Source organism: Cajanus cajan, chromosome 2, assembly GCF_000230855.2.
Source record: "Cajanus cajan strain Asha chromosome 2, NIPB_CcT2T_4, whole genome shotgun sequence".
Classification (NCBI taxonomy): domain Eukaryota; kingdom Viridiplantae; phylum Streptophyta; class Magnoliopsida; order Fabales; family Fabaceae; genus Cajanus; species Cajanus cajan.
Window position 1 is genome coordinate 61,689,398 of NC_138518.1, and position 122,245 is coordinate 61,811,642.

A 122,245-nucleotide genomic window follows, 5' to 3' on the forward strand; every position below is an offset into this window, starting at 1 on the left:
ACATTAGCAATGAAATTCTGACCCAGAAGTTGGCGTTCCTGCTGAACCACATAAGAAAATATCTTAGAGATGGGAGGTAGAGGTTCCATGAGAAGAACATGAGATTTCACATTATTATATTGATCATTCAATCCACGAAGAAACTGCATAGCTTGATCTTCGAGTTTGCGTTGAGCAATAATAGTGAGAACTGAACACGCACATTTGATAGTGCAGGTACAATTAGGATCAGGTCTGAAATTTTCTAATTCATCCCATAGGATGCAAAGCTTTGTGAAATATTCCGTCACGGACAAATCACCCTGTTTGAGAGAAGAAGCTTCAAGTTGCAAATCAGAGACGCGTAGAAGATCACCTTGCGAATAATGCGTTTTGAGATCTTTCCAGATGTCATCAGCTTGATCCATCCAGAGAATGCTTTGACGAATTGAAGGAGAAACAGAATGCACCAGCCACGACACAACCATGTTGTTGCATCGACGCCACGCCGAATAAAGGGGATCTGTCTTGAGAGGAGGTGGAGCACCACCATCAATAAACTCAACTTTGTTCTTCGCACTAAGCGCTGTAATGAATGATCTACTCCATGAGTGATAGTTTGTTGAATCGAGAACAGGGGATACAAGAGATGTAGCCGGATTTTCACCAGGATGTAGGTAAAGATAGCTATGCACACCAGGTATTTGTTCAGATTCCATGGTGATCAGAGAAAAACAAGATCAGAGGGCGCAGCAGAGCTCTTCAATGGAAGAGCTCTGATACCATAACAGAATATGTGAAAGAAGGAGAATAAAATGACTGCAAGAGAATACTCAATATCCCATCTGTGTTTTATTGATTGTAAAAACGCAACATATATACAAGAAGGGAGAAAGGAAAATAACAGAAAAGATACGCAAGCAACAGGAAAGAGAAACAGAAAGATACGTGGCCCAAAAAATAGATGATGAGCAGCCCATAAAAGCCCTTAAAAGAAAAGGAAAAAGAGAGCTAAGACTTATTACTAGACTGGTCCTGAATAGATCTTAAAAAATGTGAGATCTAAAAACTTACCTTGGTAGTTGGTACAATAATAAGTTAAGTATTTGATGGTTCAGATTTTGGTAAGGTCACTTGATTCAGATCAATTCTAGATAGGTTGATATCTTTTTCATTCTGGTTACTGATGTAGGAACAAATAAAGAAAATTGTAGATCCGAATAAATGTATGTAATTAATCCCTGTTACTATAGGTGTAATATAAGTTACAAAAGATGAAGAATGAAAGTTAATTGGAACTCATTAAAATTCAGAGCAAAACTCAGGATATGGTTTAAGAAAAAATGAAATTGAATTAGTAGTTTAATTACATTTTTATTTATAAGAGTAAAACTATAAATCGACTAGAAATATATTTTAAAGTAACTAGTTTTGACCAAAAAAAATATATAAATAAGAATATAATACTTAACAGAAAAATTAATATTTAATTATTGAAATTAAATAATACATAGTATTTTATATAAAATAAAGTTTAGATGAGTTAGTAGGAAAGATTCACATGGATCAAAGTTCAAATAGTTTATAAACAATTGACCAACCTTCATTAGTAATAATAAATAGCATGTTAATTTAATATCAAATTATTAAAGTTGAATAATAACTATAATGTGAGAAATTTAATTTTACATTAAATATAATTAGGTCCAAATTTAGTTACACCTTATTAATGACTAATTTAAAATTAAAATTTGGATTATAAAATTATGTTTGGTAAAATCTCCTTTACATCTATTTTAATACCTTTAAATTTAAAAAAAAAATCATAAACATAACTCATATCAAAACTAATAATTAGAAAATAATTTGTACTCGTAGGACATAAATTTTATTGAAAAAAAATTATTTTAACATTGACATGTATCAATCTTAAGAGAACCAGGTCAACTTTCATATATCAAGATAAATGTGACACTCTCTAACTCCAGATACTAACGTAAGCATATAAATTAATAATCATATAAAAGAAGTTCAATAATATATTTATTGAATAATACAAATCCTTTAGGTAAGAGTATCACATACACATGAAACTAAAATAATATAAAAAAATCAAATCTAGCAAAATAATTACAAAGAGAAATCTAACATCTAGTCCTAACATAAAAATCAGCCTACAAAAACATAATCCTAGCTATCATCTCAATATCATATTTTATTAGAGCAAAACCCGACACAAGGCCTAAGCCTCGTCTCCAACCTCATCATCTTCGTGATGAACCTCACTAGAATTTATACACAAAAACACTAACAAAGAGAAAGGGGAGCGAGAAATATCTCACTGTAGTTATCGGTATAAGGTATGATCAGGACATCACACATAGTAAGACATTACATACACACGTTATATATATAAATCAATAAGTATGCAATTGTACAGTGAAGTATTCCTCGGTATGTTGTATACAATATTTATAATTCACATCCATTAGGACCACAATAATGCAATGGACACAGACTCACTAGACTATATGCACATGGCGCTAGTAAAACATTTCAACACTTGTCCTAAGGCACACAATTAGGAGAACATGTCGAGTTAGACCATCACAAAACTCTATATTACAAGGATATACATTAGGGCGTGTCAGGATAGTGGTGTCACACAAGTTACATCTCATGCACACAATGAGCGAAATTGGGGCTCCCAATCATGATTATCTCCAAGGTCATGAATCCCTAAGCTTTTACACAAGGGGACTTTTCCTAGCAAAGTATTCCATATTATACACATCAAAAAACACAAGTTGTGCACATGATGCATGTCACATAAGACTCAACATATGTATCACATACTTAATTTAAATATCACAACAATCACATCTCGATTAGACAATCTTGCCCAAACTTTATTGGGATTAAGCCTTGGTTTAGACTTTACATCTCATGACCATCACATGATCCATACACAACACATCATGTGTTTCATAATGTCATCCAAAGATCACTTTCACAAATACAGGCATACAAGCAATAGTAGTAATTCAATACATCATTCTTATTTAACCAACATATGCATTTAATATCATGATTCACACCAAAATATCATATCATACTTATAAAGTAATAACTACATAAGAATAAGGTGATGCTCAGCGTGGGGTACCCAATGCTCCGCATAGTCCAAACAAAGAGAAAATGTTGCTTTTTAGAAGAAACTCACCAACTGTAACCCTTGCTTGCCTGACGATTTTACTATAGGGAGCTCCTAGAGCTTCCACACCCAACATCAAGGTCATAAAGAGAAACCCCTTGCTCTTTGTCACTCCTGGGCCTAAAGGCCATGCATGGCACTCGATGTCGCATCAAGAATGACACTTCTATAGAAAATACGAAATCCACACATGACAAACAACATGCAATTTTGACAAATGCCAATCAGTAACATCATACAAAAAATATGATTAAACAATAATATGTCCTCAATTTACATTCCCACATCCATTAATCCTTACTAATTCAATTTCTTTTATCCCTAGACACCCTTACATTCATAATTCTATGCAATTAGGTAGAATTTCTATGACTACTTATTGATTACTTTCACATAAAGTAGAAGAGAATCATATGAAACACAAACACAAGTTACAATCACAGTTTGGGGGTTTCCCTTCATACAACATACATGAAAAAACAAGATTAGGAATCCACCTCTCTACCCCACACATATCCCACATATCAAAGTGAGATTACTTACTCCTTTTTACATCAATGAATACTAGATGTTGGTTGCAGATCTCCAAGATGGTGTGAGGCCCCGTAAAACTCTCTCTCTTTTCTCAACTTTCGTTCATTCTCACTCACTCTCTTATTCTTCTTCTTCTTGTTGTCCCAAGGTGGTGCCACCGAGTAAGAGATTCAGAGCTTTTCTTCTCCTCCGTGGTTGCTCAAGCTTGTTTTTCGCTGTTCGTTCAAGCTCTTTTCTTCTTCTTCATTGTCTTCATCTTCCCGGAAGCTCGGATTCTTGCACCGAGGTAAGGGAAGCTAGGTTTTTCGCTGTTTTTGGATGAGAATGAGTTCTAGAAGCTCATTAGTTGTTGGTGTTGGCTGATTTTAGCTGAGTTTTGGTGAAAAATGGATTTTTTGGGGTTTTGGGGGTTTTTGATGAAAAGATTGGGACTTTCACTTAATTTATGGTTGCATGTGTAAAAAGGTGGTGTTTTTGAGCTGTTGGTTGAAAATGTGGCATCTTGAATGGATTGCATGTGTTGAAAATATGGATTTTTGCAGGGTTTGAAGAGATTTTCGAAAGTTTGAGGGTTACTGCTGGGTGTCACACCCGAGCGCAGTTCTTCGCGCCGGGCGCGTGACCATCAGAGACTCCATTTGGGCAAGCACGCCTAGCGCAATGGTGAATGCGCCGGGCGAGCTTGAGGATGTGAGTCTCTGGATGGCCCACGCCGGGCGTGGTGAGACAGTGTTGGGCGCGATATCAGTAGGTAACTTGTGCTTGGTGATTCTGGTGTGACGTCGGGCGTGACTTGGTCTCGCCGGGCGTAGAGACTCCTTGGGAGTCTCTGCCAGAGGTGGCGACGGGCGCAATTTATGTTGCGCCGGGCGTGAGACTTTGGGAAGGTCTCTACTTACCTTGCGCCAAGCGCGGGTTTGCACGCCGGGCTTATGAGACCTTGTGAGGTCTTTGCCTCCTATCACGCCGGGCGCAATAGGAATTGCGCTGGGCGTGATGATCCCTGGTGCTCTCTGGTTGTGCCACGCCGAGCGCGACCATGAGCACACTGGGCGCGATGAGATGATGACTTATGTGCTGAATTGAGCTGAAATTGATGAATATGTCGTGCTATTAGATGTTATTGCTGAATAGGGATGTTTAAGTTGTGCTGTGAGCTGTGTTTAGATGTTTAAGCTGAGCTGTGATGTATGCTAATTTAAGTTGTATTTGATGATATTGATGTGTTGTGCTGAACTATAAGCTGTTATAGCCGCTATGTCGGTGCTGTTATTAGCCACTATTGTGGTGCTGTTATAGCCGCTATGCCGGTGCTGTTATTAGCCACTATTGTGGTGCTGTTATAGCCACTATGTCGGTGTTGTTATTAGCCACTATTGTGGTGCTGTTATAACCGCTATGTCGGTGCTGTTATTAGCCACTATTGTGGTGCTGTTATAGCCGTTATGTCGGTGCTGTTATTAACCACTATTGTGGTGGTGTTATAGCCGCTATGTCGGTGCTGTTATTAGCCACTATTGTGGTGCTGTTATAGCCGCTATGTCGGTGCTGTTATTAGCCACTATTGTGGTGTTGTTATAGCCACTATGTTAGTGCTGTTATTATCCACTATTGTGGTACTATTATAGCCGCTATGTTGGTGCTGTTATTAGTCACTATTGTGGTGTTGTTATAGCCGCTATGTCAGTGCTGTTATTGATGAATGATGTGTTATATTAAGCTGATGTTGTTGAGCTGGCTGATATACTAATAGTTGTAGTTGTTTATCATTCATATTTCACATATGTATGTTGATTCTTTTTACTAGGTTACCCTTTGTTGTTTCCATGTGGTTTGGATTGCGATGATCATACTATGTATGGGAGCAGGGCAGGGTTAGGTTGGTGTCAGCTGAGGAGGGTCTGCAGCTGGCAGATGGAGTTTATTCTTTTGATGTATTTAGCTACTTAGTTAGCACTTGCTGGATGTATTTTTGTACACTCTGATTCTAGACGGATTTGGACCTTGTATATATATATATTCTAGATCCTATATATATATACTTGTTCGTTTCTGTGTAGTATTCTGGTGTGTTATGCTGTGTGTATTGACCAGACGGGTCGTTACAGATGGTCTCCAAACACCTTCAAATCTCCAAACTCTTTTGATGCATGTAAATGAAAGAATGAGAAGCGTAAGACAAAATTGATGTAACTTCTTTTTATATATAAAAACTCTACCTTCAATTTAACCATTTAATAAAAATATTTAATCTTAGTCACTCTTCCTTTCCTTATAATTAAATAATAACTTATAATTAAATATTTTAAAAATATTTCTATTTATTCATTAACACTCATAATTATAGAATAACCTAATTAATTATTCAAAACTCTGATTAATTTATTAAAAAAACTACGGGGTGTTAGCAGACCTTAAAACAAGAAAAAGTAAATTGATATATATATATATATATATATATATATATTATTTATTTATTTATTAATTTCCAACATTATATAACCATTAATTTAAATAATATATTTTGAATTATATTAAAAGTAATTACATATTTATAAAATCGTTAACTTTTAATTATTATTGTTCATAATATATATCTTAAAGTAACTAATTTTAAAAAATAAGTGAAATTAGAAATATAATATTTAATTTTATTATTTAATATAAAAAATTATATTTAATTACTTGAGTTATTCATAAAAAAAAGTATTAACATGAGTAATTTAATTTATCATTAAATCACTAAATACAATTAAGTACATTAAATTTATCTATATACGATCAATGATTATTGCTAAAGTTTTAATCAACAAGACAAATATTTGTTCAAGTCACTTCATACACACACTTATACATATAATTTATTAACTTATATCCTTATATAGTTATTAATTAAAATAATATATTTTAAATCATTTTAAATTATACTACATTTATATATAATCATTAATTATTATTATTATTATTATAGAAATATATTTTTCAGGAAACAAACTTGAAAAAAAATAACATGTTGCTGCTATTATCAAAAATCTATAATAATAAATAAAGGTGATATATTATCCTTAACTATTTTTAATTTTTATTTTAAATAAGGTCATGTTGTCTTTCGCAATTTTTTAAAAAAATAAATCAATTTATTTATATATAAATTTTTATTTTCACATTTTAGTCTTTTAACTCCTTTAAATAACTACAAATTACATTTCTATTATAAATAAAAACTTTTCACTACTTACACATTTATCTTTTTTTTTTCTTTGTCTTCTCTTTTCTTGTTATAATTGGTATACAATTACTTCTAAAGTCCTTTTTTTTAATGAAAAATAAATAGAGGCAAGTGCCTTGACTCTATATATAACTAGTTGTGTGATAAATCTATACCTATATATAAAAGTAACTCATTGTTTTAGTTTACATATTATATTTGATAACTTTAACTCTTTATAAAAACTACATAAATTTATGCATATATATCTTTATTTTGGTGTATACATTAATTTTGACAATTTTAACTCTTTATAAAAAAATTGTATCAAATAATAATAATTAATAAAAGAAAAAAAAATTTACAAAGAAGTTTATTTGAGATTACCTATAAGTGTACACTACCTCTATTAATATGTTTATATTTAAAAGAAGACACCTCATAGAGACAGTGATTTGTTTTCCTCTAGGAGTATCGATGTGAGTAATTTAATTTGACACTTGCTACTAAATACAATTAAATCCATTAATTTTAATTACATTTGACGAACGACTGTTATAAAATTGAATTTTTGTCCATGACCGATGTTTATTCAGATCTTTTTTTTTTTTTTGAAGGATTATTCAGATCTCTTTAAGACATACACATATATAAACATATCATGTACACCTACACGTATATGAGAATAACAACCATATAAAATAAGAGACATATAAGAATGACCTTTTTATACGAAAATGGGATCAATGAATTTTAAGTTATCATAAAATACTTAGCTTAAAATATAATAGACTAAAAAGTTTGACTTCTTAAAATATAAAAGTTATTTAAGTAATTAAATTTATAAATAATTGGTGAAAAAATAAATAAATAAGACCAAATTTAATTTAAAGTATTTTTTCTTCAAAAAAAAAAGTTAAAATATTTTTTTTAACACTTCTGATATTTATAAAAACAAGTAAATTTAAATTATCATAATTTGCATTTTTTAATTTTCTTAGGGTTATTTTAGTAACTTTGCCTTTTATTTATTTACTTTGTAAGATCTAGTTTAAATAAGTAGTTTATTTATTTTAATTAACCAAAATGTTAGACTTACTTTTGTTTTGGTATGCTTTTCGAGAATGTTTGGTAGACAAAATGTAAGACCTGCTAAAGACATGGTTGATAAAAAAACATTTTTCTTACAAAGGGTTTATAAAAAAAAATATTTAAGTAATTAAAATTGTAAATAATCATAGCATTCAGTCATACTAAATATTTTAGTTAAAATTATAAATTGTATCGAAGTAGATAATAAAAATTAAAACTTGAGTTGATATAAAGAACCGTAGATTCTGAATAAAAAAAATAAAAATTATATATCAACGGCTCTGGCATTGGATAGAACTTCTAACAGTAAATCAAGCATTTTAGTTTGGTGATTGTAAAGTGTTTAATTATTGTCTATATTAAAATAATAATTTTGAAACTATGTGAGAATATGTTCATAAAAAAAAAGTAAAAAGTTAATTTACTTATACAATAATGTGAATTTGAAATCGAATATCTGACAACAAAATTCAACGTACTCACTTTATTAGAAAATAAAATCGATGTTAAACAATCTGTGGGTGGCAGAATCAAGATTCTAAACCACAACCACATGTGCCATTGTCAAAGTAAACGCAGTTTTCGACGTTTAAGGAATGAAAAAATTGCAACGTGCTGACTCGGATCACTGTCATACGCTGTTGGCTTTGTGGATAAGAGGAACCTTAAACTTCGGTTGTCATATGATCTCTTTCTCATTCTAAATTTAAACTAGTCATGGTTATTTGTTTCTAATTTTCTATATAAAAAAATTTAGTTAGTTCATTATACAGTGAAATGGATTAAGAATATAAACAGATAGCAAGTAATTAATGTATAACAGATATTTTTATGCCTTTGATAAAGCACAATTTAGATCTTCTGGGTCTGAAAAGAAATATTTAAAATTGGTATGAACATATTATTTTCTATTATAAGCATAATATGGTTAGTGGATAAATTTATCTAATACTATTAATAATCTATTACTATTGTTACTTTCTGCTGCTTACGTACTTGTTAATTTGGATAAAACTGCCAGCATGAACATGACACAGTCTCTCTCTCTCTATCTCTAACTTCCAGTCCCTATAAATATTTAGGCATATAATGTGAATGACTCATTCTATCTATTATCACTGTCCATTTTCGAAGGCTGTCACTGAATCTCATTCTCTATCTGAAGCTATTTGGATTACTGATTTTGGTAAACTTATTTGTTTTTATTTTTCAATCTCTTGCTCTTCCTTCCCCACATTTTAGGGGGGTTCAATATCTGAGAGATTTGATGTTCTTTTTGCAGTTAATTGGTCTATTGATACTGGTTCATTTCTTTGAGAAATTCTATACACTCCTTGGAGGAGGGAAGAAAAGGAAAGTGGTGAAATTGGAAGGGAACAAAGAGCCAAAGGAATAAGCAAAGATGTTAGGAATTTTCAAGGAAAAGTTGGTGAATCCACCACAAGAGCTCAACAGTCCAGCTTCTTTGGATTCATCAATAAGGTCTAAACTTCCAAATGAAATCATTAAGGAATTCATATCCTACAATCCCTCCAAAGCTTTCTCCATGAGCTTTGGAAATGATGCTTTGCTAGCTTTTTCCCCTTCAAACAAGCCCTTCATTCATCAAGGGTATGTGCCCCTTTAAGGTTTCTTAAGTAATTGATCATTTGAAATTTCATGACAACTCATAACAATGAGAGTAATTGGATCTAAAATTTGAGATATGAGTGTGCATTAAGTTTTGTTTCTCATGCAAAAGATGTGTGACACAGGTTTTGTGTTTTGGATGACATATACTGCATGTTCCTTGGGGGCCTAAACAACCTAAGCATGCTCATCAAGCAGTATGGCCTATCAAAGGGAACCAATGAAGCTATGTTCATCATAGAAGCCTATAGGACTCTTCGTGATAGGGGTCCATACCCTGCTGATCAGGTCCTCAAAGACCTTGAAGGGAGTTTTGGATTTGTGATCTATGACAATAAGGATGGAACTGTTTTTATTGCATTGGTAAGGCCCTTTTTGAATCTCTCTATTTTAGATATGTTAAAGGAAATTTGAGGTTTTATGATGTTAATTGTGAATCTCTCTACATGGTGTGTTTGAGCAGGGTTCTAATGGAAAGATTGGACTTTTCTGGGGCATTGCAGCTGATGGTTCTGTAGTTATTTCTGAGAATTTGGAGCTTATAAAAGCCAGCTGTGGTAAATCATTTGCACCATTCCCCACTGGTATGTAAAGTTGGTCTCTCTTTCCATAGCAAAATTAAGACTTTATAACTTTATTCTGAGCCATCATTCAAATAAACAACTTTTTAATGAAAGGAAATTAGTTCAACCATAAGATAAGTGCAATATCAATTAGGGAACATAGGAATTCTAGAGGCATTACAACTATGATTTTAATGGTCATATAACAACGGTCTAAGATTATTTTACATCGTGAATTAATCACAAATTATGATATTCTTGATTTTTAAATATTTTTATAAAAACCAACAAATTTTATATAAAGAATATTAGTGATATTTTTTTTAACATTCTTTTATAGGTTGAAATTTATTAAAAATTACAAATTTTATAAATCTCAAATTTCATTGAATGAGTTTCTCTCTTAATTTAGTAGTTAGACCCATTAAAATTTATCATTTTCAACCAACAATAAAGAGTATTTGCAAGAAAGTGTTAGATAGGATGTGATTAACATATTTTAATGTATATGGTAATTTCTGATTGAATGATGACATATAAATTGCATAGACTATTTTTTCTTGAAACTATACTGCTTATGTTTTGTTTGGAATATAATGCATTGAATTAATTAAATTGCAGGGTGTATGTTTCATAGTGGACATGGTCTAATGAGCTATGAGCATCCAACAAGGAAGATGAAGCCAATGGAAAGAGTTGATAGTGAGGGGGTGATGTGTGGATCCAACTTTCTTGTCGATCCCCAATCAAGGAAGTCAATGATGCCACGTGTTGGAAGTGAAGCAAATTGGGCTGCTTGGGGCCCACAAGCCTGATTCAGTTAACCTTGTCCATCATCTTAGCAACTTTTTTATTTTTCTCTTTTTAATACTGTTTGTTAGCTGCATAATATAATGGGGTGTGACTTCTCTGTTATTAGCTCTTTCGGGATTTTTTTTCTTCTTCTTCCTTTTTAACTTGTATATATGAACTATATTTATGATTGAATGTTGAAAATGACTTTTGGTCATTTGCTACATGAATAATAGCAACTTTTTCGAATTCATGTGTAATTTTGTTTCATAATATGTTGTTCTTTTGTACTTTAGTGCTTTACTTCACATGCCGAAATGAAGCAGGCAAGGAGAAAATCACTCGCACACAAATTTTGATTGTACATTTGTAGAATGAATGGTGCCGAGATAGGAAAAAAAAAATATAAACCATCGAAATTTATTATAGTTAAAAAGAATTAAATCGTTTATTAATTATTTTATATTCTAAATATAAATTCCGATTACAATTTTATTCTCTTTTAAATTTAAAACACAATGTTATTATGTCACTAACCTAGACGATTTACTATTATCTAGCTTTGACTGGATAATATAGGTGACTAAACTAATAAAAGAATTTTTTTTATACTAAATTTAATAAAAAAAATTAAAAATATGTTGAACTTTTATTGAATAAATTACTATTGAAAAATATTAATTTTTAATAATTGGTAAGTACTCTTGATTCTTTCATATTTTTTTTTAATACATGTAGAGTGACCAATAAAGTCTATCGAGAATTCGAATTTTGGTGATACATATAGAAAAAACTTTGTAGGGAGAGACAATGCACACTCCAATGATCTTTACGATTCAAAAATTAGTCTTCAACAATTGATTTGAAGATATTTTTGACACGAAATTGCGGAAGAATTAGGTAATAGTCTTTATTGAATTCTTTTAATTTTTAAAAATTATGTAAAGCAAATTATATACTGGGTTTACACTTTTTAGGGCATCTCCAATGGAAGCAACTCATTTGAGTTGTTTTATGCATTGAAAAATGAAAAAAGTGGTCCCTAGTGTCATATCAGCATTAAGCAACTCAAACACAAATTTACTTCAATGGTAAAAAACTTTAAGAAATTCAACTTTTAGAATTTTTTTTCTAATCATTTATGAACCAAATTTAAATTTTTATTAAAAAGGATAATTACCTTACAATGAAAGAAAATAAATTATGAGAAAAAAAAACACAATAAGCAGATATTAAAAATAAAATAAAGCAATAATAAATACATAAATATTATACGAAATTAATTTTCATCATTATTATTTCTGAAACGTTTCCAAATATGTTCAATAAGATCTGTTTAAAATCTGGTAAGGAACGGTTGCTTGAGGAAGCAACTCTCTTTTCTTCAAGCAACTCATGTTGCCACGTCAGAGTTCTCCAATGACAAGAAACCGAGATTTGAGTTACTTCATAAGACAAGCAACTCCCATGAGAGTTGCTCTTTAGTAGTAGATCTTTTATTCGTATCCATATGTTGCTATTTTTATTGGCAGCGATCTTTGCTTTATGAAATATATTAGCTTTTGCTATTTTGTGCTACAATTTCATAAATATATTGCTTAAGTGTAAGCTATTCATTATATACCAAAAGCCTTTTATTTTTTCTTATTCCTATCATTTCTAATGTGAAACTAGAACTGAACTACGAAAAAGCTTGCGTGAACTCTATTATATATTGACATTTGACAGTTCATAATTGAAATTTACAAATGATACTCTAATAGGCGTGAACGTGTATTATGGTCTCTGATTATATTTGTTGCTTTTGCATGTCTCAAATTATCACTTTAATTAATATATATATATATATATATATATATATATATATATGGATATATCAAGCGAGAAAAAATTTATTATGAAAAGATAAGAGGGTTAAAATATAATTCTTAGATTAATTTCCTCTTATTTGATTAAATTCCAAATTTTCTCTCACTTGATTAATCTAAGAGTTATATTTTAATCCTTTCATCTCTCATAATAAATTCTCTCTCACTTGATATGCTCTCTCTATATATATATATAAGTATTTGTTACTTTTTCCCCCATATATCATGAAAGATTAAATGCACTAGTAGACATATCACTGTTCATTGCAAGTATTTTAGTCAAATAAAATTATTTTATCATGGGAATTAACAATCAATTTTCTATCTATGCATTACCTAATGGACAAATAAAAATGAGTTGAAAACTATACTCTATTTATCTAACCATTAAATATTTGAAAAGAGCAATACACTTGTTCGTTTCATTAGTTAATCCATAACAAATTGATAAAGTTTTTTAATAATTAATATAATTCACAGTACTTAAAATACATTAGTATAATTGACCACTTACTACAATACGAGAAACCGCCATGTAAATCATCTATAGATGATAATCAAGCAGTTGGATAAATATAGTGACAATGAACAAAAATTACGGAGCCCCTAGAACCAATAAAAGCAAGGACTTGGCCCCCCAGCACGTAATCAACCACTCATTACTCCAATTTAGTTACAGAACTTTGCAATTAGTCCAATAAGGCTTTGATGATCCTGCAGGATTCATTAGCCCTAACTGGAAGAGAATATAGGCCTAGTGGCATCAGAGAGTCACCAGTTGGGAACATGGTAGGTCTTGATTAGGCACATTGATGACACGGAACATTTAACTGCGGATAACAGGCGATCAATGTTAACCACTTCTGACCAAACTGGATGCAGTAGCCACAATTTTAATCCATGTCCACAAAAATCTGCAGCAATTAAAGAAGTCAGAATGTTATCCTGACTTTTGGGGTTTGAAGGGAAAAGGCCACGTCAAATATGATATACAAATTTGATACAAGGAACATATATCTGCCCATGAAACACAATCAATTCATACAACTTGAACTGACCTCTAAATCTGGAAGTGGTTCATAAGATTTCATCTCCCTAGAATCATAAACTGTAATTCCCGTAATTCTCTGAATTCCAGGTTTAGTAGCTATGAGATTCTGCATATTTGTAAAGATTAGTGGGATGTAAGCCAAGCCATGCACTGAATTGTAATTTGTAACGCTCCTTTCTTTATATTATCATTGACTATTTTCTTTTATTACTACTCTTTAATTGTAAAGAGTAGTAAGACACCAACCCAAACAATGCACTGAATTATAATTTGTAATGTTTCTTTTTCTTCATATTTGTAACTTCTATGCATCTTTGTTACGTACCCGGAAAATGAGGCCTAAATAGATTAAATAGTTATAAAGCAGTAGCCAGAATTGATAATGATAGAAACAGATATCGAGTAGAGATTATTTTATTAAATTATTAACAAGAAAACTTTTCTAGCTACAAAATTCCAAGAGAAATCAATATCCAAAGAACTATCAAACTTGATATAGTCGAACAAAGCACACAAACAGAATGAAAATTGTAACACTGATTTTTTCTAATTGTTGATTTTATTAATTAAAATGTTATCGCGATTAATTATTTAATTGTTGTGAAACTCTACTCTAAAGATGTAGGAATCCTAATAAAATTTTGTTGTTTAGGAGTTGTTTTGAGCCAAGGTTAGAGAAAGAGTCTATGCACTTCCTTGGGCATCTAGATCCTTCTCTAGAGCGTGGTTGAGTTGCTAAAAAGTGTAGGAACCTGTCGGATTATTACAAAAATGGTTGCAAACTCCTTGACACACACAGACACAAAATTGTAACGTGTAGGGACCTGTCGGATCATTACAAAAATGGTTGCAAACTCTTTGAGGGGTCTGCTGCCTCCCTTCCCATTATTTTCCCACTCAAGTTCCATTCCCCCCTTCTGTCATGATTCCCTCATTATTCCCATTGCTAACCGAATGTTCTCCCAACTAATCCTGTCCTATCTGCCATGTTTTCACAATCAGATCCCAAGGCTTACACTTTCTCTTGTTCCCACACTCACCTCATGAAGCTCAATTCCTCACTACTTTCCATTTTCGCTCTCCTAGCATACACCCTTGTGATGAGCGGTTTTCTATCATATAATAACAACACTTTGTCCCCATTTAAAAAAGAATGAAAATGCAATTAATATTGATCTGGAGACTGGAGTTCTAGAGGATATTCCACAATCATTATTATAAGATAGGAGTATCTCATGATCAATGATAGGAGAAAACTACACAAGTGTATCCAGGCACAAACCCTTCTCACCGACACACCTATATAGATGCACTTTTTGTCGCAGCAGAATCCAAAGATGCAATTTATTCATGGAGTAAAAAAAAAAAAAAAGAGATTTGATAGTGACTTACCCACAACAGGTGGCAGTCACAATTAATAGAGATTTGGGAGAAAATAAAAGATTTGACAATGAATGATGTTTAGTATGTAGGGTAAGAACTGACTAAATGTAGTTAAGTAATATGATATCAAAATTCAATACCACTACCAAAAGATATCTGATAAATATATAAGAGCGGAATTCTTTAAAGTAATACCAGGTGGAAATTAGTGGATTCTAAAGCCTGAACCTGTGATAAAACCTGCACATAGTTTGAAATGTCATGTGTCAGAGTTAACTGCAAGCAAAATCAAAGCACTAGGATTGTGCGCAATGGCAATATCTTACTCCAAAACAAGAAATTTGATGCAAGAGTGCCATATACCAGGGAAAATAAAGGCATAATGTTGACAATCTAGGACAAAAAAGATCCAGACAAGATGCATTACCATTGATTGAAGGCCATTAATCATCACAACTCTCTCCCCATATGAAGCATTTTGAGATAAGCTAACTTCAAATGGACCCAGCTCTCTGTCTGTCTGGTTTGTAAGATTCAGTTTTAGCTGCAAATAACAAGCAAACAACTTTAGCTTCCAAATTTTTGTTTGTTTCTGTTAGTACAATTAATTTACGGATTAAAAGTAGAACATAATTAGAAATAGCTATCCCTAATTCTTAAGATGGTGAATAGTCTCTAACAACAACTGCTAGCCTGCTACACAGGATGTAAAATGAGTCATGGCCCAGAAGAAAAAGACTATTTAAGATGCAGTTTAGTTTATAATAATTAATGAGTAGCATAAGATAAATGGATAAAAAATTACCATGAACGGTTTTTGAAGGTTAATAATAGATGGAACCTCTACAACTTGCAACTCAATCTCCTTCTTCGCTGCTGGCTGCAAAGAAATATTTCCAGACAAAATACTTCTGTTTGAGAAAACTAAATAATCGTAGTTCAGAAAACTGAAGGCAAATTTCAGCAGGTAGGGGGTTAAAAGCATTAAATTTAATACATTAACAATTTAACATGCATCCAGCAGTATTTGAAATTTAAGCATGTTATCATCAATTATTATTTTGAAGAGAGGGAAAAGGTAAACACGTCATTCTAGATTTGAGTGCATGTTATGCAGAAACAAAGAAGTCTAACCATCAATTTTGTCATTGTTCACTGATATTTAACATACAACAAACCAGATAACTAATTCATCTCTCAACTAACATTATCAAAGAAACAACACTTACAGTCCCCAATATTTGCTGGGTCTGCAGGCGGCCAGGTTCACCCAAATTTGTTCTCCATGTTATCTGGAGCTTACCAAGAACATTACTTCCTTCAACTTTTGTTGGAGCAGAACCATCTGATGACGTTTTCAATTGATAGAGATAGTTGTAAATTCCCCCACCAGATCTAATTAGTGTTGGTGGTTTAAATGTCTCCCTGAAAATTTAGCTTGCTTTATAATCAATCAATAACAATAATAATAAAATGTAATTAAACTAGATGACCCAAAAAGATAACCGAAAATAATGGCCAGAATTTGGTATTTGTTGAATTATAGAATGCTCCACTCCAAAAGGAATATTATAGCACTGACCTTGTAGGACTATCTTTCTCAGAATGGTGCCCATCACCTTTAAGTATTGTTGCACTATAACACTGAGCAGGTTCAAAATCAACTTGGTCCATGAAAAGGTTTGATTTTGTATGGTTTTCAATACAAGCTTCCAAAAAGGTAGTTTCCTGAAACAGATCAAGTAGATAACTTGACGCACAACATTAAGTAGGGGCAGACACTTCAATTTATAGAGCTGAGATTCTTTCCATAAAGCCTTAAACTGAATTTGAACACGGAATTTTTTCTACCTAAATACTGATAACATACAAATCCTGATGAATACATACATCTAAATCAGGGATAGCTTAACATGTCAAAGCTTCAAGAAAAAATAAAAAGGGAGGCATGACTAGTTAATATTTTCAAGCATAAATGTTAAAGGACTTACGAGGTGTTTGCTTGGTGTCAATTTTCATTTTGTTACTATGTATTCATCGATAATTTAAAAAGTGTCACCTTATTTTTCATTTTATTTCCTATTATAAACATTTTTTTCAGGAAAAAATCATCAAAACAAGGGAATGTAGTTTTAACCATTTCCTTCACAAATTTATGAAACCATGAAATGAAACAACAATGTTGGTTTTTTTTTTTTCTTTTTTGTAATTCTTAATAAAAATACATCAATTGAAAATGAATAAAATAAAATAAAAACCAAACACCCCCTTAGATAGTCTTTTGATTAATTATAAGAGATTGGTTAAAAAAGACAAGTGATGATCAGGACATCAATCCAATATTGAGGACTAGAGCTGTGACAAAGCCTGAACAAAAACTAACATATAAAATATGTTCAAGCAATTTCAGGAGTTAAAACTTAAAAGTACTTTAAATACTTCAGTTACACATATCTAATAATCAAATTATAAGTGGATTTTTTTATACAAAAGAGTGAAAGGATTCTTATCTGCAGATCCATTATGTATTCATAAATAATAAATTACAAGTGAAAATAATTAGATTTAAAGGTTTATAAAACTTATGCTTTTTCTGTATTATTGATTTATTGTTCTTCATGAAAGAGCACAATAGGATTGCTAGATTCCTTCCACACCTTATTTAATTATACATTCACAAAGAAAGACAATAAGTATTTGCAATAACCAAGAGTATGTAGTAATGATTTAGCAATGGGGTTTCCTAAAATGAAAAGTAGATATTTTAAACGGATATGAAACTATAGATTGTAAGCCCGTGCTGTTTTATGATTGACTAAACCAGATTCATTGCTGAAAGCATTTAATCAAGATAGTAAATAGGAGAAGCATTAAACTATAAAAGTTGATTGCTTAAACGAGGATAAGATTGAAATGATAAGAGATATACACATTCATTATTTTCTATCAAGAAAATCCCCCATTTCTTTGAATTGATTCTTACTGAAATTAAGAAGCATTGGATGACTGTGTTTGAAACACACACACAGCAAACTCAAAAATCAAAAGGAAACTTGATGTATCTATAATGTTATTAAGGATTTTATTGTTGGTTTTAATACTAAAGGGTTTTAAAAACAGAAGTTTATTATCCTTTTCCATACATGGACAAGCAAGTAATACTAATCCCAATAATTCAAATGGTGTAATCTGAAAATTTTGAACATTAACAAAAAGATACTACACATTGAAGTTGAACACAGTTAGACTATATGTTTGAAACACACAGCACACTCAAAAATAAAAAGCAAACTATTATGTTATTAAGGATTTTATTCTTGGTTTTAATACTAAAGGGTTTTAAAAAACAGAAGTTTATTATGCTTTTCCATACATGGACAAGCAAGTAATACTAATCCAATAATTCAAATGGTGTAATCTGAAAATTTTGTAACATTAACAAAAAGATACTACACATTGAAGATGAACACAGTTAAGACTTTTTTTACGGCATTAAGTTAAGCCCAACAAATTTATCTAAGGAAAAAAATATTCACTTACACTTGAATAGTATATTCAAATCATTGACATACCTTGATAACACGAACCTGCAAAAACGTTTTCAACAAGCACATAAGTTATGTAAATAATGAAAGATCAATTGGTGAGTTCAATAACCAAGGTATTATATGATTGTTTTATTTGAGAACATAATTTATTTGATTATTTCAAATTCAATAAATATCATTAACAAAGAAAGAGATTAATACCTTTGTCCTCACGGAAAGTGGATTAGCAACGATGAACTTGAAAAATTGAGGAAGATATTTACGCTCACCATCACCATCATTGTACAATGCAGTGCAGACCAGCCTAAGGGCATATGCACAATCGAATTAGTAAAAAATAAAAAATGAAAGAAAGAAGAAACATAATATGCCCAAACAAAATTGCACAAAAGCTGCAGATACTAACACAAAGATATTATTGGAGGGTCACAACTTACGTGTGAGGTCCGAGCTCTTTCACATCGTGTTCTACAATAAAATCATAACGCCCACCGGCGCGGATCGATTCAACTGGTGATTTTGATGTGTCTAAAAGAAGTATTCTCTGTCTCTCTGTTTGAATTTCAGCCTGTCAGTTACAAAGTTTTGAATAATTGAGTAAATTAAATTTTCAATGGAATAAAAAAAAATTCAGCACTCTGACTATTGCGAATACATTTGCATTTCTTGGGCTCAAATTCACTTAAAATACATGTAAAAGAATCATCTACTTATCTATTTATCCAACATAAATGACTTAAAACAGAACAAGTAGATATGCTACGCACAAATTAACACAACATTCCAAAGGAGGGTGCCATCTGTTAGTACGAAATGTACAAGTGAAAGATGGTGATTGTGAACACAAAAGGTAAAAAAAAAAAAAATGAATCTCATATGTTGGTCAAATGGATCCAATATAATTAAGAATCAAAAGTTTCGAACAAGCACTACAGAAGACATCATAAAATCTTCCCACAGTGATCTATAAAGGAATAAGAGCTTTTCCTGCAGTTATCTTTAGTGAGTTCATTCTAAATAATCTCAGCTAACCAAACAAAGTAGAAAGGTGATCTTGGGTTTGGAATTTGGGGTGAAAGAAACATAAAATGAGTATAAAAATCCTCTACTTATCTGTGTAAATCTCTCGTATTCATGCCTGTTGGCCCCAAACAATAACCAAAGAGAAATTCCATCATGAAACTCGTTGAAGGATCTCTAAAAGCATTATTCCATGGGAGGGTACCATCTTTTAGTTGGGAATGTGCAAGTGAAGGACGGTCAGCAATTCCAGACTCAAAAAGGTAAAGAAAAATCACATGGGAGTCAAGTGACTGTAAAATGAATATTGATCTAATATATGAGCAGGCACTTTCCTCAATGGAAGAAGAAATGTACCATAATCAAATACTAGAAGGACTTTTAAGAGCTTCTCTACTGAAAACAAAGAACGTATTCTAGTAGAAAATCTCTTAAAAGCCCGTCTAAGCTTACATCCAATCATGCTCTAAGTGATTTTTCAGCAGTTATCTTTAGAGAGTAGGTTTGAATAATCTCAGCTAAACAAACAGAGCACAGTAACAAACTTGGGTCAAAACTAAACAAATAGAGTGAATCTCTCAACATGTTCTACAGAGACAATCACCTCTTTCCTTGAATGCTAGTATTCCCTAGTGTATGTAATCAACATTCATTTACTAAGCACAGTACAAAGCGTTACGAGTACTAACTTACCCATATAGTAATAATAATAAATAAATAGCAGTGAAGTGGAAGAAGAAATGGAATGAGAAAAACCTTGATAATAATTTCCCTGACTTCAAGATTGGAGCTGTTGTTTATACTGATATAGCTACAGAAAGTCTCTCCCAAATAAATGGCTCTGCATTGGAATTGGGAGCATGAGTGAGCGAATAATTGAGAAATCACAAATTGAAGAGAGAGAGAGAGACCCGAAAGACTGAGGGAGAACGAGGAGGCCGGAGAGGCCCATGGCGTCGGAGAAGTGGTGGAGGAGGAAGCGGCTGCGGTAGTTGGGATCGGAGTCGGGGGAGGGGGAGGGGTGGGCGGCGGAGAGGGAGGGGGCGGCGGAGGGGTCGTCGAAGAGGTCCTCGCCGACGAAGAGGTCGGCGGGGTCGAGGCGGAGGGGAGGGTCGACGTTGAAGGAAGGGCGGCAGAGGCGCATGACGCGAAAGGCAAGGGAATGAGATCCTCCATGGCCCTGTCCCTGACTCTGACTCATCTCTTCTTCTTCTTCAACGACTCAGATCACAACACTCTCTCTTCTTCAATTCAAAAGCCAAAACCTCACCCACTTCACACTCACTCTAAATTCTAACCAATTTTATTTTTTAATTATTATCATTAATTTATAATCTATAATCTATAACTACAATAAAAATAAATAAATATTTTATTTACATTTTTATTTTTATAACTACTCTTTTATAAGTTATAATTTTTTTTTATTTTTTTTTTTACAAATTTCACTCCATACTACTTATATTTTAAATAATTATATATTATTATATAATTTTATTATTTTTAAAAATAATTCATAAGTTTTATGCTACTTTTTTTTTTCAATGAAAAAACTATTTTATTTTAGAAAATATTATTTAAATTTTAATTGTTTTTGTTTTTTAATTTAAAAAAATATAAATTTTGTGTTCATTTTTAACAGTAAATGCACCATAGAAGGAAAGGAATAATTTGTGTAATTTTCACTCTCATCAAATGATACAAATGAAAGGCTATATATAGCCAGCTTATGAAGCAGAAGACGACAAAAGAGAAAACGGAAACGTGCGGCACTGAAAACAGAAAAATGAAAAATGAAATCTAGTTTGTTACACGAGAGAGAAAAACAATATCCACTGTCGAGCATGACTGTTGCATCATACATAGTGAATTGGATGCATATATAATGTCATCATTTAAGCTCTGCGATAATAATTTTAATCTAGAATATGATAACAAATATTTTCTATACATAGATCACAATTATTTTTTTATAAGAAATAATTATGTTCAATGTTAAAGAAGTAATCAAGGTTACCAAGATCCTTGAGTGAAAAAGTATAATTAAGCTGAGAGATTAAACTATAAATAATCGTTGAATTATAGCATGTAATGATAACGTCATCTACATATACCAAGATATAGATGATATTATTGGCATAGGAGTAGATAAACAATGACAAATCAAGTTTGCTTACTTGAAAGCTAAAGTGCAATAAAGTTGATTTTAATTTCTCAAACCAAGCACGAGATGCTTTTTTGAGCTTATAGATTGTTTTGTGAAGTTTACATACTAGACTCTTATCAGTAGATTCAAATCCTTAAGGTTGGATCATATACACTTCTTCTTCAAGTGTTTCATTGAGAAAGACATTATTGACATCTAGTTGTTGAATATGCCAATGATGGGTTAAGGCAAAGGTAAGAATAAGCGAGTAATGACAAGTTTGACGAACAAATGAGAAAGTTTCATTATAATCATATCCAAATTATTGGTGAAACCCTTAGCAACAAGGTGGGCTTTGTATTTTTGGACAATGCTATTAAAAAATTTCTTAATACGAAAAACCCATTTCCATCCTATGCTAGTCGTATTTGGTGGTAGATTAACAAGGGACCATGTGTCATTGTGAAGTAAGACATGTATTTTGTCTACATTATAATAAATCAAGTAGAATTGGATAAGGCTTGTTTAGTTGTTTTGGGTTCAACATGGGTTAGCAAAAGGGTTGATTGTAAACATGATTTGATAATTCCATCTTTTGCTTTTGTCATCGTAGAATGAACATTATGATGATGAATGGTTGGATGATTATTGGATTTTATGATAGGTGGTGTAGGGATGGATAAATTGGAATGAGACATACTAGTTGTAATATCTTGTGAATTAGGTGGTTCAAAAGGAATGTTTAGTGGGGTTGTCAATGTGTGAGGTTCAATCTCCATAGCAGGTGATGTTTCATAGGTGAAAATTGAACAATGTTAATTTGAAGAGGTTGATGAAGTATAAGGTGTATAGGTATAAGTGTTGGTTACAATAAGAGGAACCTAGACAATTTCTTAGGGAGATTGATAGTTAATGCAAAAAAGATGTCCTTGTAGGGAAATCTAGTTTCATTAAAGACAACATCTTCGGAAATATAGAGACACCCCATCTACTACAAGGCACTTGTAGCCTTTGCGAGATGTGGAATACCCTAAAAAGATGCATTCTTGTGATCATAATTGAAGTTTGTTTTTGTTGTAAGGTCAAAGATATGGAAAGCAAGAGCAACCAAAAAATTTGATAAAGTTATAATCTAGAAGTTGATGAAAAAGCTTCAGATATGGAACTTATTTTGAATAGAAGATGATGGAAGCCTATTGATTAAGTAAATACTAGTGATAAAAGCATGATCGCAAAGCTGCATAGACAGATTAACTTAAGCTAACAAGGTGAGACCAAGTTCAACAATTGCCTATGTTTACATTCTACTACCCCATTTTAGTGGAGTGTGTGTGAACATATGATACGATGTTGTATTCCAACACCATTGAGATATGTTGCGAAGGAACGATACTCTCCTCCCCAATCAATTTGAATGGCTATAATAGTTAGTTGGTATTGATTCTTAACCACAGTGTGAAATTGTTTAAAAATATCAAGAGTTTGGACTTTGCTTTTAAGAAGATAAATCCATGTGAAACGTGTGTAAGCATCAACAAAGGTAACATAATATTGATACCCCACATGTAGATGAGTCTAGTGTAGGGCCCCGTAAATCATTATATATTAATTCAAAAGGTGCAGTGTAAAAAATTTTAGACAAACTAGAATATAATCTATAGGGTTTGGCAAGATAAAAAGGAGCACAAAAATCTGGATCAATTTTATTCATAGATGAGAAATTGCAAATTTGAAAAACAAGTTTCATTACATCAGTATTAGGATGACCTAATATAGAGTGTCAAGTGGGAAAAGAAACATAATTTTTAGTTGTTGTATGAACAGTAAGATGATTGACAGTTTGAAAAGACTTGAAGGGTTGTTTGCTAGAAGTGGAAAATAAGGTAGGAAATTGATATAGACCATTTGAACCAACAAAGCATTGGAGAAGAATTTCTTTGGCAGCCTATGATTTTACCTAGCGAACACTGGGATGAAACTAAAAAAATACAAAATTATTTTTTAAAAAATTGACTAAAGCTAATTAGATTCTTGATAATGGATGAAACAAAAAGAAGATTATTTAGAGCAAAATAAAATTTAGGATTTATTAGGGAGGAAAAAGTAGTAACAATTGTTGAATTAATATTAAGGCCCTAACCATTTCCAATGTTGGTTTGATCTAGTCCTTCAAAAGGGGGTTAATTGTTGAATATTTTGAGAGACATTGGCTACATGATTTGAAGCACCAAATTCTAGATACCATGTGTTATTTCTAGAAGAAAAGGATGAGACAATTATAGCCTAAGATTGTAGTTGTGAATTGCCTTTTGTGTCGGTAGAAACAAAGTACACTTGTGGGGTGGGAGGTGATCAAGACCCAAGAATTCCATTCTGGTTGAGTGGAGGACAAGAGAACTATTGTGAAGATATGGGGATGTATTGCACTAGAATAGATTGGGTGTTGTACCAAGTATTGGGATTGACAATTTGATTAACAAAGGTAGAAGTAGGTGTATCTAGTGGAGAAGATGCGACAAAATTCTCATCAAATTTGTAGTAATAGGAAAATGCAACATATCCATAACAATGGCATTGAAATCCAGCAAATCTGCCTCATCCACGACCATTGTGGTTGTTGAAATGACCATTAGGAGAGCTAGTTCGACCACCGCAATGTTGGACGAACTAAGATCTAAGTTCTTGATGGGTAAGATTTTCCTGTGGGTTTGATATGGAAGAATTGGATTCAAAGGAAGTTGTAGCGACATTAATGAAAGCAACAACTTTTTTCTTGAATTTATCAAGGCAAGATCCATGTCCAAGAAGCAAGGTTTCCACCTCATCCATGGACAATAAATCAAAGCAACTTCTGAGAGACACGATTGATTCATATTCTTTAAGTAAGCCCTCAAGAAGGATATTAAGATGTTCCTTTGAGGAAATAGAGTCACCAATGGTTGTGAGGGCATTAACAAGGGTTTGGATGTGGAGAACATAATTTGAAATGGTTTGACTCTCAAGATTGGTGTTGCGTAGTTCATTGTGGAGTTGACTAGCTTTGGCATTTGTGTGAGAATGAAAGTAAGAATGTATTTTATCCCAAAATTGAAAAGATGCCTTATAGCGTATAACACGAGTAAGCATGCCTTTAGGCATGGAAGATTGCAACCAAGACAAATAGAATTGATCTTGTTATTCTCAAACAAGATAAGTTTCAGAAACTTCTCCAACATTACAATTAGTAATTGAAAGAAACTTTTGAAGAATTTAAGTGTTAACGAGAAAGTGATGAAGTATATGGCCCTTAACCACAAGGTAGTTCTTAGTATCCAACTTTTCTAATGTGGTGTGGGAGAAGGTGAGAGGTGGAGATGGGTTGTTTCAATGAACAATATTAATTGACACAATATTGATTGGTAGAGGAGGAGATGGTGATAGAGAAGAATCAACTAACAGAGAAGAATCGACCATGAGAAAAATGTTAAGAAGAACAAGAAATAACAAAAGGATCAATAAATTTTATGATATCATAATAGAGATATAAAGAAAAGTTGAGAAAGAGAGAAAGAGAAGGAAAGAATATTTATGAAACATAGGATATATATTCAACCCACTTAATAGAGATAGTACATGTAATTTATATAGAAACAACAACTTCTAACAAAAAGTATTGAGTTGTAACAATTATTGAGCATAGAACAAAACAATAAATTTGACTAATAACACTTACTAACTTGTGACTAATAACACTTACTAACTAGGAATATAATAGAAAATAATAAAATAGAAATTTCTCTATAAATCCTGTATTAGTGGTGTACATATAAATAAAGAGTAAAATTATACTCCAATAAAATAAGTAAAAAAATTAATTTATAATTATAAGAAAAATAATTTTCATAATTCTTTTTAAAAATAAATCCTGTTCTTGTACTGTTTTACATTCTCAGAACTCTTGTAAGAAAAGAAAAAAAAAAAAAAAAAAAAAAAAAAAAAAAAAAAAGATTAACAAACGAATTCGAAATATTGAACATTTTTTTGCGTCGAAAGAAACATGCATCAAATATCAAATATACAATTCAAAAGAAGTTTGAACATTCTCGTCAGACTTGTTTTGGGGTTATTGTGCGTTTCTGTTTCTGTAATTCTAGTCAGACTAGTTTGAATAAACTTTATAAACACTTATAAAAGGAATAAAAAATAAGAAAAAAAATTTATTTCATAAAAAAATATTTTGAACTTATGTATAAACCAATAAATTTTCTTTATCACTTTTCATCTATTAACACATACTCATTATTATTTTTCATCTACTAAAAAAACTAATGTATCGGGAGCAGTGTCCATTGCTAAATGCTGATGTTTGGATCAAACGGCAAGGAATTTGACAACAAGCTTGTGAAAAAAATAAATGTTGAGAAGAGTTTATTACCACCATAATATATCTGTTGTCTACTGTCTTTATTCGATTTTTTTTTTACAGGTATTCAATTAAACTTTTAGAATAACTAAAATTCAGTTCAATCAACAAAGAAATGTACTATTAAGAAAATATTAATGTATAAAGCTAAAAATGTGTGAAGTAATTTTACAAAATGTTGAACCACGTAAAAAAGTGAATAATGTTTGGCTTGAAGAAGGCAATAAGCATTTATAAGACGAGTAACATCATGTTTAGTTCTGTACGAGGTTAGGCTTTACTAAAACTGCATAATGTTAAAGGAGACCCCTAACCCTAACCCTAATTAAAAAATATAGGCCAGTCCAGTACATTGAATCATATCTTCTTACGATGTACCCCGATAAAATAAAATAAAATGTTTCATCAATTTACAGAGAAGCTAATAAGATGCTAACCTAATCTAACAATTACATGGCTTGTATTGCTTGCCACCTGCTCCATAACGCCGAGATGTCATGGTGAAGACAGTTGCAGAGATTTCTCGGGGATTAAAGAGTGACAACTAATATAGGCTCCTAATCTCTGATTCCCCAACAGCAACTTCTCACTCATTGTTACAGCCACATCACGAAACAGCAAGCAGATTCACAATCTGTATTATCAAATGAATAGTTTATAAAAGCCATTGTTATTTGTAAGGACTAAGGAGAATGTTGCAAGACAGAAGTTAATTCCACAACAATCCTCCATCTGATTTTTCATGCATTTACATGTTAGTAGAAATTTAATTTGTAACTCGGCAACTGTGCATCTAATATCAAGCAAGCTATCTTGTAAATGATCAAAGAATGAAGAAGCGCCTCTAGAATGAACATGGTCCACTGTCGACAATGCTGACACTAAATTTTAAAATTTTAATATTTTAACAGAAAGGACGGAATACAAGTATTATCTGTGTATTTTTAAAAATGGTTTATCATGAACCATAGTCAACTAAGAAATAAGAATATTGTTCAACTTTTTACATGTCATGCACATAATACCTTCATGATGGTATGCACTCGAGTTATTTTAAAAGTAGAGAAGTCCAAATGAGATATTACATACCTGCAAGGAGTTAACTACAAGCACTCTATGGATAAATTAACCATTACTGTTTGTGGAGTGACTTGACAATAATTACTCCAAAAAATTGATATCTGAAACTGATTTTCAAAAAAAAAATAGAAAACCAGCAGGGTAATCAGAAGGAAAAAAACTCAAATCCCGGATAGTATGGTCACCAATGATAACAACATGCCAACAACCACCTTATCAAGCAAATCTACACCTCCTGTACAACTTCAGTCAGCAATTCATCTGATTCATTTCACTGTTAGCCATTAATATAGCCATGCCTCCCTTTACGTAAAGTGAAACTTCAAATAACATTGAAGACATTTATACAACCCGAGCCCATGTTCCGCCACACATTGGGCAGCCATATGCCCAGCGGCTGATCCACCATATCTCCCGCTCATTCTGATCGGGAGAAGCAGCAGCATCTGGTGAAGCAAAAGCAGAAGTCTGCCGCTGACATCTTACACACTGCACCACAGAAGCAAACAAAATTACAAAATTGAGGAAGAATCATGCACTCATATTTAAAAAAAAAAATTAAAAAAAACTGAGTGATCAGGTAGAACAATACATAAAAGCACAAGCATTGAGATCATTACCCAATACCCTATTATTTTTCTTGAGACAATCAGGATCATTATCAATCATCCTAAGTTTTTGGAGGGAGTGTTAGAGATACAGTTTCTGCGCCTATCTCTGTTCAGTTTTTAGTGTATAAATATTACTTTAGTCTCTGTAACAGACAATCTTTTTCTCACTCAGTTAGCTTAGTTATTTTTCTGTTGTATGTGTGCTGAGTCAGCACCTAGAGTAGCTTGCTTGAGACTCTTCTCAGAGTCTTGCTTTTTGCATACAAATGTTATCTCATTGAGAACCGAGAAAATACAATTTCACTTTCAGATTTCACATTCTCGCTGATTATAATACTGTTATCAACCTTTAACGTGTCATGCACATAATGACAGGAAACAAAATAAATAAATAAACAAGATTTCTTTTCCCACCTTGTACCAGACTCCTTCAAGGCCAGTCTTCCATGTTGCAGTAACAACGTCTCTTCGAGATCCCATTATTCCAAGATAACCTCCCAAGCCCACAGAAGTGTTCAACCCAAAAGCTGCATCTCTTTCAGACATTCTGCGCTTCTTTGGCCATAAACGTTGAGTTCCATAGTAGACATCACAATGCTCCAATGGGCTGAAATCAAGAGGGTCAGAATTAACAAGTTTAGGTGCATCATTTGCAAAATCCACATCCTCCGGATCCGACCAAGGTCCACCAAACATATTTCGTCTATGCCACTCTTCAGCTGGAGGGTGGAGTTCTAGTTCACGTAGAAGAAGACCAGCAGCATCGGCACCTCTGGGACGGGGCATATTCTGCAAATTACATTTTTTTGCCAGGGAGCATTTACAGAAAGGTTACACACCCAAAAAGAAATAAAAACAGAGTAAAATAACAAAAGCTTAACTTCCAATAATTAACAGTAGTATTACATAATCTAACAAGCTGTTATCACATCACTAATTCAGTAGTAGAATTTTGCTGTATAAAGGAAGGCAACCAAGTCACTTTCCAACAGTACTTAATTATTAACTTTTATATAGTCAAAGCCAATCATTCAGTAGCATAAAAAGCTTGAGTCAATTTTATAAAATAATAAGTATAATAAGCTTAACTTGTCTCCCAGGAATAAGAAATTTAAAAGAAACAGAAAACCATGAAGTTACCTGCATATGTGGACCAAGGGAAGCTTCCACAACCTCTGGCAGTACAGTATAGTTTCCATCAATATAATGTAACCGAACTTGAATGTTGCTGCTCCCCACTTGAGAAACTGGCAATGGGTGTTGCAACCCAGCTGTTCGGCGGCATAGATCTATAAGCATCATAAAAAGCACCTTGACCTGCATTATAAGCACAATGAGAAAAGTAAAATAACAACCTACTTTGTAACTTCCCTAAGAAAAATAAAGAATTGGCAAAAGTTTGAAAACACTAATGTAGAATACAAATTACAAACAAAAAATAAAGGATACTTCAAACAAGTTGCAACATTTATTAATGTATACCTCATCAAACATATATCCCTGGCCAGCATTCCCACTACCCAATCTTGAACGCCCAGATGGTACTTCTTCAGCTCCTTTTACACCAGCTCGACCTGCCTGACCATCATCTGACTTAACCACAGCAGAAACTGGTTTTCCAATATCCTCCACCTTGCCAGGAGCAGGAGCATTAGATTGAGGCTTTTGTATATTTGTATCAGCAGTTCTATTTGCAACCCCCATATAACGAGGATGTTGAGTTCGTCTAAAGAAAAAGCAAAAGAGCAAAAGTTGGCATAGTCTGTGAAGGAAATGACAGTCCCCAATAAGTCTAACTGCTGGTGTTCCAGGAAATGTTCCGGTATTAATGCTAATAGGCATAAATGTGGAGGGGCCACTGATGGGATTAGGAGTTGGATTGGCTCCTCCATCACTTGTGTTGCTAATCTTGGCTATAGCTCCTTGCACCCAGGTTTGCAACTGGGTGCTGCCCATAGAGCTGCTGGTCCCATTTTGACCTCCTGAAAATAATTTTTATTTCAGTTTGATATGTAAATTGTAAAACAAACATTTAAAATCAAACTAGTGGTAAAAAAATGATTAAACCATTTTAGGGCATCATAGTAGAATTGGGATTCAAATAGTGAATCAAAAGGCTCATTTATCAAATCGCAAATCAAATCATACATTGAATCATAAGATTCGTGATCAACAACAGAACATAGCACATGCAAATAACAAAGATATTAAACCACATATTCATGATCACTAACTAAAAAACAAAGGTCTAGGCATCTAGCAGAGCATGAAATGCCCCAGTTTTGTTAAAATTTGGTATAATAGAATAATATTAAAAATTATAATAAATATTCTGCTATTTAAATTATTATATATTAGAGTTTATAATAAATATTCTGCTCTTAAATTTATTATATATTAATTAAATATTTGTATTTGAAAAACTATAACAGATTTTATTTATCATGTTTTATAAAAGATTTATGATAAAAAGATATTAAACAGTACTTAAAATATAAACAATAAACACATCAATTAAATAGTTTCCATTTGATGCTAGACAAAACTAAAATATCAAGTTAATATTAACCACATGTCCATAGTTGTATACAATCAAGTTCATTTACTCTTGATCTCTTGTGAAGCGAAGTTATCATATTTACACATATAGTTAACCGTGTATCCAAGTAGTAAGATTCATATGTATATGTTAGTTATTACTCATTTAAAGAATACTTTCCATTTTGTTATATTCTATATTTGTTTCTGTAGTCAATTAGAGTTAAGAATCCAGTCCAAGTATAAATGAATTAGTGTTTTTGACTTCTTGATAGAAACTGGATCAAGATTACACAAAGAAAAGAAAACAGTTTAATCTGCAGAATTTTGATAATCTGCATCTTCCAATGCCCAAAGCCCCAATTCTCTCACAAATAGACTAGATAAAATCCCTCTCAACCCGTGTAACTATTTATGGCTTTTACTTCCTGCACCCTTCCAGATAAGTTCCAAAACTACCTGTAAAACTTATTACCTTCCCCTTCCCGAATGTAAAAATATGTTTCAGAACACTCGATCTGGAAAGTTAAAAATGTGTTCCAAAACATCCAATCTGAAATGTTACATGTACTCTGGAACACCCAATATGGAACGAGAAAATGTGTTCTAGAACACCCAATCCAGAAAGTTAAAAAAGTGTTCCAGATTGGGCTTTCTGGAGTTGGAGAAGTGCTTTCTTGTCATGTGGGTGGACACGGCTAATGCCATGTCGCAAGCACAATTGGTGGAAAAAGAAGAGGTATAGGGCATTTCTTTTCCGGAACACATTTTTTAGTTTTCAGATTAGGTTTTCCAGAACACATTTTCTCATTCTAGATCAAGTGTTCTTGAACACATTTTTAACATTTTGGAATGGGTGCTCCAGAACACATTTAACATTCCAAATTGGGTGTTCTGAAACACACTTTAACATTCAGGAGGGGAAGGGAATAGAACTTAGGGACATTTTTGGAAATTTAATATTTTGGAAGGTGCAGAAAGTAAAAGCCCCTATTTACAGACAGCTACTGGTCTGCTAACATAAACACACCCTTAATGGGCCTTAATCAATTGCAAGCCCATTGCCCTTCTTTCCAACATAACTCCTTGTATTTCTTTGACTAACAAATTACTAAAATAACTACTAACTGACCTACCTCTGTTTTATCCCCTCAGATTGCATTAATACACTGCAAATAGTTTATACTCTCCCCCTTTCCTCCCTAAATATCAAAATCCCCATAAATTCAACACTTCTAAAGTAGATTCATAATAACACCAGATTTAACCAACTTAAAAATTACAAGTATGGATCTATCAAAAAACATCAGTTAATTAAATAGTAGTAAGGATAGGTTACTCCAAATGCTCTGGACTGAGCACTCTTGCCTAGCCAAGATTCCAAAGGGTCAAGTAAACAGTAACCCAAAGGTTTATCAAAAAAGTGTTTTTTTCCCTCCCTTCTTAAAAGTTTATTCAACAAGCATCCTAGTGCCACAGGATAACCATATGTAGGCATGTTATTTGATAAAGCAAGCTATATATAAGAACCATCTATCATAAAAATAAAAAATAAAAATAAAAAAAGTTGAATTAACATGATGAATTTTTAAATAGAACCTTAAAAATTATTAGTCCCTATAGATTCAAAAACCTTTTCAGAGGACTGACTTAAGGACCCACCATTAAGAAAAGTTTTTTAACCTTCAGGAGCCATTCATAGTTTTTAAATTATAGGGAATAATTTAAAATTTCAAATAGACTAATGGATCTTCAGATTAATAAAACACAAAAAATGACATTTGATCAGTGCATACTTACCCTGACTTGTTGCAGGTGTTGCTGAACTTTGGGTAGGACTAGCAACCATATTACGGTTGCTTCCAGTGCCTGCAGTCACAGCATGACTTGCCAATGTGCGACAGAAACTTGCATAACGTCGCAATCGAGTAATAAAATGTGAAGCCAAATCAAGAACTGCATCCACATAAGCCTGCAAAGATCAAAACAATTAAGAAACAGGAAATCGTAGAAATAAATATTATCAAATGTATAAAAATATCAAAGAATAACTCATGAAACAAGCAAGCCAAAGAAAAACCTCCAAGGGATTTAATAATATTATGACATATACAGGATGACAAGCATCTTTATTAACAAAAGGCATAATTATATGCAAGCATCTCCATGCTCGTACATGAAAACATAATTGCACAAGTAACTAACAGCATGTTATAGTAGCACGTGGCTGCAACAGAAGTGGATTGAGTCAACCTTTTTGCGGGGTGGTGATAGCAGCTTGATTTGTGGGCAGATACCAGACATATTTTACTATTGCAGACATCACGGGTGCTATGGTTAACAGATGATTAAATTGACAGAAAACAATAGTTAGGGGCAATTATGGCTGTTATGAGTAGAAAACAAATGCTTGAATATAATTATGGCTGTTATGAGTAGAAAACCCTAAACCCTAAATCAAAAATTAAAGAATTTGTTATAAATAAGTTGCAGTTTACACACAATCACCATCAATCTAGAACCAATAAGAACATAGTAAAAGGTCAAACAATGAAAGATGATGGTGAAATTAATAGAAAAAGAGCATAGCAAATTAGAGTAATGAAAAATTAGCAGAACGTGAAGTAGGTGGGAAGTCTAAAGGAAGAAGAAAGAACTGAATAGAGATAAAAGATAGTCCTATAATGCGTGAAGGAATAGAGGTCAAAACACAGGTAACTGCAATCAAGGTTAGTGCCTTGAATTTCCCATTCAATTCTACAGTAGATTTCAGTTCCTATCACCATCCTTTTTTTTTTCTGTGAAACACATCCTCAGTTCTGCCCCTATTTGCTGCTGACAATTAATTCCAACCCTTTTTCAGTGCTACGATGGCATCATCTCAGTCACAATTAACCCAAGAGAGCACCACCTCAATCTCAGTCCCAGCTTCATTCACTTCTCATTAGAGGTGGCAAAAAAGAGGTCTTGTGGATTTTAAAAGACTACATAAAAATATAATAACTTATAAGATTTTTTTAATCAAGATTTTGTAGTTTATATTTTAATGGATTTATATCATAGAAAATTATAAGATTTAAAAAGACTGAATTTATAAGATTTGAAAGGATTTCATAGATTTTTAGCAAATATTCAAAGTTACAAGTGAATAAAAAAATAACAAAAAATGATAAAGGTTTGGATTTTGATAAAAAAGAATTAAGGTTAAAACAATTTTTTAATAATTAGTATTTTAATTTCTTGTTGCCAAAATTATATGAAATCTCACTTTCATTGGAGGATGAACGATCACCACATAAGGAGCATGTTAAATTTGCAACAAACATAAATGTTGTGGGCAATACTAATTTTGTGGATAGCCCAAATAAAGATATAGGAGTGAGAGAAAGAGGATATTTCAAAAATAAAATATTTAATTTTTAAAACATTAATTTTCTTTATGGATCAAATATTCATCCATAAAAAATATGTTAATGGACAGATTGGATAAAAAAAATTATTGGATCAGATGGATTGAATTATTTTAAATGAAATTTTAATGGATCCAATGAATTCATGGATTGTTTTTATCCAATCCATTATAATCCAACTAAAAAATTATTCGATCTATCCGTTTGCCACCTTTGCTTCTCATGATTATTGACTTGATAATTATGTCTCATATTGATGGTGATTGTATGTCTAGACTATGACTTTATAATTGAATGGATCTCTTCATTGTTGAGAGGGTTGCCCAAAAGCAGTATATAAGGCATACCAAGTAAAACTTACAAGTAAACCAGATATAGAGATGGTAATTAGGGTTGTTGTTTCCATTATTAATAAGATAAATGCTAGCAACACACTATTTTAAACATACACTAATTGGTTAAAATTTATTGGAAAACACAATTTGGTGGGTCCCACATCCTATTGAATGACTCTCTTGATTTTGTAATTTTCCATAAATTTTAACCAATGACTCTCTCTTGCTAGCACTCCTCTTATTAATAATGATATGACTTTAATTTTGAGTATTTTTTATTTTTGAGCATTTTTGTGTAGTGCAAACTACATATTATTTTCATTATCTTGGTATAGCAGCAATCCCACTATATGGTTTTTAGGGTCGGTCACTCAGCACTGATATCCAAGATAGACAACTATGCTATGGTAAAGACCAAACATAGCAAAGATGAGATGTATGCAGAAAAACAAGCAGAGAACCACAAACAAATTACATTTCATATATTCTGATCAAGCAAAATTAGGTAAGCAAATTCCAAACTGTAACCAAAGCAGACCTGAATACTAGGAATTAGTGCAGGTTCAACAGCCATTGATTCAGGGTCAATGCTGGATAATGTTTCAGCAGATGCTTGCCAAAGCTCAGGAACTAAAGCTGAAGAATTTATCAATGCAGACTCAATTCCTTTCCCAAGCATATCCAACAACAGCCTAGCTTGCATATCCAGGACCATCGCCCTTACCTCTTGGGCATTTGATCCTTCTAGCAACCTACATTTTATCCTGTCTAGACTCTGCAATCATTTAGAACCAAATTCATTTAGCCAAAAAATTAGCAACACAGACACTATCACATACCAGGCTTAAAATACAACAATGAACAGAAATAAGTCAAAAGACAAACAGAAGTCAATATTGTTTAAATTATAAAAATATAACTAATAATAAATAATAATAATTCTCATCTGAAAGACATGGCTAAAGGAAGGCACAAAATTGGTTGAACAGTGATCATTAGCAATTTTAAGGAAGTTTAAAATCATATTCAGACTGAAATCCACAAGGACAATCAAAAATTCAAATTTATAGCAGTGAACTGACCTCAGATCAAATGTTAACTACGAAAATTTCAACACCAAATTGAGCATTTTCTCATCCACAAGTTATTGAGTATGATCAATACATATATAGGTTATGCCTAATGAAAAAAGTAGAAGCTTCAACATGAAATACAAAGTTGTCAATAGCAAGCTTTCGCTGCTGGTTCCAAAAAGTTTGTTAAATCCACAAAACATAGCACCCACAGTTAATATGGAACAATTTACTCTCACCACAGTTATTTGAAAAGGAATGAGACCCCTCTGGAGGTAAGAATGAAGAAGTTAAAGAGCAAATTGAACTAAATTATGGAAGCCAATGACAAAATGCTGAAAAGATGATAGTTCAACAGTAACATACAGGACCATACTGTTGCCTGTGCTGAACAGAAGGGAGAGAATGGAAATCCGCATCCAAGACTGCAATTACACTATTAAGTGAAACTGAAACCAGGGAAAAAAGAGTGTCATTTGTTAATATACAGCACTAATACCACAGAATATTATGCAAATGCTTTCTAGCAGAGTACAAACATGAAACAGGAAATCACATTCTATTTTCTATGGCACAAACTTGAACATAAAATAAAAATAGCCAAAGGACTTGACAACAAGAACTGCCTTACCAATACCATCTTCGGCAGCACTCTGTGTACAGCCCACAGCATCCCACCAATCAACCCCAACTAAAAGGCTCCACCAAAACCTATTTTACTAACAGTTGTTAACACCATGCAAGCCATGTAAATCATTGACAAAAGAAACTTCTACTACCAGACAGTTAACAAATAAATGGAAACAACTACAAATTTATGGGAATACTGAGAAACAGTTAATATATCACATACTAGGAGAGACCAAAGAAATCACCTTTCAGCAATTGCCCGTTCCCAAGTCGATGAATTGGCCTTTACTTGACTAATGGGAATAGATGGAGGAAGAACCCGAATTATTCTCAATATTGTACAATTTTTGCTAGAATCATGCCAAACAGAAGCTGAACAGCAGCTTGTTGAAGAAAAAGCGGGAGCAGCAATTGCAGATCCAACATTAATTTGATAGTTGTCTACAGGAGTAAAATTTGGACCAGAGAAGACATGGACACCACCTCGAAGAAAAGCAATGGCAATTTCACCACCATGAGCAGAGTAAACAACTCGGGCAAGTGTCCTGACATCACTTGGGAGATCAAATGGATCAAAATTGACCCTTTTTGATTTATCAGAAACAGACTCAGATGCCTTTTGCATATCAGCAGCCATTCCAATTGCAGGTGATTGATGGTTCTTAAAATCATTTGTTGGAGGTATACTCAGGTCCACTTTGGACTGCCAAACAGTTTGCATAGGCGGTTGTCCACCCATACTTGAAGTAGGGTTTCTGAATATAGGATGGAGAACAACATGCTGTAAAGATGATTCCCACCGTTGCACTCTCCACCCTGTAATTGATGGGCCCTCATCTGGATCATAAGGGGACATATACTGTCCTGTAAAGGTAAAATCAGCTATATATCAATTTCTTAGTTCAATTATCTGAGCACAAGCACATGAAACATCTGGTATAAAATCCTGACAAACTTGCATCACATCCAGTATTGTCACAACATAGAGGAGTAAGAAGGCAAGACACTTACAGGGTGCTTCTATTTTAATGGATCTTACCTAACGATGTTAAGCTTGCGCAAGGATGAATATTGTGTTAGGATCCAATTGCAAGGTATGGGGCTTGGAAGTATGGGATTCTAATATGGAGTTTTATTGGTTCTCCCAAGGTTCTTATCAATTGGTATCAAAGTTGATTGTCAGTATCTTAGAAAGGGCTACCCCTACAGAGAGACTGACTAAAAAGGTTAAGGTTGAGTGAAGCATCATCAAGTGCAACTGCTGGGACAGGGACTTAGGTAATAGGTATTATGAAGTAAGCCCCACATCAAGTAGTATAGGATGCTCAGTGGAGTACGTAAGTGGCTTGGTTCTCCCCCCTTGACAACTAGCTTAAGGAAGGATTCCCCAAGTGCTTGGGTTGGGTGCTTGTCAGTTGTCACAGTGCAACATTGGAAGCACTGCTATAAGGGAAGAACTTGATAATTCTTTATCCAGTCCATTATCAGTCATCTGATAAACATTTTTTTTTCCTTGTTAATTGGGGGGCACTAATTCTGTTTCACACCAAATTAATTACATTTTAAGTGACATCATATGGCTTTAACCACAATTTAAGGATATTTAAATGGGTTTCACTTACAAATCCCAGGTTTTTATTCTAAGCAGATTTGGTCAAATTAACCGTAACCTTTAAAATAAAGGTTAAAGAGTAAAGATTTGCATTTGTGTTGTGGCAGTAGGGGGAGGAGGGGTGGAACAAAGAAAGCAGTTAGACAGACCAAATAAAAATAAATCAAGAAAAACAACGATATAAACAAAGGAAAGCCTTATGTTGGATCGAGCGCTTACCACTAGGCCAAAAGCTATAGCTGATACAACATGAATTTATCAAAGCAAAAATAGTATGAATTTACACAAAATTTGGAATGGAAAATTTTTTGGCTTGCTCTTTACCTTTAGATTATTTTGTTATTATATTCTTTTTGATGATTGCCAAAGGGGGAGAGAAAGGATAAGGATCACAAAAGGAAAAAGATAAACATTTACTCTACTTGGTTTTTTGATGTTGCCAAAGGGGGAGAGATAAGACCGCAAAGGAAAAGAAAATGTTTATTTTTTTTTTCTAACATTACTTTGGGCTAAGTTTGACTAAAATATTTTGACAAAAATATTCTTGATGCCCAACTTGACACTTATGTTTTAAAATATAAACATTGATCTCTACAATCTTTTTCAAAACATAAGTACAACTCTTTTTATAAAATAAAAGGAACTTCAATCAATGCTTTACTAAGGGGGAGTGATCGAAATATATTATTTTATTTTTTTTCCCTTTTCAGTGAATTGTCATCATCAAAAAGGGGGAGAATGTGGAAGAAAATATGCACAAATGTTTTGATGATGCCAAAGTGATAATAAAGCATTGAAGAAGAATCAAGGTTGAGCTAAAGCAAGTTGATGCAAGAACAATATCTCAATTGGTACATAGATAAATCTTGTCAACTTAGCTAAGTATGTAAAAGAATCTTTTGAAATTGCAAGTATGCTTGGCCTTGAGAATAAGTTTTCAAAAATCTCAAATTAATCTCTTTAAATTTAAACAAGTTTTAAATCTTTTGAAAGTAAGTAAAAATGTTTTCAAAAGACTTAACAAAAGCTTTAAAGAATAGTTCAAATCATTTCTTAAAAGAGATTTGTGAAAGAAATTATTGAGATGAAGTTTTCTACATAAAAGTTTTTGAAACAATAAAAATATGTTCTGGTAATCCATTACCAGACCTTGTAATCCATTACCAGAACAGGAAATTTCAAAGTTCAAATTTTTGAATTTTTTATCTTCTGGTAATCGATTACAAGGGTCTGGTAATCGATTACTAGAACACATTTTGTATTCAGAATTCGAACTTTGAAATTTCCTGTTCTGGTAATGGATTACAAGGTCTGGTAATGGATTACCAGAACATATTTTTATTGTTTCAAAAACTTTTATGTAGAAAACTTCATCTCAATAATTTCTTTCACAAATCTCTTTTAAGAAATGATTTGAACTATTCTTTAAAGCTTTTGTTAAGTCTTTTGAAAACATTTTTACTAACTTTCAAAAGATTTAAAACTTGTTTAAATTTAAAGAGATTAATTTGAGATTTTTGAAAACTTATTCTCAAGGCCAAGCATACTTGCAATTTCAAAAGATTCTTTTACATACTTAGCTAAGTTGACAAGACTTATCTATGTACCAATTGAGATATTGTTCTTGCATCAACTTGTTTTAGCTCAACCTTGATTCTTCTTCAATGCTTTATAATCACTTTGGCATCATCAAAACATTTGTGCATAGGATTGAACACATTATCACAATATATATTCAATTTGTTTGACTACCTTTTTACCCTTTAACTATTTTGTTTAACTACTCCACTATTTTGAAGTTATCCACATACTTTCTTAATTTCATTATTCTTATTTTTATTTTTTTATGACGAGGCACAAGGTGCCTCACTTTCACCAATAAATGAATAAACACGATACAGCTTCAGAGATTTTAAACAGACTTCATCAGGACTTAGTAATAAGAACAAGCACAATCAAGTTGGATTAAAATTACAATGTTAAAGAGAGGAGAGGGGGGCGAAATAATGCAAATTGGGAAAGAGGCAAAACAGAGATTGAAAATGAAAGGATAAATTCATTATCAGAGAAGTCACACCTTAGCACTGAGCAAATTGCAAAGTTGCTTGAGTAAAACAAACGAGAAGTGCTAGTAGTACTCTCTCTAGCACACTTTCCTTTTAGTACTCGCTTTACCGTTAGTTGAAAGTTATTGGAAATCACAAATTTTGGCGAGTCTAATTTATAAATCAGGAGACTCATTAAATGAGAAATGAGACCACCAAAATTTGTGTTTTTCAATAAATTCAAGTCAATAGTAGGGAGTTTTAGAAATGAAGTGTTAGAGATAGTGTTACTAGCACTACTCCAAAAAAGGCAAAATCAGCTTCATACCTTCAACTATCACAACAGCTATCACCGAACCGGCACGAGTTGGATCAAAGGCCACTGCTGTTACTCCAGAACCCCATGTAGTGGTTGCTGCAGATTGAGCTGCAGCTTCAGGACTCACGTATGCTGAAAAATTTGAGACTGGCGAGCAATATAGAGGTACAGCATCACCAAGGTTTTGGTCAGTCTGTTTTTTCCCTTGCTTTGCTTCAGATAATAGATAATCTTGCCAACTAAATAAATATGCAGCTAAAGGTGCAAAACCAGCCCAGTTGGGCGGGCTAAGAGGTGGGACACCACAAGTGGTACTTGTCTTTGGAGCTACCTGGAAACCATTTCCAGGCCCAGGTGTGACCTCCCAAACGACAATGGTGGATGGATTAACAATTGGTACACCTGCTACATGCATGGCTCCACTGTCAGTTATGATAGCATCACCAGCCATAATGCCACTGGGCCCACAACCCAAAAGTCCTTTACTAGTGCAAAACCACTTTGGTGTTGTTCCACTCTGACTAGGAGGCCACTGAGACCAGTGAAGTTGAACTGAGCCTGATGAGAACACAGAACAGACACACAGGAAATTGGGCCATCTAGCTGGAAAAAAAAAACTGCATGCATCAGCTGCACAAGCATAGTACATTTAATACATATAGCCGATGATAATTTAAAAATGAAATAAAATGAATGAATGACAAATATGCAACCAAATAGAGGAATTTTCATATATGATCCAAAAAATAGACGTAATTTCAGAAGCCATCATAAATAAAACAAAAAAATCCACTGGGTTTTTAACTAGCACTGACTCAAATATTACACAAAATAACTGGCACCGACTCAATTATTCAGGAGTTGGGTAATGACTTGAGTGTGATTAAGACGCCAAAGGTTTAGTCGTCCACCATGCCACCCATCCCCCTACCCTACCATGAATGATTTAGCTCCAACATACATGAAAAAAAAATTAATAATACACATAAATGTCATTAAATGAAACTTGTATGAATTTAGATAATACATGGAATAGAGATGGTACTATAAATGAAACAAGAAAATTAAAATATTGCTAAACAAAGATTATATGAATTTTAGATATAATTTCATCTTGTGTTGCATTCATAAAGAAATTTTAGCCCCAATGTCACTAAAACAAGGGAATAAATGGCAAAAATTAGAGAACAATATAAAGGTGGTACTTGTGGACACACATATTACCACTAGCTATTAACAAAATTGTTGTGGAACAAAAAAAAATGAAGGAAAAACACTCAGCGATTGGGGAACTATCCCCCTACTCATGTGTTTGTACTTCAAATGTACCCAAGAGAAAAAAGGAAAACAGAAAAGAATGTAAATAGAATAATTGACCTGAAGTTTGAGATTGCTGCGAAAGAAACTTTTCCTCAAATGTCGACTTAGTATTGGCGGAAGCACTCGATTTGGATGAAAGCCACCTATACTATTAATTCAAAAAGCAATTGATTCAGATTAAAAATGAACTACCCAATAATACATGGAATAGACTTGGGTTCTAACAGCCTGTCAAGCAATGCTTGAGTACATTTTGCAGAAAAACAATCCATGTTACAATTTGAAACTATGGTCTATCTTACTGAAATATGATAAGGTACAAATCCTGAACTATTTGCTTAGAGGTTCCATCATTGAAAGTCCATGTTTGAAAATAACTAAAGGAAAGGGGGGGATAGAGAGAGAGAGAGAGAGAGAGAGAGATTCCCTATCCCTTACATAACTACAATTGTTCAATGGCAAAATTAGACAAATAAAATGTTTACAAGACTTCATCAAAAGAAATGTACAAAGTATTTGAACATATCACCAGAAGACTAGCTAACATTATACCGGAGACACCCCTGATAGCCACTTTGTAACAACTGCAATGTCTTGCCGCCACTCATGCTCACGCTGCCAACAGCTAGTATCACGGACAAGATTAGCTGGCCCCTGAATGAACAAACAATATTAGAGGAACAAATATACAACATAAGCAAATATGTGCAATAGAGAAACCAGGAAAGAGTAGAGGTGGCCAAATGTTCAATCAAATATACTAAACTAAAAGATATGCTAAAATAGGATTTAACACCTCCAAAGTGAGAAAGAGCATAAAGCAAGAGAATAAAACTGTGTCCAACATTGCTGTTAATAAGTACCCACTCTAAATTGAGGGTGGATGCACCCTCACATTCTCAGTTTATCACTTTAGAGGAACCAAAGCACCAAGAATATCTGAATATAAGACAGTCGCATACATTGCAAAGCCATAGGAATGAGATTGACAAACCACTTACTTGAGAAGGTTGAGTCCAAATAGTTACCCTCCCATGGAAATTTGCAATTAGTAATGCACGGGGACAAGAGATTGGAGACCACTCGATGAACTGGACAGAATCACGAGGAGAATCTGCAGAAGGTATAAATACAATTAATTAAACTTTCAAAAAAAAATCAGTTGGAAAAAAGAAGTGAAAAAGAACATCCAAATGGCACTCAGAGATCAGCCTATGGTAAAAGTGCTAGTTAGTTACAAGTTAGCTTGACAGATGGCAAGTAACAGCGGTCAGTAGTCTAAGAAGTTAGTTTTGTTGTAACTGCTTTCAGTGGGTATATTATCCCCATCACTGTATTATTGTTAAATAGAATGAAAGCACTTTTTTGTGACTCAAATCTAGTTATTCTCTTTCTCTCTGAATTTCTTTGAACATTAACAAGCGGAGATCTTAACTCCATCTGTGTAATCCTAAATCAAAATATTGTTACTCTTAATTGAAGCCAAATTATACTGTTGAATAGTATAAGACTTATGCTAGAAACACAAAAACTTAAAAAATTACTAGCCTAAAACCTCAATTGTTCAGGCTGCTTTGGCATTAGATATAGCAAAAATGACACATCCAAGGTCACAAAAAGAAGCAAAAACATCAAAATACCTGCTATAACATTGAAAACTGCACATTCAGTTGGCCTCTCTGGGATCACAATATGTATAGGGATCCAAAATGGTGGATTTGCAGTTGAACTATGGAGAAAAGAAAAACACTAATAAGCATTACAATTTACAAATTGGCGATAAAAACAAACACACAAGTGCCAGCAAACCAGTTAAATGAGCAATTGATACATGAATGATTCCTCTTTGGATGTGGACTTGAAACAAAATAAAATTAACTTAGGACTTGAATGAGCCAGTTTGCATTTTGCAGTATATTCAATTCAGATCATTGAAACAAATGTAGAGATTTTTTCTTCTTCTATTTTTTTAAGCTCGTTAAAAGCTATGGTTTATGAAGCCTGTTATTTTTGTCATTTTATTTCAATAATGGAGTGTTATAATTTAAGTATTTTTATTGCATTGGGAGTCTTCATGAAAGGAGTGCTAGTTGACTTGGTTTGTTCTAGTCTTTTATTGCAAAATTTGTCAGCCAACAAATAAGAAAAATGGCCAAGTGCGGAAGTGTTATTATATAAGACAATTACTGAAACAGGTTAAAGACACTGTTAAATATGTTAAAGGATATATCTGCAATATCGCTGCTCGGTACTTCATCTAGATCTCCACAATCAACTAAACTAAGAGTGCATTTGGAAAAGCTTATGTATAACATATTTGTTCTCAAATAAACATATAGAATGTGGTCAAAGATTTTCAGACAGGAATCATGTTCAAAAAGATAAAAAGACAAAAACCTTGGAATTCTGGCACATGTTTCTGCTGCACAAGCTATAGCATTCAGTTTTCCACACCAGGAAACAGCACTGCAGAAAAAACAAAATAAAAGAAAATGAGATATATTGATAGTGCCAGAATTATTGTGCTATAAAAGGCCTAAAATGCTTCCTCCGGACTCAAATACACACAAACAAATCTCAGGAAGGGTGGACCAAAATATAAGCAAATACTAACTAATTTTTATCCTATTTAATGATACCATCTCCAATCCTTTATTTAATTAAGATTTTATTTCCACTCTTAATTATTATTGATATCAAGTTATATAAGTATTGAAAAAGCTTATTTTTAATTGACATTAAAAAAAGTAAATAATAGTTAACTAATTTTCTTAATTAGTGCAAAAATTAGTTAATTCTGTTTATGAACTAAGCTCGCAGGGAGTAGCACACAATCAAAAATTGGAAGAGCAAAAGAAACATGCCAGAATCAAAATTTTACATTGAAAAACTCGTACACTGTCAGCCAAACGTTCTTTTAGAAATTGTTGCGACACAATACTCTCATCCATCGGCATAAGGATGAAAAATATCATCAGAAGGGATGACCACAAGCTGCATCAGCAACCGTGCATTTTCACCTCCCAAATTCCAATACACAACAAGTAAGCACTTCATATTACGAAATAACTCCTACAGAAGCTCTCTCATCTAAGGTCTTCGAAAGCTGAAGTACATAACTTGACTACAACTTCTAAGAAAAGTTCAATTCAACTTATTTTTCTTCTCCTATAAATGCTTACAGAGAAGCTTATCCAAGTAGGATCAAGCACTACCACACTAAGAAAACAAGCCTCCAAAAACGAAGACCAACAAATGCAGCAAAATTGAAGCAGAAAGAGTTGAATTGCGGAAACCCTGACCTAAAATTGCGACAAAGTTCGGGGACGCTCATTTTGTGCAGCAAATTGGACCTCGGCTGCTTGAGCTTGATGGAGAAAACGGTGGCGGGGTTGACCGGATCTTCCTCCATGGGTTGTGGGTCGTGCGGCGGCTTCTCGTCGGGCGCGAGGTCCTGTTCTTCGGCGGCGACGGCGGCGGCGGAATCGGGTTTGTCGGAGGCGTTGGGAGTGTCTTGGGGAGACTGAGCGAGGGGCTCGGCCTCTGTGGCAGTACCAATTTGATTCATTCCGAAATGCCCTAATTTTTATATGCGAAAGCGAAGAGAGAGAGGGTTAGTGGTGGAAAGTCGCAATTGAAGGCGACAGATAGCACTGTTGGAAATGTAGAGAGAGAGAGAGTGGGGTTAGTGTGAGTGGGAAAAGGGGGAAAACGGAGGGAGAGGGTTTGGGGATTTCAATTGTTTAATAAAGGGGGAGATTGTGATAGGTTGCTTCATCTGAGGTTAGGGTTTTGGTGCTGCTCATGTGCTGGACAAACCAAAGCCGGTGATTCTTCTTACAGACAACGGGAATTCAATTCCTAATTTGTTTTCTTTTGTTTTTTTTTTTCTCTGTTCTTGACTTGGTCGGGGCTTGTGTTGTGACTTGTGACACTCACCGATTGAATGGGATGTTTGTTTAATGATGCTGTTCGTGTTTTTCCTGCACACCAGAGAACAATCCACAATGAAAAGGATTTGTTTGGATTTAGAATAGAGGGATTTATTTATTTATTTATTTATTTATTTATTCGGATTTTGGAGTTTAGAAAGGATGTAATTGTAGGTTAAATTATAGATTATAGAGTTGACCTTTATCTTGTTTTTTCAAGATTTAATTTAGTCCTTTAGAAAAAGTTATTTTCTTATCATTTCAAAATAATTCCATTTAGTCTCTTATGTTTGAAAAAAAAATCCAAAATAGTCTCTTTGTTAATTATTCAAACGAATAGTTTAGGATGTAATATTTAAAATTTAGATGTAGCATATAACATACACATGATATGCAAACCAATAGTTTAGGATGTAATATTTAAAATTTGGATTTATGAACCTCGTGTAGCATAGAACATACACATATATGCATGTTAGTATTCATGATAGAGGTGAACATTCCTTAAATTGAAAGTTTATTGAGAATTTATCACAAAGTTAAAATGTTCCCCAAGGATCCCAACTCACCTACTGCAAATTTATCCTTTATCATACCAAGTGTATTATTTCTTGTTGCAAGCACTTGCAAATAGATACAAGGTTGTAGTCAAAACATTATTAAAACATCATAATCACAATTGTATCGTAGTTGTCAAGAATTACTAGTAGAAAAAATTAAGTTCAAAGTCCTTTGTATTTTGGATTGTAAGCAGCGATTATATTCATAGAATTTTGATATCAAAGTCAACGAGTAATTAAAGTATTTGGATATTGTGTATAAAATTATATAGTATATATAGATGAAAGAATATTATCATTGAAGATTTGATCATTGGGGTGTATTTAAGATTTTTTATCCAACATCTAATATGTACTTTATGCAAATTTGAAAAATTAAAAAATTGTTACGTAAATTTGTTATATGTGAAGATCTAGTGATTAAAGAGATAGTTTCAAAAATGATGACTAAATTTTCAAAGTATTGGCATGATTATTGTGAGATTCTTGCCATTTGTGTTATTCTTGACTCACAAAGGAAGTTTGAGTTATTCAGCTTGCTTATAGAAAAATTGAACCTTCTATTTTTGAAGAGAAAATTAGAGTTTTAAGAAAGAAAATGTATAAATTGTTTGGAGAGTATGAGAAAGTAAAATCAAACGAGTCAAATGCTTTAATTTCTAATGTGTATTTTCTTCCACCACAACCAATTTTCATAAATAGATGATGAGCAAGTACTTACCTTTGATGTAAGTTAATAATTTTTTAAAGTTCTTTATTTAATTTCATTTTTATTTAGTAATTATCATTGAATATTGAATTTATTTTTTTTTGTAATGCCTTAGGAATATGTTGATTATTTGAGTCAAAAAGCTACTACTAATGGAAGATCTGAATTGGGTCTATATTTGGTGGAAGGAAATCTTAATCTAAAGTTTCATGAAAAGTTAGATGTGTTAGCTTATTGTAGGGATTGTCATGATCTTAGTCAAACCTCTCACAGCTGGCTTGTAATGTGCTAAGTATTCTAATCACTACAGTTGCTAGTGAATCTGCTTTTAGCCTTGGGTCTCGGGTGCTAACTAAGTATCGCTCTACCATTCTTCTTGAAAATGTGGAGTTACTCATTCTAACTCAAAATTGGTTGCATGACTTTGAAGAATTAGGTAATTTTTATAATGAGAAATTTCTTATTTATTTTTACAATAGTTCATCCTAACACTTTTTTTTCCTATTTGTAGACGAAGATAAAGTGAATATGCAAAGAGAATAAATTGTTATTGACATTTTCGTGCAAGACTTTAATTAAGTTTATTTTACAAAACTTTTGTAGGATGAAACATTGAAACTTTTTATTTTGGAGTTTGGACTTTGATTATGGTTTATAATTTTTGTATGATGGAACATTGAAACTTTTTATTTTGGACTTTTATCATAGTTTGTATTTAATTTTGCATGATGAGTTATGACTTATGGCTATTAATGATGTTAATTTTATGACAATTATGTTAATTTATAGTTAATTTGAAAAATTGAATTTTGTTGGTATTCTTTTTAATTTTGTGGTGGGTTGGCTCGTATGACCCACTAACTCGTGGTGGGCCGAGCCGGGCTAGAAAATTTTTTGGAAAATCAAAAGTAAGTCAAGTTAGACTGGTCCGTTTTTTAAGTGGGTCAAGGTGGGTTAACTCACATGGATCGAACTAGCCCATTTTGATAGCTCTAATGAATGAAATGATGTAGATGTGGTTGACTTTTATAAAAATTGAGTGATTGGGATGCAAATAATTTGTCAGAAAAATTTTCAACTGTTAGAAGTTGGATATAAGAAGATTTAGCTCCTTCCCATCTAAAGGACGAATTTATAGTTTCAGGTTTGATATGCTTCGGTGTAAGGTATATTTAAATCAAAATTAGGTTGAGAACTTTGAGACTCAAGAATATCTTCCAATCTTGCATACACCTTGACACACCCAAGACATTTTGTGAGTCGCTTCTAGTCTTTGAGACTCTTTCTAACAATCTGTGTATATAGAATATATACTGATATTATAAGGACCATGTATAATCTTTACTTCGTGTTTTACACATTATCATAAAATACCTCTGCTTATAAACTTTAATTATTGTTAACGTATTGGTACCAACTTGCTAGACTAAAATTACCATAATTTGAAATGATGTGAATAAAAGGTTATGATTGTTACTTTGTACTTTGAATGACATTTATTAAGGTGTGACTTTCCTTAAAGAGAACTTCATAAACTAAACTAATGTATATTTATCAATTTGCTTATGTTTAGCATTCAAATAAGTTAATGCCTATATGTATTGCGTTATAGATTTGGAAAAAAATAATTAAGATTTGGTTCAAAAGAGTAGATCCATCTTGTGCATGAAGTTGTGTATGAAACATAAATGTTACCTTTTAATGCACTACAGAATATCATCCACCATTTACTTTTAAGAAAATCGAAAAGAACAAAAGCTAAAAGAAGTACCAATTAACTTAAGGATGTCTCTAAAACATGAAATTACAACATCTTCGTCTTGTTTAAATATCAATAGGATTATTATCCTAGTTCTTTTTTGTTCAGCTTAAGAAAGTGAGCTAAAAGTCAAACTTAAATTTTCAAAACTAACTTGTAAAATGACGATTATTCTCTATTTATATACACTATTATAACGTTATTTTTAGATGATATGAGATTTCCAACCATTCATTTAGAATTTTTGTTTAAAATAAGCAATGAGTTAGAAAATATTTGATTAAAAGGAAATTTTTATAAATTATTTTTTTTGTTGGAATCCAACTTTTGAAGAAGAGAAGGAATTAAAATCTCTTTTCACTCAATTTTAACTTATTTTAAGATTGAAAAATTTTGTAAGGTAAAAAACTTACATTAATTGAATTAAATTATCCTAATAATTTTATTTAACACCCAAAGTGTGATGTGTTTATTTTATTTTCTTTCCCTCTTTTCCCCTTTTGTAAACCAACCAAGGTGTTCATTTTCTTCATTAAAATTTCTCCACCCATACTTTCCTCCACTCCAATAAAAATCCTCCTCCTAGTTCCTTTCCCTTCTCTTGTTCCACCTTATACATTGTGACAAGGTACAAATGTGCTACAAGAAATAAAAGATATTCAAGGGATCATTTAACTATTTCATGCTCTATATGACTATCATTTGCTTATGGTCGTAGAATATATAAATGGACTTACTAGGAGAGAAGCAGGTTATGCAGTAGTTTTGAGTTGGAAACTTTTGATCAGTTGAAATGGGTTAATAGTTGGAAACTTTTGATCAGTTGAAATGGGTTAATTGACTTGAGTGGTGTGGATGGATTTAGTTTGCACTTTTAATTGGGCCATCATAAATAATTAGTTTTTAAACTAATACTGTGTCTTATTTTGAATGTAAATTAGAGTTACAGACATACCAAAAAGAAATGAATATTTTTTTTGGTAACGAAAAAAAAGAAAGAAATTAATATAATTTGAAGACCTTCATTTAATTTTTTTTTTACTTTTAATTTAAAACACTTTTTAAAAACTTTTTAACGTGTTTGTTCAAACTTTTAAAAATTTAAAATAAAAAATCGGATTCATAATTATAAAAAAAAAACAGACTTAAAATTAAAAAAAATCAAGTAGATGTCCCTAAAGTTGTTGCAAATGGAAGTTTCACATATTCATAAACAAAACCTCAGCTTATCCTTGTAAGCAGTGGCGGCTCTGATGGTGGCACGGCCGTCCAGAACCTCATTGTTGGAAGTGCATAAAAAAAAAATTATATAATTTAAAAAATATTACATAATTAAATCATCAAAAATCTATTAGATAAAAGTAAAATAATTATGGATGAATAAACAATTTTTCCACTTGTTAACAAAAAATATATCATTAATTTTAGAAAAAATAATTCAATAGTATTATATTTAAAGAGGAAAATGGGATATATTATTTATTTATTTATTTTTATTTTTATTGTGTGAATTTTTTTAAGTGTTAATATAAAATAATAAATAATTTATCTTTAATTTTCTATTTTTTTCCTTTATCTCTATTTTATTTAATTTTTTTCTAATTTTTTAAAATCATGACCTCTCTTACTTTAATGGAATTTTGAAATTAAATTATGAATTTTTACCTCTTTGTGATATATATTTTTTGTTGTATAATGATCTTTATTGATCACTTATAGTCTCATATAAATGAATCAATTTAATCATTTTTTTTAATTATGCTTAACTAATTTAATAAATATACTTTTAGGTTTGAACAACAAAATATCATTTTGTCCTCGGTTTCAGAGGGAACAAAATATATAACTACTATCAAACAAGATTAAAGCTTAAAAAAGAAAAAAAAGTGTCCTACTAAGGTGTTTATAATTTTTAAAATAAAATTTAACTCAATTTCAAACACTTTTACTTACTCTAAAAAAAAACTTTCATAAATAATTTTCAAAGTGAATTGATTACAATTTCTTAAATGTTCAAAATTTACAACAAATAAAAAAAACCCACATGAAAGTCCCTAAATTGATCCAATTTTTATTAGTTAGTTTTTTTTTAATAATAATTTAAAGTATATTATTTAATGGAGATCTAACAAGGCAAAATATTTGGGTCCTTGTACCACCAACCAACCATTTACCAACCAAAAACACTTCAACTACTCACTCTCTCTTTCCTTCCCCTTTTTTGAACAACAGAGGCAGCAACACACCTACCCAAAACCCATTCTCATCTCAATTCTTCCCCAACCAATGGACCCTAACGTTTTGGTAAGTATTTCTCTCTTCTCTTCCATTTCTCTTCCCATGCTTCAATTTCAATCTTAACAATCCACGTTTTCTCTTCTTCAGTTTTCTGCTCCATCAGCGAGCAATGGAGGATCCAGGAAGAACGCAACCTTAATCTGTGCCCCAACAATGGCGGAATCACTTGAGAAGATGAAGATTGACGTCAGCAATGCCAAAGATACTGGCGCTGACGTGGTGGAAATTCGATTGGACGCTTTGAACACCTTTGACCCCTCTCAAGATCTCAACACTCTTCTCCAGCACCGCCCTTTGCCCTTGTTGTTCACTTACAGGTTTGCCACCTCGCAATTCGTGTGCTTGAGTCTCAATTTGTTGACCATCATGATGTTATTGATGAAATTTGTTACCTTTTTTGCTAAGGCCCAAATGGGAGGGTGGTAAGTATGATGGTGATGAAAACAAACGGTTGGATGCGCTACGGTTAGCTATGGAGTTGGGAGCTGATTACATTGATGTTGAACTTCAGGTTGTGTTCTCTTTGTCTATGTAAATCTTCATTATAATGTAAACACTTAGAAATATGACCCAAAATGTTATTTTTCTTTTCTCAATTCTGACGAATTGGGGAGGGTTCTCTTGAAATGAACAAATCCTTGAGAAGGTTCTGCTCATATGATAATTCTGTTGTACTAAATTTGTTTGAATCTAGTACCTTAGTTTTGCCAATATATTATGCTGTGGAGTATGAAATATAAATAGCTACAATGTGCTTGCAATGGCGTGGTTTGTTTAGTATATTATTATTATATTCTATTTCTCAAGTGATACACTCTTAATTTACTAGTTTCACTTTCATGCATTGTGAATCACTCACTCATCTTGATGACGCGGGAGAGAATATATGTATCCCAACGGTACCTTTTGATTGTTTTCTCTATTGTTTTATTTTTATGGTTAAATTTAAATCTGTGTGATTCTCATGGAAGCACTAGGATATATCTCATCCTAGTAGCATCCAGCATTGAGTAAACTCAACTGCAGGTTGAATTGCTGTAACTTTTTTCTAATATATTGATATTGATAATCAAAGTTGTATATATAAATATCAGATAGTGAATCTGAGGGAAAATAATTTGTTTTTCTTGGCTATTTAAACATTTCTCCTCATTTGATTAAAGCCAGATACTGTCTTCATATTATTTGCTATATGATGTCTGAACTATGAAACTTAATGAAACATTTATATTTCTGCCATATCTCCAAAGGTAGCGCATCAGTTCTTTGACTCTATACGTGGGAAGTCATTCAAAACCAAGGTCATTGTTTCATCTCACAACTATCAGCTTACTCCTTCAGTTGAGGATCTTGGCAACCTTGTAGCAAGAATACAAGCAACGGGGGCAGACATTGTGAAGATTGCAACAACTGCCTTGGACATCACTGATGTAGCACGCATGTTTCAAATAATGGTGCATTCTCAAGTAAGGCGTGTATGTTTGGTAATTGAAACTTCGAACAAAATTTTAACTCCATATACACTTTGTCTTTTAATTTTTATAAACTATTGACCTTATACATTAGCAAATTTAATTAGTGTATGGTGAAGACGAAATTGATAGGAAGATCAATTGAGGAAGACAGGTCAAAATTGTTGTCAAGGTGCATATCTGAACTTTGAAGAAATAGGGGCCAATGCAATGGCAACCAATGTAAATTTAGTGAAATGTTTTTCTCAACAATTTAAAACCATGTAATGATGGTAGTAGAAAGAATTTGTGCAACACCCTGCCTTTGCATACAACTATCCAATTATTTCCAATACATTTGGACTATTTGAATATCTCATATGTTAATGCTTAAAACGTAATGTTGTTAATTTCAAGTCACATGACCCTTCAAGAAATAACCCTCTGGTTCTAGTTATGTTTTGATTGGTAACACTGAAATTTATTGTTACTATATTGAGGCTTTCTGTATGAGAATGAATAATTTTACCATAACTATTGTTTTTATTTCCAGGTTCCTTTTATTGGACTTGTTATGGGTGATAGGGGATTGATTTCTCGTATACTTTGTGCAAAATTTGGTGGATATCTCACTTTTGGTACCCTTGAGTCAGGAGTAGTTTCAGCTCCTGGTCAACCTACGCTTAAGGATCTATTGTATCTATACAATTTGAGACAACTGGGGCCTGATACTAAAGTATATGGGCTTATTGGAAAGCCTGTCGGTCACAGTAAATCACCCAAATTGTTCAATGAAGCATTCAAGTCAGTTGGTATTGATGGTGTTTATTTATTTTTATTGGTGGATGACCCTGCCAATTTTCTCAGGGCTTATTCTTCAACAGATTTTGTGGGATTCAGGTTCCAACTCCTTTTGAAGATTTTTGAATTTTTATAATCTAATTTTAGATGCTTTTTCTGTGGCTGCTATGGTCACTTTATGGTAACATGTTCTAGTTTCTTTTTTGTATGATAGAAATCTTTCCTCAATTTTCTAAAGATCTATGTATGCAAAATAAGCTATAAGTCTACTGTTTGGTCTTTTGTGGCTTGGATTATTGATATGTTGTTATACCAAGTGTTGACTGTTGAGGATATTTATAATAAGCTTACTATTCCATTTTGTACCATTTCTGACATAGAAAGGGTTGTTAAAGTATTTTAACAGCTCAAGCATTTATTTGACAAATCTAATAAGTATGTAAAATCTTTTATGCCTTGTCATAAAATCATTTAATGATTAATTTGATTTGAAGTTGGAATTTGTGACGCCTGTTCCGTGTTATTTACATAACTGTTTGAGTTGATGGATATTTCTTTAACATTTCTAATCAGCTGGCCAATGACTGTAGTCATTGTACTGCGTTTGGTATGCCATTCTGTTTTACACACTTACATATATATATATATATATGTATGTATATAATTAGTGCTATCTATTTAGTTGAGGCATATACATATAATTGTAGACTTGTAGTCCTTTCAAATCTAGGTGTCTATGCCCTAGGCGTATGCAAGTAAGAAGAGTTGAGCAGTTGTGAAGCTGTTTCTTTATATTATGTAACACGTCAACCTTTGCTTAAATGCTTAAGTTACCTTATATATGTGTTTCTTGGTTTTCTTCCCTTCTATTAATATCTTCTATAGTTCTATTGTTGAACTCAGTCTCATAATTATGCATTTAAACCCTTTTCTTTTTTCATCATTCTATTTCAGTCATTTTTTTTCTTCTGAGTAGGATAGTTAAAACTCTCAGGAAACTACTTGAGTTTGATCTTTAGTATTTGTATTTCAGTGTTACCATTCCTCACAAGGAGACAGCACTTAAATGCTGTGATGAGGTTGATCCAGTGGCTAAGGTAATGGATTCACTTTGCACTACAATGTGTGTTTGACAATCTTGGATCGATAATTATAAATGTTTTGCTTCATTTTTTCTAAATTCTTCAAATTGGTTATGAGCACAGTCAATAGGAGCTGTGAATTGTGTTATAAGAAGACCAACTGATGGGAAGTTGATTGGGTATAATACGGATTATGTTGGTGCTATTTCTGCAATTGAGGATGGGTTACGAGGTAGTTGTCATGTTTGGTGCCTATGCAATTCTGCTGTCATTGTTGTCGGTAACTGTTATTCTGAAGATGGTGTATACTTCAATCATTTCTTGGCAGGTAAACAAAATGGTAGTAGCACAGCTGTTTCGCCATTAGCTGGTAAGCTGTTTGTTGTTATTGGGGCTGGTGGAGCTGGGAAGGCACTTGCTTATGGTGCAAAAGAGAAAGGAGCAAGGGTTGTGATTGCTAACCGCACCTATGGTGAGCTTCATGGTTTATTTTCCTGCTTAAAGTTGAATCATATTGAATTGTGATAGTTTCTTCCTGGACTTTGTTGACAAAACACCGTATGTAGGAGATAGCCGACAATGTGATCAATTCTTAATATTGGTCTTAAGGATGAGAAATGTCTCATGAAGACAATTATTTACAGTGGTCTTAAGGATGAGAAATGTCTCATGAAGACAATTATTGGTCAGAAGAGAAAAGTCATTTTAGTAAAAGTTACATTTTGGGTACATTTACAGTGGTTTGAAGCATCTCAATTATTTGCTTTGGGTTTTATTTCTTCTGATATCTAGATCATGAGCTGAACAAAATAACTTGCATTCTGTTAATGGTAATGTCTAACCTGTTTCGCTGTTCATCTTTTGTTCACCCTTGTGTGTACTTCTGTACTTTTTCCTGTTAACAGTCCTCTCTTAAATAGTAATTCCCTTTTTAATATATTTTGTATTCCTCTCATATAAGTAGATTTGTTTGTTTGGTTCATTATGACTCTCATGGATGCAATTTTTTTTATATAAGTTTTGGATAATAGCATATGTGTGTCTATCTATGTTAGAGTGAGAGAATCAATTAGTTACTGGTATATAATCGAGGAAATGATTTCTTACTTACAAAGCAGTATTAAATTACTGATATATTGTATGATGTTGCTTGTCCCTCTAATAAGTATATTTCATTCACTGTATGGGCATATAGCTTTTCTAACAGAAACAATCTTAACTATTATTTCCTGTCGTCTGTTAATCATATTTAATGACATATTATATTTATTTATTCATATAAAGACCGTGCCAGAGAACTTGCTGATATAATTGGAGGAGACGCTTTAGCGCTTGCTGATTTAGGTAATTACCATCCGGAGGATGATATGATTCTTGCAAACACAACATCAATTGGAATGCAACCAAAAGTTGATGAGACACCTATTTCTAAGGTTTGCTCCTTTAATATGGATGTGCCATACCAATTAGGGCCTTCAGGCCTTGAAATATTGTTGGTGGAAGTTTTGAACTTAGTATGTTATATCTACTTCCAGTTTGGCAGTTTGCTAATGAAGTTGGATTTCTATTCAGATGAATTATGATTATTGGTGTATGAAAAGGCCTATTTCATGACTTGACCTCACTAAAATTATTTTTTATATTACCGTTTGATTATTCCTACTTAACAGAGTAGGGAATCGATTTGATTAATTATGCCAAAATGCTTCTAAAGTCTTATCTGTGACTTTGACCTTTTGGTTTGACATATCAATGCACTCGAGGATTTTTTTATTCTATGCAGTTGAATTTAACTTGAACAAAATGCCAAAGACTTGGCCGGAAAAAATATTCTCATTCTTGTACGAAGACACAAAATCTCATGATATGGAACATGAGTAAGTTGAAATCTAGAGAACCATTTCATTCATTTTTTTTTTTTTTTTTTTTTTTTGCAGTCTGCTTTGAAATATTACTCCCTGGTTTTTGATGCTATCTACACGCCCAAGATGACCAGACTCTTGAACGAAGCAGAAGAATCAGGAGCCACTATTGTAACAGGATTTGAGATGTTTTTAGGGCAAGCATATGGACAGTATGAGAATTTCACTGGATTGCCAGGTAAGCTGAATGTAAAAAAATTTAATGTACCGAGTTTCATGTAATTTTTTGATCCTGGTTCCCTGGTCTATACCTTATTAATCCAATTGATTTTGAAATCTCTCATTTCTTTGATTCTATTTTGCATTTGCAGCACCTAAGGAGCTCTTCAGAAAAATTATGGAAAACTATTAAGGAGGTTTGCAAGCCCTAACCTCTATCCAATTGATCTTGTTTTTCCACGTGTTGAAAGCTCTAAGTTTGCTTTTAGTTTATTACTCCATCCATAATTGTGTCTCTGCTGTTTACTTATGAACTGAATATGCTGACTGTTGAGTATTAACTTGTCGCAGTTGTGTTCTTTATTTTATTTTATTTTTTTAATTAATCTCTTTGAAAATGACAATTTTGTATTTCATATTTCTCATCTTTTCTCTTTGGTTTTTATCTCAAAACTTTTAACACGCATTGTTGGCTGTAGATTGCCACTTGTGTACTTTAGAATTAGACCTATTTATTTATTATTCCATTTATCCTTGAAACATTAGCAATGACGGCATGTCTTATTAGGCTAGTAACCGGGTTTTTCTTTATTTGTTCTTATTTTAAATTTCTTAAATGTAAAATGATGAAATCAATGATGCCAAATATCTAACTGTGAAAAATTAACCTTTTTCTTTTTGTTGCAGTGATCGGTTGTCCTTGCATCACAATCCAAGAATCAGAATGGTAAGCACAATTTGCATCTGTTTACATTGCCTTTGAATGGGGAGGGACTTTCGTTAGGGCAAAGTGGAATTTCTCTTGGAGCAAATTAATTTGTCAGAGAAGATTTCTTGGCAATCACAGTTCATATCAGCAAATGATTTTGTATCTCAATTAAGGTTTCTGCATTGTAATTGTATGTATCTAACCTTTCTAAGCAGAAGAAACATTGTTTTTCAATTATTTTTATGAACTATCAAGGGATATTGATTGTTGAGTATTCTTATGCTCATTTTACTTCAGCTGCTGCACTGGTTTCTTTTATGCCACCGGCGCATGTCCGAGTAAACGTTTATGTATAAGTTAACCTTTTTTATTTATTTATTTATTTTTTTTATATTTTAATTGGGGAGGAATGCTTTTACTCCCGTCTGTTTAATAACTCATGTTTTACATCAAATTTAGTGATTCAACCGTTGAATTTAAAATTCTTAATGTATAGATTAAATCTGTAAATTTTTAAAAAATTTAAAAATTATTTGATACTTTGTTTCATTAATTCAAATTAATGTATAAAATGATTTTATGATTATCCGTCAATTTGAATTAATGAAATGAAGTATCAAATGATTTTTAAATTTTCTTTTTGATCTATGCATTAAAAATTTTAAATTCATTGATTGAATTGTTGAAATTTGATATAGAACATGATTTATTGACTTATTCGTGAAGTAAAAAAATTCCTTCTAATTTTAATTACTTACAACAATTTTATAAAGTACATTTATAAACTTTTCAATATATTTTAAAAAAAACGTTGACACATTTAATTGTTTAAATAGGAGTAATTTTAGAGGAATATCTAAAATCATTAATGATGTGAATGCGATTGGTAAAAATAAAGGAATATTAATTGCATCGCCTTTTAATGGCTATTATTATATCAACTACTTAAAGGCAAATAAAAACAAAAAGGCTATTATTATATCAACTACTTAAAGGCAAATAAAAACAAAAATGTCTTTCTTCGTACTAGACCAGTCAAACAATTGAGAAATATTTTTGAATAATTTGTGGACAAATTAATGTTTATCTACACCAATAGAAAGGAAAAGAGAAAAATATAAATGTAATAGGGATAAAACGTAATAAAATGTGTCAAATTAATATTTGTGCTTGGTTGTAGAAATAGGTTTGGTTGAAGAAGGTGTTGCTTAAATAAGTTTAACCAATTTGAGAAAAAACTCAAGATCCAAGTTTGGCTTGTTATTTCTCATATGTTCACGTTTTAAGTTTGATTTGAACTTTTTGAAAATCTGACTTAACTTGTAAACTATTTATAAGATTGATCTAATAATGAAACTACTAATAAAATTTATTATAGCAAATCCTTAGTGTGTTTATTCAAGTCTTACAAAATTATTCCCAAGAATATGGGTATTGGAATTAACATTCTCATGTTTAACACAAGTTATAGTAAAACATGCCTAGACATTATTTATTCTTAGAAATCTATATTACATAATTTTACCCCTCTTTTTATTCCAATGTGAAAGGTTGGAAATGTTTTCCCGGGAATGAAGATTATTCTCCAAGTAACTTCTCACTTTCATTAAATTTTTTATTATTAGAAATTACAAGTATTTATCAAATATGTTTGATGAGAATAGTATTCTTAATAATTTCACTCCAACAAATATCATTAAATGTGAAACCAACGCCGCCTAAGAAATGTCATGTAGCTTTTTTCGTTCTCAAAATTTTGCTTAGCTAATAAAAACAACTTTAAACTCTTATAAAATCTTAGTATAAACACACACACATAATTAATATATATATATATATATATATATATATATGTGTAGATTTTAGATGATTTTTTTTTACAAATAATACTTATTGATAAAATAAGTTTATTCACTTTTATAATAATTGTCTTTAAAGTATTTTAAGTTGTACTTTATGATTGGTAGACAAAATAAAATCCTTTTGTACTGTTGATATATAAAAATTACACTCATATTGAGAAAATAATTTATATACTAACAGTTTCAATTTTTTTTACATTATTTCTAATAACAAAAAGTATCATGTATGTAAATTTATTAACTTTTTAATAATAAACTTAAACTTCATATTTACAGTAATTTCTGATTGATTGATAATATGATTATATAAAAATTACATTTAATTATATATTTTTCATAAATTAAAATTAAATTATTTATTTCAACTTCAAGATGAGAAATATTATAAAAAAGTTAAGATACACAAAACCAATTTTAATTCATAAAAAATACATTTTACATTGTCTATTTTTTTCTATAAGTAGTTATTAAAAAATTATTTAAAATGGACAATAGTGCATCAATATCTCAGAACATTGGTGTCTTAAATATATTTTTATTTTTGTAAAATGACTAAGTTTAGATTGTGCTCCTACTAACATTTTTCTTTATTTTTTGTTCTTCTAAAATTTATGAACATTATTTTTTTTGTCTTTATAAAATAAATAAATTTTGGGTTTTATCCTTTAAATATATTTTTCTTTGATTTTCATTAATTTAATTCGTAACAGTTATTTTTATGTAGATAAATAATAATTATTCTAAATATTTATACAATTTTTTAGAAATATCAAATACTAATATAATATCAATAATAGTCATAAATAATATTTAGGATATTCAATCAACTTTTTAATAAATATAGCATAATTAAAAATAATAAAAGATAGAGATTAAATATAATAATTTTAATTTAAAAAATAAAAAATATTTTTTAATAAAAATTTAAATCAAAACTCATTTATTTTACATATATTAAAAATATATTTAAGTATAAATTATATCAGTATCCCACCCTTGTGTATATAGCCGCGTGAAATTTTAGGACCAGCTATCCCACCCTTTAAGGTGCTTTCAACGTAAAAAGGAGATTAGTCACTACTACCGATGGTGGATAGGACAAAAAAAAATATACAAACAAAGCATACAATTTTGACTCTAGGTGGAGCAAGTGAAGCCTAATAATAAACATTTTTATTGGTTAATCTTCGTTGTTTCATTAACGTTTTTGGAAATTACGTATCGCGATTACTATCTGATGTCATGTATAATTAATACGATCTCATTGACTCGACGAATATAGAATCCATATTTGAAATACTTCTCTTCTGAATTAGTCTTGGTGCATAAAAAACTAAAAAAAATATATATTTATTATCAGAATATAAAAACATTTAATACTGTTTTTATAAGTCGTTAAAAGAATTTAATTAAAAATATTAAATACTAGTTAAGCACCATCGATCCTTAAATCATTAATTAATTAGAAACCACTAAAAATATACTTTGACATTTCTTATCATTTATTAAAGCAATCATTGCAAATAAGATAAATTGAAATTGATCGATAGGATCAATAATTCAATACCATGATGAATTAACAATTATATTTTTTAAAAATTAAATCCTATTCTAAAAGATTTTATGATTTTTTTTTATTTAAAATTTAACATTTACGATTCTATATAATTATATAAATCACAATTAAATGTTAGGATAACTTTCTTGGTATTTATATTATATTATATGCTTCAATCCTTCTAGATTATGTGTATCCATGACTTTTCCATGGTGGCCACCATTGATTTCGTGGTGGGATCACCTGAATGGAATAATACTTTAATTTTCCAAATAATCTTCTACACTTCAAAAAAAAAATGTTCAAATAAAACAAAAGACATGACATATATTTGAATTTCATCATGTTTTGGAAAAAATTTCACTAGTAAATCAACCGATATAAATTTGTTTATGAGAAAATTTTGTCATTCATATTAACCTTATTCAACCTGAACAGAATTGTCTATAATTAAAAATACATGCATACATATATATATATATATAAGTTGTCATGTTTTTCCTATACAGGTAGGCATAATAATACGCATATAATTATGCAAGAAGTTTAATTAATATATAAAAATCATGCAAAATATTAAAATTTACAAATTGACTGAAAGTCAAAGTTTTATTTTTAAAAATGTAAAATTACTTGAACATCGACTGTAAGGTGCACCATCAGCAGGATATATTTAAGAGGAAACGGTATAAGAATATCATGAAATTCGTAGAAAGAGGGTTGGCAAAATTTCATAAAAATCTTTTACAATTTTGTTTGAATTTAAAGATAATTGTAAAATTACAAGACATATTAATGAAATAAATATGATTATTTTTTCATTTGAATATTTAATGAAAACCATAAAAATGCCTTATATGTAAGTCTTGAACAAATTAGTCCTTTAAACGAACTAATACCCAATGTCTAAACACTAAAGTGATATTTTTACATTCTTAAACATTAATGTGTCTACCATATTAAATTTTTTAAGAATAAATTTGAGTATTTACGTAATAAAATATTTCCAAATACTTCTGTACCATTATATTGATAGTTTTTCTAATTATTAAGTAAAACTAGTTAAGCATTTTCTTAAGAAATATTAAATGTTATTGTTTTATTTAAATTCATTTTAAAATTGATTATTCAAGAAGAAAATTTCAGACTAAATTATAATATTTTTCTTTCATATCTAACTCAATTTTAATTTTTTGATTTTTAATTCTACGATTTTGGAATTTTAATTTTGTAAAAATCATAATTTTAGTTCAACCAATTAATGTTCATCTATTAATTATTAGAATTATAACATTAATTATTATTTAATATGATAATTAATATTTTGATAATATTTAAATTAAATTATATTTTTAATACATAAACACAGTAAAATGAGAAGAAAATGTAGTAAAAGTAATAATTAAAAATGAAATTTAATTTAAATATTATTAAATATTTTATTATTTATAATAGTCTTATACTACTTAAGCAAAATTGTTTTCAATAAATAATATATATATATATATATATATATAACTTTTATTAAAAAAATTAATCTAGATATTATTAAATATTAATATTATATCATTACTTGGTATTATATTATGATTAATTATAATTTGAACAATCAATTGATGAATATTTAATAATTGGATAAAATTACATAGTTTATAAAATTTTACAACTAAAATCCGTTGATGAAAAATTTAGGGAATAAAATCTTGGATTAAATATTATATAGAAGGAGCTAAACTACAATTTAACTAGTATTTTATATTTAATTATGGAACTAACATACAAGATCTTGTTAATCATTATCATATTTAAAAAATCAAAAAGAGCAAAGAGCAAGAAATATGAGTAAAATAAGAAGGTAAATTATGTTATCTTTGCAAGACAACAAGCCTCCTTCTCTCTTTTTTTTCTTCCCATTTCTTTCTTCCAAACCTTATTATTTTTATTTTTTTTTGTGGATTCTCAAGTTTGCTTAGCAATTGGTGTGTTAGGGAGCTTTGAAGTCTTGGGTCGGATTCTCATTCCATCTCCTTCTTCTTCTTCAACCTCAGAATAGCTCAGAGTTCATCGTTCACTTCGTTTCGAGGTAAGAGAAGCTAGAACTCAAATTTGTTGTACATTTTGGGTTGCGTGTAGTTGGATCATCATCTAGGGTGTGATTTGGGGGCTGAGTAGTTGAGTTAGGTGGGTTACATGTTGTTAGGGTTGTGGTGTTCTTGAATGAGTTGGGTAAAAATGGGTGATCATGAAGTTTGATACATGCATGTCAAAATTTTCGTGGTTTTTGGATTGCTTGAACGAGTATAGTAGTAATCATGGATGTAGATCATATTTAGGGGGAAGATTGGTCAAGAGAAGGTGAAGATTGAAGGTGAAATTCATGAAAATGCAAAAAATTCTGAGGCCTACAACCATGGTCGTTATTCGTGGCCATGGTCATGGGGCAAAAATTGTAGTGGTAGAGACTTGCAACCATAACCGTGATTCATGACCATGGCCATGGGGCAAAAATTGTAGTGACAGAGACTTGCAATCATGGTTGTGGTTCATGGCCATAGTCGTGGAGTAAAAATGAAGTGGCAGAGACCTATAGTTATGGCCGTGATTCATGGCCATAACCGTGGGAAGGAAATTGAGCTCGGCAGAGCGCTAAAGTGCTGATTTGAGCGCTGTAGCGGTTAGGGTAGATGACTGAATTTGGTCTTGAGATCTGCATGAAAGTTATAGCTTTGGATGTTATCTTTCCAATGGCGCTAGAAACACCCAAAAAGGAGATCTAGAACTCCAATTATGACCTTTTTAATGAGCAAAGGTCAAGCTGACAAGATTTAGGCTAAGTGTTGTGGGTTTTAAAATTTTTAACAAGGTAGATGATGGAATTAGGACTTGATGTCTTCATGAGAGTTGTAGGAAATCTTCTTATCTTTCATACGAGATAAGGTGAGCATGATAGGATTAATATAACTTCATATATGTTATTTCATGTGAAGGCTGCCATTCACTATAAGTGATTTGGTTAAGTTAAAATTTTTTTTGGGTGCTTAGGTTGATTGATGTTGTTTGTGTGTGTAAGTTGGCATGATAAATGAGTTGTAAACATGTAGTATGAGTTGTATTATGTGATGAAAATGTTGTGTGTTGATAATAGATGATAAAATATTGAATAATGATGTTGTTGGTGATGTTTTTGTGATGAAGATGGGATGTAAACGAAATGTATGAGTAGTTATTATGTGTTGTGAATGTTGTAAGTGATTAAAGATGATTGCATAGCATGGATTGATGTGTTTTGTGTTGAAAGACGATGTTATGTAGCATGATGAGGATACTTAATAGTGAGATGTGAGATGCATGTTGTAGTTAAGTTGTGAAGTTGAGTAGTTGTGTAGAGGTGCTAAATGAGTTGAAGAGTTATGCGTTGAGTGAGTTATTGTGCTAAATAAAAATGTGTTGAATATGTGGTATGTTGTGGAAGTTTTTTACAAGTTGAGTGTTGACTATTTATATGTTGTGAAATATGATGAGATGATCTAGTTGAGATTTGTGAAGTGTATGATGATAATTTTGTGAGTTGTGAGAAGCATGATGTGAAGTGTGTAGATGTGTTGAGATGATCCAAAAGTTGCCAGTAAACCATGTTATTAAGTTGTTATATGAGAGTTGTATGTTGTTATAAAGTTATATGTTATACTATGTGTTGAAAAGATGTTACTTAGTGATGGTTGAGTTGTAAGTTATGAGTTGACTGTGTTGTTTAAAGTTGATAATTGAGCTGATGAGATGATGAATGTGTTGTTTAAAGTTGAAATGAGTTGATAGTTGAGCTGATGAGATGATAACTGTGTTGTTGTACTATGATGATGAGTTGTTGATCACTAGGACTAGGGGAGATATTTTCGAAGTTGCTCATCCCATTGTGTGGATTGAGAGTGTTGTGGTACTCTAAGAGCCCAATTTGTTGAAAAACCCTCCTTGAGAAGTTGTCCCTTAGAGTGGATGATGTGTTGTTCTCCTCTAGGACTTAGTTGGTCTTGTGTGTGGGTAGGGTCGAGGCACACATGTATGAAGAAATCACGGTATAGGAGTCAGGTTGAACTATACCAATTACAAGCGGCCAATTCGAGTAAAGTACGAAGTCGATAACTTAGTTTATAAACGAGTATCAGAGGGTTGTAGTATTTGGAGGATAGTCAGTAGGCTAATCCCATAGGTGACTTAGTTGAGCTAGCTAATGCCATGGTAGGCCTAAACCCAACTGTCCTATCCTGACAAAGTACTATACTTCCTTGGTTAAGTGACAAAGTTTGAGAAATCGTTATCATGTTGTGAATTTTTATTCAAATTTGTTGTTTACCTAGCAAGTCCAAAAAGATTCTATGTTATTGATTCGGTAGGACCTAGCCACTTAGACTGCTCACCTTGTGTTGTAAGAGATCTCTGAGTTGAAATGCGTAACAATGAATGTGTGTTGAGTTGATATGTTGTGAAGTTGTTATAAAGTTGTGTGTTATCTATGTGTTGTGTGTTGCATGATGAATAAGTTGTTACTGTTGATAGTGATGTTGTGTTGCAGGTTGTTTTTATATTCATATGTTGTTTAAGTATTATGTTTTGTATATTGAACAAGTTGATGAAGATGATGACAGTGATGTTAAGTTGCCTATGTTGTATATTTCATTTATATGAGTTATTTATTTTCACTAGCTTACCCCTTGCATGTTTCCATGTGGTTTGAACTACAATGATCATATGATGTATGGGAGCAGTGCAAGGATAGGTTGAGAGATAGCTGCTAGAAACAATAGGAGGTGCCTGAAGTGGATGTTTCTTTTGTAGGTTACCTTACAGTAGTATATTTTGATGTATATAATTGATTTTTTTTGTTGCTTGCTTAGCAACTTGTATTGTAAATATTCTTATATACTATTTTAGTATATATTTCAGTAGTGTGTTGTGAGACCCCTCTTCTTTTCCTTTTTCCTTTCCCCGACACTCTCACTCACTCTTGCTCATCTTATTTCTCTCTTGGCCTTGGGGTGATCTTGGTGGCTGTAGGTGTGGGTGGTGAGTAGGTTGATTTCCTTCCCCGGGTGCTGATTCCTTGAGCTTGTCTTCTTCTCCATTCAAGCTTGTTTCCATCTTCTTCTTCGTCTTCTTTGTCCCGGAGCTCGGATTCTTGAACCAAGGTAAGGGAAGTTAGATTTCTTGCTGCGTTTTGGCTGAAAATGGGTCTAGGAACTCATTTGGTTGCTTACGATTGATGGTTCTTGGCTGATTTGGTGAAAATGGAGTTGTTTTGGGGGTCTTGGGGTTTTGAGAAAAATTTTGGTTTTCTTTGATTTGTGGATGCATGTGTAAAAAGGTGGTACTTTTGAGGTATTTAATGAAAATGTGGCACTTTGGTTGGATTGCATGTGCTGGAAAAGTGGATTTTTTGCAGGTTTTGGGCAAATTTTTGAACTTGGTGAAGTTGCTGCTGAGCTTCGCGCTGAGCGCCGTTCTTCGCGCCGGGCGCGCGACCACCAGGGGACTCCATTTGGTCAAGCCCGCCAGGCGCAATGATGAGTGCGCCGGGCGCGTTTGAGGATGTGGGTCTCTGGCAGGCCCGCGCTGGGCGTGACTTGGACCGCACTGGGCGCGATACCAGTTGTAGCATGATTTGGGATTTTTGGTTCTGCGCTGAGCGCGACCCTTGTCGCGCTGGGCGTGAGACTCCTTGGGAGTCTCTGCCTTGAGGGCGCTGGGTGCAATTTGAATTGCGCTGGGCGCGAGACCTTGGGAGGTCTCTGTCTTTCCCGCGCTGGGCGCGGGTTTGGGCACGCCGGGCGCGTGAGACTCCTTGGAGTCTCTGCCTGGCATGCGCTGGGCGCAATTGGTATTGCGCCAGGCGCGTGTGAGCCTTGAGCTCTCTGGATGGGTCCCGCCGGGCGCGGGCGTGCTGGCGCTGGGCGCGCTGGCCCCCTGGTGCTCTCTGGTTGTACCGCGCTGGGCGCAACCACGAGTGCGCCAGGCGCGAAGATGAGATTTCACTGTATGCTGTTAGATGTTTTTTATGCTGAGTAAAAACCGAAATTGATGAATATGATGTGCTAACTAATATATAATGTTGTCTGATGATGTTTAGCTGTGTTAGATGTTATTGCTGTAAGTTGTGATGTGCTGTGTGCTGATAAGATGAGTTGTGTTGTATGCTGTTAAGTTGTACTGTGTTGAAATGCTGATATAAATTGTTGTAGGCCGTAAGGCTGAGCTGTTGTAGGCCGTAAGGCTGAGCTGATATGCGTGACGACGCATTGTGTGCTTATTGTTGTGTATGTTGTATAGCTGATGAGATGTATGCTCATGTTGTGCTAATAACTGTAACTGTTCATATTATATATATGCTTTGTATGTTGATTCTTTTTACTAGCTTACCCTTTGTTGTTTCCATGTGTTTGGACTGCAATGATCATACGTTGTATGGGAGCAGAGCAGGGTTAGGTTGGTGATAGTGGCAGGTCTGCAGGTGGCAGATAGAGGAGTTTTATTTTGTTGCTATTTAGTTGTTTTGGGCCATTATTCTGGCTACTTTGGGCTATATTTATACCTTGATGTTTAGCTCAGATTGGACCTCGTGTATATAATTATATACTTGCTCTTGTCTGTGTGTTTACCGTGTTGTCGGATAGTGTGTAGTGATCAGCCGAGTCGTTACATGTGTTATGTTGTTCTGCAGTGTAACAACCAAAATAAGTCGTTACAACTCTCTTTTAAAAAAAAATATTGCACTATCTTTTCTCTTACATTAAAATATATAATATAATTTATTTAATTTAATATCATAATATAAATCTTTGTAACATCTCATGAGAGGTGTAAGAATTATACTATCTACCATTTATATATTAAATTAGTAAATAAATTATATTTGTATTCCTTAAAAATATAAGTAATATACTATTATTTTCCTATTATACTAATTTAGAATATTTAACTTAACATCACTAAAGAATAATCTTTATGAGATTTTAAAATATACTTTTAATTTTGTTACTTGTAAAGAAATATATTTTTAATTTAATTATCTATATAAAAAATATACTTTTAATTATTCATCGTGATTCATTTACTTTATTAATTTTAAAAAATATATACAATTAAATTTAAATTAAATTATAAAAATAATAAATAAAATAAAAATTATAAAATTATATATATATACTTATATATACATCAATCAATATATATATATATATATAAGTATTAAAGTTTTTAATAATTATATTTTAGATTTTTAATATAAATATATTTATTTTAAAAAGTATATTTAATATACATATTTTAACATAATATCAATTAAATAATACCTTTATACTTAAGTATTATCTTTAATATATATAATTAATACTATATAATAAAAATACTATTTTATTGAAAAGTTTATAAAAACGCAGATAAAGTCATAAACGACCTGTAGAATTGAAGGTAAATGAATGTGTGTGGTGCATTAATTTATTTAGATGAAAAATAATGATTGAGTGATTGGTTTGAGAGAGTCTTTGGCAGGCTGGTAGAAGGTCTAACCGAGAGAAGAAAGAAACGGTCATTTTTGTGGCATAGTTGGACGAAGCTGCTGCAAAGTGAGAACACAAAAACAGAAAGAAACAAAGAAAGGTGAATTAGTCTTTCTGCTGTGTGCTTAAGAGTTAAGACCAAACACTGAACCACTCCTTTTTAATACCATTCCTCCCCTCTTTTCCCCTTTTCTCTCTTCAATTTTCAACTCAACACCAAACTCTCCTGAACCTTAGTCCTTAGACCTCTGCATTTTCTTTTAGCTCCCAAAGGTCATCACTTTTCTCTTCTTTTTTCCCGTCTTTCCCAAAAGGGCTTCTAGTGTTTCACATGTTAAAGCTTTCGTCTTTCTCGGTTCTAAGTTGAATGCTCAATTCAGATTGCAATTATGAGTTGAATCTGGAAATGGGTTTTCTCTAGGTAGCTTCTGTTTTTCTTTTTTGGGCGGTGGGGTGGGGGGGGTAGAATTGTCCTTTTTTTTTTGGTGAATTGTGATGATATAGGAAAATTTTGCGACCTAGGATAATCCTTCTGTCTAGTTCGGTGGTTTTTGTCTGTCCTTAATCGTGTGAACGATCTAAAGTTCGATCACCGATTGACTTTGACTTAAATTTCTGTTAATGAATCTGTATAGCTAGGTTCGTTTGTCAGAATTTTACTAATCTTATCCCAGAAATTTGCCACGTTGCACAAATCCGCGTCGAGTTGAACAAAGGCTTGAAACCATTTCAGTTGAACATATCATTTATTCTTGCTTTTCAAAGTGTGTGTGTGAATGAATTCCATGCCTTTGCATGACTATTTCTCTTGTTGTTTGCAATTAAAATGTATAAATGGCACTTTACTTATTTTCGAATATGGTATGTAATGCAGACTGCAGAGAGTAGCAGTGACATCCCAGGATCATTATGAGTTGTGGCTGCTTTGGAGCCTCAACTCTCAAGAAGAAAAGGAATCATTCTCATACTCCTAATGAGATTGATGGTGAGGACCTGGTGATTTCTTATTTCAATATGTTGTAGCATTTAATAATACTGGACTTGTGTATAAATATCCTGTCCCTTTTATTGGCTTTACCAATAAGCCTGCACTTTATCAAAGGTAGGTCTGACAAGAGCAACAGAAAGTCTTCATTAAGTTGTAGGCTTCAAAAGATAAATGTGTCCATTTAGTTTGTACATCGATGAAACATAATCTTAGAAAGACATACTTTGGGGTTATTTGCTGGTTAGGTTTTGTTATATGGTACAACGACGATGTTCATAAGAGTTCTGGTGTATAATTAGTAATACTTATATAACTACAATTTTGTTTTTGCCATTTATCACCATGTTGAATGCCATATATAAATCTTTTATGCCTCTATTGTCTTGTTGCTCAGGTTTTCAACTTGATAATGTTACACATTTCTCTGATAAAGACCTGAGACTGGCTACTGATAACTATCACCCCAGCAAAAAGATAGGACGAGGAGGTTTTGGAACTGTTTACCAGGTATTAAGATCATAGGCTCGCATATAAGCTGTAACACTATGGAATTAATATGCTTGTTGATCAGTTTAAGTTACAAAAATGATTCTTCAGCGGTGCTTGTGCTAGAGGGATATTTGTAATTTTCTTCGTTAGTGATGCACTGCTGCAAGTACCAATCTTTGACTTGATAGGTATCTATATTATGCAACGGAAGACGTTACTACATTGTTTTTTGGGGCAGTAAAAACACCATGACGTTCAAAATCCCATTTCCATAGTCTAGGTATTCAACCTTAAGAACCCCTATTATTATTATTATTATATATAAACAAGAGAAGTCATGTGACTTTATGTTCAAGAAACATGATCCAATGGCAATGGTTTGTTCCTCTGACTAGACATGCTCCACTTATATGCACTTGCGTGTGCACTGCATTATAATGCTTATAAATTGGTAGACTATTTTGTTTATAAAATTAAAACGATAAACTTGGCATAAATTTGATTTTGTCTTCATATGAACCCACTGTAAAAGGGTGCTATGTCCAGCTTTGCGAGTTAAAATATTTTTTTACCTGTACCCTTTATACACATTATAGAATTGTGCTTTCGTACTATGCCCTACTACTTAAAAAATTTGAACACTTGTTTTTCCCTGAGACATAGTGAAAGAGCCTTAAAATGCAAATCCTTCCATCCTTTAATCATTTTGCTAAAATCTTAAAACTCAAGGATGTCTATAGAATTGGGTAAAAGGAGATTTGCCCTTTTTAGCTTACTGATTACCTCCCCAAAGGCCTAAAAGATGAGGGCACTTTAGCTTACTTAAGCTGAGTAACACCCTATGGTACCAAGAAATAACATCACACTTTCATCATTTTATGCTTTTCTTTGAAATTTAGTAATTAAGTCACTACTAAATAGCTATGTTGAAATTTTCCAGGGAACCTTAAAAGATGGAAGACAAGTAGCAGTGAAGACACTTTCAGCTGGATCAAAGCAAGGAGTTCGTGAATTTTTAACTGAAATTAAAACTATATCAAATGTTAAGCATCCGAACCTTGTTGAATTGGTTGGTTGCTGTGTTCAAGAAACTAATCGTATACTAGTGTACGAATATGTGGAAAACAACAGCCTTGATGGTGCATTACTTGGTAAATTTGACAAATACTTTGGTGTAAATTATGAAATCACAAATTAAGATCCATATGTAGATGATAGGATGAAACATAACCTCTCTTTTGTTTTTCTTTCCACATTTTTTGTAGGCTCAAGGAGTTCAAATATCATATTAGACTGGAGAAAAAGATCTGGCATTTGCATGGGTACTGCTAGAGGTCTTGCATTTCTTCATGAAGAACTTGTGCCACACATTGTGCACAGAGACATCAAGGCAAGCAATGTACTACTTGATCGAGACTTCAATCCGAAAATAGGAGATTTCGGGTTGGCTAAATTATTTCCAGATGATATCACTCACATTAGCACAAGGATTGCTGGAACAACGTATGTTATATTTCAGATTCATAGTTATTTTTCCATCGCATTGGAAGATTTCTACTAGTTTTTCTTCCTCTTTGGTTAGCTACTTTTTAGTTTTCTGGAGATAATATTAGAGAGAGAAGAAACTCTTCATCATCTAGGTATGACAGCAGAACTAGAAATATTATAATTGACAAAATTTCAGGGTCAATTAGGAGATGTGAAATAATGTTTCCTGAGCATACTAGTTACAAGGTTTTGTAATAGAATGTTCCTAATTCAGTTGCACATGCCTCCAACAATATTCAAGGGACACATGTTCTGTAAAGCTAGACTGCTTGTTGATATTCACACACACTCAAGGGCAATTTATTATGGTTCTGGGATACCTATTTTGTATTCTTGACATCAGCCATGCAACCAAAAGTGGAATATTTATCTCAAAATTATGTCTATGGAGAAAATGTATTTGTTTGACCTAAACATCATAAGATCTTTTGGCAGCAAACTCTGGTAGCACATTCAATTTCCTCACAGTTGTGTTGGAAATGTAGATCAAAAACATTTCTGGGCCTGCTAACAGCTGAAGCATTATGGCTCACTGATCCCTCAACACTTGCTGTAAAAAACATTCAATTTTTATTTTTAACTTTAAATGTTCTTCAATTTTGACAAAGGAGAACTTAGTTGTTGGCGGGTTTTGTATTTTTTTTTTTTCTTATTTATTCATCTATCTATAGTTTATGCATTTACAAAATTGTTCTATCCATACATGGAGAGTGGAACTCACAAATGTTCTGACCTGCTTTGGTTTGAAAATGCAGTGGTTACTTAGCACCAGAATATGCAATGGGTGGCCAGTTAACCATGAAGGCTGATGTATACAGTTTTGGGGTTCTTATACTTGAAATAATTAGTGGCAAAAGCAGTGCAAGGACAAACTGGGGAGGGTCCAACAAATTTCTGTTGGAATGGGTATGTAGCTTTCAGCTCTTCATATATATGCAACTTATGTGTTTGTTCTTCTCAATGTGGGACTTGGACTAGACATAATGATCTTTGTTTTCGCAATAACAGGCCTGGCAACTGTATGAAGAGGGGAGATTGTTGGAGCTTGTGGATCCAAACTTGGCTGAATTTCCTGAGGAAGAGGTAATTAGGTACATGAAGGTTGCTTTTTTCTGCACACAAGCAGCAGCAAGTAGAAGGCCAATGATGTCACAGGTTGTTGACATGCTGTCAAAGAACACGAGACTGAATGAAAAGCAACTAACAGCACCAGGACTCTTCCAGGATTCAGGAGCATCTTCTCTGAAGAAGTCATCATTTGAGTCCACAAGTTATCAATTTAGTTCTAACCCTGCCAGTTTTACTCAGTTGGCCCCAAGGTGAAGCATAAACCAAACTTTTTAAGTGTGAATTGCTAAGTTAAAAATTAGAAGAAAAGAAAAATAGAGAGAGAGAGAGAGAGAGAGAGAGAGAGAGAGAGAGAGAGAGAGAGAGAGAGAGAGAGAGAGAGAGAGAGAGAGAGAGAGAGAGAGAGAGAAAGGGAGAAAACAAAAAGGGATTATCTTTGTTTTCTTTTACATTTTTCTTCTTTTCTGTACATTATTTTTTTATGAATTATTATAAGGTGCACTTTGTTGGAGATTCAACGTCAACTAGTGAAATGACTATATTGGTGTATGTAAGTGGACAGCAATCCTTATCTTACAAAATAAATTTTGTAAGGTTGAATTAGACTTATTATTCATTTTCTAATATGGTATTAGAGTCTATCCTAATGATTATTGTTTATTGTTGGGTTACACCTGAGATGAGATGGTCAAAATAGTGTATATAAATGAAAAACAATCATTACTTTAAAAAGTCAGTTTTATAAGATTGAATTATGTTTATAATTCACTTTTTAATACTATTGTGTAAGGTTTTTTCTTTTTTTAAAAGTGGTTTTATGATATTACTTTTTTATTTTTGGTGATAAGTCTTACTAACTTGTGATAAAGTCCATGTTTTGGATAATGGGTGATTCTAAAAAAAAAATGATTTTTTGTTTTAAAAGCCATCTTAAAGATTTTTTTTTCAAAATAAGTTATGTCTTTGTACAATTTAGTCATCGAAAGTTTGAAGTTATTTGTTTGTTAGTTCCTTCATTAACGTCTATTACATTAGTGAGACAGTGTGGCTTATATGACATGTTAAATGCATACGTGTATTGTTGCATGACAATGTATAATAATTTGGATTTAAAATGATGTATTTACTCTCTTCATTTGTTGTTTGATTTACGGTGAAAAAGTTCTAATTGGTCCAATTATTTTTTGTTTGATTTCTTGTAAAAAAAGTCCAATTGGTCCAATGATCTGTTACATGTATAGATGGAGCGCAGTAGAAAAATGACAGTCATGTCTCAAAACAACTTGCGAGTGTAAATAGATTTTAGAGCCATTCAGAAATATGGGGTGCCAAATTAATTTTTTTAATTAAAAAATAATAAAATTTATCATTTTTTTATTCAATTTTTTAGTTTTATTATAATTAATAATATGATAATTTAGAAAAATTTGGAGAAGCTGTGACTCACCTAACATAATTACATAACCAAGGTCCGTCACTGGAGCCATTAGACATCTCGAGTTCAATGAGAAAACACAATTTCGTGATAAGCACTTGAAAGTAGGTATGATTTTTAAAAGCTTGGAAATTTTAAGCTAACTATTAGGAATTTCAATATTACCTCAGGTAGAGAGGTGACAAATCACTCAATATATGTAAATTATAACAATTCATTGTTTTATAAACACTTTACTCTTCATCCTTTCCTTTACATTCACACTAATTTAAATATTTTCCTCTCAAGGTGACTTTATGTGTAAGTTTTTTTATTTATTTATATATTTTTCATATCAAGCTTTTTCATAAGTTAATTTGTAAAAATTTTCTTCTATTAAATTCTTCAAAATCTAATTTTAACTTGATCAGTTTTATTTTATGGAGAAACTTATTTTTAATTTTTCTTCATATCTTTCTTCTTCTCACAAAAGTTTATTTAAACATGTACCAAATGAACAATTTATTATTCAGTAAATAACAATTGAATATCAAAATTAAATATGTATTTTATCTTAAAAATTTAAATATTTCTATTATGCTTCATTTTTATATATACTTAAATATTTTTTTTCATATCAAGATTTTTTAGAGTAAAATCTCTTGCTAATATTTGCATTTGGCTCTTCACACTTTTCCTCCAAATTACTTTGCACACCTGACTCTAATATATCTCTATCATAATTGGAAGTCATCACACTGTCATCATCCTCTACAATCCCCTCATCTTCTATAACTACCTCATCAACAATTTGAGCAGAAATTTCGGTTGTAATATCATTTGGATACTATCTTTCACTGGTTCTTCCTCATTTTTTTAACCATCCCTTATGATAATATTATCATTAACCTCATTATCTTCGATAGTCAATTTATGTCATATGTGATGAACGCATAATATATGCTTCATGTTTATGCATAATATCCATTGCCTCCCTAATAATTTTCATTGTTCCTTTGTCATTCTATACTCTAACAAGTCCTTCCTCCAACCTAATTTGGATTACATGGTAGAAAATTTGAACACATCATTTATAACTCATTTTGTTTAGTAAACTAGTTATCTCCTGCATTGACTACTCATCTAAATTACATTCATTTCTAGTAAATATTTTTTCCCAGTGTATTTTAATCAATTACCTTGTGATTGGGTCGACATCTTTAGTAAATGACCTCCATGAAATACATAAATAGTAAAATTGTACAAATACATCCGTAGTTCCACATGAAACTAACTTAGTAAAAAATCAACACCTTATTGCTATTGTGAATTAAAAAAAAATGATGGATAAATAGGATTAAAATTGTCTATCTTCATTAACGTATATCGCAATAACAAGCCTCCATGAGATGTCAACAACAACTTGCTTCCTCAAGACAACGATAACAACACTATTTCACGCATACAAACCTTAACTCATTGTAAGAAAGACGATAATAAGGTTTTTCTCTGCTTACTTCACAAACATGCCTTTGACAAATTGAGAAAGAGAAGAAATCTTATTATCAAAGACTCCATTTTTTTCCCTCTTAAATCATTATCTGACTCATTATCATTCACAAAATCAAATATATCATTACTACATGAATTTAATAAGTTTATGTCACTCACACTTAACGATGCAAGAAACAAATTAATAACAGGGACTAAAGAGGATTAAAAAATTGAAGTATAGAGATTAAAAAGATCTATTTTAAACTATAAGGGTTAAAAGGTAAAGTAAGTCCAAAGATCTATTTGTGTGCGTGCGTGCGAATATTTATGAATGAGAATAATTATCTAGCTTATTAGAGATCCACCCTCCCAACAATTTTTCTCTTTCATTCTCCTTTAGTTCACTCTTATCCTTAATTTTTTGTCTCCTCCAACATAACACTTTTTAATTTATTATTATTATTATATATATATATATATATATATATATATATTTTTTCCTTGATAACTTTGAATGTCTCTCGATCTTTTTCCTCTTCAAACTTTTCCTAAACTTAGGAATGACAAAACAAGTTGGTCTGATGAACGAGTTTGTTAACTCACAAAAAAAAATGACAAGCGGAACTATATAGTCTAGCTTGCCAACCCAATAGGCTAATTTATCATTGTCAGGCCATTTTTTATTAAAAAGAATTAAAATAAAATTATATTAAGAATTTTAGTTTACAATTTTTACTTGTAATTTTTTAAGATTTTAATGTTCTTAAAAATTAAATATGTTTATTTTAATATTGTTAGTTTATTTTATAAATTTAATTTCTCTTATTCTTATAAAAATTAATACTCAAATGAAATTTAATTTTATAAAATAAATACTTTTTCCTTTTTTTCTTACTTTTTTTTTAATAAAAAAAAGATGTACCAAATATCCAACCCATTTTCAATTGATAGATAAGCCCTGCCCAACCTGTCTTTGCCAAACTCATTTTACCATCCTACCTAAAACCCTTATCATTTATCACAAATTGATAAGGCTTTTATCAATTATTTATTATAAAATAAAATTTATTTTACGGGTGAACGAAACACTAACCATCTCATAATAATGTACACAACCAAACCTTATTAATAGAGAGTTCAACGAGAGGCCAATCTAATCTAAGCCATCCCCTGTAATCTGCATCATCTGCGTTTTGACAGAGCGGTGAACATCATTCCAAAACCTCCACATTCCCCACCTATTATTATGCTCCCACATTCCTCTTAAAAAATGCTGATTTACAATATTTATATCAAACTTATTTTACGGGGTTACGCATAACCTTTAAGACAATAAAAATACACATGGAGAGATAGGGCATTAAAAATACACCAAGGCCAGTTGCACCACTTGGAAAAGGAAATGTGATAATCATAGAAATAAAATAAAAATACTCTTATTTTCAAATGATGTATTAAAAAAAAACCCATGAACATTTGAATTTCCAAGGTCATATAAAAGTCAATAAAGGATATAATTGGTACAAAACCTCAACGTTGGAAATCAAAATGCAAACCAAAAACCCATAAAAACTAATAGCATGACAAAAGAATCCGTAAAGAGCTGTGGAGGGAAAGACTGCAAGAGCTGGAGTATGAAAAGAAGAATTATGTAGATGATTGCTCCTCAGGGGGTGAAGCTTCGTTCAGGGGTAAATCTGCAGTACCGTTATTAGTGGTGGCATCCTTTGGTTGTGATCCAGGTGCAGCTTCTGGTGCAGATCCATTTGCTTTTGGTGCAGTTTCTTTTCCATCCTTCCCATCTTTGGAATCTTTAGCAGGTGCAGGAGGAGGGGCAATCATGTGAGGTGGGGGTGTGTGTTTCAGCTTCAACAGTATCTGTCTCAGCCTAGAAAGATCTGTGGGTTTGCCAGGCTTTGGGCCTTGGACGACCGTGATTGATGGCTTCTTTTCCTGATCCTTTTTGCCTCTTTTCTTCTCAATATTGGGAACCTCACGAGGAATAATCTCACCAATAGCTTTCCAGTAATTTTTGTCAGCCTCTTTGTGGAAGTTCTCTTGATTAGCCAAGTATAACTGCCCCCACAAACAAGGTTTATTTATGAAATTAAAAGAACAGAAAAATATTTATTTGATAAAAATATAGATGTGTTGCGTGACCTTACCTTTTCCCTTTCTCTGTTTTGAACCTTGTTAGTCTCAACATTAAGCTTTCTTTTCTCATAGAAAGCCACCTTATACTCCTCAGCTTCCTCAATAATCTTCAATCTCATTTCTTTTTCCCTTTTCTCCTTCTCCTCAAGCAGAATAGCATTTTGACTGCATAATGAATTCATTTTGTTGACAACTGAATTCAGCAAACATGCAATAGATTTTAAATCTTAAATTTTGCAAGACAAACACTTGTGCTACCATCAGGTTCAAGAATAATTTTGCCTCATATAACCAAACAAACGGGATTTGTATTAATGGTCAAGTTAACATTTATTTTATTTTATAGTATAAACTTCATTCTCTTTTATGCACCATCTATATTTATATATTTTTCTAAGATGAACCGTTTTTTATAAGATGCAAAATAGAACACATTTGATTGATGCCCATATTTTTAAAGAAATATAGCACCACCAATAGATATCTGGTTCTCTGGTTTAATTAATGACCAACTTCAAGTTCCGTTAGTCATGACATGATATGATAGTAAACAGAAAAGGAAATAGGTTTGGCATCATTATGGAGTTATGAATGCAAGAACTTTGAAAAGACAACCAGTTATGAAATATATATTTTTTTCCACATAAGATAGGGATTTTTAAAAAAAAAAAAAAAAAGATAAGGCCCTCTCCCCAATTGTTTCCCGTTAAGTCATGCACTGTGTAACAAACGTAAATTTTTTATATTAAATTAGAGTCACAATTTTTCCATTAACTACTTGATATTAAAAGGAAAGCTTTGAATTCTACAGTTTATGAATCAATACATCATCAATTTATCTTTTTTCAGCCTACCGCATGTGCTCAGTGCATAATGTAAAGAGAGAATTCTAATATTAGAAATGCAGAGTAACGACCGCAATTATAGAGAGAAAGGAAAAGCGTCAATGTAAAACTACACAAGGATCGAAAATCACACATGGTGTATGCGCACATATTTACATACCAGGTTGGCTGTCCAACTATATATGACTCCCTGAACTGGTGGCATGTACTTAGAAATGGGCAGATGCCTGAGGAGGATTTGACGCAATCCTCCCCAAGTTTTATCATCATCAGGTCATTTGTAAATTGCTACCCTGGGGAAGTGATGATCATGGAAAATGGAACGCTCAATATGGTAAACTAGAATATTTTGTCTTTTTTTGTTTTGTCTAAACCGTTGGTATCCTCAGCTAGAGGCAATCCTGTTCGAACCAGGTAGGATCGCCATGAACAAAAAAACTCTCAACGAAGATAATCCTTCCACCATTTTAGTCCAAGAAAATGAGCACACAATGCAGATTAACCAAACAGTAGAATCAGCTCTGACCTGAGTCCAAGCTGTCATCCAACAACTAATCTTTAGATGACATAAATTTTACTCCCCAAAACACCTAACCACTCAGATCCAACTCCCACACTACCAGTAAGCAAGGGACTAACAGATAAGAACCGGTGAATGCAAATCAATTCCTCCCACCAAAGTACACAAAGTGGAATTATACAAATCAACCTCCCATTTTTTTTTCTTTCTTTTTAATATAACAGCTCAGGTAAGTGAAGTAACAGTTGCAAGTGAAATTGGACCAAACAAAGTTCACCGATTCGCTTCTTCCTATCCCTAATCCTAATCGTTTAGATCTAAGCAAATTCAAACGAGATCTGACAAATTCACGCAACAAACTAAAAGTAAAAGCTCAGAGAGAGAGAGTTACCGGCGCCACTCACGGAGAGCGTAACCTTCATCCGGCTCCATCTCTCCCGGCGGCGGAAGCACCGGGCCGTCGGAGACAAAAACGCCGTTGCCGTAGCCGTTATCGGTGCCATTCTCGTTGCCATTCTCGACTCCGTGCACAGGCTCGAAGGGAGACTGGGAGTAACCTGGATCGGGATCGGTGAAGCCGAAGATCTCCGGCGACGGCGGCGCGGCGTGATCGACGGGGATGTCGTCGGCGGAGAAGGTGGAGTAGTCGGCGTAGCCGGAGAAGGTGTCGGAGGCGGCGGTGGGAGGGGCGGCGAAGTGGTCGTCGTCGACGGTGAAGGCGTCGAAGGAGGAAGACATGTCTCCAGAAATGGGTTCTCTCTTTTTCTCTCTTCTGCGAAACGCTTTCAACGAAACACTGAGAAACAAGTTGGAAACAGTTTGTATGTTACTTGACTTTATAAATACTTAACGGTGAAAACAAAAATTTAAAAAAAAAAAAAAAAAAGGAAAATTCAAATGGGATTTGTATTGTATTTGTTACGAAAAATAATTTAATTTAATTACTGTCGGTGTAAAAGACAAAAATTTACTGTGGTTAGTTATGAATTACTATTTATAGTAAATTTATTTAATTTTATAGTAAAAATAAATAATGCATATTCATATGGAATTAAAACTCGTACACAGTAAAGCCTGGAAGAGACACGCCAACAGTATTTAATTTGAACATAAATTAAAAATAATGGCAATATTCTTTTAGTTTAAATATATTTTTATTCTATATGTATTTTACCTTTTATTTTTATCTTTTTAAAATTTTAAATCATTAATTTTAATATTTTTTTAAAATAAATATACTTTATTGTTGTTCTTATAAACACGGTATTTGATTGTCTATTTCTCTAAAACTTAAAATTACTTTTTTTTAACTAATTTTAAACAGGATAAATAATATATGTACCAAAAAAAACAAGATAAACAATATTTATTTTAAGAATCTATAATTTTTTAAAATATGTAACTTGTTAACATGATATTATGGACACTAATAAATATCACTTGAAATAATCACTTAATTTTAAGTTAAATACATAAAGAATTAAAGAGTATAACATAATAATATCAACACTAATTTCAATTTCATATATCAAAAGATGAAAATTAAAGAATTTTTTTTATATAAAACTGAAGTTCATTTTATATGGAATAAAAAATCTTTAAAACTTTTTTTTTGTGTGTAATCACTGTAGTTAAGATCATTGGCTATCCACAGGACACCTGAAATATTCCTCCAAGTTTGGGTATTTGAAGCAACTATAATATAAACCCTTAATCTCAAATTTAGTTACACTAATTAAAACTGTCTCTTCGGATGTATTTTGTAGTAATCAAACTGAAATCCTTCGCTCAATGTGCGTTAAGTCAGACTCATTGGATGAATGGGTAGTGATGACAATTTAGTATAATAATCAACCATGGCAGCACAAATAAAATATTATTTTCAACAACTATATAATATTTTTAATTAATAAATTGAATATATAAAAATGAAATGCACCTCTTTCGGAACTATCTCGGTTGATGGATGTTTAATAATTAACAATGGAGTAAAAAAAAAACAGAAAAAAAGACAACAGACGACTTAATTTGGTTTTGGAGAGCAATTGACCAATTGACCTTGGTGAATTATTATTTTTTTTAAATATTGATATGAATAAAGTCATTAAAGTTTTTTTTTTTTTAGTTCATACTTTTTAAAAGTTTAAATTTGAGTTCTTATAATTTGCTCTTATTAAGAAATTAGTTTCTAATGTAAAGACCAAAAAATCAAAATATACACATGAAAATAACGATCAGCTCCTACGCAAAAAGAAATTAGAAATTATAAGGATTAAAATCAAAATGAATAAGAATGATAGAAACAAAAGTATTTTTAAAACTTAAATATATTTTTAATCTTTATAAAATTGATAATTTGATTTTGATTCCTCTAAAAAAATTTCTTTATTTTTTATTCTTTTAAAACTTATAAACATTATTTTTGGTCCTTGTAAAATAAGTAAATTTAATTTTAATCCATGTAAAAAAAAATTCTTTGATTTACATTCCTCTAAAATCTAAAATAACTATTTTTAATCTTTAATGATCATTTTAAGGTGGATAAATAATATTTATTTTAAAAACTTATAATTTTTTTAGAGGTGTTAAATATCTATATAATATCAATAATACTTATAAATAGCACTTAAAATGATTACTTAACTTTTTAATAAATAAAAATAGTTAAAAATGATTACATAAAAATAAAGACTAAAAATAACAGTTTTAATTTTATATGGATAAAAAATATTAATTTACTAATTTTATAGAAACTAAAAACATATTTAAACCTATTTTTAAACACATGTAATAAATTAATAAATAAATTTTGAACAAGATTTATTATTCGCCAAATCTTGTATATATACTATTATTTCAAGCCTATATTATAAATAATTAAAGAAATTCACTGGCACCAAACAATTTATTTTCAAGTACCTTGCTAGTGGATCAAAATCTACAGAAAAACTTTTAAAAATTGATTATGCTTTTCTTCTATCAAGAAATATTTATATCAAATTTTGGATGCATGAGATTATCAATAAACTACAATCATTGATTACCAACTTCAACTTAAACCTACATACTTCATAATTTTTAAAGAGTAAATATAGAATATGTTACTTTCAAAAACACTTTTAAACTTATATTCAAGTAGACACAGACTCATATACCATTATATTAGAATATAAAGTGATTTACATATATGAAGGTACATTAGCTTCAAATCAGTAGTTGATTCTGGCGTTAGTCAGACACATGTCCTCAAATTATAGTTCAAATTTCTTGAATGAGAGAGTAAGAGATCAACAAAGACAAACAAGAAAGGGAGGGTGGCTATGTAAAAAATAATGCAATCCGTTTGGCTATTAGAAGAAACAAATTGTTCCTTCCTTCCTTTGAGGAATATAACAGCTTGGTGAGGTGAGTGATACTGCACAAAAAATTTATAATCAACAGTAAAATTCACCAACGACCAAGTTTGGAGTTTCACAGCTTTGGCAAGAGGAGGCTTTAAATTCGATGGCTTGTGTTTATGGAAACGCCCCAGTTCTGCTTTGTCAACACAATAGCAAGTAATGAGTGCCATGAAAATGACATTGTCTTTAAAGTGAATTAAACAAAATAAGTTATAAAATATTTAATTTTTAAAAAATTGTGGATAAATGAGAGAGTATTTTGAAATAATAATAAAATAATGTTTAGTTTTAAAAATAATTGTAGCCACTAGGTGCTCCATTGCTGGTATATTGAAAAGGAAAAGGCAATAGTAAAATAGGAACACAGCTTACCAAACTTGAAACGTACAATAAAGTCACTTCAATTAGAATTGAGTCTCAAGATGCCTTCAACTTTCTGCTGAATGCTCTCTTTTGACACTTGTGCAAATATAAAACATTTCGGCTGATAGCATTTGTTCACTCTTAACTCCTAAGAAATGTATATCAGTATCAGCCTCAGAAAAATACTTGCACAAATAATGAGTAAAAACACATAGGTTGGTGCAAGAAATCAGATAGAAAAAATAGCATCTCACAACACCTAACCAAACATCAAAGTGTGACTTCTCCAGAAACATTAATAGGTCGTTCTAACACAGTACTTGAAAGAGCTATAATGGAAATATCACTCTGCCCTCTTAGTCTTCTCTCTTTAATGACAAACGAAGGCATACTTCACCCTCAAAGTAACAGAAGACTAAAGCATGCTTACTAGACCAAATAAAGAAATAACTCAAAATATTATTTAAGAGAAACCAGTGTCACTATAGGATAATAGCTCCAAGAGAAGGTGCACAATCCTCAAGATGTCCCAGTGCATACAATATGACAATCAAATAATTGGATAAAAATTAAATACCTGAAAATCCGTGCACAGCAGAAATGTGTTCTTTTCTCCAAAATCTCATCAACAGTTAGTCTATATAGCCCGATGATGACTGTCTAAGAATGCCAGAACTATCTTGGATTGAATTTGTCACTCCGGTGATGTCAATAACTTGATCATATTGACAATGCAACTTCAATATATTCTTGTCATCTGGGTAGCAGTTGACACTGCCATAACACCAAAAATTCATTGTTGATCCACCTCACCCTAGATTTTTTTCATGTTCCAATCCTTGAATGATCATAATGGATCAACAATAAGTGCTTCATCCATAAATAACAACTCCAATCATATAAAGTTTAGCATCATAAGACAGTAATTGTTATGTTTTGATGCAAATAAAGTTATGGGTTGTCATTGGTTCAAGCTATTTCTTATTGCTTAGAACACCATCACCTTCAATGCCAAATAAAAAAGACAGGAGCAGTCCCCAATATTCCTCATCCCACTTGGACCTTGTAAGACATTAAGACCCACTTTATATAGGATTTGTAATAGCTTGAGTTTCACATCATCTTATCTTCCATTAGACCATTTGTCACAAGTTCTTCTTCTGGGTAAATACCTTCAACAACCTTTTGGCTTCAGCCTTTTTTCCTGGTATAGAAAAATTTGAACTGATATACATGAGAGTGGTCTCAGATGGCACATGTCCTTTTTCACACATTTCTCTCAGCAATTTTTTTGCCTCATTCTGATATGACAGTTTAAGAGCCCTGTCCATCTCTGGCTGATAGGATAATTTGCACCATCCACAGATTAGAATGTCATAGGTTGAAGAATTAGGAATTCTTCCTCTTGTCAGCATCTCGTTCAAAAGTTCTCTAGCTTGGCGCATCTTTCCTGCTTTTGCATAATCACTAATAAGCACATTATAGGTTCCTGTTGTGGGAACAAAACCTTTGGTTACCATTTCACAATAAAGTTTTATAGAATCCCGTTTATTTCCAACCCTACCATGGCCAGAAACCAATATGTTATAAGTAGTGGCATTTGAGACAAGTCCTCTTTCCTTCATCTCGCTTACTAATTTATCTGCATCACTCATCAAACCAGCAGCTGAAAGACCCCCTAAAAGTGTATTGTATGTAGTAATATTTGGAGAGATTCCATCCACCAACATCTGTGAATAAATATTAAATGCTTTCTCCACATGACTACCTGTGCAGTAACCACAAATAAGGGCATTGTAAGTAACAATGTCAGCTGAAAATCCTCTTGTTACCATTTCCATAAGCACCATATTTGCTATTTTAGTCATCCCTAATTTGCATAAAACAGTGATTAGAGTGTTATACACCGTCTGGTCAAGCTCAAGGCCCATAGCCACAAGCTTCTTGTGAATTTGCAAAATTACATCTGCTTTTCTACTCCTTGAATATGCTTTAAGCAGAAACTTGTGAATAATTGGCGTAGGTACATACCCCAAAACCAACATTTCATTCAAAACATCAATTGCTTTTTCAATTACACCAGTTTTACAAAGCCCTCCAATAAGAATGTTATAGGTGACCATATTTGGCATTACCCCATAGCTCTTCATCTCATTCAATAGATCCATAGCATTTTCTGTTTTACCTTGTATGAAGTATGTGTTAATTACAGAGTTATATGTAACACGATCTGGAGTCAGACCCATCTCTATCATTCTTGAAAACACAGATTTTGGTTCATATTTCCCCTGCCTCAAAAGCCCCTTAACCAAAGTATTGTAAGCAACAACATCAAACTGCATGTTTTTCTGTGTCATTTCCTGTACTTTGGAAAGAGCAGCTGATTCATTTCCTTCTTTAAAGTAGCCATCAATTAGGGAGGAGTAGTTAAAAACATCTGGGTAAATATTCTTAGAGCGAATATCATTAATTAATGACTCAGCTTCCTTCATGTTTCCAGATCTTTTCAAGTTGTTCAACAAGATATTGAATATGATATTGTTTTCGTCCAATCCACATGATTTCATTTCCTTATAGAAACCAGCAGCAGCCTCTTGTTGACCTGCCCTAAAATAGCCATCGATTAAAATAGCATAAACAAAAGCATTTGGCATAATATTCATTTGGACCATCATCCTTAACACATCAACTGCTTTATTGAGCATTCCTTTTTTGGCATATCCATTTATAATAGAAGAAAAGGTAATAACATTTGGAAGAATATGTTCCTTCTCCATTGTTTGCAACACCAACTCTGCAAATTCCATGTCTCCTAACTTACAATAACCATCAAGCAATGCTGAATACGTGACACAGTTTGGGACAAGATTGAGCTTTGAAATACTTTGGAACATTTCCTCAGCCTCTTTAGATTTTCCAGCTTTGAAAAGTCCATCCATCATAGTTGTACACAAAACTATATCAAAAGAAATGCCCCGAACAACCATTTGGCTTTGATGATTAAAAGCTTCCATTATCCTCCCTGATTTTAATAATGCATTAATAATTGTAGTGTATGAGACATGATTAGGATCTAAACCCATTTTGTACATCTCTCTCAGCAACAGTGCTGCTTCAGTTAATTTACCATGCCTGCAAAGTCCATATAGAATAGAACTACAAGTCACCACATCAGGAAGGACTCCACTCATAATCATTTGCTCATACAGAGAAAGGAATTCTCCAAATCCACGATGCTTACAGTATGCAGCAATTAACGTTGTCCATGTAACAACAGTCGGCTGCAAATCTCTTATCTCGTCCTGAGTTTCAATACCACCATCATTTAACAGACCAGATTCTTCATCATCCCTCTCCCTCTGAATGCCCAAAATCTCATTAAAAACAGACTCTGCCTTCGCAAGATCACCCCTCTTACAAAAAGCATTAACCAAAGTATTATAAGTAACAATATCAGGCTTGATACCCCTCTTCCGGCTATGCTCCACCAAAGCCAACGCACGACTCATCAAGCCCGCTTCACAATACCCATCAACCAAGGTGTTCAAACCTACAACGTCTAGTGGAACCCCCCCACCAACCAAGTTGTCCATAATCCACTCAGCATATTGAACCAATCCAACTTGGCAATACCCCTTAACCACTACATTACAAGTGACTGAATCAACACACACACCCTTCTTAACCATTTCAGACAACAACCCAAAACCCTGATCAACAAATCCATGTTTACAGAATCCCCAAACAACAGTATTATAAGTAACATGATCAAAAACAGTGTTGTTCCTAAGGTACCCTAAAGCCAAACCCAAGTCCCCCACTTTACACATCGAATGAACCAACAAATTAACACTGTAAACATTGGGCACAACCCCACAAAGCACCATCTCAGAATACAACATTTTTACCTGAGAAACCAAACCTGAGGCATTGAATTCGTACAAAAGGTCGTTCCACAGGGGCAAGGAGGGAACGAGAGCAAGGGCACGCATGCGAGAGAAAGCGTGAGAGGCAATGCAGAACCTGCCACAGGCCAAGTAGAGGCGAATGAGGGTGCAAAAGAAGGAAGCATAGAGATGGGTCTTCGTGGGGGGGATCAAAATCGAATCTTTGGGGAGTGAGGAGGAGAGTCTTCTGATGGGAATCAAAGGGTAGTAGTTGTTGCGATAGTGAGAACGGTGGAAGGTTCTGGGGGATGAGAAAACCAACATAAGGGTCTTGCTATGCAGCTTCTTAAGGTGCCTCATCTCAAATTCAAGACTAACACACAGCACAAAGAAGGAACTTTATGCATCCAATGACATGGTGATGCTGGGGTCTCAATTCAAGTTCAGCTGCAATGCCATGGCGTGGACTATGTATGGGGGAAGCGGAAGAGGAACAAGAAGAGATTGTTACCGCTATTTTTCTTCTTCTTCTTTTGGTGTGCTTTTAATCCTCAAATTTCCTATGCTCGGGGTTGGTAAATGGAAACCAAGGACACCTGGATTACCATTTACAGCCCTGTATTACTATTGAAACTCATAATTTTAAAATAATGTAAAAATCCTAAATTTTCTGAATTTAAAGACTAATGCTACTCAAGATCATCTTTATAGGTAGCATGCATTACTTTTGTTTTTTTGTTTTTTACTTAAGTTATTGTAGATCATCTCATTTCTATAATAACATAATACATCTTTAATATTTTTTTTTTTCTTTCGTAACATATTATCAATAACTCCAATTTCAGTGTCATATTTTTCTCCCCTTTCTTTATAGTCTTCTCTTCCGTGACCCTTCTCCCTTCCTTGCTCTCTTATATCTTAGGTTACACATTTTTTTTTACTATTTTTTGGTTTTTTCTTCCTTTCTTTCATCTTAATGGATCACATTTTTTTTCTCGCGCTTCTCAATTCAATTCACCCATCAATACAATAATTTCACATTTTCACGAAATTGTTTTTTGATATTATTTACTAAGGTTGGTATGAAAATTCATGGTTCATGTGTTTTTAATTTTCAGTAAATAAAATAAAGTCATTGTTTGATTTTGTGTGGTAATTATAAGAAATTGTGAGCGTAGGTCATTGGATGAAGATAATTATTTGGTGTGATGTGTGCTTCAACTAATTTTGTTGTGTTGCAAAATAGTCCTTATAGAAAGGAAGGGGAGGTGAAGAAGAGACGTTAAAGGGAAGGGAATAGAAAAGGAGGAGGCTGTAGAGGAGGGAGAGGCAGGGGGGAGGAAAAACAACACATTAGAGAGAAGCGAAAAGGGAAGAGAAAAAATAAATCATATTATTAAATAAATTGGATGAATTCAACAATCAAAAAAGGTGGTGTACCATAGACCACTTATAAAGGTGATCTATGGTTACATTTGTGACTTTACTCCTTTTTTAACTTTATCCCATCTTCTTTTCTTTTCTCACATTATTGTCACATCCTCCCCTTCCTTCTTCCCATGCAATTAAATTTCTAAATCCTATATTACATTATTTTGTTTCAAGTGTCTGACTTTTAGTTATACCATCAACAATTATGTTAACCTTCTTTGCAAGTATAAATATATGAGCATTCTTTGACTATCAACTCCTGTTAACCAAACAGTAAATACATTTAGACATAATCTCATTCTTATAGCTTGCATTTTTAAGGGGATTTTAGACTCTCTCCAACTAGAAGATGTCATTTGTATGTCATTTAAGGATCATGGAGACATGCATGCGTTTGAAGAGATATCATACTCTTTTATTTTATTATTTTCTTCAACTTAATAGTGTGACACCCTTCTATCCTAAAATATTATTAAAAAGAGGTTTTAAAATAAACAACAAATAAATACATAAATAAATAAATAAATGTCTTAAAACATGTAGATATAAATCCATTGTAAAAGGGGTCCACAAGTTTGCCAAATGAAAAGTCTTTAAATAAAATATAAGTAATTTTCAGCAAAAATTCAAAAATAAGGCACAAACTACCCTTTATATCAAACTTCCAACATATAAATATATATAAAAAAAAAATATGGTAGAATAAACTCTCTCTATGACTAATAAAAGCATAAAAACTTTTAATGCCCTAATGTCACACTATTAAAGCAAGAATCCAAAATAGTCATTGAAAAACATTAAGCTTCCACCCCTTCGTGCTCGGCCTCATATATCTCCTCTGCTCTTGCAATGCTAATCAACTCAAACAAAAAAAACAAACAACAAAAATTCAAAGGAGTGAGAATATATCTCATCCATCTAAAGCACATATGAAGTATAAGGATAGAACTAAACAAGACATATATTATAATTAAGCTTTATACATGCATTTATATTCATATCCAATATCTAAGGCAACACTTATCTCAATAACATCAATCACTCTACATTCATTCAATATTAACAACAATTATTCATGTAATCCAATCAATCTCTATTATAATATAAAGACTTGTACAAATGAATGTGTTGAACTCTACATGCATATGATACCAATATCTCTTTATCATCACCAACTCAATGTAGCTTTGGAGCCATAGAATAGAATCACCACACACTGGGTGACCCCCTCAATCCATTCACAGCCGACCATGATTACCTCACACCCCCATTAGAGACTCCCTACTATAACACCCCAAAAGTCTAGATAGATGACCATAAAGACTCCTCTTTATAGATTTGTATTATCTTACAAACAAAGTATAAACGCACAAACTCTACACACAACAATATCATACCAATAAATGCAATGTCCACTTGGTGATTTTTGTTAGACTATAGAGTCTAGACTTCTCCACAACATGTCAAGTCCTACTTGGATCTCATCATTACTAGTTGAAGCCTAGACTTACACATCTCATCAATAGCACTTCATGCATCATGTTGTCATCAACACCATCCCATACACATGTCATCACTATGCACCCTCATTATTCGTGTATCACATATTATAACATTCATCATTATCATAACATCATTATCAAGCATCATCACATATCATAATATTATACATAACCATTACTCAAACATTGTACACAACATTCTCAATTCAAACATCAACATTTCACTTCATATCATACATAATCATCTCATATCATATATAAACACTTAAAGAATAAAACAACTCACAAATTATCTCTTCTTATCTTAAGCTTCTATGATATCGTATGGTTTAAATGCAATATATAGAATTTTACCTATGCTATCAAGTTGATTTTTTTTAAAGATAACATAATTATCAACAACTTTTATGTTAACATCAAGAGTTAATTTTACTATCTACTATTTTTAAAATTATAAAACCACAATACATAAGCCTAATTCTAACAACTTGACTTTTTCTTACTAATTTGATCATAACTTGAGTTTTAGACCTTTTTTTTTGTTATTTCAGTGCTTTTAAAAAGTTAACATCTAAGGATATAACTCTTATGAATACCATAAAACTTAATTCAGTCATTTAGAGTCCTCACAAGACTTACTAGTTACAAATGTTACTTTTCACACATAGAACGTGAGGCTCATTTTATGACTCACATAACTCGATCATTTCTTAACATTTTTATGTGATTCTAGAATTTAAACTATAGTTGCAAATGTTTGCTTTCCAACCCAAGAAATGGAACTCTATTTGGTTAATCACACAAAGAGAAATCACCTAAATATTGTAGCATGTCCATACAATTTTTTTTATAATTAAACAAATCATACCAAACTCCCAAATTGTACATCCAACCATAACATCCAATACACAAAACAATTCAAGTCAATCATTACAATTCACAAATTTTCCAAAACAAGACAATAGACCAATTTCAAATCACACAAATATGCATCCACAATAATTCAATCAATATCCTAAGAGCTCTAGGGGTTGTCTCATTACCCACACCCCTCACACGTGCCTATGGATCAAACATCCTCACTCCTCCTTACCTTGAGTGATGATCCTAAGGCATAAGCATGTTCTTCGTAACCTTAACCGCTACTCCACACTTTCTTCGGTCGCTTCCTCTAGATTTTTCCTTTGTAGGTACTCATAATAAGGTTCAAAATAGATGCACAAGAATGACCTACTTCTTTAAATAAATAAATAAATAAAGCCTTCAAGTTGGACTCAAAAATCTAATCCAAAACTTCTATCTTCACCTACAAACCTTTTCTTTTTTATTTTAATTAATAAAAACATTTTAATTATATTACTAACCTAATTAACTAAATTAAGTAAAAAAATATAATTACTTTATTAAACATTTATTTTATTTTATTTACGAAAAAAAGATGTTACAAACAATGTTTATGCCTATCTAACCAAAATGGTCTTAAGCTAATTTTGTCATGTTTAGAGGATTCCTCAATCCCTTTGTGAGATTACAAGGTATATGTCCTTTGCTGAAACAATTGATGACTAATATCAACATTAACATGACCACATCCTTTTTACTTCAGTTTGAGGTTTGCATGAGCTCGAGGATGCCTCATGGGCGTGCATTGACAATTATTTCACACTTTCTCCCATCCATACATAATGTTCCTAAAAAAGGACATCTTCCTAGAAGTCCTCTAAGAAGGTCTCACTCTCTAAGTATGCATGTGCAACACCTTACTAAAGGTTAGGTTAAGGATGACAAAAAAATTATACTTATGAGTATCTCTAAATAAAATTTTCTACAAATAATTAATAAATAACTTAAATGGATACTTACAAGTAATATGTAGGTTTGTATGTAGCTTCTTGTAAACAAAAGGAGGTCGAGTATTATAGTATTTATATCCTCAGGTACCCAGATATGTAATATTACTTTGTGTTAAGTTAAGTGAAAAATCCATATTGTGTATTACAATTTTTTTTATCTTTACTTGACCAAATTGTAATTTTTTCATTCAAATCCTTGAAACTTGAGGACCAATTGCAATACAAGTTACCCTAACAAATGTTGGTTGACCAAATTGTAATTTGGTATATTTTGAATGAATTATTGACTTTTTATTTGATAAAACAATAAATTTATTTTGCCAAGTGATAAAATAAATTCAAATGAAAAAAATACTATCAAAAGAATTAAGATAAACATAAATCTAAAATTGTTTCAATAAAATTAACATCAAATATAAGCCCAAAATTGTTTTTAAAATCAACATAATTAGTGCGGAGAAAAGATAAATACTAGAAGAGATTTGAATAATGTATATCAAAAACTCGCACTTTTACATGGTGAAGTAGCAATGCTAGATAGATGGAGTGCAAAGAGATGTCAGACAAAACACTGAGTATTTTTATATTGATTTGTCTCAACCATCGAGACTATGTTTAGTTATCAATCTAATTAGATTGAGTTCCACTATCTTTCAACAAACATATAAGTATTCTTTCAACAAGACACTTCTAGATCAACCTTAATTATTCTTTGACTTGCTTCTTCAAGCAACTACTCAAGTATTGTTTTAACAACAAACCTCTCCAAGCTTAATAACCAAGTATTCTTTTCAATCAAGTCTCTCAAGCTCAAACAAATATTATTTTACAAATAAGTGCCTCCAAGCTCAACCTTATAACAATGGTTATGAAGGTTACAAGAATGTTATTTTTGTCTCACTTAGACATTATACAAATAGTATAGAGCAGTAGGCTTTGACAAGAAAGAATGAAGTTATATACAAGTATAATTTATAAAGAGTATATGTTTCTATACAAATGTATATATGTGTTTTGTCTTCTTTCTTGAGCTTTGAATCTTCTTAAATAGTAACTTGGAGAAGATGACTGTTGCAACACTTTAAATCTGGCTCACAAGTTTGTTTCATCTACCTTCAATGTTTTTCCTTGAGATGGGAAGTAATCGTTGACTCATTTAATGCAAGCATTAAATGCATTTTACCAAATGATACCTCCTATCTAATCAAGAAAACTACTTACCATTTTCCATACCTAATGAAGCTTGTAAAAATAATGTTAGCGTAGTGTAACAATAATAGTAACTTTATCTTTTTTCCTAGTGATTTTAGGGATCTTTGTCCTTGGTCTTAACAAAAAGCATGATCTTGTTCTTTTTAATAGATTTGTACATTCCAAGATTTTTCTAGTTTGATCGGTTAAAAAATAAGACATTCAAAATGAATTTTGTCATTAGTCTCAATAAATAATAAATATTTAATGAATATGAGATAGACTATATGTTTCATCTAATTCACATCGTCTTACAGACAATCTACATCTTACACTTTGTTTGATAAACATTTTCGAAGACACTTTTGTAGATATTTTCTCTTATAGAAACATTTCATTTATTAATATTAAAACTCTAAAACTCAAGAGATCCAAAATCATCTTTTAATTTAACAATTACTTTAGTGAAATTATCTTTTGTTATTTCAATTGTTACCTAGCTATTATAGGGCACAACTACGCTTATAATTTGAACATTGAGCTCAACCCTTTTATATAAAAGTGTTGTAAAGCCTCATTCATATAATAATAAGATGAATGGGTTTAAAGCTAAAAGAATAATTGTCTCTCTATCTCCAAGTTATGTGTTTTTCTTTCTCTTCTTTGTTCCCTCTAATTTCTCTTTACATGGAGAACAAGACGGTATAAAGATTAAAATGTAATATTTTTAATTATAACAACTAAAAAGCTTATGAAAGTAACGACAGTAACGACAACGATAATTATGGTGGTCACATTGGTGGCAATAATGGTGGCGACAGCATCCGGCCACCATGTTGTGGCAATAACGGTGGAGGCTTTATTGACAACAACATCAACAACGACGGTGGTTGTAACAATCATAATCATGAAAGTGATAATAGTACTTTTTCTGTCGCACAATGACTGCAATTTTAACATTTACAAAATTGTCTCAAAATGAATGAGTTCTCACTTTTCAATGTAATATTAATTATTTTTGTCCCTTCATTAACTATTCAACTACCATAAATAAAAGTAATACATTTATTGAGAGGGTGAGTATTTTAGTAAAATTGTATCAAAAAGTGATATATTTATTGTTGTTCTTAATACGTGTGCAAAAACCTTAAACTATAATCATTGTGAAATGAAAAGAATAATAATATTGTAGAAGAGTATCTATAATTCAATTTTAATCTCAACCATCAATTATTTTTATCTATAATTTAAAGGCTATTATTTACTCATCTCATCTCAAACAATAATACATGTTTTTGTTGGATACGTTACTAGAGTTTTATTTTTTTAACCAAAGGAAACTATTAGTTAAAACCTGATGGAATCATGTCCAAGGGTCCAATCCAAAAGGAACCAAGAGGAATGAGTTATGCTTGAAGGTAGAAGACTCAAGCTCGTTATTGAGCCTTATGTTATCTTAAGTCCATATTCTTTTTCCTTATAAATATTTCTTTGTTATATGTCTTTTATTTGACTTTGTATATTGCGTCAAATAGTATAAGATTTATTTCCTTGTATTTTCTTTTTGAGGTGTAGTTAGTAGATCAAGAGGTGTAACTAGTAATTGGTCCATGTAACTAAATGGATTGGAAGTGGTGCCTACCTACATGGATTGGATGTCCACCATGGTGTATCCTACACCCCACCTTAGGCTAGAAAACTCCATTTAGTCACATGCATTACTCATTAGTCACATCATTTATGTTTGTCACTTGACAACTCCTTATAGGCTAGTCTAGATGTAGAGCACATGGCTTATAGAGCCAAGAGTTAGGCGCCACATTTGAATTTCAAATTCAAATGTGATTGGCATGCCAATCTTACCATAATTAGGCAACCATGGTTCCATTTTAACCTTGGTTTGCCAGCATGCACTCTAAGCTACCTCACTCTATATTTTTTTTCCCTTGTATTGGACGTCACTTTGAGTTTATATGAGATTAGAGATTCCAAATTTCCCTCTTCAAAGTTTTGTTTTCTATTGGAGTTCTACTCCTTAAGATCTTTCATCAAGGAATTTCTCTTTGTGACAAGACTCTTCTTGCTTATCCTTTCCTTGAAAGGTGGTGCACCTCATCTCTTATCTTTCATCATCATTTGTTTGGTTTTACTTCAATTTGTAGCAATGGATGAAGATTGGAGAAGTTAGGAGTCAAAGGTTGATAAATTTGACTTCCATTCACCATCTAGATTCCGTCGAAACCACTGTATGCACAATAAAAAGTCCCCACATCATGTTGTGCTAGTAAACAATATATGTAAGTGATAGAAAAAGAGTTGTCAAATTAAGTTCGGCCTGATGGGTTTGCTCATTAATAAGGTTAGCATAAACCTCAATAAAGATGACCTAAATAGAATCAAACCACTTTGGCCTAAGCTACATAACCTGACATGCCAAATAGACTTATGATACACATTTAACAAGTATACAAATTGTCGTAGGTATTAAAGAAGACAGAAATTCAAGTATCGATTTTACATGGACTTTAGTTTATAATTGTTTAATATAATTTTGGTACTAAATAGGTTAATAAAAGGATTTTTAAATTGTTTAGAATGAAATATGAAAATTTATAGAAAAGCATATAGCAAATAATAAAGAATTTGAATTTATATAATGATAAGAGCAGTCAAAAATTTATTTCACTAACCTTTCCCATGTAAATCCTCTCCAATTTTCATTCAACATTTTAATTTTACAATTAAGTCGACAACCTATAATTATATTCAAATCTTAATTCCTTAAGAAATTCTAGGTTGTATAAAAGAAATTTCAATTCCTTGATAATTTTTGTTAAGCAATCCTAAATTAAGATCAATGACCAAAAAGTCGATTGTTAATGTTTATCTCAGTTCCTCGGTAATAAATATTATCGACATTTTACCTAGATCATAATTCTAAAAGAGTTTTTCAAATGCAGTTAAAATTATAAAATCATGTATTGGCTAAACACACCTTAAGAACGATGTAAAAGAGATTAACTGAATAAAAATAATATATTGAATAAAAACATAGAAGATTACGTGAATACAACAACTATATCAATATCCAACATAAGAGAACTTAGCCATGCATGATTAAGGATTACACAAGAGAAGAAAGACCATTGAGCAATATGTGATTACATGAGTAACCTCATAAAAACTCTCTCTAATCTTTCTAAAATTGTGTTTGTAAAAGTAAGAACGAATACAAAGACATTAGAGAGTCTATTTTTATAATATTTTCTAATAGGTTTTCAGGTTAAATATGTTTGCACAGAGGGCCCATGTACCCCACTCTGAGTGAGTGTATGCCTACTCCAATAATGAGCACTCAACTAATTCGCTTTGAGCGAGTTGGTGTAATCTTCTTGGGGTGTTCTCTTATTTCTTACTTCAAGCGATTATTTGGTCGCTCTTAACGAATTTTGTTGGCTCAAAACGATCTTTTATGTAACTCAGAATTATGGTCTCCTTTTGAAAGTTGTAGCTTTCAAATTATTTTTTACTATGTTATATCTCGACAAAGAAAAATATTAAAAATACTTAATATTTAAATAATTAAATCCTAAATTAAAATTATTAGATAAAAAATTGAAATTAACTATTAACTAAATGTTTTGTGATCAAAAACAAAACTTATAAATATAAATATATTAATAATTAAATAAAATATGTATGCATTATTTGACAATTATTAGCTTATGAGCCAAACTGGCCTACAAGCTTTAGATTGACTTGAAAGAGAAATAAAAAAATATTAATAAATCAAATAATAATAATTATTAATATTAAAAAAACATAAATTAAAATATAAGTTTTGAGTTGTAGTGTTCTTCTTTCTTTTTTATCATTTAAAAAGATTATAGAAGGAAAAAAAATTAAATTAAACTTCTCTATTGATTTTATAGATGTAATATATATATATATATATATATATATATATATATATATATATATATATTCTTTATTTTCTTTATTCTATTTTATTTATCTTTATCTTTTTTACTTATCAATAGATTAATTGCTTCCCAACCTCCCAAATTTAAAACTCAGAACAATATATTTTCACTAAAATGAATAAATAATAAAAAAATAATAACTAGTTAAAAAAAACAGATTCAATTTATATATATATATATATAATCATTTTTAAATTTTTTATTTATTTTCAATTTAGGCCATGGACCTTATAGGTCTGCCCAATCTGACTTAATTCATCATTTGGCTTGTGCGAGCTCGATCCTATTAACAGCTGCAAAACGAGGGCTAAGTTCATTGAAATTTCCTTTTCAACATTTAATTAAGCTGAAAATAACCAAGCTAACACCAGTTGACATTGACCATTTCAATGTTACTTTTAACAAAAAAACGCAGCATTTAGATCCAGTGTAGAAAACCAATCCAAAATTAGCTCATTTTTAAATTTAATTTAAAACATTTTAATAGAAAAAAACACATTTAATTAAAATTACAAAAATGAAATAGATTATCATTTTATCAATTATTTTAAATTATTTTTTATAAAAATAAAAGTTAATTATTTATATTAATTTATAATTTTTATATCTTCATATTATATTAATTTGTCATTTTTCCTATTTTAAATGCAAACTAGTTATTGTCAATAGAGATCATTACATTTTATTAAAATTTAAAACTAAGTTAAATAATACTTTTAATTTGAACTTTTACATGTGCTTTAAATGTTAAAAATCTATAATTATGTTTTTATTTTAATCTTTAGTGTTGTAAAATTACATTATCCTTATTTAATATTATTTTATACATTATTATTATTTTATTAATTATCAGTTCAATTACATTTAATATTATTTAAGCTTTTAACTAATAACTTAACCGATCATTAACTAGTATCTTATTCGGTTCAATAAGCGGTCCGAAAAAACCCTCTAGAAACTTCCCAAATTTTCAATCATTACCATTATCCAAAGGGCAAAATTTAAGTGTAAATTCTAAGTGAAATTGATGTTCTCCAATCAGCATTTAAGTTTTACTTCAGTAACATACATAAATATATATATATATATCAATAAAATTTGCATTAAATGCAAATACTTATTATTAGAGTAGAATTCTATTTCTGATTGGAAAACATTAATTATACTTATAAAAAAAAAAAAAACTATCCAAATCTAAATTATTTATTCATATATGATCATATTTTATTATCTCATTCAAACAGGTCGCACGTCACTAATTTTTCAAAAGAATTGTTATTTATACAATCATACAACAATTTGTACAACTTTTTTTCTCTCTTTCAAACTTTTTTCTCTTTTTCTTCTCTTTATCTTCTATTGTTGTACAATTTGTTGTAAATATTGCTATACAAATAACATTTCTCTTTTGAGAAAGATGTTTATTGTACCACAACTCTCATCAAAAGACTTGGGAACAAAATTAACAGATAATCACAATTGAGAAGTGTATTACATCATCAGTGAGTTACAATACTATGCAAATTCACCAACCTAAGACTCCGCAAATAACAGAGTCTCGAGAGGGGCGAATGGTGACAGAATTAGTGCAATGAAAAACTATTGGCCGGTTAGGGTTAGTGAAAACCGACATCCATGCATAAAAAAGAGAAAAAAAAATACCTGTACTAAATCGTTGTGTACCATTACTTCAATTAGAAAAACGCTGAATCAATTCTCATTTCCAATAAGGTTACTCTGTCTGAGTATGCAGCATCATGTGTATAAACCACAGAAATGCAACTACGCATACGACTTGCCTCATCATCTTGTCTTTGTGAAATTGGTCTCAAAGCATTTCCAGGATACACAACCAATACTGCATTGCTTGGGAGGACCACGATGTGAGTATCTTACAACATCTTTGACCAGTATGGCACCCCAATTCAGTGAGGAACTTATATTGGTACAAAGAGTGGGTGGGTGTTCTATTTTGGCTTTTGGCTCAATGACAAAATGACTGAGGCAAAGCACCCACTTAAATGGAAATGGTCCAACCCAACAGCCATTCTCCATATTGTTGAATCAGTAACATACATTTGCCCCAACAACAGTCATATCAATACGAGAGATTGAAAGGTCCGGTACTCTTTTCAAGGAATTGGTGGAGCATTTCTGGGATATCTAGCTGAAGAGGGAACACGCTGCAGAGTTCGAGGGTATTCTTGCTTTAAACGTTTATTTGAAAACCCCTGATGTGACCTGATTCACAAAAAATATAATGTGGTATAAGAAAACTAGTTATTCACAAAGCCAATGAGTTTTAAGAAACCAGCATATCATTGTTAGAACTTAAAAGCCAATTCTCTCTGTATTTGCTTTGTCTATTTTTTTTTTATAATATTGACCAAAAGCGGACAAGATAGCTCGCACTGCACCATATATATTTCAATTTGAAGGAAATCAATAGGGCTTGCAGAGGGCATAGCTTCATAGATTGTAGGGTTGTCATCATCACGGGTATCTCGTGCAGATGAAGCTAATCCCAAAGTTCATACGGGTGCAGATCACCACATTCCACATGCTAGATCAAGAGACCAGAACAAGGGAGAGTAGAGACTAAAGTCCATCCATTATGCAATAAAACATAAAAAAGAAAATTATATATCCACAATCTGTTAATCAAAAGTAATAGACCTGGGAGAATTCTGTCGTCTCTGACTCTGAATGCTTTGGCCAAGCTTTGATCTTAGACTCCCAAGTGCCTTCTCAGCAGCCTAAAAGAAAGAATGCATCTTAGTGCTCCAACACAATATGTGAAGAAGTTAATCAAATTAATGGAAGAAGACATGTATTCATCAATAATATTTCATAATTAAAGAAAACAACAGACCTGCGTTCTAGCCTCATCCCATGTTAATCCAATACCTTTACCAAAGACCTTGCCATCTATTTCGACCTAAGATATAGAAAACAAAATTATTTTAGATACTTCCAGAGCCAGAATTAAATAGTAAGTCAAAATGCAAGGATAAACAAGGCGACAGAAATATATTATGGCAAAGAAAGCTTCCTAGTCATAGTTTACAGCCCCCCCTCCCCCCCTTCTTTTACAATTATGTTAACAGAACTACTACCCTGTACACCTGGTACCAGATTCTGGATTGTAAAACATAATTACCATTTAACAATCATCCTTCAGCTTCCTTCAGAAGTAAAAGAATAATAAAAACCACATAAATAGAAGGGAAAGTAACCCTATTTCTGATATTACACACTGGAGACCCCAAACTTGCCCAAGACCCCAAATATATAGAGAAAAATCAAAGTGGCAGCAAGATATCTCTCTTTATCTACCTCTCAAAGAAACAAAGATCTAAAACACGTAAATAAACAAGACAGAGTTAAGAAACAAAGTATAATCATTTTGCAACGCAATGAAACTAATATTTTTAACTCAACTGGTTCAGACCACTGAAGCATCTGATTACAAACCTGTGCATGTACTTCATCTTTCTGAACTGAATTTGTTGACACTGGAGCAAGTGTAGGTAGAAAATTGACGCCAAGACCCTCCATCATGCACTGAAGAAATCGAGTTGGTCACTAACAGAATTTACCAAACAGGTGAAAGAGGCAATAGGTTGGTCAATTTTAAAAACCTTACCAATTCTTTCAGGGCAGAGATTGAACCCATTGACCTCTTAGAGACTTCCAACCTAGGATCTAAAACCCTTGATGGATCAGATGCAGTTGAAAATGAAGCTGAATCCTCTTTAGGCAGTGACTGATTACCAAGAGAGCTGGTCATACCCATGTAACCATTGTCATTTGCATTAGGAAACCCACTCACATCGCCATATGTGGAACCTGGCTCATCCTTAGCACTAGACAAATATATATCTACAAAAATATCCAAAAATGTCAAAATATATTTATTATGAAAACAGCTTCTTGAATATTAAAAAAAAATTAAAAAGATTTTTGTTTAATCATTGTCAGCTTTTATTTCTGACACTGGGATCTGACAAGAGACTTTACTAGGTTTAGAACCTGACTAAATTTTGTAAATTAAATTATGATTTTACTTTCTTATTCATATACCTCAAAACCTAACCAATTTACTTTCGTTGATCATAGCTAAAACAATCGTCCACAAAGACCTTTAGACCAACTCTCCTAAAAGCTTAATTGTTCGAGGGACGCCAAAGAATAGTTTAACCATTTTAGATCTCTAAAAATCCTCATCCAAGAGCCTTCCAAGCTTGAAGCATGGACTGCGAATAAGAAAACTGACAATACATAGGCTCACTTTATCTTATGATTAATTTTAATTTAATAATAAAGAACCAGCAACATGGCTCAAAATCTTGACCTGAGTTATATAGAGATTTTGATACCATGTCAAAAGATCAACTCTCTTAAAAAGCTAAAGCTACAAGGTGGAAGCCCAAAAATGGTTTTAGATCTCTAACAAGGTAGACTGAATTTTTATTGATGGCAGGACGATACGAGCTTAATACACCAAGTAAGTCTCAATATTAAGCCAATAGGTTGGTTTAACAAGGATAGCTCTGATTTTGATGTTTTCATTTTTTAAAAAATAAAACTACCATATGCATCTTTTGGGGGAGCCAAAAAACACAACACATGCAAAAAAAATGTAGTCTAGATAAATCTACAGCAAGTCACAATTGAAAAATTTAGAATATCTTACCAGCCAAATGTTTGATAGAATCCTCAGCAGCCTTATGCTGAGCTTCCTTTCTAGTTCTGCCAAATCCATGACCAACTTTTTTTCCAGAAAACCATGCCTACAAATAAAAATGACAATTATAAGTAGACCGAGTCAAATCAATAAATTCTGATTAAATAGAATGGCAAACATATTTCAAGTGACTTCACCTACAGGAAGCAAGATGGAATTGGGTCTGAGCCTCTGACCTTAGGATCACATTAAATTTATAAATTTGTTTACAGAAAGACAACATCCATTCATGAAGAGAATAAAGATCCTCTCCATTTCTTCCATTACTAAAGTTTTAAAAGTATAAATATGACTCTTTCTAAAGTATGCATCATCTTCATTTTATTGATTTTTCAAAAGTTTAGGAAATGGAAGTAAACCGAAATGGAGAGGATCCATTTTCTCATCAAGGTACCCTATCTTGTGTTTTAATACCTAAGAGTCAAATAATTGGTGTCATACCACTTTGCAGCAAAATCAATTTTGTCCAGTTAATTAAGAATAGGGGAAAATATAAATCACATGCAGCAGAATCACCAATATAAAGAGTGCGTGCACACAAGAGAGACTTTATCCTGACAAATGAAAATTACTAACTCATTTATAACTCCAAATTCCTAGAGAAAAATATAAAATGCAGAAATTCATGCGAACATAATCAACAAGGAATCATAAAGTCACGCAGTCCACAATGAAAGATACCTCAATAGAGAACTGCAGTTCTGCACTTGAAACCAAAGATGACATAAATTCCACCTGTTTACATTAAAGCATATATACTTAAAACAGTGTGCTGACTGCTGAGAAATTAAAGTATCCAATGATGCCCCTCAACTTACTAGAAGATAAACATACTTCTACTCACCTTTGTTCCACACTTCAGTGCAATTTCCTGTAATACTACAGCTGGAGTATCCGCATGCAATACAGAATGGCTAGATTCTGAGTCAAGATCCCTGTGGCTGGAAGATGACCTACTAAATGGGATATCATCACCTTCACAACAAACCATGATATTATGTCACTCTAATGGTAACACAAACAAAGAGCTGGAAAAAAAAAAAAAAAAAAAAAAAAAAAAAAAAACAACAACAACAACAATAACATTCCTGGTCATAGTGATCCTATGAATGTAATCATATATCTTGAAACAAACGACTTCTAATGAAACATTTTCAAGATCATATAATGTATTTTGAATGTGCTTATTAAGTCCAGTTAAAATGTGTTGGAGTTCAAGTGTGAAGTGAAGTCTCACATCGGTTAGAGTTGGGCATGTTGAGTAATATATAAGTGAGAAAGATCCACCTACCTAAAGCCTTAAGGTTTTAGGTTATGTTGTGGTGTCAAGCTCACTTGTATGACTTACTCACTACCCATTGTGTGGAATACTCCCTGGCGTTAAAAACTCCCTAACATGGTATCAGAGCCATTTAGATCCACTTTAAAAATGGGCCACCCACCATTGATGCATGCCTCATAGGCATGAGGGGGTCTATTGGGAAAAACCCAAGTCCCGCCTATCCTAGATCATTAAAAAGGGTTACCCACCATTTATCCACGTACCAAGCCCAATAGTGCTGGACGTGAGGGGGTGTATTGGGAAAAACCCAAGTCCAACATCGACTAGAGATTAGGCAATTGAATAGTATATAAGTGGAAAGCAACCCTCACCTTACAAGCCGGTTTTGTAGAGTTGAGTTAGGCTTAATCCACTATTCTAACAAAATGTAAATGAATGAAGACAATGGCAATCACCTCAAGAGACATATATAAAAAGTAAACAACTGAAGACGGGCAATCATCTCAAGAGACATGTTTAAAAGGTAAATGAATGAAGACATGCGCAATCATCTCAAGAGACATTTATTATGAATAAAAAGGATATATGTGTGTGTGTTGGGGGGGGGGGGGGGGGGAAAAACAGATCTGTGATTTCAAAACATTAACCACAAGTTGATTCCAGCAAAATTACATTTCTAGATCACCAAAGAGAAACAACCAAACAAGTAGAAGCAAGTTGCTACAGCTTACCAGATAAACGATAACTAGAGAGCGCATGGTTTAATCTTGGGCGTTCATCTCTATGATACATCTACAAAGAAATTATATTCGTACAATTAATTGCCTAAATAAGCCAAAAGTCTGATCCTCCAGTAAAACCTCAGATGATAGTATGATACATCTACACAGTCATTACCTCCTTTGGCAATCTTTGGTGGCTATCATGGAGAATTCTATCAGAAGAAATAGAACTTTCAACCTTAGAGAAAAAGGATTGATGATGAGGCCGGTGCTTTTCAATGCCCAATGGACCAGAATCTAAGGGAAATTCTTTAGGTACTACCCGGTTTAGTGGCTGTGAACCAATCTCCTCTTCTCCTGGAAACCAACCCCCTCTTGATGATGGTACACGAGGAACAGAGACTTGCACGGGATGTCTAATAGGAAATGGAGGCTCACTGGATGCATGATCCCTGGTATCTTGTCCATGTTGCAAAATGAGAAGCCTACGCCTTGTATCTGGGTCTAATTCTGATTCAGGTACTTCACCTTCTTCTCTAGCAGGAGAGCTGTGCAAGCTAGATTCAGAAGGGGCAGCTTGACCCATTGGCTTTACTAGGGTAGTAGCAGGTTGAGGGAACTGTACATGGGGAAATGGCATCATAGATGCTTGTGCTGTTGAAGGAGGAACTGAACCAGAAGACACCATTGTGTACTGAAGAGAAGTGAGCCGGGGATCTAGATTAGTGGTTGTCACAGGAATAGTTGAAGCAGCTGATAATGCATCCTAGCAATAAGTACAATAACAACAAAGATAAGACAAGCTTCACCTTTAATCATACATATATCACAGTTTTTACATATTCATTCAGAGCTCTAGTTGATACCTTTAATTTTCTTTCCACCTCAGCATCTGCCATCCCATCAAACAAGAATGGATCTCTGTTTCCATTGGAAATAGAACCATCATCCTGAGTAGCAGTATAACATAAAACAGTCAGACACAAATGTTGCAAAACTAATGATACAAATAATGCTTCAACTTCAACATAGTACATGCCAAATAAAAGGCAACAAAAATATGTATATTTATAGATTGACATACACTAACCTCTGAAACTAGATAATTGCTCACATCAGGAGGAGAAGGTATGTCTTTTATATCATCTTCATGAGCAACTTGAGAAATCTTTTGTAAAAGGCCATCATCAAAATCCCTGTCACCAAATAAGAAGCCATTATCAGGTTCAAGAATCCAACTTGGTATATACTTATATACTGATTGGAGATAAATAAACTGTTAAAAAGTCAACTTATAACTATTAAACAGAGTTATCCCCAGATAGGCAAGGAAAATCAATGAATCTGTGCATCTTCCCCATTCTTTAAGATGTACAAATAAGGGGTCAAAATTACTTTTAGAAGGTTTAACTTACTTAAAGAAGCCACCCCTAACATTGCAAGCAACATTTCTTGCAACACACAAGACGGGAATAGTATTGCTTGCCTACAAAAGACAAACAAGTTTAAATAATCAGTTCCATAGCAAAATTCCAATCATGCAAGTTAAAGTATTGGGCTGCCAACTATATATAGAAAAAAAAAAAAGTTACTTCGGCTTGAGGAGCATAGTATGGAGCAAATGCAGGGACAACATGAACCCGAGGTTGATCCTTCTCATCCCACACTTTCAAGCGATCATCAATTACCAATGCCATCTTAGGATGACATAAACCATCTTGGAAGACATTGAACAATGATTTCTTCAAACCTATTATATTATTAAAACACCATAAAAGTATGACAAGTAAATGAAACAGCAGCAGGAAAAATGGTGGCATTTAGTTACAATAATAAAGCATAAACAAGCTACATCTCTATATCAATCTCAGATAGGTGAATTTTAAAATACAAGCTGTGCTCATTCTCCCAGTTTGCCTCTTTTAGGCGATTCATTGCAAATATACAGCTAGTCATTGAAAACAAAACTAATAATAGATAATAACTATGCAACTTACCAGATTTAACACATACAATGCGACCTAATAGTTCTTTAGAATTTATCAAATTTGAATCTGGATCAAGAAGTCTCCACATTTCTAGTGCATAGTCCCTTTCAGCCATTGTGCACACATAAACCTCAAAACGCTTGCGTCCTCTGGCGGTCAGGTAGCTCCGAAGATCTTCCCATGCAGGTCTCAACCTCACAAGAACACTTGTATCACGAATCTATCCAAACGCACAAGTTTTGTTAGATTAGTGATTCTGACTAGTCTATCTGCTTGTATATGTGAAACAAAATAGATAAGACACCACTTATCTATTTATGTCTATATCATCAAATCAAACATTTGGGCACAGGATAGGACAATGCGCTTTAATGTGGAAATCATGTTACCCACTCGTCCAAACAACACAGTAAAGCAGAAATCACATTAATTGCAATGGAAAAGTGTCTCATGCATTTATTTGAACCAATACAGGCATCAATCAATGACTAGAAATGTCATCTTTAAAAGAAAACTGACTATAATAATAAATCTAAAAAAAAATACAAGACCCCAACATGAGGTTGTAGATTCAACTAAACTAGTGGATACAGATTAAATACCTGTGGATTGATACGCGTCAGAATAATGTTCTTATCCTGTAACCGTATCAGTGGCCGAACTATAGGCTGGTGACTGTCAGATATCGCTGGAACGATCTCCGATTGAATTTTAATCACTCTACCGTTATCGACAACCTGATCATTTTCAGCATATTGCTTTAATATACTTTTGTCATCTAGGTAGCGCTTGACCTCTGCCTGCATGCCAGAAATTCGTTGAGGATCTACTTCAGAGTTTATTTTTCTCTGGAGTGCCTCAATTCTATCCTCAAATGATCGCATTGTGTTAGCTACAATAAGTGTTTCATCCAGATCAAACACTATACCCAAACATCTAAGATTTAACATCACAAGGCACGAATCATAAAGTCCCAAAGCAACAATAAATGCCCAGAAGCATGGTCGATCATCGTTCCGGGAATGCATTGCAACCAAATGTATTTCTTCCCCACCTAGTGGCATTACCGCAGTCTGCAGGATCCCACATCATAACCATAGTTAAAATTCCATGAGAGAATTGTGTGGAGAAAAAAACATTATTACTGATAACCACATGTAATTTAAGAGATAAACATGAATGACCAATGCTCACAAAAAAAAGCTACAGATCCTGTGAAGTGATACATGGACATATTTGCAACTCTGTTGAAGATATAAAAGCCATTTTACTACACTTTAGACCACAATTGAAATGTTCAACAAATTTTGAGATTCTTTCTTTAACTAAAAACCCTAGCCAACATATATACTACATTTCACTATCATCACTAGCAACAGAAACAAAGTGTCTTTCATAAAATAGTCTCATTCAACATTGTGAAACTATGTTCAATTTAGATATAATGACAAATATGGGTCTCTGTTATGTGACCAGGGTCTCTGTTAAGTGACCTAGAAGCCAGTTCCTTCACCATCTGGGTTCAAAACAGCAGATTCGTTAAGTTCAGGCATATTACAAAAATCCTCAAGACTAACACACTAAGTCATAGTTGGTTATCCAAAGATTCCAATGCAGTCCTCTCATATCAAGTCCAGAGTCAAATTGTTATGGAATATAGTGCTTTTAGTAGTTATATTTTTATTTTTTTTTTGCCTTTTTCATCTTTTAAAGTGTTACTATATACCTTGTTCTCTCTGATACACAAGGAGTGCAAGTGAAAGAGGCCGTCCTGCTGCTGAGTCTTTGACTCCATTTTGAAGCAAACACCACATGAGGTAACAGTGTGAAGCACAGCAAGTGGGGAACACCTCTCACTTGGTTGCGAGAAGTGGCTTATTCTGATTTCCTTCACATGGAAGTTCTTGTAGTTGTTCTCTTCCGGGTATACCTCTACCTCACCCAACACCACCTCCCCTTGGTACACCACCGATTTATACATTCTCTTTTTTTGTCCCTTCAAATCAAATCACAAACACACAAGTCTTTGGAATTTCATCAAGATTCCGCGTAAGTAAGGGAAAAAGTATTCATCATCATCATCATCATCACCATCACCATCAACATCAACATGGCCGTGTCCAGAACGCTTTATGATTCATCTGATTTTTGCATTACCGGCCAGGGAATGTACATATAAAATAATAACAAAAATATATGAAAATTAGGCCGTTTTGTTTGTGGAGAAAGTTTTAGATCGGGTAAAACAATAATATTCCAAGAATCGTAGGGTGTGTGGGATCGTGAATATCCGACTCGGTGGCCGGCGAAAGGTTTTTTCGTTTGAGAAATGCGTAGTTTTCGGTGGTTGCTAGGGTTTGATGATGGGGGAGCGTGTGGAAGATGATGATGATCGCAGAGGTGAAACCCTAGATCCGGGAAAACGAAAGGTCAAAAACTGTACTTGGTCCCCAATGCGTAAGCCACTCCTAATAAATAACACTAGCAATATAAAATTAACATATGCTTCTTTTTTAATTTGTTTAGCAAATAATGGGAAATAATATATTCTTTTCCTTTCTCTTTTGACTCAATTCTGTGTGTGGATAATATGATAAGATTGTAACAATGATAATTCGCGTACAGGCAGCATGTAAGTGGAGATCTTTTCATCAAATTATTCAAATTTATTTATTTTATAATTTTTTTCTAAAATTAGTGTAATAAGTTGTTATTAAATAAGGTAGGATGTATTATGAAATCATGACATTAAATTAAGAAGAAATGAGATATGCACTTGTATCTAAACACAAACATTGATTTTTTATAATTATTGTCTTATAAATTATATTAAATATGGTTTCTAATTAATTGACTGTCTAAGAATTTAATACCTAATAAACATTAATTGACAAGTGACAATGTAAAAATGTTAACACTTATGATTCATGAGTTAAATTATTTATATATATTATGATTCAAAAATGCAATGTGTAATACTTTAGTAATAAATGATAAATTATGTATACAATAAATATAAGAATTAGAGGGAGTTTTTTTTTTAGTCTTAATGTTGCGACAAAAATATATTACAAGAAAATATAATTTATAAAAAAAATAATTATATGAGAGAACTAGAATTATAAGGGAAAGATTGAAAGTATGAAGTCTCATTCAAAGGAATTGACAAGATTAGTTGTTTGGTATGTGACATATCTTTCATTTCTAAACTTATGGAAAATGTGAGTAGATTCATTTCAATCTAATATATCTCAAATTCTCTTAAGCATATTGTTTTTACACTAGGATGAAGTAATGAGAAAATTACTTTCTAATTAGAATAAACAAAAAATGTTGTTCCACACCAATAATCATGACTCATTTGTGTGTTAAATATAAGATTTAGGTTTTTGATCTCATACCAATTGAATAGTCATTAATGGAAGTGCATAAGATAATCCTAGATTAACTGGGTTAAGTAGGTTGTTGAGGGATTTTAAAGGGAAGTAGTTATATGATTTTTTGGCGATGTAGGTATTGATGATATCCTAAAAGCTAAACTATTGGCCATCCATAATCTCTTGCAATCGATGTGGGATAGGGGTCATACAAATATGCTACATATTTCAATTTCAAGCCATGCAATCTTGCTCATAAGGAATTTGCTTGATCCTTGTCATGGAATTTCAACAACCTTAACATTCATTAAGGATTTTTCTACATGTCTTAGAAGGTTGATGTTCGTCACTCTTTTATAAGGAGGAAACCAATGTGTAGATTATTTCTCAAATCTTGGTCATAATTTCAAGGTCTTGTTGTTACTTATGCGCAATATTCTTGAAGAGGTTCGCATGTTTTTCCTAGCAAATGTTAAAGGAACTAGATTTTTAAAGGTGTAATTTTATTTTTTGTTTGTTTATTTTTCAAAATGCACCCAAAAAATATAATATATGGGAATTTAGTCCCAATAAAATCATTTCAAATACAAGAAATGTCACCTTGACTAAGGAGATAATATATATATATATATATATATATATATAGAGAGAGAGAGAGAGAGAGAGAGAGAGAAATGACATATCTAGTGAGAGAAGGGTTTCTTATGTGAAAGTGAGAGAGACACGTTCCAACCATGAGATTAAAATAAATGGTTGGGATCAAAAGGTTCATTAAAAACTTTTCACACTTTCTACTACTTTACAATTTGCGAGAACCAAACCAAAATAACCCTTAAATTCCAAACATTCTACTTACAAAGCTGAAATACTTTGTGCACCTTTGTTTTATTCTTATTATCACCATCATTTGCATCAATTATTAGTGTTAAGTGAGGAATTTTGATTCACAGAACTTATACGTGAAACAAATTTTTTTGTCTTAATTCAACTTTGGAACAAATAAAAATTAAATCTTGATGTGACAAATATTTTTTGCGGGTAAGTGGTGTTCATCATTGTTGAAAACCATTGTAAACAACTCATTTATGTATACATTTTGGAATGATTCATAATTATTTCTTTTAAGGTTTATCCTTGTAGGAAACTATCATTAAAAAACACAACCTTTTTTCTAAATTATTGTATTTTGAGATTATGATAGTGTTAATAAAGAGGTCACTGATATGTCCTCACTAGATAATGCTATCACAATCTCAAAATAAAACAATCCAAGAAAAGATTGTGTTTTTTACGATGATTTCCTATAATGATAAATTTTCTAAAAAAAACATAATTTTGAATCATCCCAAGATGTAATGATGCAGACATGACTATGTTGTTTATAATGGTTTCCAACAATTATGAATATCTTCCCCTCTAAAAAAAGTAATCAAGATTTAGTTTTTATTCATTCCAAAGTTGAAATAAGACAAAAAAAAAATAGTTTCACATATAAGTTCCATGAATCAAAATTTCCTTCCTGTTACAATAATAATCAATACAAAAGATGGTGATAATAAGAATAACAAAGGTCCACAAGGACAAATTTAGCTTCGTATGTAGAATGTTTGAGATTTAAGGGTTATTTTGGTTTGGTTGCTGCAAATTGTAAAATAGCAAAAAGTGAAGAGTTATATGATGATTTTAATGAACCTTTTGATCTTAATCATTTATTTTAATCTAATGGTTGAAATGTGTTCCTCTCACTTTCACATAAGAAAATCCCCTCTCACTATATATATATATATATATATATATATATATATATATATATATATATATATACACACACACTCCACTCAATAACTCATATTTTACATCAAATTCTAACGATTCAACCTTTAAATTAAAAGTTATTAATACATAGATCAAGTCTACAAAGTTTTTAAAAATTTAAAAACTATTTGATACTTCGTTTCATTAATTTAAATCAATGTATAAAATATTTTTATAATTATCCATCAACTTAAATTAGTGAAATAGAGTATCAAATAGTTTTCAAATTTTTTAAAACTTTGTAGACTTGTTCTATATATTAAGAATTTTTAATTTAATGATTAAATTGTTAAAAGTTGATGTAGGATATGAGTTATTGAATGGAGTAAGTCTAAATACATGAATGATCTACTTACTCCAAGAGTAAGTCTTGGCATGCTTACTTCACTCAATAATGCATGTTCTACATCAAATTTCAATGATCCAACTATTGATATTACAACAAGATAAGGAATAAGTAGTATTAGTCATCTAGTCCACAACTTTAATTTTCTTTCTAAAAATGTATAAGACATGAGTACCAATTTTGATCCAATATGTTCCAAATCCTCTAAGCAAGTTACCATATGAAGGAAAAGAAAAATCATTCTTATGCCACAAATATATAACAATGAGAAAATCAACTTTAATTCAAATTTAATGAAAACTTTGTCTCATGTCAATTGAACAATTGTAAGAATACCTCAAGCTTATGATAACAATGGTATAGTGACCAATACTCTTAGAGAAAGCTCTAAGCCAATAACCAATAATATTTTCATAGACCTGATAATGTTCTTAATGAATCATCCACATTGAAATTATTCCACCATGCAACTTTGAAGGAAAGACTAACCAACCATACTTTTACGTAAATTTATATTTTAAAAAGATGGAAAATTGACACACAGTGAACTTCTTTCACCCTCATGCTCATTTTGTCTCATTGCATTAAGGACATTAAATTCTCTTCCAAAATGAGCCTGCATGTTTTGGCATTACCAAATGCAACAAATAGTAAGGCCAAAAATTATGTGACAAATTGTGTCTCACTTGTTAATTTATATTTAAGAAACACAACATTTTTTAAATTTTAAATATATATCAATTGTGTATATGGAATGTATACGTGTGTTTGAGTAAGATGTTTGATATCTGTACAAAATGAAAAAAAAATAAATTTTCAAGTGTGAAATTAAGTAAAGACAAAGATGACATTGTGATATTTCCATATAAGTACAATATATTTATATCCCCTCAACACACACAGCCCACCAACTTACATGTTTATTAAGCATAACTTTAACCTTCAAAACTACCCCACCAACTTACATGTTTATTAAGCATAACTTTAACCTTCAAAACTACCCCACCAACTTACATGTTTATTAAGCATAACCTTAACCTTCAAAACTAAATCCTTATTGAACCTAACATATTTTTAGATTTAACTTATTTAACCTTCTAAAACCTTTCATTTGAATTGTATTCTTAATCTTTCAACAAATATCTCTCTCGTATTGTGAATAACAAATTTTATCCTAACTCAGTCAATATTTGATAGATTAGACTCGATCAAGATTGGATAAGATTTGTTACAAAGTGGATGAAGTGACTACAATTGCAAACCAAAAAATAATGGATTATGGATAAGCAATTGGGATAAATTTTTATCTATAAAAAGAGACCTAATAGGAGAGGAAAGAGGGTCAGAGACAAAAGGAGAAGATAATTACTTAGAAAAGTTAGAGATTAAAAGCATAGTTTTGACATTGCATTTTACATAAGCAAAGTAGCAATTGTTGTGGTGCCGGTTAGAAGCCCAAGGCCTATATCGTCGTATTTTTTTGGGTATCATGTTATTCACAAATTCAATAAATTACTTGTTTTACTAGTTGATACTCTTCTCCTTGTTTGACTCTCTATTATTTCATCACTATTGTGTTTCTCTCCCTTTTCATTTTAGTCAACATGTATCTATGCATATTATATATATATATATATATATATATATATATATATATATATATATATGGGAATGCTAATGTACTCCCACCTATTTTTTAGTAAGAGTATGTTAGCAACCTACACCAAAATTTTAGGACAAAAAAACCACTCATTTATTTTGATTTGATTAATTTGTATAAAGGATATTATAGTAATTTAATTTAATTTTAAATGAAAATAAAATATTTTCTCTCTCTTATTAACTTCATTCTCCAATTCATTTATTTTTTCTAATTAATTAATTTTTATTTGTTCAGAGAAAAAAGGGAGAGACATCATGAGAGATGAGAGAGAAATGAGTTAAAGAAAAAATTTAATAGGAGAGAGATAAATATGTTAGAGAAAAAATTTAATAGGAAAGAGAAATGAGTAGGAGAAGGAATTTAATAAGAGAGATAAATGACTTAGAGTGAATTTAATAAGAGAGAGAAAATATTTTATTTTCATTTAAAATTAAATTAAATTACTATAATATCTTTTATACAAATAAACCAAATCAAAAGAAATGAGTGGTTTTTTTGTCCTAAAATTTTGGTGTAGGTTGCTAACATACTCCCACTAAAAAATAGGTGGGAGTACATTAGCATTCCCCATATATATATATATATATATATATTAAACTTGAAATGTAATTCTCTGCTCATTTTTTAGTGTAATCAATCATTTTTTTTTGTTTAGTGTAATCAGGATCTAATACTTTGACCTTTAGGTTCTAGAAAAAAATGTTATGCAAGTTATCCTTTTTTTTCTTTTTTATTTATGCGTTATTTAGATTAATGATTTGATAATCCATGGTTCAATCATCTTTTTTTCTTTTGTATTATTTAATTTTTTTAATATGTATTAGAGATATCTCCTTAAAATAAGGATATGTGATTTGCATTGTGTGATCATTCATAATTTTTGGGGTTTTGAATTTTTTTTAACTCATAAAATGATTTGTGATATTAATTTAGTAGCAATTTTACCATTAATATCACTTAAATCATAAGAATCGATAGAATAGTCATTTATTATCTTGAATTTTGGTGCATGAGGTAAAATAAAAACTATTCTTTTAAAAATTTAGGCAAAACACCTAATTTGGTCCCTTATAATATTTAATAATTTCAATTTCGTCCCTCTATAATTTTTTGTTTTAATTTGGTCCCTAATAAATTAAATTGTTGCAATGTCGGACTTCCGTCCAAATGATTTAAACGCTGTTTGTGCATTTTCCATGTGAAAAAACAGCTGATAATTTCTTTTAATTGAGACGTGGATTTCTAACGTGGAAGAAGGGATTTTGTTTCCCAAAATCGCGAGAGAGAAGAGAGAGTACAGAACTCTTGATCCATTCGTTCATAGGAGAAATAGTTGTTCTTAGGGTTTAGGGTTTGGAGAAGAAGAAGAAGTCGCATGCATTGGCAATTGATTTGAAGAAGAAGAAGTCACATTTGTGTGTTGTTGTAATCGGGTATGTATTTACTTTAGGGATTTTTTTTTCCTTTCACGTTTGATTGAGGGGTCTTATTGGGTGAATTTAGGGATAAGGGCAAGAATGGGTCTAGGTTATGAGTTGCGTTTTGATGTTTATTGGATAGATTTTGCTTTTGGTGTGGTCCCAAACAATGGGTTCGTGGCAATTTGTGGTGTATTTTGGTTACCGTATGAAAAAATCTTGTTCCATTTGTTTCATTCTGTTGTGTGGCCCCGAAAAATGTTGTGTGTTGTGCATATATTGGCCCCACCGAGTTCTACATTGTTGACCCACGTATAGATGCATATGATGGCCTAGTGACACAGTGAGACACTAATCCTAATTTATTTGCATATGTTGGCCCAATAATGTTCCTTTTTGGACTATGAATATTTAATTGTTCTATTAATTATTTATGTTTTTCTTAATTTTTAAATAAATAATTTTATATAATTGTAAATATAGATTACAATAGGTTAATAATAAAATGTGTGTGTTTTGAATTTGTATAGGAGTTGCCTGATATGGATGAGTATTTTGAAGTAGTTGTCCATCATGGGGGAAGTTTGTAAATAAAGGGAAGTTAGATTACGTGGGTCATGATTCCACATGGTCCTGTGACCCTGATAAATGGTCTTATTATGAAATATTGGATATTTTAAAGCAAATGGGATATATTATAGTGGATAATATGTGGTATTTTATGGGTGGGGAAGATTTTGAGAATGGGTTGAAATTGTTGTCTGATGATAAGAGGGCCATGGAAATGATAAGGATAGCAAGAAAATTCGGAAATGTTAGATTATATGTCGAACATCCAACATCTCAACCTGAAATTATACAAAGTTTACCTTCAGCTATTGTTGTAAGAAATGATGGGCCTGTGCCTAGTGATAGTGGGCTGGAAAATGATGGGATGATGAGAGATGACAGTGGGAACCGTCATGTAGTTATTGATGACAGTGGGTTTGGGCCTTTTGTTGATGATGAAAGTGTGTCAGGGGGTGGTGTTCCTGATGAGAATGTGCTAGAGGGTGGTGTTGCTAATGAGAGTGTGCCAGAGGTTCGTGTTACTGGTGAGGGTGGTGTTGTTGAGATTGTTGTTTTTGACAAACAAAGTGAAGATAGTTATTGCAGTTTTCCTTTAGTACATTTGGGTGATACTGATGAAGAAGAAATTTCAGATATTGAATTATTTGAGGTACCTGTTAAACCTAGACATAATTCATCAATTGATAGGTTTGAAGGACCTTTGGAAGTAAGACGTGTTAGTAATAGTGGTGAGTTAGATATATTGAATCATTTTGAAAAACCTGTCCTTGAACCAGTACCAGAACAACAACCTAGTTGTAGTAAGAAAAAGAGAGGTAGGCCTAAGAAGACTATTGAGCCTACTATAGACCCTACAGATGAGGATACTGATGTGTTTGGTAATGATGATTCAAACGATGATTTAGATGATGATTCAGATGATGACTTGTTCCAAGGTGACAACTGTGGAGTAGATAAAAAAACCCATTCCATGGGTAGGGGTCTTTCAAATGAAGAATATGAATCAGAAGAATTAGTAAGTGGCCCGAATGACAGTAGTGATGAAGAATATACTGTTGGTTCAAGTAAGTATCCATGTTTTAATATGCCTAGCAATATGGAAGATTATAAGTGGGAAGTGGGTTTGTATTTTCTGAGTAGAGAACAGTTTAAAGAGGCAATTACAACATATGTTGTTCATTCGAGGAGAAATTTAAAATTTAGTAAAAATGATAAAAGAAGGATAAGGGTGATATGCAAAGAAAGATGTCCATGGGTAGCATATTGTGACAAAGTACCTTATGAAGAAAGTTGGCAACTAAGAACGATTGTTGATAGACATACATGCAGTAGGGACCACAATGTGACTTTGTTGACTTCTAAGTGGTTAAGTGGGAAACTTAAAAGTTCTATTAAGGAGAATCCAAAACTAAAATTGAATGATATTAGAGAAACAGTGTAGAGAAAATGGAATGTTAGCATCTCTAAGGCCATGGCATGTAGGGTTAGGAAATTTGCAAAGAGTTATGTTGAAGGGTCTTTCAAAGAACAATTCAAGAGGATCTATGATTATAGTCATGAGCTAATCAGATCTAACCCAGGTTCTATAGTGAAGGTAAAGGTTGATGACAATCAAAATTATGAGAATAATGCTGGGAATAATGTTGAAGGGCCTAGTAGAGTACTTGCAACCTTTCAAAGAATTTATATCTGTTTTCAAGGTTGCAAACAAAGTTTCTTAAAGTGTAGACCCATAATAGGCTTAGATGGATGTTTTCCAAAGGGTTATTATGGTGGCCAATTTGCAAAGAACAATTCAAGAGGATCTATGACTACAGTCATGAACTAATCAGATCTAACCCAGGTTCTATAGTGAAGGTGAAGGTTGATGACAATCAAAATTGTGAGAATAATGCTAGGAATAATGTTGAAGGGCCTAGTAGAGTACTTGCAACCTTTCAAAGAATTTATATCTGTTTTCAAGGTTGCAAACAAAGTTTCTTAAAGTGTAGACCCATAATAGGCTTAGATGGATGTTTTCCAAAGGGTTATTATGGTGGCCAATTATTGGCAGCAATTGGAAGAGATCCAAATAAGCAAATGCTGCCAATATATTTTGCAGTTGTTGAAGGCGAGACTAAAGACTCATGGGAGTGGTTTTTACACCTCCTAATTTCTGATATTGGAGGATTTTTAGCTTGTGTCAATTACACATGTATTTTTTATCAGCAAAAGGTATAATTTTATTTTTGTTTACTAATATAGTTGAGAATTATTATATTGATTGATTCTGTGTGTAATATTTTTTTTGTAGGGGTTGCTGCCAGCAATCAATGAATTGTTGCCTGGTGTCGATCAGAGGTTTTGTGTTAGACACCTTTACAATAATTTTAGGAAGAAGTTTCCTGAAAAAAATTAAAGGATTTGATGTGCAAGGCAGCTACAACCACATATCCTCAAGCATGGGCAACATATGAAGTTGTATATCAATCAATGATATATCTAGTAAATGGCCAGAAGCTCTAGACGAAGACATTGTGCCCTAATATTTTTCCACCGCCAAGTAAGAAAATGCTAGGACGCCCAAAGGAAAGAAGAAATTTGGAGCCATGGGAACTGAAGAAGGCTGGCACTCAATTGAAAAGAAGTTGATATAGGAGAAAGTGCAGTAGGTGCAAGAGTTTTGGCCATAACAAATCAACCTGTAAGGAAAACCTAAGTAATACACCAATAACACATGAAACACATCAACCCACCCAACCATCTGAACCCACCCAACGCTCTCATCCCATCGAACCATCTCAAACATCTAAGCCAAAGAACAATTTAAGGGACAAGTTGAAGCCTAGGAAAGCACGACCACACTGGAAACCATGACAAAGTTGAAGATTGTTATTTGTTGCTTTTAGGGTTTATAGACAATATTTTGTGTTTAGACTGCATTGGTGATTTATGATGTAGCAGACTTTTGAGATAATGTTCTGCATGACAATATTAACTGATAATGATATGACAATATTTAATGTAGGAGACTAATATTATAACTTTTTACAACAATTGGCTACTTTTATTTCAACAAATGCTACACATTATTTATATGATCATTGTTTGATTTATATAGTTTTTACAAATACGAGAGAGAAGAGATTCCAAAATAATACGGTAAAGTTGGTAAATGATAGTATTAACTAACTGTTGTAAATAATATGCTAAAGTGTGGTAAATGACAATATTAAGTAAGTGTGCTAAAAAACATGATAAGTCAAAGCCGTGAGAATCACGGCCGTGATTTACAATCACACCCGTGATTCCCACGATGTTAGTTAGTAAAAAAAATCCTACGTAACAACCATGAAAATCACAGCCGTGATTCTGAATCACGCCCGTGATTTTGAATAACGCCCGTGATTTTGAATAACGCCCGTGATTTTGAATAACGCCCGTGTTTCTGAATCACTCCCGTGATTCCCACGGTGTCTGTCACTAAAAAAAAATGATATGAAACATTAACAATCACGCCTGTGATTCCCACGGTGTCTGTCACTCAAAAAAAATGATATGAAACATTAACAATCACGCCCATGATTCGTATAGCGTTTGTCACATTAAAAAACATGGTAACTTAGAACCGTGAGAATCACAGCCGTGCTTCTAAATCACGGTTGTGATTCCTACGACTTGAGTCAGCCTAAACCCTACTATACATCAATGCGAGAATCACGGTCGTGCTTCACAATCACGTCCGTGATTGACACGACGTCAATGACGTTAAAACCATTATAGGAATCACCGCGAGAATCACAGACGTGAATGTAAGTCACGCCCGTGATTCGTCCTTGCGACCAAAACCCTAGCTTCCTCCTATAAATACCCACGCTTGTGACTTTTAAACTTAATTCATTTATTCATAAAAGAGAATCACGTCTTGTTCTGTGAAACCCTAACCCACTCAAACCCAAACTCTTGCAATGGCCCCAAAGCGAACTCTTGCATCTCATGGGTCATCTTCTACCAATCCCACACCTGAGTTGGAAGACACGGAAGTACCCGTTATTCCGCCTCTACAATTATGAGACAGTGAGCAACGCGATAGGTACCAGACTCTTAGTACTCGTACAATAACTACAACAAGGTATCTTGATTTTCAATTTTTGCACGAATTAGGGTTACATGCTGACATCAATTTCATGTTGACAAACATTGGGTGGAGTAATTTTGCAACGATCTATGTTGAAAAGGTTTATCCAAGGCTTGTTCTTGAGTTTCTTAGTTCTCTCTGTCGCAACCCGAAAATTTCCGATCTCGCGACTAATGGTTTAGACATCCTTTTAAAGATCTCATCAATTAAGGAATGCCCGGACACCAGACTAATCCTTAATTAATGATTTTGAAAAATGGTTCATGGAGTCGCCACCAATGTTTTACTCAAAACATTGGAAAAAGAAAAAGTTTTTAAAAAGAATCCAATAATGGCCTTGATAACCAGAATTGGGTTCGGGGGTCGGTTACGTGTAGGGAAGGTATTAAGCACCCCTACAGCGCCCTAAATCGGTACCCTATGATGAAGTTAACGTAATAAGAAATAATAAATTAAATATTAGATCCCCTTTTATTAATATTATTTACATGCTTGAAATTTAAATTATACGATTGACCCTAAAATGTCTACATGATTATTTTTATTATAAATAATATTTATTAAAAATAAGAAATAAACGAGAGAGAAGAAAATTAGCTGAAATACCTCTTGAACGAGCTCTATTAATCTTCAAAGATGGAGATTTGGGTGCTTTTTGGCAACCCTTCACACTACAATGCCTCACAAAAATCTCAAGAAATACAAAGAGAGGGGGAGAGAGAAAAAAAGAGAAATTTCGTGCTCTAGGGAGTCTGGACGAAATTTTGGAGTCCTGAGAAATGAGCCCCAGCAGTCTATTTATAGACTTCAGAAAGGGTCCAGAACGGCCCGTTCCAAAATCGGAACGACCTGTTCTAGATATGGCCGTTGTGTGTTAATTTGTACCCTAGAACGGCCCGTTCTGAAATTGGAACGGCCCGTTCCGGGAACCAGAACGACCCGTTTCGGGAACCAGAACGACCCGTTTCGAAATGAGAACGACCTGTTCCGAAATGAGAACGGCCCGTTCTGGGTTACAAATTTTAGCCCTCTTTTGATACCTCAAAACGGCCCGTTCCGATTCAGATTTTTGTAAGCCTTTTTAGGTTTGGAACGGCCCGTTCCAGCCTATTATTTTTAGGCCTTTTGCCTGGTTTGGAACGGCCCGTTCCAGACTAGGTTTTTAGGCCTATTTTGTGACTTAGAACGGGTCGTTCCGATTTTGGAACAGCCCATTCCGGGCCACTAAAACCAATGTATTTGGGCTTTAGGCATTCTGATGTCTTGTCTTGTTGTTTGCATGCTTGGGAGCTCCAATTCTTTGATGATAGACGTCCATATCTTTGTTTGTATGCTCCCGGACGAAATTGGGTGTCTACAGCTGCCCCTCTTTACTTGTCCTTTGGAATAGCAATGTGTTGCTTTTTCAAAGGCAAGAAAAGACGTAGACATTTCGTCCGGGTCTTCTCTTCGTCTCTTTGGTGCTTCTACGTTGTTTCCCTTGTGATAATGTGTAGCTTCTTTCGCTCTGAGGTTAGGTAACCCTCTTCGATCTTGTACTAGTTTTGAGGATCTAGCAACCTTTTTCACTAAGGTCAGGTAACCCACTTTGTACTAGTTTTGGGGATCTAGTAACCCTTTCACTAAGGTCAGGTAACCCACTTTGTACTAGTTTTGGGGATCTAGCAACCCTTTCACTAAGGTCAGGTAACCCACTTTGTACTAGTTTTGGGGATCTAGCAACCCTTTCACTAAGGTCAGGTAACCCACTTTGTTCTAGTTTAGGGGATCTAGCAACCCTTTCACTAAGGTCAGGTAACCCACTTTGTACTAGTTTTAGGGATCTAGTAATCCTTTCACTAAGGTCAGGTAACCCACTTTGTACTAGTTTTGGGGATCTAGCAACCCTTTCACTAAGGTCAGGTAACCCACTTTGTACTAGTTTTGGGGATCTAGCAACCCTTTCACTAAGGTCAGGTAACCCACTTTGTACTAGTTTTGGGGATTTAGCAACTCTTTCGCTAAGGTCAGGTAACCCACTTTGTACTAGTTTTGGGGATTTAGCAACTCTTTCGCTAAGGTCAGGTAACCCAATTTGTACTAGTTTTGGGGATCTAGCAACCCTTTCACTAAGGTCAGGTAACCCATTTTGTTCTTGTACTTGATGTCTTCTTGTTGGTGTTGTAGGATGAAAGACTGCCCCCAGGTGGATGGGCAGGAGATGTTTAATGTGCCCCTGTGTTGGTGGGCAGAGAAGTGGATGATCGACAGGGATTCCAATGTTGCCCCTGCCACTTGAGTATTGTTATGCCTCTCCAGGCGCAATGCTGAGTCTTTTTTATGATTGGTTATTTGATTGTTGGTGGATGGTTGTGGAATGAAAGACTGCCCCTAGGTGGATGGGCAGGAAATGTTTGTTGTTGTTTTTGTCAAGGTGAGTATTATGATGCCTCTCCAGGCGTCTTCTTGTGGTAGATTTTTTTTTTATTTCTTTGTTTAGCTTCGGCTTTTTTAATATTTGAAGCTTGCCTTTTTTGCTATTTTTCTAAATGCTTCAGCTTTTTCAATATTTACGAAGCTTGCCTTTTTCTCATGTCATTGCTTTTGCTCTTTATTGTCATCATTGGTGAAGGGATCTATTTCATGATGATGTTATTTGTTGAATCTTTATTGATGAGTATTATTTTGGAAGCCACTCCTAGCTTTGGTTAGGAAGTCATTCCTGGTCTTGACATTCTCTTGGATCATCCTTCATTCAATTAAGGAGTAGGGCGCGATAGCCTCTTCATGCTTACAGACTTGCTTGTTTGGTCGATTCTATTATATTCCACTGTTGATATGTCTTTGCTTAGTGGGCACATAGAATCACTCGGGGTCGCTATTTGCCACTGCTTGGCTCATGGTTGGCTATTTAGCTTGGGCTTCGTCCTGATAACTCCTTCTGACTCATAGCAAGTAGAATGCATGGATGCATGGATGCAATGAAAATGCAAGACAAGAATGATTCTTTTATTTATATTTTTTTTTTGTGTAACGCCCTTTCATATGCCCCTAACTCATATGCATGCGATGCAGTTTATACTCATGTGTTTATTCCTAAAGATGCAATTCGTCGTTTTTTTTTATGTCGGGAAATTAACCTGTACGCATTAAGGTTAATGTTGACGATTTCTTTCTATCCATGTCAATCTTGATTACTGTCGGGATATGTTATTTTGAGCCCAAGTTTCAGTGGCTCCTTGACTATCCAGTCGATGTGTGGTCAAGCGTCTCTAACCTCTGTTCGAGGACATCTCGGCCTTCTCTCTGTGAGTATTCACTGTGCATTTTCCGTGTATCTTTTCAGTGCTATTTAAATGCCATAAGGGTCAAGAGAAAAGAAGGAAGTAATGTTATTATTATTATTATTATTTTTCAAAAGGGTTGTTAGAAGGGATTTTTCAAAAAGGGTTTTTTAGAAGAAGGGCTGGCCAAGGTAGGCCTTTGTGTTTAGGGTTATTAAACAAAATGTATTTGTTGCAAAGAAGTTATTATTGTGTTTTAGCCTTTTTGGAAAGTGGAGTGATGACTTGGAGTCGCGCTTTGATTGAATGATTCCCTTGAGCTGTCTTTCGGTTTTCAACTCAAGTTGCTGCTTTAACGTCTTAACTTTTGCCTAGGTCACTCGGGATGTGTTTCCTAGCATACATTTTTCTTTTGATCTTTTTCTTTTGCCTAGGTTACCCATTTTTACTTGGGGATTGCCTAGCAGATCTTGCCCTAACTTTTGCGCAGCCCTCTTAGTGGGTTTCCTACTGGGCCTTCATTTTTTTTTGCAGCACTCATAAGGTATGGGATGACTTTATTTTATCAAACCCTAGTCATGTTTGAATTCCTGATTGTTCCTTTATTATCCTTTCCATGCTATTATCGAGTAACATCTTTGTCGCAAATACATTTTGTTTATTAAGGGTTGATGGATGAGGCCTAGAGTGAATATTTAAAGGGAGAAGAGAAACGAAAGAGTGTTATGGCATTTAAAACATTACTTTCAATTTACACGTGCCCCTCTAGCAAAGCTCGAAGGCCCGGGCATGCCCCGAGTTCGTGATTCATACACAGAGAGATAGACAGAGGTTGCCTCCTAGAGAGTCATGAATGATTTGATAATTTCGAAAAGAAAACCTTTCCACTTGCTTGAACGTCGGTGTTTTGCATTTGGAGTGAAACCTTAGTGAATTCTTGCTTTCGAAGGGAATACTCGAGCCACCTTTCGATTCCAACTCAGATAGACATTTCTTATTTTTATATATCCCTACTTTTGCATAGGACGTATCCTATCGGGATTTTGATTTTG

The 122,245-nt window shown here is 32.6% G+C and overlaps 9 protein-coding genes across 25 annotated transcripts in view; 3 read left to right on the forward strand and 6 right to left on the reverse strand.

Annotated features, from left to right (window-relative positions):
• Positions 1–698, reverse strand: part of LOC109804677 (retrovirus-related Pol polyprotein from transposon RE1) — a 4,338-nt gene extending 3,640 nt beyond the window's left edge. The window contains exon 1 of the mRNA XM_020366508.2: positions 1–698. This exon is cut by the window's left edge and continues 3,640 nt beyond it. Coding sequence (XP_020222097.2) covers positions 1–698 — 698 coding nt within the window.
• Positions 699–9,061: 8,363 nt separating this feature from the next.
• On the forward strand, positions 9,062–11,260 carry LOC109805074 (stem-specific protein TSJT1). Its single transcript, XM_020367023.3, has 5 exons — positions 9,062–9,213; positions 9,310–9,638; positions 9,782–10,019; positions 10,120–10,240; positions 10,841–11,260. Exons 2-5 carry the CDS (start codon positions 9,430–9,432, stop codon positions 11,032–11,034), a joined length of 762 nt encoding a protein of 253 aa, XP_020222612.2. The 5' UTR covers positions 9,062–9,213; positions 9,310–9,429; the 3' UTR covers positions 11,035–11,260.
• Positions 11,261–13,308: 2,048 nt separating this feature from the next.
• LOC109805281 (trafficking protein particle complex subunit-like protein) lies at positions 13,309–21,171 on the reverse strand. The gene is made up of 12 exons (XM_020367311.3): positions 20,793–21,171; positions 20,638–20,722; positions 19,299–19,429; positions 19,063–19,165; positions 18,886–18,900; positions 16,896–17,041; positions 16,543–16,738; positions 16,119–16,193; positions 15,741–15,857; positions 15,509–15,553; positions 13,938–14,036; positions 13,309–13,793 (listed from the first exon to the last, which is right to left on the reverse strand). The coding sequence occupies exons 1-12, from the start codon at positions 21,080–21,082 to the stop codon at positions 13,773–13,775; spliced, it is 1,323 nt and encodes a 440-aa protein (XP_020222900.2). The 5' UTR covers positions 21,083–21,171; the 3' UTR covers positions 13,309–13,772.
• Positions 21,172–26,607: 5,436 nt separating this feature from the next.
• On the reverse strand, positions 26,608–45,379 carry LOC109805270 (mediator of RNA polymerase II transcription subunit 16). 8 transcript variants are annotated; one of them, XM_083068604.1, is made up of 18 exons: positions 44,705–45,379; positions 43,800–43,868; positions 43,043–43,131; positions 42,404–42,516; positions 41,955–42,056; positions 41,460–41,550; positions 40,092–40,712; positions 36,352–36,970; positions 36,108–36,187; positions 35,843–35,925; positions 34,942–35,178; positions 32,459–32,630; positions 29,603–30,102; positions 29,261–29,437; positions 28,535–28,909; positions 27,722–27,998; positions 27,519–27,616; positions 26,608–27,063 (listed from the first exon to the last, which is right to left on the reverse strand). In XM_083068604.1, exons 1-16 carry the CDS (start codon positions 44,968–44,970, stop codon positions 27,852–27,854), a joined length of 3,741 nt encoding a protein of 1,246 aa, XP_082924730.1. In that variant the 5' UTR covers positions 44,971–45,379; the 3' UTR covers positions 26,608–27,063; positions 27,519–27,616; positions 27,722–27,851. The 8 variants fall into 8 exon arrangements, with proteins under 8 accessions (XP_082924730.1, XP_082924728.1, XP_082924731.1 ...); XM_083068602.1 differs by having other exon boundaries at positions 27,519–27,998; XM_083068605.1 differs by having other exon boundaries at positions 27,519–27,998; positions 40,092–40,685; positions 44,705–45,378.
• A 5,127-nt stretch (positions 45,380–50,506) lies between these two features.
• Positions 50,507–57,058, forward strand: MEE32 (dehydroquinate dehydratase, putative / shikimate dehydrogenase). 3 transcript variants are annotated; one of them, XM_020367047.3, is made up of 12 exons: positions 50,507–50,666; positions 50,748–50,977; positions 51,066–51,171; positions 51,911–52,144; positions 52,665–53,011; positions 53,946–54,009; positions 54,118–54,226; positions 54,323–54,466; positions 55,279–55,427; positions 55,932–56,094; positions 56,228–56,272; positions 56,763–57,058. In XM_020367047.3, exons 1-11 carry the CDS (start codon positions 50,649–50,651, stop codon positions 56,266–56,268), a joined length of 1,605 nt encoding a protein of 534 aa, XP_020222636.2. In that variant the 5' UTR covers positions 50,507–50,648; the 3' UTR covers positions 56,269–56,272; positions 56,763–57,058. The 3 variants fall into 3 exon arrangements, with proteins under 3 accessions (XP_020222636.2, XP_020222637.2, XP_020222638.2); XM_020367048.3 differs by having other exon boundaries at positions 51,911–52,135; XM_020367049.3 differs by having other exon boundaries at positions 51,911–52,126.
• Positions 57,059–67,695: 10,637 nt separating this feature from the next.
• On the forward strand, positions 67,696–72,494 carry LOC109805045 (cold-responsive protein kinase 1). Of its 4 annotated transcripts, none has more exons than XM_020366982.3 (7): positions 67,696–67,854; positions 68,629–68,739; positions 69,137–69,249; positions 70,172–70,382; positions 70,497–70,734; positions 71,535–71,685; positions 71,788–72,494. In XM_020366982.3, the coding sequence occupies exons 2-7, from the start codon at positions 68,664–68,666 to the stop codon at positions 72,100–72,102; spliced, it is 1,104 nt and encodes a 367-aa protein (XP_020222571.1). In that variant the 5' UTR covers positions 67,696–67,854; positions 68,629–68,663; the 3' UTR covers positions 72,103–72,494. The 4 variants fall into 4 exon arrangements, with proteins under 4 accessions (XP_020222571.1, XP_020222569.1, XP_020222572.1 ...); XM_020366980.3 differs by lacking the exon at positions 67,696–67,854 and adding an exon at positions 67,861–68,027; XM_020366983.3 differs by lacking the exon at positions 67,696–67,854 and adding an exon at positions 68,034–68,175.
• A 3,677-nt stretch (positions 72,495–76,171) lies between these two features.
• LOC109804977 (clathrin light chain 2) lies at positions 76,172–79,070 on the reverse strand. Its single transcript, XM_020366904.3, has 3 exons — positions 78,666–79,070; positions 76,921–77,074; positions 76,172–76,831 (listed from the first exon to the last, which is right to left on the reverse strand). The coding sequence occupies exons 1-3, from the start codon at positions 79,010–79,012 to the stop codon at positions 76,403–76,405; spliced, it is 930 nt and encodes a 309-aa protein (XP_020222493.2). The 5' UTR covers positions 79,013–79,070; the 3' UTR covers positions 76,172–76,402.
• A 2,329-nt stretch (positions 79,071–81,399) lies between these two features.
• LOC109805279 (PPR repeat protein) lies at positions 81,400–86,579 on the reverse strand. 5 transcript variants are annotated; one of them, XM_083068611.1, is made up of 3 exons: positions 82,616–86,579; positions 82,048–82,178; positions 81,400–81,808 (listed from the first exon to the last, which is right to left on the reverse strand). In XM_083068611.1, the coding sequence occupies exon 1, from the start codon at positions 86,283–86,285 to the stop codon at positions 83,184–83,186; it is 3,102 nt and encodes a 1,033-aa protein (XP_082924737.1). In that variant the 5' UTR covers positions 86,286–86,579; the 3' UTR covers positions 81,400–81,808; positions 82,048–82,178; positions 82,616–83,183. The 5 variants fall into 5 exon arrangements, with proteins under 5 accessions (XP_082924737.1, XP_020222896.1, XP_020222894.1 ...); XM_020367307.3 differs by having other exon boundaries at positions 82,064–82,186; XM_020367305.3 differs by having other exon boundaries at positions 82,048–82,186.
• A 10,753-nt stretch (positions 86,580–97,332) lies between these two features.
• LOC109804845 (RNA polymerase II C-terminal domain phosphatase-like 1) lies at positions 97,333–107,087 on the reverse strand. The gene is made up of 17 exons (XM_020366726.3): positions 106,351–107,087; positions 105,227–105,697; positions 104,634–104,844; positions 104,229–104,386; positions 104,052–104,122; positions 103,727–103,832; positions 103,503–103,586; positions 102,812–103,402; positions 102,646–102,706; positions 101,477–101,607; positions 101,314–101,367; positions 100,582–100,678; positions 99,532–99,767; positions 99,360–99,449; positions 98,758–98,823; positions 98,562–98,641; positions 97,333–98,126 (listed from the first exon to the last, which is right to left on the reverse strand). The coding sequence occupies exons 1-17, from the start codon at positions 106,603–106,605 to the stop codon at positions 98,018–98,020; spliced, it is 2,871 nt and encodes a 956-aa protein (XP_020222315.2). The 5' UTR covers positions 106,606–107,087; the 3' UTR covers positions 97,333–98,017.
• Between the last annotated feature and the right edge of the window lie 15,158 nt (positions 107,088–122,245).

Excerpts from the sequence above, each read along its gene's own strand:
- LOC109805074 (XM_020367023.3), top strand. The coding sequence starts at position 9,430 with ATGTTAGGAATTTTCAAGGAAAAGTTGGTGAATCCACCACAAGAGCTC. Across the intron at positions 9,639-9,781 it reads AAGCCCTTCATTCATCAAGG|GTTTTGTGTTTTGGATGACA; the intron begins GTATGTGCCCCT and ends TGTGTGACACAG. Across the intron at positions 10,020-10,119 it reads GAACTGTTTTTATTGCATTG|GGTTCTAATGGAAAGATTGG; the intron begins GTAAGGCCCTTT and ends GTGTTTGAGCAG.
- LOC109805281 (XM_020367311.3), bottom strand. The coding sequence starts at position 21,082 with ATGAGTCAGAGTCAGGGACAGGGCCATGGAGGATCTCATTCCCTTGCC. Across the intron at positions 19,430-20,637 it reads TCAGGGAAATTATTATCAAG|GCTGAAATTCAAACAGAGAG; the intron begins GTTTTTCTCATT and ends TGTAACTGACAG. Across the intron at positions 19,166-19,298 it reads AAAGAGCTCGGACCTCACAC|GCTGGTCTGCACTGCATTGT; the intron begins GTAAGTTGTGAC and ends ATATGCCCTTAG.
- LOC109805270 (XM_083068604.1), bottom strand. The coding sequence starts at position 44,970 with ATGAATCAAATTGGTACTGCCACAGAGGCCGAGCCCCTCGCTCAGTCT. Across the intron at positions 32,631-34,941 it reads CACTAATTCCTAGTATTCAG|GCTTATGTGGATGCAGTTCT; the intron begins GTCTGCTTTGGT and ends TGATCTTTGCAG. Across the intron at positions 28,910-29,260 it reads CCCTTGGTCCACATATGCAG|AATATGCCCCGTCCCAGAGG; the intron begins GTAACTTCATGG and ends TGTAATTTGCAG.
- MEE32 (XM_020367047.3), top strand. Across the intron at positions 53,012-53,945 it reads ACAGATTTTGTGGGATTCAG|TGTTACCATTCCTCACAAGG; the intron begins GTTCCAACTCCT and ends TTTGTATTTCAG. Across the intron at positions 54,227-54,322 it reads AATTGAGGATGGGTTACGAG|GTAAACAAAATGGTAGTAGC; the intron begins GTAGTTGTCATG and ends ATTTCTTGGCAG.
- LOC109805045 (XM_020366982.3), top strand. The coding sequence starts at position 68,664 with ATGAGTTGTGGCTGCTTTGGAGCCTCAACTCTCAAGAAGAAAAGGAAT. Across the intron at positions 68,740-69,136 it reads TACTCCTAATGAGATTGATG|GTTTTCAACTTGATAATGTT; the intron begins GTGAGGACCTGG and ends CTTGTTGCTCAG. Across the intron at positions 70,735-71,534 it reads ACAAGGATTGCTGGAACAAC|TGGTTACTTAGCACCAGAAT; the intron begins GTATGTTATATT and ends TTGAAAATGCAG.
- LOC109804977 (XM_020366904.3), bottom strand. The coding sequence starts at position 79,012 with ATGTCTTCCTCCTTCGACGCCTTCACCGTCGACGACGACCACTTCGCC. Across the intron at positions 77,075-78,665 it reads GCTCTCCGTGAGTGGCGCCG|TCAAAATGCTATTCTGCTTG; the intron begins GTAACTCTCTCT and ends TTCATTATGCAG. Across the intron at positions 76,832-76,920 it reads AAAACAGAGAAAGGGAAAAG|TTATACTTGGCTAATCAAGA; the intron begins GTAAGGTCACGC and ends TTGTGGGGGCAG.
- LOC109805279 (XM_083068612.1), bottom strand. The coding sequence starts at position 86,285 with ATGAGGCACCTTAAGAAGCTGCATAGCAAGACCCTTATGTTGGTTTTC.
- LOC109804845 (XM_020366726.3), bottom strand. The coding sequence starts at position 106,605 with ATGTATAAATCGGTGGTGTACCAAGGGGAGGTGGTGTTGGGTGAGGTA. Across the intron at positions 100,679-101,313 it reads AACTGCAGTTCTCTATTGAG|GCATGGTTTTCTGGAAAAAA; the intron begins GTATCTTTCATT and ends TTTTATTTGTAG. Across the intron at positions 98,127-98,561 it reads AGACGACAGAATTCTCCCAG|GTCACATCAGGGGTTTTCAA; the intron begins GTCTATTACTTT and ends TTTGTGAATCAG.